Source organism: Mesoplodon bidens (assembly GCF_964165515.1).
Source record: "Mesoplodon bidens genome assembly, chromosome: 16".
Taxonomy (NCBI): Eukaryota; Metazoa; Chordata; class Mammalia; order Artiodactyla; family Ziphiidae; genus Mesoplodon; species Mesoplodon bidens.
The window spans coordinates 77,274,972-77,379,641 of record NC_138173.1 but is presented as its reverse complement, the minus strand read 5'-3'; the positions used below and the strand labels follow the sequence as shown (position 1 = coordinate 77,379,641).

The window sequence follows — 104,670 nt, the reverse complement described above, 5'->3', positions numbered from 1 at the left end:
GGTAGGACGTTTTTGGAAACGTATTAAACATGTATTCTTCCAAAAGGTGACATTTAAAAAACTCTGGAGCCTGGTTTCTTTAGAATATATGACACTCAAAAGATTATGTATTTTGCTTTGATTTCAACCTCTTTTGGCATGAAAAAAATGAACTGATGAGTGAGGACGGGGACAAATAATTTATCCACAATCTTAGTAAACGTGAAAATGCGATTTGCACATCAGTAATAATAGCGAGTGTGAAAAGTTTTTTTAGAGTTTGAAAAAGATAACCTATGCTATGGAATAGACATTATATGAAAAAAATTTAGGCCGTGTACTGTGATTGATCACGCACAGGCCTCTCCCCTTTAATGGGAAGAGAATATTCCCAAGAATTAGCCAAATTCTCCACAAAAGTATCGGTTGGACACCTACGTGGGAAAAATTACAATGTAACTAAAAGCCAGTCAGTACACAGACATATAAGTGAGTGTGGAGTGCTCAACACACTGCTTCCCAAACTCAGCGATGAACATGGATGCTAACAAGTCCATCTGCGGGGGTGTGGCTTCTTCTAGCCCCACCCCACCCCACCACCCACACAGGCGTTTGTTGATCCCCGAGCTTTGCACAACACCCTCAGGTGGTGATGGTCATCTAGCCATCCTGAGGTTCATTCAAGATTTCCCCTGCACACTGTTCGATTAAAGTTCGTTTATTGATTTGGGGTGATGTGAGTATAAAATGTTCCTGTATAAATACTGCTAGAAGGAAAACTGAGTGATACACATGTTCTATGAAGTTCAGGTGTTAAACCCCAAGTTGTCCAATGGCAGAAATGTTACCTCGGAGGAGATCTCTGGGCTGTGCCTGTAGTAGGTTCAGCTGTGGGCGAGGCACTGTCTAGGGGTCGGAAGAGCATCCAAACACGTGCACACATGAGATAAAGTCAATAGTTTTCACTTGGCAGAAATCACAGGAAAGTGTCGTAGCATGATGCCAGATCACTTATGAGGAAAGCAATCATCAGTGTCAACTTGTGCTACTCGTTATTGAGAGTAGGGGTCCCCAAGCCCCAGGCCGCGGACTGGTAGCGGGCCAGCGAGTGATGCTTCATCTGCCGCTCCCCATAGCTCGCATTACCTGCTGAACCATCCTTCCCCCTCCATCCCCGCATCCGTGGAAAAACTGTCTTCCACAGAACTGGCCCCTGGTGCCAAAAAGTTGGGGACCGCTGATTTAGAGGGTGAACCACAAAACTGAATGACTAAAATCATGACAGGTGGGATAAGTGTGATGGTTTTGAATGAGGGGCTGTGTGTTCACGAGTACTGTTCACAGCGCTACTGCATCCAGTGCACAGGAGGACTGCACTGCCACCCCTTGTGGTCAGGGGGACCATGTGACCAGTGCTGGCCAGTGGGGTAGGAGAGGAAGTGGCACGTGGCCCCTTCACACCAGAGCGTTTAGCTGCCAGTATAAGACCTCCCCAAGTTCTCAGTCCTTAAGCCAGGAGGACCAGCGATATTCCAGATAATGGTAACTTCATCAGCCTGGATCCTGAAGTGAAGGTGGCAGAGTGGAGCCTCAGCCAGCCCCTGACATGCAACACGAGTGAGGGTAAGCTTTCGGAAAGGCAAGACGAAGCAACCCAAGTATCCACCCACAGATGAAAGCATAAACAACATTGGGTATATACATACAATGGAATATTGGGCAGCCTTCAAAAAGAATGAAATCCTGATGTGTGATACAGCCTGGATGAAGTTGAAAGTTACTACGCTATGTGAAATAAGCTGGACACAAGAGGACGAACATGGCATGATTCCACTTATATGCGGTCCCTAGAGTAGTTATTCATAGAACAGTGGTAACCAGAGCTCCAAGGAAGGCACCACCTCTGGCTGACCAGGGGCAGCCCAAGGGCCTCGGGAGCAGGAGAGTCACCCAGGCTTGCCCCCCGGGAGGGTTCCTGGAAGATCTGAGCTGGAGGTCACCACAGGGGGCTAGAGAGGAGCCCGAGGGGTGAGGACCAGTGGGCACGGCTGGGGCAGGGGCGGCCACATGCAGCCTGCCCACGCCTGCAGGTGAGGCACAGGCAGGCATGCTGCCCGCCCCTGGGCACAGAGAGACCCAGGCCTGGACAGCCTCACACCTCCTTCCCACAGCGAGGAGCTGGCCCACACCTGGGTTTCGTGGCCTGGCAGCCGTGCTGCCTGCAGTGACTGGACCCCACGGAGAAGAGGCTCCGGGCTGCACTCCCGGCCACAAGCCACAGCTAGCTCGGCACGTTTCCCAGCAGGACTTCATGGACGGTGTCCTGGCGTTTCGTGAGCAGGGACGGGACGAAGGCAGCTGGCCTGACACGCCTTGGGGGGGGGAGGGGCCCAGGCCGGAACTCACTACTCTGTCAGGCCAGGCCTCTCCAGCGGCCACACAGCATAGCCAGTGTGGGGTACGCAGACAGGGACAAGGACACAGGGACAAGGACACAGGCGGCCAAAGGTCGGCCCAGGGTCCAGGAAGCCTTGGTGAGCAGGTGTGAGCGTGGGCCTGGGGGTGGGAGTGAGCACAGAGCCACGGGAGCCAACGCTGGCCCCCCAGCCCCCGTGCCTGCGCAGGTGTCTCGAGGTGCCCTCATGGTCCGTGCCGGAGGTGGCTGGGTGGCCCTGGATGAGTATCTGGTCGAGAATGACCCGGAAAGAGGTGAGGCCTGGGGAAGGGGAAAGACTAAGTCCTCAGGGCCGGGACTGGGGACAGAGGAGGACAGGCCTTGGGTCCTGACCCTGGGGGGCAAGGGGCACCTGCTCCACCCCATCCATCTGGGATCTCTAGGCAGCAAAGGGGAGGACCAGCCAGAAGATCCATGTGTGGTTCCTGTCCTGGGCCGTGGCCCCAGCCTGCCAGTCTCTGGGCCTTCTTCCTCAGCTCCTCCAGGAGTCCCAGGCCCCGGAAGGTGGGCGCTGGGACTGGCGTCTGAGAAGGGGCCCAGGTCCTCCTGGTGGACAGAACACGTGCTCCGATCCCAGGTGGAGGTGCTGAACCCATGGGGCAAGGCCTGCTGGGGACAGAGACCCCATCTCTTCCACGGTCAAGGCAGGGAAGCCACTCGGTCATGGAGGCAGCCTCTGAGGACAGCCTGGCCCGGCAGCCCCAGGACCGAGCGAGCACCAGCGCAAGCAGCCGGCCCCAAGGCAGTGAGCAAGGCCTGGACGACGAAGGACATTGCACAAGAGGAGCACCTGGGTCGACGTCAACGCCTGCACCAGCGGCCCCATGGGCCCCCTCGGGCAATAAAGTCACCGTTTGTAAAGCGAAACTGCTCGCGCGTCTGGCGGGGCCGCATTTACCTTGCAAACTCCGTTCAAAGGCCGTCAGGGCGGCCCGGGACGCACCCTGCTCCCTGCCGCCGCCCGCGTTCCTTCGCGGTGACTCTGGGGGAGCTGACGAAAGGGGCTGGGTGGGAGCGAGAGGGCCCTGCTCCTCGGCAGCCGCCCTCCTCCCCGCCTAGGGGTGTTCACAGACCGTGGCGGCCGAGGGGCGCGCGCGGGGGCGTCGACCCAGCCCCGCGTGGGCTTCTCGGTCCCGCGCCCCTCCCGGCTTCAGGGCGCCCGCACCCGTCGGAAGCACAGCAGCGAACGGAGGGACTGCGTACGGAGTGCTGCGCGCACCGTGAGGGCAGGTGGGACAGCCAGGCCGGCCCGGGCCGGGCGGCCGCCGGGCGAAGCCGAGACACCTACGGGGGCTCTCGGCCCGGGGCCCGCAGAGGCTGGGGCGGGGGCACGAGGCGCCCGGAGGTGGCCCCGGGTTCTGGGCCCCGTTCAGGGCAAGCGGAGCGCTGAGGCCCGGTTCCCTCCCAAGTAGCCCTGGTGCGGGGAGTCCTGGCAGTCGCCCCCGAGCCTGGTTCCCGGCACGGGCGGGGGAGACGTGGCAGGGGTCTCGCCTGCCCAGTGGTTTCCGGGCGGGACTGGTGCGCGCCTGGGTGGGGCCGTGCAGGTCCGATTCCTTCCTGCCCCGCCCCTGCCTTGCAGCTGGAGCCGATCCGATCCGAGCGCCCAGGGCGCGAGGCAATTAGGCTGACAAATTGAGAGGGTGGGACAGCTCCTGGCCCGTTGCTGGGGTGAGGGAGGCCAGCGCTTACCGATGGAGGGAGCTACCTGCCGTCGGGGGTGGATGGGCACCAGGGACCCCTGCGTGGGGCCATCTCGAGACCCTTGGGAGGTAGAGGCGGGAGGGGCCCTGCCATGGGCTCCAGCCTCCGTGACTGTGCTCTCCCTTACCCGCCTATCATGCCAAGCTTCTGTAGGGCCATTGATCTCTGCGGTCTGCACCCAGTGCAGGTGGGCGGGATCTTTCTGACACTGCTCAAAGTGGGCCAAAGGCCAAGGTCACTGCCTCCGTGTGTGAGCCTGAGGCAGCCTGGCCATCCGGTTCTGTTCTGATTTGGCTCAGATGGGCAGCCAGAGAGGCCCCTCCGCAGCCCCCTCCCAGCCTGGCTATGCGGGCGGCCCTTCCGGGTACTGCTGGGTGACGCCCCCTCCCAGGGATGTGGGCCCACCCTCCTCAGGAATTGCCCTCCCACCTCTTGTCCCCTTGGGCCACCTGAAGTGGGGCTGCTCCCAGGAAGCCACAGGAGGGACCTCCTCTCAGAGTCCCTTTCCAGTGCTGGGAAATCCGTTCGGCCCCTCCCCCCAGCCACGAGGCCACCCTCTCCTCTGGCCACACGCCACTGCCACTTCTGCTGGTAGCCGCCTCTCTGGGACACCTGTCTTTTGGCTTCTGTGCAATTGGGCTCTTCTGTGTCTCCCACCCTTGAAACTGCTTTGTCTCCCAATCCCCAGGCCCTGGATACCCCTCACATGCCCTGGTCTGTCTCTCCCGAGCTCCAGACCCCTCTGTCCAGCTGCTTCCCCAAGGTCCCCACTTCAGACTCAAGGCACCCACTCCCAGGCCCCTCTTCATGTCCTGCCTGGTCAGGGACCAGGGAGGCTCGTACCAGGCCCAAGGTCGCTGCTGACCAAACGGGCCATGGCCCAGCCACGGTTACCCAGCTGCGTCGGGCAGACCCGCAGGCACAGGGCCTCTCCCAGCCCCTCACGCCCTCCCCCCACAATGGCACTCAGGGCCCCAGCACCCTCCCTCCCACGAATCCCTTCTGTGCAGGAAACTTGAGCCTCCTGCTCAGGAGTTTGTCCTGCTCCTCTGGTTTTCCTTGCTGGGCTCCCCTGCCGGCACAGCACAGCCTGCAGGTCCCCCCCCCCCCGCCCCCGCCACACACACTGGCTGCTCCTGACCCCGTGGCCCAGAAAGCCCTCCCGCCTTTGCTGGGTAGCGAAGTGCCTTTTTTCTTTCCCACCCTGGTCCCCTGCCAGACTTCAGGTGATCGGCTCACTGCTCCAGCCAGCCCGGTGGCCCTGTTACCTGAGGCTTCCTCTGGCTCACAAACCCTCTGAAGGCCGTCATGGAACGAGGCACACCATACAAAGGAAGCAGGCTGGTCACTGGGCAGGTGGGCAGCACAGCACGCGTCCAGGTCAGCTCGCAGAAGCAGAGTCGGACACGGTTTCAGGGAGTGGCCTCGGGAAGGCTCCTGGGGAAGGAGGGGAGGAAGCAGATGGCAGGGAGCCACGCTGGCTGGTGGTGAGTCTCGGCCACCCCTAGAAGGAGGTCAGGGCAGCCTTGCGTCCACCACGGTCACACCGAGCCCTGGAGCCCCGCTCAGGCATCCAGCTGGTCACTCGAACAAAGCCTTTTGTGTTCTTTCCCAAGGCCTGGATCTTAACAACGCTCCTCTCTCCCCACCCCATGTCCTCTTCCCATCTTCTCAAAGGCCTGATGACGTGCTCTGCGCGCCCACACTGCATGGCCTGCTCGCTTCGGGAAAGCTGAACAAGTGCCGTGCTTCCTGGAACCTGGCGGGGGGCGGGGGTGGGTGAGCGCCAAGCCACCACCTCCACGTCTGCCCGGGCCTGGCACACACTCCGAGACTCAGCAGCAGACCAGCTGCAGGCGCCACCGGGGCTCTGGGCCCAGCATCCGGGCAGGGAAAGGGGGCAACAGGATTTTGCCCAGGGGTCTCAGCAGGCACAAAGGAGCACCTCTTGGGCCCAGCTACGGGGAGAGAGGGGCCGTGGAGGGACTTAGGGTTCAGGCTCTGCAGAGCGGGTGACGGGGAGCTGCTCACAGCCAGCACCTCTGGGGGCACCATGGAACTTGAGGCTTCTTGCGAGACCGCTGGGCATAGGTGTCCAGGAGGCAGCTGGACACGTGGTTCCGCGACCCCAGGACAGGCTGGGCTCCAGCTGCGGTCAGGGGAGCTCTCCGGCTGAACGGGGAAATGTCACCAGGGAGGAGGGTCCCCCATGCCCCGTGACCCAGAGGTTGGGAGGTCAAATCGGAAATGCGTTTGTGGGGTTTGGCAGTTGGGGTCCGAGGTTACCTCAGCAAGAGCTGCGGAGCGGAGGCGAGGGCGCGTGGGGCTGAGCCTTCTCCCGAGGCCCCGTGTGAAGCTTTGGGGAGCTGCGGGAGGCGAGGACAGGTGTGGACCAGGACCGGGGACTGCAGGTGTGGTTCTGTGGAACCAGGATGTGGACTGGCTCCTGGGGCCGGGAGGGAACAATTACCGCAGCCCGGGAGGCTTCAAACAACAGAACCTTATTCTTCCACAGTTGAGGGGCCAGAATCTGGAATCAGTGCTTCTGGCGTTTGGTGGCAATGCTGGGCTTTGGGGCCTGAAGCTGCATGCCTCCAGTCTGCTTCTGTTGGCTGGGCGTCGTCCCCCTGTCTGTCTTCCTGTGAGGACACAGTCGTGTTGGAATAAGGGCCTCTCTACACCAGTATGACCTCACCTTAGCCTTAACTTAATTACATCTGCAAAGACCCTATTTCCAGAGGCCATGGCCCAGAGGACACGGGGCCAGGGTGGGCAGAGGGGGACACAGCCGGGCTGAGGTGGGAGACTTGGGACAGAGGGCAGGGATCTGGCTGAAGCCCGGTGGGGAGCAGGAGGCCAGGGCGGCAGTGGGTTACGGTGGGGGAGGATTTGGAGGGGTCACTGGGGAGGGGGAGGGAGAAGAACACGAATACATGGAGACGCCCAGGCGCGGGTATTGAGGCCAAGGGTGGGTGGAGGCTGAGCCCCTGCACCAGGACCCTGGGGGGAGGGGGACGAGGGTGTGGGGTTGAGATAGAGGCCAGAGGATGGTCTATAGGAGAAAACAGAGCCCGCACCCCCCATGGCTACCGTGGGGTCCCTGTGCTCACATGGTCCCCTCCTGGGAGCCTCAGGGCAAGGGGAGGGACCGAAGCTGGATGTGACACCCCTCCCCCAGGAGGGCCGGCCACACTGGAGGTGGGTCCAGGTTGCGGGGTTGACCTCCTGACCGTGTCTGCCCTCCCACCCAGCTGGGCTGTCTCGGGCCCCTCACAGAGCCTTTCCATCCCCACAGGGAGCAGACAGTGGACCCTGGCTGAGCAAGTCCTGCGCGATGAACAGCCACGCCTCTCCTCTCAACCTCCTGGTCACCAATGGTGCTGAGACCGTGAAGGCCGTGCTGGGTGCCGGCACCCCGTCCGGGCCCCAGGCCAAGGCAGCCACATCCCCCCAGGCCAGGAGCATCGCCAGGGTGTATGTGGAGGCCTCGGGCCAGGCCCAGCGTCTCTACGCTGTCATGAAGCAGGGTCTCCTGCCCTTCGGGCTCGGGCTGGCTCTGCTGGAGGCCCAGGCGGCCACCGGGGGCCGCATGGACCCCGGGCAGGGCCAGCTGCTCCTCGTGTCTGAGGCCCTGCAGCAGGGCCTGGTAGGCCTGGAGCGGAAGGAGAAGCCACTGGCCGCTGAGCGCGCGGTCACTGGGTACCCTGACCCTCTGGGGGTGGGAAGCTGGCCCTCTTCCAGGCCATAGGGAAGGAGGCTGTGGACAGGGCACTGGGGTGGAGCTGGCTGGAGGCCCACTGGGCCACGGGGGGCCTGGTGGACACCATCCAGGGCGTGCGCGTGGCCCCTGAGCTGGCCTGCCAGCAAAGCCTCCTGGACCAGGAGACGTGGTGTGGGCTGGTGGAGCTTGGGCCCAGCTCAAGTGCCCCAGGCTTCCTGGACCCCGACACGCTGGAGCAGCTGCCGTACCGGGAGCTGCTAGGCAGGTGTGTGCGGGCCCCCAGCACGGGGCTGGGCCTGCTGCCCGTCAAGATCACTTTCCGTTCGCTGAGTGGGGCACTGAGCTTGGCCGAGCTGCTGGAAGTAGGGGTCCTGGACGGGGAGACGGTCCAGGCCTGCGGGAGGGCAGGCTGGCGGTGCTGGATGTGGGTGCACGCCCCACGGTGCAGCGCCACCTGCAGGGCACCGGCGGTGTGGCATGGGTCGTCCTGCTGCCTGCAGGGCACAAGAAAAGTTTCTTCCAGGCCGTGGCCGAGCGCCTGCTCCCCATGGGCGCCACGCTTCCGGTCCTGGAGGCTCAGGACGCTACCTGCATGCTGGTGGACCCAGCCACCGGCCGGCAGCTGTGGGTGGATGAGGCGGTCAGGGCAGGCGTGTTTGGACCAGAGCTCCACAGGCAGCTCCTGGCAGCAGAGCAGGTGGTGACGGGGTATCACGACCCCTTCAGTGGCACCCGAATCCCCCTGTTCCAGGCCATGAAGAGGGAGCTGGTGGACAGGGCTCCGGCGCTGAGGCTCCTGGTTGCCCAGCTGGCCACAGGCAGGCTAGTGTGTCCTGCCCGCAGGCTCTGGCTGCCCTTGGAGGCCACCCTGCACTTCGGCTGCCTGGACAAAGAGACTCAGCAGCATCTCTCGCAGGCGGCTGGCTTCTCGGACCCCAGCATGCAGGAGAGCCTCAGCTGTGGGCAGCTGCTGGCCCACTGTGTCACCGACCCAGAGACGGGGCTGGCCTTCCTGCCCATCTCAGTGGGGAGCCCTGGAGAGGAGCCACAGGGGCCCCCGTTCACTGAGCACAGCACCCGGCAGGCCTTGAGAGCTGCCGTGGCCACCGTCTCAATGGGCAAGTTCCAGGGCCGCCCCGTGTCGCTCTGGGAGCTGCTGTTCTCCGAGGCAGTCCCCGTGGAGCAGAGGGTGACGGTGACCCAGCAGCACAAGGACGGGGCCCTCTTCGTGGAGGAGCTGGCGGCTGCGCTGGGGGCCACCCACGAGCACGCTGCAGCCACTGCCAGGACCACCTTTGCTGGGTGAGGATCCCCGTGACTCCAGGAGAGCTTCTGAGAGCGGAGGTCATCAACCAGGGCGTGTACGAGCAGCGGGAACGAGGCTGGACCGTGGCCCAGGACGTGGGCAGCCTGGCCTCAGTGCAGAGGTACTTGCGAGGCACCGGCTGCATCACCGGCTTGCTGCTGCCCGGCTCCCAGGAGCCCCTCAGCATCCAGGAGGCTTGTAGGAAGGGGCTTCTCAGGCCCGGCACAGCCCTCACCCTCCTGGAGGCGCGAGCAGCCACTGGCTTCATCATCGAAGGAAAACAAGGGGTATTCGGTGGAGCAGGCGCTGAGGGCTGGCGTCACTGGGCCCGATGTGCTCGCGAGGCTGCTGTCGGCTGAGCGCGCCGTCACCGGCTACACCGACCCCTACACCGGGGAGCAGATCTCCCTCTTCCAGGCCATGAAGAAGGACCTCATCGTCCGGGAGCACGGCATCCGCCTGCTGGAGGCCCAGATCGCCACGGGCGTCGTCGTCGACCCCGTGCACAGCCGCCGCCTGCCCGTGGACGTGGCCTACCGGCGCGGCTACTTCGACGAGGGGATGAACCGCGTCCTGGAGGACCCCAGCGACGACACCAAGGGCTTCTTCGACCGCAACACACATGAGAACTTCACCTACGTGCAGCTGCTCCAGAGGGCTACTCCTGACCCAGAAACAGGCCTCTTGTTTCTTCTCTGTCTGGAAAGTGAGTGGGTATTCTTTCTAATTGGTTGTTTATTTCAACCCTGAAAAATATATGACAATATTTTTAAACATTTTTTAGCATGCCAGTATCTGTGTGCAATGTGTTCAGCTTACGTGTACAGCGACATTCTACTCTCTTCCATCCTTTTTTGCTTATGGCTCCTCATTGCATTAAAGGAAAGGCATTGTCCTTCATGATTTTTTTCTCTTCACCCTTGGTGTTATCAGTTGTGAATTTTCAATTGAAATTTCACAAGTGGCCGTTTCTGATAGACTCTGATGCATTTAGAGTGAAGGACTTTCCTTTGTTTCCTTGGCCTATCACACTGAAGTGTATGCATCAATTTGTTATATTCTCATTTTAATTAAATCCGTTCCTTTCAGTTATCGATTTTTCTCCTGTTTGTTGAGTAAACTATTTCCCATCAATTTCTCGCTGTAGTAAGTGCCTTTTGGGTCTCAATTTGGGGTCGACCTGCCATTATTTTCCATCCTATGGCTGTGCTTTGAGGGGGCAGAGGCTGATTCTGTCCCCTGGTGCAGCTCTGCCAGTCGGTATGACCCCCTTGGTTTGCGTCACCAGCTTTGTTCTGGAGGTATGGCCTTTACAACATACAAAGAATTGTTAGTATGTCAACAAAGCTTTTTTCTTTGATTTCAGTTTTTTGAAGGTTCATCCACAGAACTCTTTATCCTTATTGTAGATATGAGGTTAATCACAGGAGGTAAGCATTGACAACCTAGGGTGGCATACAGTCATATCCAGAATGGTCTCTGCTTACACTGCATTTCAGGTGTCAGACTCTCGGCTGAGCCTGGAACTTCAGACACTCATTGCACAGTGTCTGGTTGGGGCAGGTGACAGAGGCCAAGTCTTGCTCGTCCCTCCTTTGCGACACAGAGCGTTCTGAGCCGTGTGAGTGATGGTTTCACAGGATCGCCTGAGGGGGTGGAGTGGGGAGTGCGGGGGCTAGGCTGGTCCACCAGGATGACGGTAGTGGAGTTATGTCTATACAGAAGGTTGGGAGGAAGAGAGGTGTGCAGGGGACTCTGAGAGGCCAACAGGCTGAAGGCCTTCGAACCCGGGGGGAGGAGCAGGAGGTCGGGATTATGGTTTACGTCTGGAGAAGGCACACACGTGTCCACTACTTTTCTCTCCAGAAAGACATAGTGAAGGGAGGGTGAGGACTCAGCAGGTGTGAGCGGGAGACTATTGAAAGGTAGTGGGGGTTTGGGATAAAGGGGGTTTTAGACAAGAATTCTAAAGCACATCCCCTGTTGACATGGCTGGAGAGTGTGGGGGGCCTCTGGGGTCAGGGCTCCCTTCTGATGGCTCCACTGTTCCAGAAAAGTCGTCAGCAGAAAGCGGAGAGAAGGCCATCCCGGAATGTGGGAAGTGGGTGTGCGGACATGAAAGGGAAACACCGAGTTGCAGGCCAGTGGGAGGTCTGTGGTCACTAATTAAAGTCCACCTGCTTGCGTATTTTTGTCTCCTTCGGGGACCCTCCCACGTGTTCCTTAGGGGAGGGGGGACGTGCCGGGAGAGCTGGCCTCCCCGACGCGCATTCCTGGCCTTCCCCCAGACCCTCGCGGTGATCCCGGGGCTGAGCGGGCTGCGCCCGGCCCGCTCCACGCTGGGTTCACCCCAAGGCGGGCGCCCGGGGACTGGGCCGGGTTTCAGGATGTCTCTGGCAGGAGTGTGGTGGGGAACCGGTGCAGGAAGTACCAGCGGCTCCCAGAGCTGGGCAGGGCCGGTGGGCGCAGGCCTCCGCGCGCCCGGGGAGGCCCCGACGGACCCGGCTCCGGGCAGCCACGGAAACCCCTGCGCCCGGGCCGCTCGCCTCAAGCTGGTGCCGGGGCAGCCGAAAGCAGCGAGTCCCGGGAGGAGCCTGTTTGGGACCAGACAGCTCCACCGGGAGGAGGCCTCGGCAGGGGCGGGGCCTCGGGGCGGGGCTCTAGACGGGGAGGGCGGGGCCTCTGACGGGGCGGGGCCCGCGAGGCGGGGCCCTCGTGGATGTGGGCGGGGATCGTGGGCGGGGATCGTGGGCGGGGCCTCGAGCGGGGTGGGGCTCCACGCGGTGGGCCCCTGGGCGGGGGACAGGTGGCGTCTCCGCCGGCGCCGCAAGGGCTCTGCCTTGTACGGGGAATCTCCGCTCGGGCTCCGGCCAGGGGAGGCGGCTCCGGCGGGGCAGGCGGGCTCCACCCCCGGGCCGGTGGCGCGCCCGTGCCTCCCAGTTCCCGGAGCCCGAGTAGGGACTCGAGGTGGTGGCGGCGGCGGCTCCGCTCCCAGCTGGGCGTCTGGGCGCGGGGCCAGGACGGGAGGGGAGCGGCGGCGGCGCTGGGCGGCGGATAGCGCGGAGGGCGGCGGCCTGGACCCGCCGAGCCATGGCGGCCCCGGAGCCGGTGCCGAGGCGGGGCCGGGAGCGGGAGCGGGAGGACGAAAGTGAGGACGAGAGCGACATCCTGGAAGAGAGCCCGTGCGGCCGCTGGCAGAAGCGGCGGGAGCAGGTGGGCACGGTGGGGAGGGGCGGGTCGCCGCCCACCTCCCGCGGAGGGGCCCTTGAGACCACGCGGGGCCGTGCGGATTCTCGGGGAGCCAGAAGGCCCGAAACCTCTCCGAAGCGTCGCGCAGGCGGCCCCCTTCTTGACGGGCCCTTGCACTCCTTTAGCCTGGCGCCCACGCCCTGGTGAGGAACCCCCGATTCCCTAAGTCTCCTCCCGAGACCACCTCCCCATGCCTCTGGGACCAGCTGTTAGTCCTCTGGGGACCAGCCTCAAAAACACCCGGAAATGCCCCAGGTCCCCTCAGCCCAGCCCCAGGATACCAAGGCTCCGCTCCTGGGTGCCCAGCTTCCCCCCAGAGCAGGCCAGCGCCTGCCTCACATGCTCGGGCTGCTGGAAGGGAGGTGAGCGGAGACCTAGCCCGCACCCTTTTCCTCCCCCACGCACCAGCTCACTCGTGCCCCCCCCTCCGCCCACCAGGTGAACCAGGGGAACATGCCCGGCGTCCAGAGCACCTTCCTGGCCATGGACACGGAGGAGGGGGTGGAGGTGGTGTGGAACGAGCTGCACTTCGCTGACAGGAAGGCTTTTTCGGCCCACGAGGTAAGGCCCGCTGCCCACCCCCGCCCGCCCCCCCCCCCTCAGCCTGGTGACCGCCTCCCCTTCCCAGGAGAAGATCCAGATCATATTTGAGCAGCTGGTGCTGGTGGACCACCCCAACATTGTCAAGCTGCACAAGTACTGGCTGGACGCCTCGGAGGCCCGAGCACGGGTGAGCCCTGGGCACACCACGGGCAGGGGGGCACCAGTGGGTGGGGCAGCTGTGGGCACCCACCGTTGGTGGAGCCCGTGAGCCTGCCGCTTCGCAGGTCATCTTCATCACAGAGTACGTGTCATCGGGCAGCCTCAAGCAGTTCCTCAAAAAGACCAAGAAGAACCACAAGGCCATGAACGCCAGGGTACAGGGAGTGGGCTGGGTCAGCGTCGGGGACAGGGTGGGGTCGGGGGTGCGCTGGGGACAGAGATGGTGAGGGGGCGCTGGGCGGCCCTGGGCACAGGAGCGGGGTTGGGCCGGGGCACCTCAGGCCCAGCTGCCTTTCCTGCGCTCATCCCACGGAGTCCGTCCGCCGCCAGGCCTGGAAGCGCTGGTGCACGCAGATCCTGTCCGCGCTCAGGTGAGGGCCTGGGCTTGCCCGAGCACCGGCCCTTGGCGCCCCCGCCTCCCTGGCACCCCTGACCCAGCTGCCCCTGCTCTCCCCTCCTCCCCAGCTTTCTGCACGCCTGCAGCCCCCCCATCATCCACGGGAACCTGACCAGCGACACCATCTTCATACAGCACAACGGCCTCATCAAGATCGGCTCTGGTGCTGGCGGAGAGGGGCTGGGCGGGGGCGGGGGCGGGGCGGGGGGACCTGTCTGGAATGGGGGCGGACGATGCCCAATGCCCCATCACGTTGACACCTGCTCTTTCTCCCCGCGGTGGCCGGCTCAGTGTGGCACCGGATCTTCTCCAATGGTGCGTGGGGACCCTGGGGGGACGGAGCGTGGGAGAGAGGTCTCGTCTGCTCATCCCGCGCTCTCTCCATAGCGCTCCCAGACGATCTGCGAAGCCCCATCCGTGTTGAGCGGGAGGAACCTCGGAACCTGCACTTCTTCCCGCCAGAGTATGGAGGTGAGTCTGGGAGGCCCCCCCTCCCCTCCCGGCATCCGCCTTACCTGCCCTGACCTGCTCTCCCCTTTCAGAAGTTGCCGACGGCACTGCGGTGGACATCTTCTCTTTTGGGATGTGTGCGCTGGAGGTACGACGCCCGTGGTCGCGGGCCCCTCCCAGCTAACGCCCCCGACCCACCTGTGCTCTCCCTTCCGCATGCCGGACCTTGCCCTGCCCCCCAGATGGCTGTGCTGGAGATCCAGGCCAACGGGGACACCCGGGTCACAGAGGAGGCCATCGCTCGCGCCAGGCATTCTCTGAGTGACCCCAACATGCGGGTAAGCAGCCGGCCCTGCCCCTACCGGCTGGCCCTCAGTTTTCCAAGGAGGGCCGCTGCGGTGCTTTGGGCAGGCCTGGAGGTGCAGCAGGTCAGGGCCAGGCCCGCTGCGCAAGCCTCCACCCCCCCACCCCCGCAAGGGGGGCCTTACTGGGCGTGCATGTTGAGTTGCGTTGCAGACATGAAGGTTCTGAGGGCACGTTCTAAGCACAGAGAGACTGGAGAGATACTTCCCGGGTGGGCACAATTTTTGTGCCCGTTTTATAGACAAAGAAACAGGTTCAGAGAGGCTTTAGAGTGAGTGGTGGAGCCGGTGTTTGCATCCAGGTCTGCCTGATTCCACATCCCCGCCTGTAAGCCTCCAGGAGACCAGTTAGAAAGGACGTGGTCCTAGCCTGTGTTGGGGGCAAGGTGGGGGGGGGAGCCGGCAAAGCGCACGCGGACGGACAGAAGCTGCAGCCACAGCCTCTCTGGCCAGAGTCTGGCGACTGTCTGGCTCCACCGCATGACCTCTGGGGATGGGGGAGGGAAGTGACGGGGCCTGGACAGGACTGACGAGGAGGTGGAGCCAGGATGGACCGAGAGGCAGTGGAGGGCATGGATGTGGGGCAGGGCAGGGACACTTCAAGGTCATCTCCGGAATCGGGCCTGACCTGAGGCAAGCAGAAGAGGGGCGGGCTGTAGGTAGGCGGGCTCAGGCTAGGCTGCACTGACCTCGAGGGCCTGCGCTGATCTTTCAGCTCTGCCCAGCCCCAGGGCTGCGAGGCGGGGGCCGGTGTCCTCCCCGCAGTGCAGCTTCACCTGTGAACTGGGGACGACAGTGCCAACCCGCCACGATGTTTGTGAGGGGTGCTGGAAGTAGAGCACGGGCAGTGCTGGGCCCGGGGGCAGACTCGACTGTCCTGTTTGAAGAATCAGGTCCTGGCTTGGCTGCTAACGGGATGCCTCTACTCTGTGCACGTTGCTCCACGAAGGCTCCCACGGGGTTGGACCCTGCAGGGGCCCCTTCTTCTCACACAGTGGGGCCGGAGTGGAGGGGCTCCACCGACTGCAGCCCCCTCTCCATACCCCAGGAGTTCATCCTCTCCTGCCTGGCCCGGGACCCCGCCCGCCGGCCCTCCGCGCACAGCCTCCTCTTCCACCGTGTGCTGTTTGAGGTGCACTCGCTGAAGCTCCTGGCCGCTCACTGCTTCATCCAGCACCAGTGTGAGGGGCAGGAGAGCCCGGGGGTGGTCCAGGGCCTGGGGTCGGGATGCAGAAGGAGGCCCCGCAGGACCTCGTGCTTCAGGGCCCACTGCCCTGTGTGCTCCCACGGCCCGCAGACCTCATGCCTGAGAACGTGGTGGAGGAAAAGACCAAGGCAACGGACCCGCACACGGTCCTGGCAGAGATCCCCCGGCCGTCCCGGCCCCCGTTGCAGTGGCGGTGAGCGGCCTGCAGCCCAGAGGCCTCCCCTCTCCCCCCGGCCACGCCCCCCCACCCCGCGGCAGGACTGCCACCCTCATGTTCTCCTCACACCCATACTAGGTACTCAGAGGTCTCCTGCTTGGAGCTTGACAAGTTCCTGGAGGATGTCAGGTGAGGGCTGGAGTGAGGCTGGGGAGTGGGCAACTGTCAGGCCTGAGCCCTCAGCTGCCACCACCCCGCACTGTGTCCCTAGAAATGGGATCTACCCACTGATGAACTTCGCTGCTGCTCGGCCCCTGGGGCTGCCCCGTGTGCTGGCCCCACCCCCCGAGGAAGCCCCAAAGGCCAAGACCCCGACGCCAGAACCCTTTGACTCAGAGACCAGAAAGGTAAGACTCCAGCCTCCACAGGCCTGCCCACTGCCCAGACGGGTGCCCTTATCAGGGGTTTCAAGTCCCCCAGCCCGGCTCTCCTCCAGGCTGCCAGGAGAGACCAGGTTCTGGCTGACCCCTTTGTGGGGCTTGGGGGACAGTCGTACAAGCGGGGATACCCCCTTTCCCAGAGGCTCCACAGGGGAAGACCCCTGCAGGCCCCTCTCCCATACACGCTGCCTCTCGGATCCCACCGCCTTGGCTTGCTGATTCGCTGACATCTGTGACCTGGTGTTTCTGCCAAGGCCCCCAGGCCCTGTGTTTCTCCCGTCCCCTCCTCCTGCTAGGCTCCCCCCTGGCCAGGGGCCTCCCCGGCCACCCTTTCCCTTTTCTTGTCCACACCCACTGGGCTCCAGAGCCTCTGGTTTTGGCCTTGGGTGTGTCTCCATGGTTACCTCCCTGACCTGGGCCCCCTGTTCCCCACTTGGATGCTGCACCAGCCCCCAGCCTGGCCGCCTTCCCCGGCTTCCCAGCCAGAATTCATGTTCTAATAGCCACAGCTGGGGGCCCTCAGGGCACACCCCCCCCCCACCCGCCCGGCACTCTGAGGCCTGGTTTTGCTGGCATCCTGTGCTCCTGCCGTCATGTCCCTGCGCACCTCGCCCCTCCCCACCCCCTTCCCACAGCTCTCTCTTTGTTCAGCTGTTCTCTTCACCTGTGAAAACTCCTGTTCATCCTTCGGTACCCAGCTTCAATATCTTCTCTGGAAGTTTCCCTCAACTCGCCAGGCTCCTAGCAGCGAGATGTGCTTCCTAGGCTCCCCTTGGAGACCTTCCTCATTTCCCGCCTTTACGACCCCTTTGTGTCTGGGCCCCTTTGACACAGCATCTGCTCTTGCTGCCCAGTTGCTGAGTTCCAGCCTTCGTGGGTGACCTTGGCCTCCCCCTTCCCCCAGGTGATCCAGATGCAGTGTAACCTGGAGAGAAGCGAGGACCAGGCGCGCTGGCATGTGAGGGGGGCCCCGCCCACAGAGGCGCGGGGGCGCGGGAGGGGCGGGGCCGACTCCCGAGCCCACCTCGCCCTCCCGCCTCCCCAGCTCACTCTGCTCCTCGTGCTGGAGGACAGGCTGCACCGGCAGCTCACCTACGACCTGCTCCCAAGTAGGCCGCCGGGCGGGACCCCGGGCGGGGCGGGGGGGCGGGGGGCAGGCACGGCGGGCGGTGCTGTGGCCTCACGCCCGGTCCTCACGCCCCTGCCGCAGCTGACAGTGCCCAGGACCTGGCCGCCGAGCTGGTGCACTATGGCTTCGTCCACGAGGTGAGGTGCGCAGCCGGGTACGGCCAGCCTGGGAGGGCCGCAGGGTGGGCCACGTCCCACCATCCCCCGTGCCTCCCCCCTGCCCTGCAGGACGATCGGCCGAAGCTGGCTGCCTTCCTGGACAGCACCTTCCTCAAGTACCGTGGAGCTCAGCTGTGACCTTGATCCCGCCTCAGCGCTCCCGCTCCCCAGCCCCCCCGGAACCAGACCTGGTGGCTCCCGTGGGGAAGCTCGGCATTGGCCCCGGCGTCTGGGTGGGGGACCAGGGGCCCCCCCGCCTGTGTGCCTGCTAGTGAGGATCCTCCCCCTCCCACAGCTCCCAGCAACCCTGCGGCAGGGCTGAGGGTGGTGGGGTCAGGCCCATCAGGGGTGAGGGAGCCAGGGCTGGGGCTGGGGGGGCTGGTTAGGCCCCGCATGTCCTTAGGATCAGGATCCCCCCATCGGCCAGCTTCCACAACTCAGCATCCCTCCCATGCCCTCCATTTCCACCCCCGACGCAGTCTGGTCATGAGGGGCTGCCCTGCAGGGAAACGCGGCAGTGCTGGGGGGCTGAGGGGCGGGGGTTGGCCCTGGACAGATGTGTGCCCAGGGGAGCGCTCCATTCCAATTTGCTACCGCAGAGCCACACGAGGAACCGGAATCGCTGCCTTAAACCCTTGGTAAACCACCTGCAGGTGTCAGGCGTGGTGCTGGGCTGGGCAGGGCCACGGCCCTGCAGCTCCATGTGGCTCTCGCACCCTGCCCCCCGGCCAGTGCAGACCCTCCAAAGGGCTATTTTCTGTCCTTGTTCCCTGGCCTCGAGTGGTCACTGTCAGGCACCCTCCCTGCTCCTCCCAAGCTCACCACCCCTCCTGCTACGTCTGTTACCTCCTCCTGTGGCAGCTGCCTTCCTGGGTCCTAAGGCTACCAGCCCCGGCTCCCTGTCTCCCCCACCCCTACCCCCCATAACCCTAGCCTCCATTCACTTGGACCACCTCCCTTCATTTTCAGATGTAGTTGATCACTCTTAAAGATTTTAAACTGCATGTATAAATTTAGCACATTCAGTTTCTAAGCTTTTCAGATGTCAAACAAGAAAAGCTCACCACCGTGTTAGTTCTCTGTTGCTGCTGTCAGGGTTTACCACAAACTCAGTGACTTACACCAGCACACTTAGATAGTTCTGTAGCTCAGAAGTCTGGCACAGATCCCGCCAGACTAAAATCAAAGTGTTAAGAAGACTGCGTGTCTTTCTGGAGGTTCTAGGGCAGAACCCATTTCCTGCTCCTTCAGGTTGCTGGCCTGCAGGTGCCAGGCACGGCGCTGGGCACAGGGCAGGGATTCATTTCCTCGCAGTGATGGGGCCGAGATCCCCACTTCCTTGCCTGCTGTAAACTGAAGGCCACTCTGAGCTTCTAGAGGCAGCCACCTCCATTGGCTCACGGCCCTGTCCTCTGTCTTCAAAGTCGGAAACATCGGGTGGAGTCTGTCTCACGAAACTGTGTGTCTGGTTTTCTGCAGCCAGGAAAGCTTCGTGTGGCTAGGCTGGGTCCACCCGGATAATCCAGGATGATCTCCCCATCTCAAGGTCCTTAATCACATGTGCAAAGTACCTTTCACCAAGTAAAGTAATATTAACAGGTTCTGGGGGTTGGGACACGGACATCTTTGCAAGGGGCAGGGGGCGGGTGTCATTATCCCACCTACCACATCACTCTAGCCAAAACCCTAAACCAAAACACCTTACCAAGATGTATCAAATGAAACACATGCACCAATACGGTGAATCTCAAGTTATCTTAAACATTCCAATATGCTTTACAAAATTATTCAAGTTCTCACACCTTTCAATTTAAAATTACAATCTAAAATAACTTACACATCTAGTTGGAAACGCTGATGCTGTCTGATTCTGCGTCATCTTAAACAGTTTGAGTGTCCAATGCGTAACAGATTGTACCAGTGATTAAACTGAACTCAGAAGGATCAATACTATCATTGCTTCGTTTAATGCCTATGTTGAGGTTTTCATTTTAACTTTTATCTTTTCAAAGTTATATACACATTATTTTAAAAGTGGAATTTTCTTAGGCCAATAATAAATAAATAATAAATACTGTCTCTAACCCTGACCCTTTCCAAATTCAACTCTCTTAGCTGTTTCTTCAGGCATTTAAAATGCATGTTTCACAAAATCGCACACATGCTTTTACTGGTTTTTTTTACTGTTTTTTTACATCACGTGTCACCTGCTGGTGTCCTCTGGGGGGAAGGGGATCACTGGCCTCAGTCCCCTGACCCAGCGTCATCCCAGTGTGATGGGCAGTATTACCGCTTCATTCCCACAGGTCTCAGCAGAGAACAAGGTGTCCTAGGATTATATTTGCTTTCTTGCACAACTTTTTGTTTCCCCTGGAGTTAATCATTGCCTTTTTGGGGGGCTTAGTTTTCTACACGTCTCATGAATTCCTCCCTAGATTCTCCCGCAGAAGTGTGAACCTACTCTCAGTCTTGAGGTTTGTTGCATAGCTGGCTGCTGTGTCATCTTTTCCTGGAGCCCCCAGCCTGGCCACTCTCTGCCCCAGGCTACTTGTTCTTGGGTTCGTGACCCAGCTGTCAGCATGGGCTACGCCTTCAGCAGCACCTCCCTCCTCTTGTCTCTGGAACCCATGCTTGCTTCTTCCTCCATTCACCCTCTGTTTGAGGAGGAACATCCTGAGCGAGGCTGCCTGGAGAGTCACAGAGTCGCTCCTGTTTGCCCTCACCACTCTCACATCTGCTTGTTCGTGCAACTAGGGACAGTGTTGGGCTGGTGGAAGATTACTTCTTGCCAGGACTTTGAGGGCATCCTGTCACTTTCTTCCAGTCCCAAGAACTCCCATGCCTTTCTGAGTTCTGACCCTTTGTGATTTCTTCTCTCTGTCTCTCTGGATCTTCTCTTTACCCAAGTGCTTTGGAAATTCTCAACGATGTGTCCTGATTCAGACCTTCTCTTTCTTTTATTTTGTTATTATTTTTAATTAAGGTATAGTTGATTTACAATGTGTTAATTACTGCTGTACAGCAATTTCCATTACGGCTTATCATAGTATATTGAATATAGTTCTCTGTGCTATACAATAGGACCTTGTTGTTTTGTTTTTTAAATATTTATTCATTTATTTATTTGGTTGCACCAGGTGTTAGCTGCAGTTCGAGGGCTCCTTACTTGTGGCATGCGAACTCTTAGTTGCAGCATGCATGCGGGCTCTAGCTCCCTGACCAGGGATCGAACCCGGGCCCCCTGCATTGGGAGCACAGAGCCTTACCCACCGTACCACCAGGGAAGTCCCTGGACCTTGTTGTTTATGACCTCTTTCATCTATTGTCCAGAGATCCCAACCCTTCAGTTCTAGGAAGTTTTCTTTGCTTTTCTGGTGATTTCTCCCCTCTCCTTTTCTGGAATGCTTACTTAGATGTTGGACTTATTTTCTGACAGGTGCAATATGTGCTGGTTAAGGGCATAGGCTCTGGAGCCATTCTGCTGCTTCCTGCTGTGTGACAGTGGTCTGTGACTCCACTTTCTCACCAGTAAAGATGGGGATAATAATGGTCCACACGTCATGGGGTGGTTGTGAGATCGCACAGGTTAACTGTGAAAAGTACGAGAACAGGGCCCAGCACACAAGCACTCTGAATGCAGCGATGCCAGATTTTCACAGGGGAAGCTGCCACCAGGGGGTGGTGCTTTTGCCCCCCACAGTGGTGGTGGAAAGTCCCAGCCCGTCCACCCCCTCTGTTATGGAGGCCTCTAAGGCGCCCGGCCAGCTCTAGCACTGGGGAGCGCTGACAAGTGTGACAATGACTCCATTGTGTGCTTTCTAGCTATATGGTTTCGTTGTTGTCATACATTCTGGAAAATTACAGCTTTATCTTTCAACCTTTCTGTTTAACTGTTCGTTTTCCTCTCATGCTTTTCATTTATAAGTGCTCTTTCTCGTTTGCTGAATGTTCTTTCTTTATAGCCTCTTGTTCATGTTTTCGGATGCAACAGCCTCTCTAATATCTCTGAGGATACGGTTTTAGCTTTCCTTTTTTCCTCCTTCTGCTCGCTTTATTGGCTGTGTTCCTTCTGAGTCCCTTTTCCTTTTGCTGTTTTGTTTTTTTCCTCTCCCTCAGCTGTCTGGTGATCCTGGGTTGCCCAGCTGCATTTAATCTTAGTGGCTGGGGCTTATTGCCTGGTGAGCTTTGAGCTCAAGGATCGAGCCAGGCCATCCTCCTGACCACCTCCCAACTGCCAGGCTTTTCTTCTGTGTTGGGAGCAACTGCAGAGATGAGCTCTTCTCTCTGAGGACTGTGGGGGCCACATGCTTGGGGCCGGACTCAGAGCCGGGGGTGGGGGTGGCAGAAAGGCGGGAATCTCACGTATTCCCCCACTTTCAGAACAGGACCCTGCCCCCGACGGACAACCCAACCGAGAGCGCCTCTGCTGGAGCTCACCTCCCAGCCACTGCCGGTAGGGGCTGAGCCCTGGAGTCTCTTCCTTTTCACAGTTGCACTTGGCATGACCGATCTCCTGGACCCCGACCTCCAAGAAAGCAGCTGCCGCTGTCCACCTTTCTTCAGCTCCACAACATTCCACCCTTTTGTCTTCATGGGTTGCTTCCTTTATAAAATCCTTTTCCTATCATTTTAGAGGGAAGGGAGATGAGGCAAATATTGTTGGGTTTAACCAGGGGTGTCTGTATTTCATGTCAAACTCTCCCAGGATGGAGAAGAGAACTGCCTAGTTGGGGAAGACACCTTGCTGCCTCAGGCAGGCTGAAGTTGCTAAGCTGACAACCTCAGGACCTGAGCCTCACTGAGTGAGGGTCTTGGGACTGGGTGGGCATGCAGCAAACGTCCAGGGCAGTTCAACACCAGGGATGGACACCTGGAGCCTTTAAAAAACAGTTCAGAACGAAGAGGACTCGGAATGCATACCCTTCCCACGGGATTGGTTCAGAAGCCTGTCTCTTGGGTTGCAGTTCTACCGACTGTATGTCAGTGGCTCTACGACGCCATCAGTGCAAAAGATGCACTGTTTTATGGATCAGTAGGAAAGAGACAATGCGGCCATTAGGTGAAAGCACACCATGCATTGGTAGGCGCATTCAGAGACGTTATGATGCAAAGAGCATCTCGAAATCTGAGTCCGAGATAAAGCGATTCTTTGTCACTGCTTTCAACCGCAGCCCTGGAGAGGATCGGGCCGCCTGTGAGCTGCCTCGGGTTTCTGCCTGCTTTGCAGGCAGAAAACCGAGCAGAGGCCGGAGGGCGGCACGGGACGAAGCGAGGAGTGGACTGGGACGCACTGAGGCCGGCGGAGGGCGGGGCTGGCGGCGAGCGGAGGCCGGGCGGCAGCGCGCGCGCCCCCGACACGCCCCGGCCCCGCCCCTTCTGCCCGCCCCTCCCGGAGCGTTAACTGTTTCTCCCCTCACCGGAAGCGCGCTCCTTTTTCCTTCCACGTCGCTGGGGGAAAGGCCCTTAATCGCGAGAGTTCCGTCCTCTTGAGAGTTTCTCCGCCGGCACCCAGATCGCGCGAGACCGCGGAAGGAGCCGAAGTGTGCGGCGCGCGCGCGGCGGCCGCGACGGGCGCAAGATGGCGACGGCGACCATAGCTCTAGTAAGTGAGCACCCCGTGACCGCGGGCCGCCGCTCAGATGGCGGGAGCGGGTTGTCGGCCCGGCCAGGGCGCCGAGGGTTCCCCGGGGATGTGGCGATTGCTCCGGGGCCCCCCGCGAGCTCCCGCGTCCTTTGGTCGCGCGAGGCGGGGGCGGGGCGGGCGCGAGGCGGGGGCCGGCCTGAGGCCGCAGCTTCCGGCCCGCAGATTGCAGCTTCCGGCGGCCGGCGCGGGAGGGCCTGGCCCGGTGGGGACCCGGGGCGCAGCTGGGGGCCGTGCCGCGCGCCGAGCCGGGTCCCTTCGCGGTGAGGCCGGTCGGGCCCCGGCGGCGGTCGTCCCCTTCTGTCGACGGGGTGCGCCTGTGTCCCCGACTTGAAGGCGGGGCTCCTGGGAACCGTGGCGTTTCTCCTCCCGCTAGTGTGAAAGGGGCCGCTGGGCGTGCGGGGGGCCTGTAGGAAGCGATCGGGCCTGGTGAGGAGGGAGGCCTTGGCTTCTTGCGTACACAGCTGTGAATTTGCTCTCCGCTGATGCTCACGGGGAAGAGGTTTCCAGCCAACAGGGACTCCGTCCTGCTATCCCCACTCAGGAAGGGGAGACGTGGTCTCGCATTGCCTGTTTCCTGAGCGATCACATTGTCCCAAGCGCTGTGCGAGGACTTGGGGGAACAGTGGGGAACCAGAGGCAGTCTTGCCCTTTTCCGGGGTCTGGTGGGCACTGGAGACCAGTTCCCACCCAGGGTGCGTGAAGTGCTAGGGGGGTGCGGGCACCTAGAGGAAGGAACCCCTCCCGCCCTGCTTAGTGCTCGCGTCCGTCCGCCACATGGAGCAGTTAGCATAGATGGACAACCCCTCCTCACACAGCACTTCCGTGGTGAAGTCTCCCTTCACTCTTCTTCCTCCCAGGCTTGTGCGACTGACCCCTCTGGGACCCTTCACACGGTGCATCCCTTTCTTTACCTGCCACTCTCCCCCGACCTGTACTCAGACTGATGTGGTGAGGTCTGTCTAAGAAGGCAGCTTTTGCAGGTAGATGGAGGCTGGACTGATCGGGGAGATGTCTGAGGGTCAGGGGGTGTACTTAGACTGCCTTGGCCATGCTCTCAGCTGGGGGCTGATGCCCAGAGAGGGGGCCGAACCTGTCGCACTGGGGAAGAAACTGACCCCCAGTGAGAGAGAGCCCGCAGGCTATGAGGGGGGCCCAGTGTGTGACTGTCAGGCCTAGCTAACTTCACTGTCCTCTTGCTGCCATGTCCCGCTTCCTGTTGAAGCCACGAGAGCAACTACCTTTGTGAGAGGAACGTTAGAGAGAAAAGAGGTGAAGGTGGCGGCTTGGAGGCCAGTGAGAGTCATGTCCCCAAGCGTCCACAGATCTGCGTCAACACCATGCCTCAGCCTTGCTCAGGGGGCCTCGGCTCTGCTGTGGCACAGGGCCAGGCACAGGTGGTGTCATAGTAGAGGTGGATGGGGGCACTGAGTCTAAACCCTGTAAGCTGGGGTTTTCAATAAGGGTCTTCACTGACCCTCTGACTCCTTTCAAGAGGTTAATACATGTGTGTTAGTAGGTGTATGTAAACTGTAAAGGCCCAGGCTTACCTCATCAGCTTGTGGGAGTGAAGTCCAGCTTGTGGTCCAACACATTCCTCTTCCTACCTTTTGAATGGATAGGTTTCTAGAAGGGTTACCTGTTTCCCTGCAGTCCTTTTGGGGCATATTGAGAGCTTGCTCTCTGTCTTCTGGTCCATGCATGCTGAGCAGTGCTGGTTTGCTGTCCTAAGCTGTGGCTTCAGCTCTTGTGGGAGGTGGAGTGGAATGGCACAGTGATCTCGTGGGGAAGGACCCAGGAAGATACAGAAGTGCCTCTTCTGACTTGGGTGTGCCTTCCACCTCGTGGCTGCAGAAACGGGCCATAGCCCCTTCCTCTGACACTTGGGCTCACTCCCACTGGGGACCATCATCCTTGGGTTCCATCTGGCAGGGGCACTGGGACCCTCTCCCCTCCCCAGGGGCACAGTTGCTTTTTTCCTCTTCCTGTGGGTCCCAGCCTGCATGTCAGTTCACAGAGGCCTGCCCTGGGTGCTGTGGCCCAGCGTGCCTCATAGGCCGCTCTTCCCCCGCTGTGCTTGGTGTTCTTCTTAGCACTTGTTAACTACAGAAATAATCTCACATCGGTGCTGGTTGGCATGTCTCTTGTCTTGTTTTGCTGCATCTGCAGTGCCCTGCACAGAGCCTGGCCATGCAGTGGACAGCATGGCACCGTGTCAAGGGGACTGAACGGAAGGAAGGCAGTGTCCTGCAGTGGCCCTGCTGTGGTGACTTGACTCTGGATGTTGTAATAATACTAATAATCATTGAAACCTATGGATTGCTTGCCATGTGCAGAAGGATTGCCTTAAGTACTTTATATGGAGCCACTCACTGAATCTTCCTGCCAGCCCCAGGAGACAGGCCTGAAGAGCCTGAAGCCTGGAGATGTTAAGTAATTACATAACTTTTCTTTTCTTCTAGTGGAAATAATCCTTTTGCCCTGGGCTGTTGATCATTGACAGTGCTGGGGTTTGGGGCCCAGAATCATGGGGCAGCACTGCACCCCACCCCACCATACACACACACCTGCCAGAGGGGGATTTGCACCCCTCAAGGCACTGCTGCCTGGTGGGGGGCGGGGTGGGGGGCTTTGTGACCGCAGGGCATGCTGCATTCATTGCCAGAGGATTACAGCACAGGGCTAGCTGTAATGATAAATGACAGTTTCCTTTAAGCTCTCTTAGCATGTGCTTAGAACAGAACCCTAGGCTCAGTGGGACTGGAAACTGTTTCTGCCATGAATGGGGTAGGATGTCCTTCCTAGAGTTCCTGGTGAACTGAATTTTCCTGGGAAGTCTCTTCTGAGCTGTGTTCTGATCTCAGCACTGTCCTGGATCCTTTGTTGGCTATTACAGTACTTTGGGGGAGTGGTTTATAAGTGTGCCCTCAAGTTGACTCTGTTCACAGGGGTCTAAGGGTTGGATTGTATCCCCAGACCTGAAGTGATCTCTTGCTGTGGGTCTTAAGAGGCAGCCTCTGCTGTGGGTGTGTTCTGGGGGCTGCCAGGGAACTTGGGGCAAAGCCAGACTCTAACCCTGTCCCCAGATGCCATGTACCCACTGGGTGGGACTTGTGTCAGCAGGTGCCCCCTTTCCTTTGTCTCTCTCTGGGGCACAGTTTCTACGCAGCAGTGGTGCCGAGTTCAGAGGGGTTCCAGGGAGGCAGCCCGGCTGGCTCGGCCCCAGCTTCTGTGCCCACTGGCCACGTCTCTCCTTTGAGGCTGGAACTCCTGAGACATGCTCGGGCCAGGTCGGCCCAGCCTTTGGCTGTGTTTGTGCACGGACCCTTGAGGGTGGGCATGGCTGTCGCCTGTGTTCAAGATACATACCTGTGGGTCTCATCCTTGATCTGGGAGCGGGTTCCTGCTGTGTGGCATCTGAGAAGGTGGGGAAGTCTCAGGACCCTTCCACGAAGACCCTCACCCCTGTGACGTTGCCCACCTTCTGCCCTTGGCGTGCCACCCTTCTAAGCCTGGCCGGGAGCTTCTCCTTCCATTGGGCTGGCTCTGCATGGCAGTGCTTCTCGGCCCCTCTAGGCGTGGCCAAGCTCTCATCTGCCCTGAGTTAGACAGCCCTGGACAGTTTGCTGGGGGAGGGAGGCTTACCCATGCAGACCCCCTGCCCGGCCCTGCTACTCAGAGGGCAGCCCTCCTCAGAGCTGTCTTCAGGAGGGGCCTGGGACCTGCCCCAGGGGCTTGGCCAGAGACTGTTGAAGGCATTGGGGCTGATGCTGAGCTGGGGGCTGGCCCCGGCACGTGTACAGGGTGCTAAAGAGGTGCCTCTGTCTGCCTCAGGAGGGAAACGGCCATCTGTGCTCCTTGTCATCTTGTCCTGCCCGGCCTGGCCCAGCCTGCCAGTAGGAAAGGAAGTGATCTTTAGGACCTCAGCTGTGTGGCCAGAGGGCAGCTCTCGACCCACTCCTGCCTTTTGTTGGCCTGGGGCAGGAGCACAGCTCCGCTCTCTACCGTGTCTCTTTCCGGGGACTCGTTGCCAGCTCGGGGCTGCCCCAGATTCTGTTCTGGTTTCTGCCAGGCCAGCCCCTTGTGCTGGGCTCTGGGCAGCTGCAGGTGTGCTGGGGGAGTGGGCAGGTGAGGTGCAGTGAGGCAGTGTCAGGAGTGGTCAGGGGCCATGTCACAGCCGGCTCCTTCCTGGGCCCGTGCGGAGCTCAGCTCTTAACCAGGAAAGACGAGAGAGGGCCTGGGTGGCTGGGTCTTGTGAATGTCCGTCATATCGTCTCCTTCCTGCCTGCAGCAGGTCAATGGCCAGCAAGGAGGGGGGTCCGAGCCATCGGCGGTGGCGGCGGCGGCGGCGGCGGCGGCGGCAGTGGTGGCAGCGGGAGACAAATGGAAACCTTCACAGGTACTGACCTTAAGCATCCTCGCCCTCAGGCCCGCCTGCCCGCCCGCCCGCCTGCCCGCCTGCCTGCCCGCCTGCCTTCGCGTCCCTGGGCCCAGAGAGACCTGGCAGGGGGTGGGGCGGGAGGAGCCCGAGGGACTCTTCCCTGCCTTCTGGGCAGAGATGCCTGTCCTGCCCTCTCGCCACCCAGCCTCCAGCCTGGCTGTAGCCTCCTCCTCCCTGCCTCTACTTGGCGTCCTCCTGCTTCTGTGGTGGGCTGAAGCCTCATGTGTCTTCAGAAACCAGGCAGATGGTGGCTGTGGTCAGGTGGGGTGTGAACCTCAGCCGGTGGGAGCCCTTCACCGTCGGTGTCGTACAGAAGGGCAAACGTGTTGTTCCAGAACGTGCAGGGTATTGTTAAGAGCCAGAGATACAGAGTTTCACTTCAGATCTCTGATTTAAGTAAAACGTGAAAGCAGAACCATGTGTAATTCAAAGTACAAGTCTGGGAGTCTCGGGGCAGGGCTTCAGGGTAGGCGTGGGAGATCTTGGCCAGTTCTGGTCGCTGAGCGGGAGTGGGAGTGTGGGAGGGGGAGTGGGGTAAGAAGGTTCTTCACGCTTCTGCACGGCAGCGCCTGCGTCCAGAGGGTTCGGGGGCTGTTCGGCTGGGCCCTCAGCACGCTCGGGGGAGGGCCATGGCACGCAGCCTGGACCCTAGGAAGTTATGGGGGCTGAAGCTGGTGGGCCCCTCTAGCCATCCCTCCCCGACCCTGGCTGGCTGTCTAGCCAGCCATTGGTTGGTAGAAGGGCTTTTTGTTTATCAAGACAAAGAGGAGATTGAAAAGTTTCTAAGGGGCTGAAAGGGGGTAGCGTTGGTTACCATGGTGACAGCCTGCTCTGGAGTCATAGCCCCAGGCTCTCTGGCCTCTCTCCCACTAAGGAGAACTGGGCTTGGAGCCAGCGGGAAGGACAGCCTCGCAGGGGCCAGACTGGGTCGCCAAGGGAGGGGCTTCCAGGGCTTCCTGCCCTTTGACCCCGTGCTGGAAACCCCACACTCCAGCTAGTCAGGATGGTGGTTCTTGGGGTTTGGGTCATCCAGCCCCTTCCTGCCCCCTTTGTACCTCTGTCCTTGCTCGTCACTCCTGTGCTGGCGACCTGCCTCTCTTCTCTGCTGTCCCTCCCGAGGCTTCATGCTGGGGGCTGCAGAATACCCCCTCTGGAGCGCTTGCTGGCCACCCAGCAACTGGTGGATAGGCAGGTGTGTTCTAACTCCCAACACACATGCTCTTCTGGGTCTGGTGGCCCTGCTTCTCTTCCAGCTTACACAACTGTTTTCTTCCCCCTGCAAACAGCTTAGAAATGAGTTTTGATAGAGGGCATGTAAACAATCCTAGTAGCATCCGCTGTGGTCTGCAGCAGGCTGGGACACCGCCACCGCCACCAAAGCGTCTCCTCATCCCTGTGCTCGCCTAGGGTGCTGGTGGGTGTCCACTTCTGTCCCCCTGTGGCTGGCCTGCTTCTGGCTTCTCTTGCCAGGGTGCTATGCACAGCCCAGGGAGGAGTTTGCTGGAGGTGGGTCGGAGCCCTCCTCGGGGCTGTGGTGGCCTGGGAGAACAACTCGGGGCTCTCCGGGCGGTGAGCACAGTGTGCAGGGATGGGTTACCGCCTGGAGCTGTGCTGGGAGGGAGCCCTTGCCCATACTTGCTCTTTGAGTGGCCCCTGGATCTCGTCCCGAGCAGGGAAGCCGAGTCTGTGGCCGTGGCTTTGGCCGTGAGAAAGTGTGGGTGCCAGGCAGTCCGGGAGTGAGGAGTCCCAGGACCTCCAGAGAGCCCTGGCCCCCTCCCCTTGTCTTAGAGGACAGCTGAGGCCGGCTCTCTTGTGCAGCATGGGACGGGGGTTCTGGGGTCAGGCTTGCCATGAGGGCCCGGGCCCCTCTTACTACGTGCTACCTGTCTTGGTGACTCCTGCAAGCCTGGGTCCTGCAGCTGCTCTGGGTTGGCCAAGGGCCCCCAGGGTGTCTGTCTGCCTCGGTGTGTGTCCTCCCGGTGGGTCCTGGAGGAGACCGGCCTGGGACAGGCATAGGGATGTCAGGTGGGCAGACCCACGTCCAGGCCAGGCGGGAGACAGTCTGTGTGAGGACCTGTCTGCGCCTGGGAGCGGGCTGAGCTGCAGGCCACGTGCGGTGGTCGGGGCAGAAGGTGGGGTGGGCTCCTGGGGCCGTGTGCGGGAGGTCTTGAACGTGTTCTTAATGACTTCCCTGCTCCCCATCACCAGGGGACGGACTCCATCAAGATGGAGAACGGGCAGAGCACAGCCGCGAAGCTGGGACTGCCTCCCCTGACGCCTGAGCAGCAGGAGGCCCTGCAGAAGGTGAGAGTGTGGGTCCTGCCTGGGGCCCTGCGGCAGGGGGAAGCCTCCCCGCAGGCCGGGCCCGCAGCGCCCCTCACCGCCCCCTCTCGCAGGCCAAGAAGTACGCCATGGAACAGAGCATCAAGAGCGTGCTGGTGAAGCAGACCATCGCGCACCAGCAGCAGCAGCTCACCAACCTGCAGGTGAGGGCCGCCCGCCCCCGCCGCCGCCCGGCCTTCTCCCCGCCCCCACCGCCGCCTCCGCCTTCTCTTCCTCCTCTCGTGCCTGCGGCTGTCCCCGCACCGTGTCGTGCTGCTCGGTTTCTCAAGGACTCCTTGGGACGCCCGGGTTCCTCCCTGAGGCACGAGGGGCCCAGCCTGACCCACCTGTTGAGAGCCCACGGGCCCCCCCAGCCCTCCTCTGTGCCCCGCCGCCCTGCCCGAAGCGGCTCCTCTTCTTGGACTTCAGATGGTGGCCCTGAGCCCGTGTGCCCCCAGGCGGCGTGGCTGGGTTGCAGCCCCTAGGAATGTTCCTCCCCACCCCCGTGGCCTCGGATAAGAGCAGTCGGGGCCCCCCTGCAGGGAGTTCAGTCCTCGGCTTGGGGCCCAGGACTGAGAGGACAGGCTGGGGACGCCTCCACGGGGCCCTGCTCTAGGCCTGTGGCCAAAGGCTGCCTGGGCTCTGGGGAAGAGGACAGGGTGAGGCTGACAGGTGCCTGGGCCTCGAGCCCCCCTCCCCCCGCCCCCTGCCCCCCTCCCCCTCAGATGTTCACGCTGCCAGGAGATGCCCCTGGCTCTTCACTGTGCTCCATCTGGTCCTCCCCTCCCCCCTCCCCCTTCCTCCTCCTCCTCCCCCTCCTCCTTCTCCTCCTTCTCCTCCTCCCCCCTTCCTTCTGCCCTGCCAGCCAGGCTGCGGGGCGGGGCACCTGGGGCTCTGAGGCCCCCCTGGGCAGGTGCCGGCGGCCGGCCACTTGGCCGGCAGTGTGGGCAGGCAGGCGGGCCTCCTGGCAGGGCGGGGCCTCCGGGCCTTGCGGCTGTCTGCGTGAGGGGTGACGAGAGCGAGGTGTGACGAGCGCGGAGACTGCTCGGCTCCAACAGACTGAACTCTGTCTTTACTGTCTTTCAGATGGCAGCAGTGACAATGGGCTTTGGAGATCCTCTCTCACCTTTGCAATCGGTCAATAGACATGCTCACTTCTTCCGGGGCTCATGTCCTTAGTCAGGGCTAGAGGGGGGCAGTGCGGCCCGCGTGCTGGGGACCTTGCTCCCCGTAGCCGGCCCTGCCCGCCAGCTCGGGACGAGCGCAACAGAGCGCCAGGCGTGGCGGGGCCGGTGATGTGGGGGGCACCCACCCTGGGACCGCCCCTGGGGAGGCCTACATCTGCTCTGAGGGCCCGCCTTAAAACTAACCGGCCAGGTAACTGCGGAGGGCAGCCGGCCAGGAGGGTAGCTGCCCGCGCCAGGCCCGCCTGCACCCATGCCGCCTGCACGCACGGGGTGCACCGCCGGGCCTCCAGCTCCGCCGGTCTCCAGGCTGCTCGGGCTCCTGGCTTGGGGTCAGGCCCCCGAGGAGAGAAGGGTCTTAACTCATGGCCCCATCAAACCCCGGAGGGAGGACGGATGGATGGGGTGGGGGGCTGGGGGGACCCAAGCAAATGAGAGAGGGAAGGACAAGGACTGGGCCTCGGGCCTGGCTGTCAGCAAGGGGCAGAGGCCACGCGGCCAGGGAACAGGCAGAGGCTGTGGTCAGAGGGGCCAAGGAATAGGCAGAGGTGGTGGCCGCGGCCCTGGCTGCCGTCAGCAGGAGTCTGGGAAGGAGAAGCCCCTCCATCCCCCAGAGGCAGGCTGAGGAGGAGGCCAGGCCCTCTGGGGAGTCTGAGGGGGAAACGTGGCCTTCTCTGGGGGTCATCCCTGGGCGTGCCGCTCTCGCAGGGGAGACGCAGTCCTGACCTCGAGGACCGGACAGTCCCTGTGTCCTCTCTAGGAAGCGTCTGTCTGTGGGGACAGGTCAGGGGGAGAGGGCTTTTGGCACACCTGCTGTTGGGGAGCCCACACTGAAGAGGAGACGTGCTCCTATCTTGGAGAACTTTGACCTGAGGGGCAGCTGGTTTCATGTCTGGGGCGCCTGGTGCGAGAGGGGACATAATTCTACCTTTGGGGGGCGGTCCTTGGTCTCAGCAGGGAGCCTGAGGCCTGTTTGTTGAGAGCATAGTTTGAGGAGGGGAGTCCTATTTGGGGGGCGGAATTCTAGTCTGGGGGAGATGTGGACCTTATTTGTAGGCCCCTTTCTGAGGGACCGGGGGCCCGGCCTGTTCTAGGCCCGTTGATGTATCTCAAAGAAGCTGGCCTCTGGTCATGGGGAATCTCGTGAGGGTGTGGGGCTCCCCTGTTGAGGGGCTGGAGCCAGGGCCCCGTCTCCTTTGCCTGCCCTGGGCCTGTGGTCTCCTCCCTCGGCCCAGCTCCTCCCAGTGGCCCACGGCGTGTGGCTCTAGGACCCTCCCTTGCAGGCATGTCACACGTGAGGTGGCAGGGTGGGGACTGTCTCCTTGAGGGAATGGGGAGGCCCCTCGGCACAACTGCCAGGCTCGCCCCAGCGTGGAGGCGGGGTGTCGGCCCGAGCAGAGCCCAGGGGCTTCTCCTCTTGGCGGCTCTGCCACCTCTTGCTGTTCCCGGGGAGTAGCAGCCCTTTTTTGTGAGGGTTCAGGCCCTGGGGCCCTGTGCGAGCGGCTGCTGTTCGTCTTCTCTCCCGGGAGCCCCTGTCTGGGCTCCTCCCCTCCTCCCCGGGGTCTCTTCTGGGCGGTGGCTGCCCTGTCTTCTGTCCCCTCTCTCGCCTCCACACCAGTGGGTCCCTGCAGCCTGGCGGCTCCCCCTTCCCTCTCTGTCGGAGTGCACGGCCAGGACCCTGGGAGGACCTCTCAGCCCACCTGGGTGCCCGGCCCCAGACTGCAGGGCTTGCGGCCCTGCCTTGTGACCACCTGTCAGCTTCGCTGTCAGTCTGCCCGGGACCTGGGTGGGCCGGGGTGCGTCCGTTTCCTGCCTCCAGGCCTGCCTTTCCTTCCTGGGGGTGGGGTCCTGCCGACCCCCACCACCCTGACTGCAGGGGCTGAGCCTGCACCACGCTGCCGTGTGGGGAGCCCTCCCCACACGGAGCCGGGTGGGTGGGCCAGGAGGGGAATGGGCTGCCCAGCCTCCCACCACCCCCTCACAAGCCAGTGGCTCTCTCTCCCCTTGTGTCCTGCTCCAGATGGCAGCTCAGCGACAGCGGGCACTGGCCATCATGTGCCGGGTCTACGTGGGCTCCATCTACTACGAGCTGGGGGAGGATACCATTCGCCAGGCCTTTGCCCCCTTTGGACCCATCAAGAGCATTGACATGTCCTGGGACTCCGTCACCATGAAGCACAAGGTGAGGTTCCGTCTGCCCTGCCTCGCCCCACCCCCGGGCTCTCCAGGCCTAACGGCGTGTTCCTGCGTCCAGGGCTTTGCGTTTGTGGAGTACGAGGTCCCAGAGGCCGCCCAGCTGGCCTTGGAGCAGATGAACTCCGTGATGCTGGGAGGCAGGAACATCAAGGTGAGGCTGGGGGTGGACCTTGGGGTCAGCGTGCGGCACGGGTGTGCTCTGTGTTCAGTCCCCCTGAGATGCAGAGCAGCCCCTCCAGGAGCCTGCAGTGACCCGGCCTAGGCTGACTGGGCACTCTTCATCCCTGCCTCTCCCCCAGGTGGGCAGACCCAGCAACATAGGGCAGGCCCAGCCCATCATAGACCAGCTGGCCGAGGAGGCGCGAGCCTTCAACCGCATCTACGTGGCTTCTGTGCACCAGGACCTCTCGGACGACGACATCAAGAGTGTGTTTGAGGCCTTTGGCAAGATCAAGTCGTGCACGCTGGCTCGGGACCCCACGACCGGGAAGCACAAGGGCTATGGCTTCATTGGTGAGCTTGGGGCGGCGGGGTGGCGGTGAAGCCCACCCGACGCCGAGGCTGGCCCTCACTGCCGCTCCTGCTCTGCAGAATATGAGAAGGCGCAGTCGTCCCAGGATGCCGTGTCTTCCATGAACCTTTTTGACCTGGGTGGCCAGTACTTGCGGGTGGGCAAGGCTGTCACACCCCCTATGCCCCTGCTTACACCTGCCACACCTGGAGGCCTCCCGCCTGCTGCTGCTGTGGCCGCAGCTGCAGCCACAGCCAAGATTACGGCTCAGGTAAGGGCTGGTGGAATTGTGTGGGTTTGGTGGTGGGCACCAGGCCCCCCTGATCCTGTGCGGACTGGCTCTTTGGTCTTGAGTGGAGGCAGCCAGACCGGGGACTAAGCACAGTGGCCTTGGTTGCAGGAAGCAGTGGCTGGAGCAGCGGTACTGGGTACTCTAGCCACACCTGGACTGGTGTCCCCTGCCCTGACTCTGGCCCAGCCCCTGGGGGCTCTACCCCAGGCTGTCATGGCTGCCCAGGCCCCGGGAGTTATCACAGGTGAGCCTGGGTGGGTCGAGGCTTCCCTCCTTCCCCTGCCCCCTCCTCTGGGCTTGATGCCTTCAGCTGCCCTTAATGAGCTTCCTTAGTCCCCTGTGCCCCGGGCAGTTCAGCCGTGCTCCGCGGTGCTGTGCTCCTTGCTGGGAATGGTGGGGGTGGGGGGAGTGACCGCTGGACCTGGTGGCTTTGCTGCAGGTGTGACCCCGGCCCGGCCCCCCATTCCGGTCCCCATCCCCTCTGTGGGAGTGGTGAACCCCATCCTGGCCAGCCCCCCGACACTCGGCCTCCTGGAGCCCAAGAAAGAGAAGGAGGAGGAGGAGCTGTTTCCTGAGTCAGAGAGGCCGGAGATGCTGAGCGAGCAGGAGCACATGAGCATCTCTGGCAGCAGCGCCCGCCACATGGTGATGCAGAAGCTCCTCCGCAAGCAGGAGGTGGGCAGCCGGGACCGGCGGGGCGGGGCGGGGTGGAGTGGTCCAGCCACAGCCGCAGCTCTCAGCTGTCCCCCCCCACAGTCCACAGTGATGGTTCTACGCAACATGGTGGACCCCAAGGACATCGATGACGACCTGGAGGGGGAGGTGACCGAGGAGTGTGGCAAGTTCGGTGCCGTCAACCGTGTCATCATCTACCAGGAGAAGCAGGGCGAGGAGGAGGATGCAGAGATCATTGTCAAGATTTTTGTGGAGTTTTCCGTAGCCTCTGAGACTCACAAGGCCATCCAGGCCCTCAACGGGCGCTGGTTTGCTGGCCGCAAGGTGGTGGCTGAAGTGTACGACCAGGAGCGTTTTGATAACAGTGACCTCTCCGCGTGACCTTAGACCCATTCCCTGGACTTGCACTTTCTCCTCGTTTCCTCCGGGTTTTATAGAGAGATTCGGTGGTATCTTGGGCCCAGCCGCCCAGCCTGTGGATAAAGGTGCAGACGCTGCTGGCCCTGAACGTTCCTGTCTGACCGTGGTCTTGTGCTTATTGGGTCCCGTTGGGGCGCGGGCGCGGGCGCGGCTCAGGGCAAGCACCCGGGCCGTGCGGAGGCACTGGGCCTTGGCGGCCGGGACCCGAGTCCCGGGAGGAGGGCATTCGCCGGGGTCAGCAGGGGCTGCTTGGTTACTTGGTGCCCGCATGGGGCCGCGGAGGAACGTGGGGGTGGCTTTCCTGCTCTGTGGGGCTCCACTGTCACCTGCGCAGGCAGTACTGCGAGAAGGCTGGCCCAGAGCCCCTGAAGTCCCGGGACACGTTTAGTCAGGCGAATGAGCGCCGCCTTGGCCCGGCGCCCTACCCTCCGGGAGCCCACGTCCCTGTGAGAGGGGCGGCGGGCAGGATTGTGGGGTCTTGAGGCCAAGCCCGGGGAGGGGGCCCAGCGGGCGGGAGGGGCGGCAGGAAGCCTCGGTGCCGGCAATGGTTGGGGCGCTGGCATGCGGGAGCTCAGGCTGTGGACGGACTTCAGCTCCCACCATGCCTTGCGCCAGGGGGAGGGAACCGAGCTTCCCGACAGACCGTTCGCGGTGCCGCTACGGGTCTTCGGACGCGCCGGCGCCGCGAGGCCTTGTGGGGGTTGCAGTTCGGGGCGACGAGGGGCGGCGAGGGCGGGCCTCGGCTTCCCGGCGGGCTGCGCGGCTGCCGGCGGTTGTCGGCGGGGCAGTCCGGCGGGTAGTGGCTGCGGTTCCGGCTGCGGCACAACGGCGGGCGAGCGGACGGGCCGGGTCAAGTGGGCCGGGCGGGATGCGGGGCCGCCGCCGCCTCCTGAGAGTCTGAGCGTCGGCTGGGCCGCGCCCCCCGCCCAGGCCGCCGTGGTCCGAGCGTTCCGAGCGCGGGCCGGGCCCAGCGCCGCCGCCGCCGCCGCCGCCGCCGCCGCCGCCGCCCCGGGCCGCCCCCGGCTCCTCCCCCGCCCGGGCCGGCCCGGCGCTCATGCGGGCCGAGCCCCGCCCCCCGCCCGCCGCCTGAGCCCGCGCCCGCCCGCACCATGCTCAAGTGCATCCCGCTGTGGCGCTGCAACCGGCACGTGGAGTCGGTGGACAAGCGGCACTGCTCGCTACAGGCCGTGCCCGAGGAGATCTACCGTTACAGCCGCAGCCTGGAGGAGCTGCTCCTCGACGCCAACCAGCTGCGTGAGCTGCCCAAGGTGAGTGGCCGCTGGACCTGCCGCCGGCCCAGCCCTCGCACCGGGTCGGCGGGGTCGGCTTGGCTGCGACAGTCCGCTCCTCTGAGCCCTCAGCAGGCACTGGCCCGGGCGGGACGCCGCAGTCTCCAGTCGGCCCTGATGGTTCTTACTGGCCAGAGCCCCACCCCGGCCAGCCCCACCCTCCTCACCCACCGCCGGCGCTGGCACCAGGTGGCAGCGGTCATCGGGTGCCTGCCTGGGGGCGGGGATGGTCACAGCCTAGAGGAGGAGCTGCAGATTGAAAGCCGTGGGGGAAGGTGGATGGGGTTGGAGTGCATGGGGTGGAAGGTGAACCGGGCGTGACTGACGGATAGGAACTTGCTGGACTGCTCTGGAGGTGGGGAGGCTAAGCTTCTGTGCGGACTGCTCTTCTCTTCCTCCTGGGTGCTGGGGTGGGGTCGGGGGCAGCCGGCTTAAGGTGCTTGTCCTTGGCAGGTCTGTAGTTCGTCTACTTCCCACTGCCTTGCTCTTTCTGGACAACTTATTTTCCTCCTCTTAAGGCCACTTGGGAGAGGAGGTTAAAGGAAGCAGGCCACAAACGGATTTCCTTTTTGGAGACGGGGTGCAAAGTGGCCTAATGCTTGGGGGCTGCGTGCCACAAAGGGTGTGGCTCCATTCTGGGCTTGGACCAGGGCTCCTCACGGTCATCTCCAGGTCCCACCACACGTTGCCTGCAGCCCCTATCTGTGGCCTTCTCCTGTTTTCTTTATACTTTTTTTTGGTAGTTGCCAAATTCTTGTCATGGGCTCAGGCTGGGGTGGCTGCTGGGGTGCAGTAGCAGAAACCACCACAGGCCTTGGAGGGCCCACTTGCTGGGTGGATGGAAGAGGTGATTCAGGGGGTGGGTGGAGCCTTGAGGGAACACAGAGAGCAGGGAACAGGGACTCATCAGGTCAGAAAAAATAAGTGATTTTCCAGCTAAGTCTTGAACGTGTAAGGTAAGTCACGTGGCAGCGTTGTACGGGGCGGTGGGGGGGGGGATGACTCTGAGGTGACAAGTCAGAAGTGCGGGAAGATGCGTGTGTATCTGTTTTTGCCTTCTTGCCTTTCTCACTGCAGACTAGGGTGATGGGACAGGCCCTGGGGTTCCTGTGTGGCCTGGAGCAGGGAGGGGCTTCGGCTGCAGGGCCCATCACCCCTGACCCTACCCCCTGCCCACAGCCCTTCTTTCGGCTGCTGAACCTGCGCAAGCTGGGCCTGAGTGACAACGAGATCCAGCGGTTGCCCCCTGAGGTGGCCAACTTCATGCAGCTGGTGGAGCTGGACGTGTCTCGGAATGGTGTGGAGCCTGGGGCGGGTCCGGGGTGGAATCTGAGGGTGGCAGGAAGGGCTCTGAGCTCTTGGAGGCTGGGGGCATGTCTCCGTGGTGACCCCTGTCTCCTCACAGACATCCCTGAGATCCCCGAGAGCATCAAGTTCTGCAAAGCCCTGGAGATCGCAGACTTCAGTGGGAACCCTTTGTCCAGGTGGGTGGTGGCCGTGGCAGGGGTGGTACTGGGGCTTGGGAGGTCCTTCGGCCTCTGCCTGGGCATCTGAGGACCCCTTGCTCCACTTAGGCTCCCCGAAGGTTTCACACAGCTGCGCAGCCTGGCTCATCTGGCCCTGAATGATGTGTCCTTGCAGGCGCTGCCTGGGGACGTGGGCAAGTGAGTGCATTCTTGGGGGGTGGGGGGGCTCAGTAGAGCCCTGTTCCTGCACCTCTCCCCACCTTTCTGCCTTTCTCACGCCCTGCCCTGATCTTTTTCAGTCTCGCCAACCTGGTGACCTTGGAGCTCCGGGAGAATCTGCTCAAGTCCTTGCCTGCGTGAGTGGGCTTGGCCCTGCCAGCGGCCGGCCTAGGCCTCTCGGCCCCAAGGACCACGGGCCGTGTGCCCACGACAGAACTTGCTCTGTTTCCTCTGCAGGTCCTTGTCTTTCCTGGTCAAGCTGGAACAGCTGGATCTGGGAGGCAACGATCTGGAAGTGCTGGTGTGGAGAGGGCGGGGCTGTCATGGGTGGGGTGGGGCCGGGCAGGGTAAGTGAGCCTTGGCCGTCACTCTGTCCCTGTCTCTTCTTGCAGCCCGACACCCTGGGGGCCCTGCCCAACCTGCGTGAGCTGTGGCTGGACCGGAACCAGCTGTCGGCCCTGCCCCCGGTGAGTGAGGGTGTGGCTGCCCCCGCTTCACGCTTGTCCGTCCCCTGACTCTCTGCACCTCTCTCCAGGAACTCGGGAACCTGCGGCGCCTGGTGTGCCTGGATGTGTCAGAGAACCGGCTGGAGGAACTGCCTGCGGAACTCGGGGGGCTGGTGCTGCTCACCGACCTGCTGCTCTCCCAGAACTTGCTGCAGCGGCTTCCCGACGGCATTGGTTAGTGCTGGGAGGGGTGTGGCTGGTGGTGAAACCAGGTCTAGAGAGGGGTCCTGGGGCAAGGACCCTGATTTTGCTGCGTCTTGGGACACAGCCCTGAGGAGGGGGAGACTGGCCTGAGGCCAGAGTGGGATGGCTGGTGCTGCTCCCGAGGAGCCGGGGCAGTTTGTGGTGGTGAGTGGGGATGGTGAGCTCGTGAGGGCACGATGGCAGGTCGGGGGCAGCTGGTGCGTGGGAGCTGGTGGGCGTGGTCAGGTTGGCAGCAGGATGGCAAGGGTGGGGGGGTGAGTTCTAAGTGTCCTCGAGGCGCAGGAGGCAGGGTGAGGGGCGGGCTGTTTCAGTCGCGTGGGTGACTGGGCTCCCTGCCTCGCTGAGCCCTGTCACCACGTCTTCCTAACGCCAGGTCAGCTGAAGCAGCTGTCCATCTTGAAGGTAGACCAGAATCGCCTCTGCGAGGTGACGGAGGCCATCGGGGACTGTGACAACTTGTCAGAGCTGATCCTCACGGAGAACCTGCTGACGGTGGGGCCCGGTCCCGCTGGTGGCTGGTTTCAGAGTTAGCATGGGATGCAGAAGCGGGGGACGTCTGGAGGCGTGTGGAGTGGCGGGAGACCAGCGGCTGGAGGGGTCGGGGCCCTGGAGCAGGGGCAGAGACCGCCCTCCGAGAGCGCTCATCTCCCGGGGGCTTCTGCTGATCTCTGATCCTCCCTCCTCCCGGCCAGGCCCTGCCCCGCTCCTTGGGGAAGCTGAGCAAGCTGACGAACCTCAACGTGGACCGGAACCGCCTGGAGGCACTGCCATCTGAGATTGGGGGCTGCATGGCACTCAGCGTCCTCTCTTTGAGGGACAACCGCCTGGCTGTCCTGCCACCGGAGCTCGCCCACACGGCCGAGCTGCATGTGCTGGATGTGGCCGGGAACCGGTGAGTAGCCCTCATGCCCGCCTGGCCTGGTTTCCACTGAGCTGACCATGCCCACTGTGCCCCCCCACCTCCCCCACCCTGAGCTAACCGTGCCCCCGGCCCCCAGTCTGCAGAGTCTGCCGTTCGCACTCACGCACCTCAACCTGAAGGCCCTGTGGCTGGCAGAGAACCAGGCTCAGCCCATGCTTCGGTTCCAGACTGAGGACGACGCCCAGACCGGCGAGAAGGTGCTCACCTGCTACCTGCTGCCCCAGCAGCCCCCTCCCAGCCTCGGTAGGTTGCTGGGGGGCAGGACGGGGCGTGGCCTCGGGCGGGGAGGGGCTTCCCCTTGATGCGCGCTTCCACAGAGGACCCGGGGCCGCGGAGCAGCCCTTCCGAGAGCTGGGGTGACGCCCCGCTCGGCCGCGTCAGCGTCATCCAGTTCCTGGAGGCCCCCGCGGGTGATGAGGACGCAGAGGAGGAAGCCGCTGCCGAGAAACGGGTATGGGGGGGGTGGGGTCCCCGGGGGGCTCCCTCCTCCCCACCCCCGCCTGACCCCGGCCCCGCCCCGCCCCTCACCCCTGTGCCCACTGCAGGGCCTTCAGCGTCGGGCTACGCCTCACCCCAGCGAGCTCAAGGTGATGAAGAGGGGTGTGGAGCGTCGAAGCGAAGCCGCCTCCTGCAGGCCCGACTCTGCACAGCACTCACCCTCACCCCCGCCCTCGGAGGAGGTGCCTGGGGGGATCCGCGGGGCGCGGGAGGGATGCCCACCTTACAGGCTCTCCTGCTCGGGAGCCCCAGGCTGGGTGCAGGGTTCCGGGGCCCTGTGTGGGCATGGGGAACCGGCCAGGAGAGGTGCCAGGTTGCAGTGGGTGGGGGCTCAGGGCCAAGCGCCCACACACTCCCGCAGAGCAGGCCGCCTCCACCGAGGGCTGCTGGGCAGACACGGGGGTCGTGTGGTGTGGACGTGCGGGCAGCTACAAGAGAGGAGCCAGAAGCAGCTGGGTCCTTGGCAGAGGAGACTGAGTAGTGGGCCCATTCCCTGTGGCGTTTTTCTTGGGCGCCCACGTGGTCTGGTTTTGTGAAGGGGGCTGGGGCCAGAACCAGGCCTAACTCTACTCACTCAGGAGCTTTGGCAGCAGGGCTAGGGAAAGCTTTAGGGCTCCTGGGGTACAGCAGGGTATCTGGTGCCTGGGGGACACGGGGCAGGGCCTGGGTCTGTGACACAGAGCCTTCCACCTGGGAAGCTGCCACAGCTTATCTGCAGAGGCGTGCTCACTTTGGGGTGCTTGTCCTTCCCCGTGCTGGTGTCATCTTGGGTACTTGAAAGACCTTTGAGGGTCCGCCACACAGAGCAGTGGCTTTGCGTGCCCATAGCTGTTTGGTGGAGTGTGGCTTCCCTGGGGGTGGGACAGTGGGCACCCCAGAGGGTTGAGCACAGATTCCACTCGCTGCAGGGAAGGGCCAGCTGGGAGGGGGGAGCCCACGAGGTGCTGTGGTCAGGCAGCAGGGAGCCCCGGGGTGGGTGGCCTGCAATGTGGGGTCCCCCGATAGGTGGCCTGACCCGCCACCTGACCCCGCCGCAGGAGAAGAGGCTGAGCACCGAGTCTGGCCTGAGTGCGGACTCGCACCCGTCTGCCGGCACAGCCTCCCAGGGTGAGCCTGCAGGCCCGCTGGCCGGGGTGGAGGAGCCGAGCCAGCAGGAATCCACGCCAACCTCTCAGGAGGAGGTCACGGAGGAGATCTACGAGGAGGTGAGACTGGCCTTGGAGACTCCCCCCCGCCGCACCCCCCGCCCCTCCTCCTTCCCGAGCAGGTTGCTCTCAGGACCAGTCAAGGTGCAGGTGGGCCCCGCCGATGTGCTCTTTCCTGTGTGGAGCCCAGCAGGAGCCATGCTGCCCCAGGCAGGGGCGAGGGCCTGGGGATGAGGGCCGCCACCCCATGGCCAGGTTTGGCGTGGGCCCTGCTCTCCCACATCAGGCACCGCCTTACATCCCCCTTTTGGGTTGTTCCCAGACCCCCCAGGGACCTTTATCGCGGCCCTGATGGGAACCCCAGCATCAGGCTGCTGAGAGCACAGTGCACGGCGTGGGCAGAGCCTCCTGGCCCCCCGATCCCCGTCCTTCTCTGATCCGAGCAGCGGGGAGCCTCTCAGAGCCTCTGTCGGCTGCCACCTTCCCTGGGCCCCTGAGTGGGGGTGGGCCAGACCGACGTCCTGTCGCTCGGCCTCTCGCAGCCCACGGTGCGCTTCGCGGAGGACACGCTGCTCCTGCCCAGGGAGGATGGCGAGAGCGAGGAGGGGCAGCTGGAGGCCCCCTGGCCCGTGCCGGGTGAGAGGCAGCGGCTCATCCGCAAGGACACGCCCCACTACAAGAAGCACTTCAAGATCTCCAAGCTGCCCCAGCCCGAGGCCGTGGTGGCCCTGCTGCAGGGGACACAGCCAGATAGTGAGGGCCCAGTAGGGTCTGGGGGCTGGCACAACGGCCCCCACGTGCCCTGGGCTCCTCGAGCCGAGGAGGAGGAGGAGGAGGAAGAGGAAGACGAGGAGGAGGAGGAAGCAGCGGCAGGAGCCGAGGAGGCGGGCGAGAAGGAGGAGAGCGAGGGGGCTGCGGCCTGTGCACCCTCTGTCAAGGTGGGTGTGACCCCACGCGCCAGCCCAGGCCAGGCCGGCCAGGCCCCTCGGCGCGCGCTGGCGGGATCTCAGGTGACACTCGAGGCCCGTGTCCTGAAACCAGCTGCTGAGGGCGGTGCCTGTCCCCACCTGCCCGCCCTCCTCCCCAGGCTGGCTGCTGGCTCCACCCAGAGCTCCCTGCTGGCCTCGCAGCCCCATCCCAGGGCTCTGGCGGCCACTCTTTCTCTGCCCGGGCTCCTCTGCCTTCCCTGGCTCTCCTGAGGGCTGGCCTTCAGGCCAGCCGTGGGGCCCTCACCCGCCTCCTTGCCCTGGTCCTCAGGTGGCTCTCACGGGGCCCCTGGCGTCCGGTCTCCTCCGAGGGCTGCCCCGCTGCCATAGCGCCCCTGTGTCTGCGTCGTCAGTGATTCTTCCCTGAGCACGGCGGCATGATGCCGTGACAGCTGAGAGGGCCTTGGACAGTCAAAACCGGGACAGCCAGGCCTAGGCTCAGCCTGTGGTGGGGCCCCCCTGTGACCCCATTTGGCAGGTTGGCAGAAGCAGCCAGGCCTCCAGGCTGGAGGGGACCCCGCGCCTGGGGGCAGCGCCAGGCACAGGCACAGGCAGCAAGGGCCCGGCACTCAGGCTGTGGGAGCTTGGTGTGGTCTTTTCTCTCTTTCCTGCTCGAGGTGGGGCCGGGCAAGGCGGTGGCGGGGCTGGGCGTGGCTGACCTGCATGCCCTTGCTGGTCCTGTCCTGACAGGGGGTGTCGTTTGACCAGGCCAATAACCTGCTGATAGAGCCCGCTCGCATTGAGGAGGAAGAGGTCTGTACTCGCTTGCCGCTCTGTGCTCTGTACCCCAGGCTGCCGCCGGCCTCGCTGCCCGGGCTGCGGGCTCTGCGTCTCCATCCCCCGCTCCTGCGCAGGCCGCCTCCTGCCACCTCAGAGCCGGGGCCTGGGGCGCCTGACGGCCCTCTGGCACAGATGGGTGGGGACAGGGCGCTGGCCTCCAGGTGAGGGTGGCCAATCTCGGGGGGGTGCTGGGCGTCCCCCACCGCCCTGCCTGCGGCACGCCAGCCCGGGCACTGTAGGGCAGCCTCGTCACCCTCAGGCGAGGGCTCTCTCCAGGTTGTACTCCCTCAACCCTGGCATTACCCGCCCTGTCCAGCTCCTCTGTGGCCCGAGCCAGCCCTGGGAGAGGTGGTCAGTGGCCAGGGGGGCCTGGGCCCTCCCCGCCTCCCGCTGAGTCCACCAGCAGCCCTGCTCCCTCGGCCGTCCTTGGACACCGTATGTCTGTTCTGCTTCCAGCTGACGCTCACCATCGTGCGGCAGACTGGGGGCCTGGGCATCAGCATCGCGGGCGGCAAGGGCTCCACCCCCTACAAGGGCGACGACGAGGTGAGGAGCCGCTGCTGCCCCGCCCACTCCGTCCTGCTTGCGCTGCTTGGTGGCCCTGAGGACCCTGGGGTCCCCGTCCCCCAGAGAATGAACGAGACCTGGAGGTCGGGGCTGCCCCGCCTGCCCGCAGTCTTCTTCAGCCTCTCCTTCCTTCGCTAGTTGCCGCTGTGCTAGGCACGCGGTCAAAATTCTCTGGAAGCTTTTGACTAGCACCTTCTCGCTCTCTTGACACCTGGGACCTTGCGACGGCCCGTGCCCAGCCCCTCTGACCACCCCAGGCCCACTTCTGCTTTTCCCGCACCCTTGGGCGTCTCTGCAGCCCCGACTTGGGGGCCTCTGTGCCTCGCAAAGCTGCCAAGGGCCCCTCCCCCAGAAGGGCAGGGTGGAGGCCCCTCCGTGGCCTCTGCCTACGCTCTCGGGCTTAGTTCCTATCTATCCTCCAGGGCATATTCATCTCCCGGGTGTCTGAGGAGGGTCCTGCAGCTCAGGCTGGGGTCCGAGTAGGCGACAAACTTCTCGAGGTGAGTCGGCAGCCCCCGGCCCCTGTCTGAGTGAAGTACTGGGCCCTCGGGGCCTCACATCCTGGCTGTCGGGTGCTCGGCTGCCTTCCCTGCAGCCAGCTCTTCTCCTGAGAGCCCCAAGCACAGGACCCCTGGTGAGGCGTGCAGCTCATAAGCCAGAGCTTCAGGGGGCCCAGATGCCAGCCCCTGAGGCAGAGACCCCCGTCTGGGCGGCAGGCCTGGTGGGATGGGGCTCTGGCTGTGCCAGGAGCAGAGATCTCAAGGAGGAATCCGCTCCTGAGGGCTGGTCTAGGAGGGGCTCAGACTTCTAACACGTTTGGGTGGCGGGTTGTTCCTGCCCTGGAGCCCCTGCCTGTGCACCTGGCCACCCAGCCCTGGCAGGTGAGCTCATCATGGGAGGCCACGTGCCGGTGTTCACAGCTGTCACGATAGGGCAGGGTCTGAGGGCAGTGTGCCCGGCCCACGGGGCAGGGGCGCCAGTGGACAGAAGGCTGCAGGGCCAGGCGGGGCTGGTCCTACACCCGAATTCTATGGAGGAACTGCTGTACCCCGATGGCTGGGAGAGCCTGAGTCAGGGGCAGGGTGGAGGCAAGGGGCCAGAAGCCCAGAAACCATGGGTATGTTTGGCTGTGGGATTGCTCAGATGAGAACGTGGCAGGGGTTTCCAGATCTGGGAACCCAGGTGTGGACCAGCAGGAGGGGCCTCCACCTGCTCTTCTCGGCCTGCTGGCGTCCTGGCCCTGGGCTTGCACAGGCGGTGGGCACGTAGATAGCCAGTGCCCATGAGCAGGGGCAGTGACGGCCCACCACTTTTCCCTGTGGCATGTCCCCTGCTCTGCCTGCCCACCTGTAGAGGGGCCTGCCCTGACGAGCGCTGTGGCCTGCAGGTGAACGGCGTGGCCTTGCAGGACGCCGAGCACCAGCAGGCCGTGGAGGCACTGCGTGGGGCGGGCACCACCGTGCACATGCGGCTGTGGCGGGAGCGTATGGTGGAGCCCGAGAACGCGGTCACCGTCACGCCTCTGCGGCCCGAGGACGACTACAGCCCCCGGGAGCGGTGGGGAGGCGGCCTGCGCCTGCCCCTGCTCCAGCCCGAGCCCCCCGGGCCCCTCCGCCAGCGCCACGTGGCCTGCCTTGTGCGCAGCGAGAAGGGGTTGGGCTTCAGCATCGCTGGGGGGAAAGGCTCCACACCCTACCGGGCTGGAGACCCGGTGAGGCGGGTGGGCAGGGCCAGGGAGGGGTGCTGGGGGGCGGGGCGGGGCCAGGCCAGCCTGCAGTACAGAGCTCCCCTTCCCTCTCCCCTGCAGGGTATCTTCATCTCCCGCATTGCTGAGGGGGGTGCCGCCCACCGGGCGGGCACCCTGCAGGTCGGCGATCGCGTCCTCTCCGTGAGTGGGGGCAGTGGGGCTCCCCCAGTACCCAGCCACCTCACTCGCCCCATGGGGCCCCCTGACTGGCCCCACTCTTGCAGATCAACGGGGTGGACATGACGGAGGCCAGGCACGACCACGCCGTCTCCCTGCTGACCGCTGCCTCTCCCACCATCGCCCTGCTGCTGGAACGGGAGGCCGGGGGGCCACTTGCCCCCGCTCCCCCGCCACACTCCCCCCCACCCCCTGCTGCTACCACCACCACCATGGCCACCGCCACCCCTGGGGAGCCCGGGCCGCTAAGGCTGGCCCCCAGTCTGCTGGCTGCTGCCCTGGAGGGGCCGTACCCAGTGGAGGTGAGACCCCAGTCCCCACCCTTAACCACTACCCGGCCCCCTCCTGCATGTCCACACGGCTTTAGGGATGGGGTGTTAGCCGCATCGGTGGGAAAGCAAGTACTTAACGCCCTCTGCGGCTCCAGGTCACCAGGGCGTCGTTCAGTGGCGGGTCTCCTCCTCCTGTGGTCTCTTGTGCACTGCAAAATGGCCTCCCTGCAGTGGAGCGCCCTGATCCCACACACTCTCTGGGCTTGGAAAGTGCCCCTTTGGTACTTTGCCAGGCCTGTTCCAGCCACCTCTTTCACCCCTCCATGTCCCCAGGAGATCTGTCTGCCGAGAGCTGGGGGCCCCTTGGGGCTCAGCATTGTCGGGGGCTCCGACCACTCCAGCCACCCATTTGGCGTCCAGGAGCCCGGCGTGTTCATCTCTAAGGTAGGGCGGACCCTGCAGGCATCTTTGTGCACAGAGGGCCCAGCCCAAGCACAGGGCGGCCAGAGCCCCAGCCTACTGCGCACCACCCTCCCCCAACAGGTGCTCCCCCGGGGCCTGGCTGCACGCAGTGGCCTGCGGGTTGGGGACCGCATCCTGGGAGTGAATGGGCAGGATGTGCGGGACGCCACCCACCAGGAAGCGGTCAGCGCCCTGCTCCGGCCCTGCCTGGAGCTGGTCCTGCTCGTGCGGAGGGACCCGCCGCCCCCAGGCATGCGGGAGCTCTGTATCCAGAAGGCCCCTGGAGAGAAGCTGGGCATCAGCATCCGTGGGGGCACCAAGGGCCACGCAGGGAACCCCTGTGACCCCACGGACGAGGGCATCTTCATCTCCAAGGTGAGCGCCCCGCCTCGTCGGCCCCGCTCCACTGCATTCCTCGGGGCAGAAGGGGGCTCAGGCGTGGGCTGGTCCTGAGCTCTGGGGCCGGGTCTCCCCACAGGTGAGCCCCACAGGAGCGGCCGGGCGAGATGGTCGCCTGCGGGTGGGGCTGCGGCTGCTGGAGGTGAACCAGCAGAGCTTGCTGGGCTTGACGCACGGCGAAGCCGTGCAGCTGCTACGCAGCGTGGGCGACACCCTGACTGTGCTTGTCTGTGACGGCTTCGACACCAGCGCCCCCGAGGTCAGTGCCCCCGCCCGGCCGGTGCTCTGCCACGGGGACTGGGTCCTTCCCTGGAGGGGTCCCGGTGACCTGCCCCTGTGCGGGCCGGGACAGCTGACCGTTTCCGCCTCCAAGCCTGGGAAGCGCTCGGCCGTCGTGATTCAGCCCCGGGGGTGAGCAGGGCGGTGCTGGGCCCTGGTCTTGGCCACCGCTCATGGCCTGTGGAGGCTCTGGCCCGGGTTGGACGAAGCATGTGCATAGACGGCCTGGTCGTGTCTTGAAAGAAAAGGCTGAGTCACCTGTTTCCAGGTGAGCAGTACCTGTACCGTGTGGCCGCTGGGCCAGGGCAGGATGGCACAGAGCCGGGCACACGGCCTCCCTGCAGACTCGCACAGGACCCCACCCTGCTGGCCCAGGGCGCCGTCCTGCTCTTCCTGGCAGCGCCTCAGCAGGGAGCTCGGCGCCCAGGATGCCCCCATCCCAGGTGGGCCTGTGGCGGAACCCAGCTGTCCTCCCTCTTAGCTCCCTGGAGAGTGTCTGGGCTCTGGAGGCCTGGTGCCTGGCCCGGTCTGTGTCCTGGACAGGCCTGGCTTCCGAGCCTCAGCGTCCCCTCTGCTCGGAGGGTCCCGCTGTCCTGGTCTTTTCCGTTTTGTTTTCTCCATGGCTGTCCCCGGGCCCCCGGCATAAACTGATGCCCGCCCGGGCCTCTGAAGGCTCGTCACCTGCAGTGGCTGCTAGCTCCACCCTGAGGGTGCCCTTGCTGGCACGACCTCTGGGATGGGGCGGTCACCTTGGTTTGGCCTGCAGTGGATCCTTGGGATGGTGACTTACTGCCCCACTTGCCCTGCGCTGCCCGGGAGGGATCACCCTCGTCCTGCGTGTTGTCTCCTGAGCGGGGAAGGGTTCTGCATTGGTGTTCTTTGCTCCAGGGCTGGAGGCTGGGCTGGAGGCCCCACTCCCTGGGTTCTGGGGCCACCCTCTGCTGGCTTCCATGCCCACATCTGTGTGTAGTCACTGGAACCCTGTCGTTTCTGGGGAGCAGTCTCTCTCAGGTTTCCAGAGAAGGCTTTGCCTTCCATTTACTTAATTAAAATGTGTATTTAAGTGTTTTAGTCCATACATTTACTTATTTTAAAGCTTTTTGTACAAAGAGGGAGAATAAATACAGCTTTATGGTAAAGGGTAGGGGCTGGTGTGTTCCAGACTTTACAGGGGGCCCTCACTGTGTTCTGCCGGTGGTTCTTTGACTTCCTGCGTCTGGCCTTCTCTCCATTGTTGCTGTATCTGTGCTGTGTTACCAGCCAGAGCGCTCAGGAGCCCATCTTTATGCTTTGGGGGGAGTTTCTGCAGGAAAGAGTCCTGGAAGAGTGGGTGCTGGGCCAGAGGCCACAGGCTTGCCCGGTCTCCCGCCCCCTCCCAGCCTCAGGCAGCACCGGCTTCTGTTTCCGTGGGATCGGGCATGCAGTGCCATCTAGTTTCCTCCTCCTTTTCCTTTTGGGAGTTTGTCTTTAGTCACTAATTCACGTAACTTGTGTAACTTGCAGTTGCTCCTTTTTGTTGTAAGTTTCAGTCTTTTATTACATAGGGCATGAGTGGTTTTGTCTTTTGCTGTTTAGGAACAGCCTCTCTGGGGTTACAGAAATGGAGACTTCTATGAATTAAGTCTTCTAAACTTCTTTATGATCTCTGGGTTTGGTTTTTGCTTAGGAAAATCTTCTCTGTTGCAAGATTGTCAAAGCACTTTTTTAGAAAACATACAGCTCTGTAATCCACCTGGAATTGCTTTTCAAGCAAATGGATCTTTTGTCCCAATGGTATGCACTAAAACGTCTGTCATTCTCCCACTGATTTGGGGAAATCTGACTTCCTTGTGGGTCAGATCCACATTCCTGTGGCCCAGGATGTGGCCCTGGGGAGCCGGACGCGCTCTTGGGCCAATGCTGCTGTCCTCAGTATAGCCACTTTAGACTGTATTTCAAGACCTAACCAGTGAAGTCACCCACTTTTTTTCTTCTTTTGAAAAGTTTAGTCTATTTTCATGTGTTTCCTAAATGGACCTGCTAAGTTCCCTAACAAAAGTTGGTTGGGACTCAGGGATTAGCTTTGATCTCTGACTGTAAGTTTTCCCCAGGCACATTCATAGGTTGCTCTTGTTTCCTTATTAATGCCCATCGGTGACTTTCTTTCATCCCCTAGCGGAAGCCCTGCCTGCGGCCCGATTGGTGGCTGCGGGTCCCCTTTTCCTGGGAGGTCAGGCTCCTCCATCCCCCCGGGACCCAGTGGTGGCGGTGGCCAGTGGCCTTCCCTTGTGCCGACTTCCAGGCTGTAGTTTATATAGCTTTTTTTTTTTTTTAATTTGGAGGGCTGTTTCCATTTATAACCTGTGAGAATTATTTTCTGAAGTGGGTGTTGAGTTTTCTGAAGTCCCTTCATTGATGGTTTTTACAGCCCTGTGCCAAGTGGGGTTGAAGCTCAGCACACAGGTTCCCTCTGGCTGGCTTGGTGCTTGAAAGGAAAAGGGGTAACACCATTTGTCCCCCCACCCCCATTTCTCTTAACCTCGGCCCACCTGGCTCATCTGCATTGACCCATTTGACCTGTATAGGAATCAGAGTTTGCAGCCGTTTCCCCGAACTTTGATTGGATCCTACAAACCCGCCTTTGTGTCAGCCCGCACCCTGTCCCTCCTCCCCGGCGCTCTGCACGGTGGTGGGGCGGACTGTCATTAGTACCCGCCTGTCTTGCTCTTGGGCCGCAGCCCCTCGGGGCTCCTGTACAGTCGGACAGCCCTGGTGGCCGGTCTTCGGCTGCAGGGCCTCAGGGGCCGCTGTGCACTTTCCAAGAAGCCTCCTCACTGTAGTTCTCAGCATGTTGGTGCAAGGTTGGGAATATTCTCTCTCCTCCGCCTCTCCTCTTCTGTGTTTCTATCACTTTTTTTTTTTTTGCGGTACGCGGTTTCTCTCACTGCCACGGCCTCTCCCGCTGCGGAGCACAGGCTCCAGATGCGCAGGCCCAGCGGCCACGGCCCACGGGCCCAGCCGCTCTGCAGCATGTGGGATCCTCCCGGACCGGGGCATGAACCTGTGTCCCCTGCATCGGCAGGTGGACTCTCAACCACTGCGCCACCAGGGAAGCCCTCTGTCACCTTTTTGATCTGATTTCTGTTGCCTCTTCCTTCTCATCATACTCACCAAAGTCTTGTGTATTTGAATGGACTTTTCAAATAACCAGCTTTAGGATTTTGATCAAGACTGCCTTTCTTTTTCAGTATTTCCTTGATAACTGCTCTAAAGAAGAATGCTTCAGTTATTCCTTCTACATCTGTTGCTTTTAGTTATTCTACTGACCTTTCTGTAAGGAAGAAATTTTCTTTATCAGCTATTTTTTTAATCCTAAAATAAGACTTTATACACAAGAGGTGTGATAAATACTTTGATTCTTTCATTTGTTGATTTTTTAAGTAACAAGCTGGTGCCTTGGAAACCCCCAGAGATGGCTACAGAGGTGTTTTTCTGTCTTTGTTTTTAGGGTCTGTATATTCTTGGTGTGCCGTCCTTGTTGGGCAGTGTGGCTCCCGTGTCCTTTGAGTGTGACACCCGTCGCTCGTGAGCGTCCTGCTCTCTGGTGACCAGATGTCCACGTAGTTCCTGCCCCAGCCCTGGGTGTGGGGTTCAGAGCTGTCACTGGCCGGGTGCTTGTGGCTCTGAGCTGTGGTCGCTCCAGGGCCTCTGCAGCACATGAATCCTGGGAAGTGGATATTTTTGGAAGGAGAAAAATCATGAATTTGTACTGTTACTTTCAATTCATATTTAAGGTTACAGGGTTTTGGCTTTTTTGATTTTATATGTGTATTTCTTTTTTTTTTTTTTTTTTTTTTTTTTTTTTTTTTTTGCGGTAGGCGGGCCTCTCACTGTTGTGGCCTCTCCCCTTGCAGAGCACAGGCTCCGGATGCGCAGGCTCAGCAGCCATGGCTCACGGGCCTAGCCGCTCTGCGGCATGTGGGATCTTCCCAGACCGGGGCACGAACCCGTGTCCCCTGCATCGGCAGGCGGACTCTCAACCACTGCGCCACCAGGGAAGCCCTATATGTGTATTTCTTTTTCTCATCTTAAAAACTGTTTCAGTAAATTAAGTAACATTACCATAATTATAATTTCAAAAAGCCATATCAATATTATTACTAATAATGAAAGCATTAATAGCATCTTTTTTTTAAATTTATTTGGCTACACCGGGTCTTAGTTGCAGCATGTGGGATCTTCGTTGTGGAACGCAGGCTCTTAGTTGCAGCATGTGGGATGTGGTTCCCTGACCAGGGATGGAACCTGGGCCCCCTGCATTAGGAGCATGGAGTCCCAACCACTGCGCCACCAGGGAAGCCCCAGTCACTTTCTTATTATAAGTCTTACGTGGCCCCAAAGCCAGAACTACGGACACGCACCTTGAGGAGTCAGTCCCGTCTCCACCCCACAGGCCATCATCTGCCTTAGTGTTGCTTTCTCCTGCCATTATTTCTTTCTGAAAGATATAAGCAAGTATATAAAATAATTTTAAAGTTGGAGGAAAGGGGCTTCCCTGGTGGCTCAGTGGTTGAGAGTCTGCCTGCCGATGCAGGGGACACGGGTTCGTGCCCCGGTCCGGGAGGATCCCACATGCCCCGGAGCGGCTGGGCCCATGAGCCATGGCCACTGGGCCTGCGCGTCCGGAGCCTGCGCTCTGCAGCGGGAGAGGCCACAACAGTGGGAGGCCCGCGTACCGCAAAAAAAAAAAAAAAAAAGTTGGAGGAAAGCGTCAAGAACACTCACTCATAGCCCCCATGTGCGTCCCACCAGCGGTCTTGGGGCTACGCCAAGGCCACGGTCCGGGGCATGCGGGTGTCTGGTTGCCACGCCTGCTCAGGTCTCCCTGACTCTGGCCTTGAACTCTGGCCTTGAGCACAGGCCGTCATCACTGTGTGGAACATCCCTCGCTGTGGGTCTGTCCAGTGTTTCCTTAGGACGGGCTTCAGTGGATGCCCTTTTGGCAGGGTTGACACAGAGGTGACACTGTCTTCAAGGGCCTCCCACCAGGACGCATGGATGGTGGTGTCCCGTCAGGGACCCTGTCCACGGGGGCGTCTGCGGGCTGCTCCACAAAGTGACGCTTTTCCCTTGAAATTAACAAGTGCTTCGTGGGGAGCTGCTGTGAGACCGTGTAACTATCCTGCTCTCCGTCGGGCTCCCCCGGGCAGCAGCCCCGCTGCCGTCCACGCCTCAGTCCCCGCTGTTCCTTCCACATGTATTGGGCGGCTTCCTGCCCTGAGGAGGAGTTTTCCCTTCTTCCTTAGCGTAGACGTGCCAGTTTCCATTTTATTTCACAGGTGACAGTTTGTCACTACTGCTGTTGATTTTGGTGCTCAAGCCATCCCAGACTTGGCTGATGAGAGGGGCTCCTGGCTGGCCCTGGCCCTGCCCTGTTAGCGTGACCCCCCTTGGCTGATGAGAGGGGCTCCTGGCTGGCCCTGCCCTGTCAGCATGACCCCCCTCCCTTTGAGCCGCTCACTTTCTGGCACAAGATGTCTGGGGTCATTGCATACTTTCCCACCCAGGAGCACTGGTTCCTTTAGTGGAAAGTGATACTTAGAAGCCAAAACCTGGGCCCTGGGCGTCCTCACGGCTGTCGGGGTGCCGTGGTCTCAGGACCTCTCAGTGGCTGGAATCACACCTGTGAACGTAGGCGCGTGTGCCTCCGCGAGTCTCTGTACTTCTGGAAGGGCGTGTGGTCGCATCATGCCTTGACCCCTCATTCCAGTCAGCACCACGGGCCAGCTCTTCCGTATTCAAGACTCCTCTGATGTGAGAACCAGTGTTGTCCCCCTCGCCACTTGGACCTCCGCCTCAGGCCCGCTCTGTGCCGTCAGGCACGTTGCTGCATCACCCCCACCCCCGCCACCTTGTTGTCAGTTCTTTGCTCCCCGGGGTGACTGTTAGGTGGCCACAGCCTTCTCTGCCCCATGGCCCAGCGTCACTGCCTGGGAATCCTGCCCTGCATCAGAACATCCTCTGGTGCACGCAGTGTACAGACGTGACCTGTGGGTGCCCCGAGTCACAGAAAGGATGATGGCATGGTGTCCTGAGTGGGCGGCGGCGCTGCTCACACAGTCCGCCCCCAGAGGCCACCTCAGGTTTGTGTGGTCACTCAGCCCGCCCCTCCCGCAGGTGTCCCCAGGCATCATCGCCAACCCCTTTGCAGCGGGCATTGGCCGCCGGAACAGCCTGGAAAGCATCTCCTCCATCGACCGGGAGCTGAGCCCCGAGGGCCCCGGCAAGGTCAGAACCGCCGGCAGCCAGCAGCCCCAGGGCTCGGGAGCCTAAGGCCGTCAGTCCTGACCACTGTCTCTGCTCACAGGAGAAGGAGCTGCCTGGACAGACCCCACAGTGGGGGCCGGAGGCCGTGGTGAGTGTCCGGGTTGTCCCTGCCCTGCACGGTGGGCTTCTCCTCACACAGGCCCATGGCTCCGAGCTCTGGCTGCCCACCCCGCCCCCCTCACAGCTGCCCGCCCCACACTCGGCGGCAGGCACAGCCCCTGGTAGCCCTGTGTCCATCTGCTCCCCAGGGTCAGAGCCTGGAGAGCCTGACGCTGGACTGCCGTGCCCTGGCCGCCACACCCAGTGCCGGCAGCGTGCAGAGGGTCAGTCCCTGGTTGTCACACCCCAGTCCTGGCCTCTGTCTGCTTACTTGTCCGTCAGTCCTGCCCCTGTCTTAACCTCCTTCCCTCCGCCTGAGACCCTTGCAGGGCAGGGCTGTCAGGCGGCTGCCCCCAGGGGAAGGGCTGAGGCCTGCGGAGGGCCCTCACGTGGCACAGGGGCTGGAGGAGGGGACTGGCCAGGGCGCCCTCCCAGCCTGGCACGTGTCTCGTCCTCCTGAATCCGTGAACCAAGCCGTGAAGCAGATGCTTCTGATGCTTCTGGCCCCTCCTTAGAGCCCAGGACGTGAGGTGCGGCGCGGCAGGGCCAGCTTCTGAGAAGGCCCTTGGCCTCCGCCCCAACCCTTCTCTTGCCCTCAGACTCACCAGGCAGGCTGGGCAGAGGGGCTGTGTGGGCCCAGAGGGCTTGGGCCAGGGCCAGAGGCAGGGGCAGCTTGAGGCCACCGGAGTGGTCAGGGTGGGATCGGGCACCAGCCACGGTGGGGAGAACAGGCTGGAGCAGCTGCGGGAGCCCCAGAGGCCATGGTTGGCGAGGCGGCCCAGCACTCCCAGCTGGGGGAGGGGACGCTGGACGGCAGGCATGTGGTTCTCATTCCTCTCCCCAAAGCTAGAAATAACCCCTCCCCGAGGGTGTGCCCCACCAGCTGCTGCTGGGAGACCCCACAGGACTGACCGTGAGTGGTTGGGAGGAGGGTCCAGGAGTTGCAGTGGGGAGGCTGCGCTGGGTGAGAGGCCGAGTGGGGCCTGGGGGCTGAGGGAGCCTGCTCAGGGCCTTTGTGAAGACCCTCCCTCCCTTGGCCACAAACAGGCAAGAGCAGGAAGTCCCCAGGATGGGTGGGAGCCCAGTGTCCTCTGACCAAAAGGGGCACAGCTACAGGGTGGCTGGCAGGAGTCGGGGCCTCCCTGGCTTATGGATCTCTGAGGCTCATGGGGAGGGTGGGTGGCCCCGCTGTGGGGAAAGCCCGCCTGTCTCGGGATGTTCCCTGGGCTGGTCAGGTCAGGGAGCTGAGGACCAGCCTCTGCGACCAAAGCAAGCACCCCACCCCCCAGGTCCTCCTTTGTGGGGCCCCAGCCCTGCCCAGCCCTCATCCCACCCACCACTCGGCTCTTCCAGGTGCCGTCTGGGGCAAGCGGCGGGAAGATGACTGAGGCCCCCCGTTCCCCTGGCCACCAGCAGGTGAGTGCACACGGGGGTGGGGGGGTGGCAGACTCCAGAGGGGTGCTGCCTGCAGAGCCCCCTCCTCTGGGAAGGCGGTTGCCAGGGGGTAGCGCCTCCCCCCAGCTGCCCTCCGTCACTCTTGAGGACACAACCTGTGGGCCCCTTCCTGGCAGAGCTGGGTGGCATGGGGCTGGGGAGCTCCTGTGGCTTCCCTGGGCAGATGGGCTGTGGGTGGTCAGGGCGGCCTCACCCCCATCCGTCCTCCCGTCTGGGAGCCCCTGGGGGCCAGCTTGGCCCTGCCCCCACCCCCACCTGCTTGCAGAGGCTCCCCGGTTCTGCTGCATGGGGAGGGCCGGTCCGTGGGCACCCCCCTCTCGCCTGGGGGCAGGGTAGGGGTGGGCACTGGAAGTGCCAGCTTGGAGCCCAGCTCCCAGCCTCCGCCCCTTTCCGACACAGCAGATGGGTGAGTGTTGGCCTCACACCCTGGACACCCACCCAGCCACCCACCTTGGCTCCATCTCTCTTTTTTCCCCGTCCCCCCCGCCATCCTCACATCCCTTCCCCTGAACCGATTCCTCCTTCTGGCCCCTGCACCTGCCCTTTGCAGACAAAGCCTGGGGTGATCCAGCCAGTGGCTCAGGCCTGGCCAAGGGGCTCCCCGGCCCTCAGGGGCAGAGGTGATCCCCAATCCGTGAGTGCCCTGACCCGTGGGGGCGGGGGGGCGGGCGGGAGGGGAGGCAGTCAGCAAGCACAGCTGGTGGTGGGAGGGGTGGTGGCTGCGGCCAGGACAGCTGTCACCACGCAGCTCACTGTGCCCCGTCCGCCAGCCCCCCTCCCCGCCCTCCCCTGACGAGCTGCCCGCCAACGTGAAGCAGGCGTATAGGACCTTCGCTGCTGTGCCCGGCCTGCACCCGCCCCTGGAGGCCCCTGCCCAGGTAGGTGGTGGGCGGCCCACCGGTCCCCTGCTGCGTGTTCCTGCCGGGGTGCGAGACCCGAGGGACCGGCTCTCAGGGCGTGCACTCCCCAGCCCCCCACGCCTGGGCCCACGGCCTCTCCGGAGCAGCTGTCCTTCCGCGAGCGGCAGAAGTACTTCGAGCTGGAGGTGCGGGTGCCCCAGACCGGGGGCCCCCCTAAGCGCGTGTCGCTGGTGGGTGCCGACGACCTGCGGAAGATGCAGGAGGAGGAAGGTAAGCAGCCGACTGGGTTGGGGGGGGTCGGGGAGGGGAGCACGGGCTCGTGGCCTGACCCGCCCCGCCCCGCCCCGCCCCTCCCCTCCCCCAGCCCGAAAGCTGCAACAGAAGAGGACGCAGATGCTGCACGAGGCGGCGGGGGACGCGGCGGACGCGGGGCGCCCGGAAGGCGAGGCCCCGGAGGACGAGGAGCCCGAGGAGGAGCCGCCCTGGGCCGGCCGGGGCCCCGCCGCAGGGTGAGAGGGGGGAGGGGCCGCCCCCCAGCGTCTCCCCTCCCCACTCTCCGCCCGCGCGGCGCCCCTCCACCCGGCTCTCCTGTCGCCCGGCCCAGGCTTGGCCCCGCGTCTCCCCCGCCGCAGGGAGGCGGCGCTCCGGTGCGGACGGCCAAGGCCGAGCGGCGCCACCAGGAGCGGCTGCGCGTGCAGAGCCCGGAGCTGCCTGCGCCTGAGCGGACCCTGTCCCCGGCGGAGCGCCGCGCCCTGGAGGCCGAGAAGCGCGCACTGTGGAGGGCGGCCAGGTGAGGCCCCGCCCCGCGCGCTGCTCCCGCCCCTTTCCTCCCCCGCCCTCCGACCCTGCCCAGCCCGCCCTCCGCTCCCCTGCCCGCAGGATGAAGTCTCTGGAACAGGACGCCCTCCGCGCACAGATGGTCCTCAGCAAGTCTCAGGAGGGCCGAAGCAAGCGGGGGCCTCTGGAGCGCCTGGCCGAGGCCCCCTCGCCCGCGCCCACCCCGTCACCCACCCCCTTGGAAGGTCTGTGCGTCGTGGGGAGGCGGGGGGCTCAGCCTGCGGCGCGGACCTCTCCCGACGTCCACTTCTTGTCCCTCCAGACCTCGGCCTCCAGACCGGCACCTCCCCGGGACGCTTGGTGAGGAACCAACGACTGTCACCCTTCCCTGCACTCCTCCCCTGGTGGGGGGCAGGGATCCAGACTCCCCCAGCCCTCTTTCTTCTTACGCTCTTTACGTCTCTCCTCACGCTGTCCTTTCAAGGCCTTGTCTGGGAGGAAGTTTGACTACAGGGTGTTCGCAGCCCTCCCCTCTTCCAGACCTGTCTATGACATGCAGGTACCGGGCCCTCCTGGCCCTTCTGCAAGACAGCCCGACCAGCTCCTGCCACCTTTCTGCTGTGCCTGTCACCCAGCCCTGTCCCCTCCTCTGGTACCCTCCCTGTCTCTCTGTGGCCAGTCCTGTCCACCCACCTCCCATCCTCCAGCCAGGGCTCAGCAAGGACCCACCCAGGCTCAGGTGGGTGGTTTCAGGCAGGTCTGGGGCAGAGCCCTGAGCAGCCCTTCTCCCCATCACAGTCCCCAGATTTTGCTGAGGAGCTGAGGTCCTTGGAACCATCTCCGAGCCCTGGTGAGTTGGCAGGCGCGGCCCCGGGTGCTCCCAGGGTGCCTGGGGCCCATCAGCTCACTCCCTGCCCCCGTCGGCCAGGTCTGCCAGAGGAGGATGGAGAGGTGGCCATGGTGCTTCTGGGCAGGCCTTCTCCAGGCGCCGTGGGCCCCGAGGAGGTGGCCCTGTGCAGCAGCCGCCGTGCCGTGCGGCCGGGGCGGCGGGGCCTGGGCCCGGTGCCCTCCTAGAGGGTCAGGGTACCTCCCCCGACTTGGAGTGGGGGCCCTGCCAGCTCCAACACCACCCTTGCCTCGAGTCTTTTAACCCGGCCATTAGCATTTTAAAGAGGTCCCCTCAGGAGTTCTGGCCGCTAACTGACCCCTCCCCAGCCGGGACCTCCTGGCGAGACTGTAACTAGTGATGTTTGTACAACCAAAGACTCTATTTTGTGGTTTAAGGAGAATAAAATTGACTACGTTTTACCTCTAGTCTGTGTGTCTGTCCACCCGCCGGCATACCAACGCCCACCCCTTCTGCTCCTCCAAATCGGGGGCCGGTGCGGGGACCACGAACTCCCACGTCGCCCCGACTGTGCACTGCTCCACAGCGGGAGGAACTGAATGGGCCCACCTACTCCGCCCCCAGGGGCCCGCCGGCCGGGGTCCCCCAGCTGGGGCTCCCGGCCGGCCCCCTCCCCTGCACGGCGCACGCCCAGAGAGCCCTGATGCGGACGTGCACGTTCGCGGACCCAGCACCCTGGGGCGCAGCGGCCACCGAGCCTTGGTGACGAAGAAGAGGTGGAAGTGCCCCAGGCGCGCCTCCCGGCACTGGCTGGGGCTGGACTCGGGCCCATCGCTCTGCCGCAGCAGCGACAGGTACCTCTCCCGCTCCAGCAGCCCGCGGCCCAGCAGCTCCTGCGCCAGGCCCGGCTGCACCGCCTCCAGCTGCCGCTGCGCCGCCGGGAGCAGGTCCACTTCACGCAGGTCGGACACCCGCGGCTTCCCGAACCTGCGGGGAGGGCGGGGGGCGGGGGGCGGGGAGGCCCGGGGCCTCCCGCCTTCCGCCAGCCTCACCCGAGGGCCCCCAGCAGCGCCAGCCTGATCCTCTCCGGCCTCAGGTGGTCTGGGTTCACGGCGTCCACATAGTTGGTGTCCTGGTAGCGCTGGAAGGTGGCCGCCTGGCCCAAAGGGTCGATGACAAGAGGCCACCTGGGGGTGGCCGCCAGGTCACCGCCGTCCACCCGAAGCCTCGGCTCATCCTTCGCCCCTCGCCGGCCGGCACCAATGACCTGCCGTCAGCGCGAATGCGATCACCCACGTCCTTCAACAGCACGTCGTGGAGCTCGGTGACATGACACTTCAGCCCGGGCGCCTCCTCCTCCCCTATGGGGATGTAAGTGGGGGGCCAACCGGCGGGCTCGGCGCCCGATCCCCTTCCCCGGCCCCTCTGGCCCCCAGCCCGAGCCCCGCCCACCCTCCTGGGCCCGCCCCCCGCTCTCCAGCCTGGCCAGGGCCAGCGTCTCCTCCGCCTTTTGGGCCTCCTACCGGAGCCTGTCCACTTGGGCCTCCGCGTCCTTGACGGCCTGGAGGAGGGGCCCTACGCTCTGCTCAGGGCAAGGCCGGACCCCCACCCCTGCCTGCCGGGCGCAGCCGGGACCCCTAAGGAAGGGGCTGGGAGGGGGGCCGACCCGCCCCCGCCACGCGGCTGCTGGAAGGTGACACCCCGGGTTTGGGAGTCCAGGCCGAGGGGGAGTAGCCAACCTGCCGAGTGAGCTCAGCCATGCCCGCGCCGCTCCGTTAACCCTTGTTGTGCTCGTCGGTCCTCGGGTTGAGCTCGAGGTAGGCCTGCTGCCGGTTGGGGGCGGGGCCGGCTGAAGCCCTCCGGACCAGGTTGGGGGACCAGGTTGGGGGCTCGCAGGGCGCCTCTCAGCACCCAGCTCTCCTTCCTCCCACCGGCTCCTTCCGGGGGGCTGGCTGCACACCTGTTGGTGACACTTGCTGCTCCTTGGGCAGCTGTTGCACTTTGAGGTTCATGCTGGGGTGGGGGGAGGCGGGTCAGAGGAGCTCCTGGCCGCCTCCCCCCACCCCCACCCGCCTCTTCAGCACCACTTGGCCTCCGCCTCCCTGTGCTGCTTGGTTTCCTGGCCCCGGCGCTGCCGCTGGACCTCCATGTTCTGGAGCATGGCATCTGTGAGGCTCAGGTCCCAGGACTGCAGCATGCTGACCACCGTGTCCAGCGAGGCCACCTAGCAACAGAGGACAGTGGTCAAAAGCTCAGGGTGTGTTCTGTGTTCTGCCTGACCTGGGGAGGAGATGCTGTTACACTCCCACTTCAGAAAAAGGAACACCGACTCACAGAAATGTGGCCCTCACAGCTGGCCAGGGATGAGCCCCGAAGCGTTGACCATCATGCCTCCGCGCCCCCCAAAGCCAAGCCCCCGAGGTCCTTGCAGTCCCCCTGCCAAGACCACACAGGCCTCCACCTTCCTCTCCTGCCCTCCTCCCTCCACACCCCTGCCGCCGGCCCCCCGGGCTCCCTGCTTGTGTCCACTGCATGCAGGCCCCTGGCTGCAGTTCCCTGCCTTCGCAGTCTCCCTACAGGCCTCAATCTGCAGGACACAGCCCTTGGGGCCACACATCCCAAATCTCACCACTCCTGTTCCTCTGAAGTACCCCCCCGCCACCCCCCCAACCCAGAGTGATAAAGGGCCACAGAAAGCAGGGTTCTCAGAAGGGAGGGATAGGGTTCTCCAATATTTTATTTCTTGACTCAGGAGGTTAATCCAGGAGTATTTCCTTTATCATTTAATCAAGCCACAACTTTGATTTGTACAATGTTCAGTAGGTGGTTTGTATTTTAGAAAGGAAAGTTCAAAGATGTGTAAAATTAAGGATGAGAGAGGAATGGATGGATGGAGCAGATAAATGAATGGAAGAGTGAACATAGGAATGGGTCCATGAATTATTAGGAATGGGTCCATGAATTATTAACTTAAGGAACTGTGAATACCTACTTAAAAGAATAACAGCTACCACTTATTGAGCAGTGTGTGCCAGGAATTGTGCTAAAGAATTCCATTCATTGTCTCATTCTTCTTCCAAATATAGGAACTGTTATTAGCCCCATTTATGAATATATGGAAGCTGATATTCAAATAAGTTTAAAAACTTGCCAAAGTTAGTTTGAAAGTAGAAGAAATGGAAAACTAAATGAGTGAACAGATAAAATAATAATGTAATGGGTGATTTTATGAATGAGTTAATGAATGGACAAATAATGAGTAGATGAATAAGTTAATGAATTAAATGATAAAAGAATGAAGGATTCTTGGATTAATTGAATGAATGGATGAAATATGAATTGATACATGAAAAATTATTAGATGAAGGGATTTAATGGATGAATAACTTAGATAAGAAGACGGTTGGTTGAGCAAATGGATAGATGAATTGATGGGTGAGTTCAATCATTCAACACAACTTTTGAGTGCCTTTCATGTGACAACCAAAATGTATGACATTGGAGAATACAACTGTGGAGTGAACTAACATAGTCCCTGCTTTCTCGAAATTTTCTCTCAAGTAAACAGCATGAATGTGTGTATGAATGCACGGATGAAGAGATGTGTGAATTAACAGTAGTTAAATAAATGAATACATGAGGATGACTTAAGATGGTAGTAAGGCTAAAGTGGATACAGTAATGAGGGGATAGACTGGCAGGTTTATCAATAAATGATTCATAAGTTAATGAGAAAATGTGTGAATTGATGAAACAGTAAGTCAAGTACTGGGAAAAAAGATGGTATTCAATGGATAAACTTATGAAAACAATGATAGATGGGTAGATGAACGATAAAGGGACGATGGATGGAGGGACAGATAATGATTGATAGTTATTTAATTCTTCTACATCGTTACTGATTTTTCTGTCTACTTGTTTCACCAACTATTGAGATAGGGATGTTGAAATCTGCTACTATAATTGTGGAGTTAGTTCTCCTTGTAGTTCTGTAAGTTTTTGCTTCATGTATTTGGAAGCTCTGTTAGTAGCTGCAAAAACATTTAGGATTCTTACGTCCTCTTGATGAAATGATCCCATTGTCCTTATGAAATGATTCTTTTATTCTCAGTAATATTCTTCGTTCTGAAGTCTACTTTTTCAGATGTTAATATAGTCATTTCAGCTTCCTTATATTTAGTGTTATACTGGCATATTTGTTCTATCCTTTTAATTTTCACCTATCTGAATCTATTTTATTTTATTTTATATTTTTTTACTTTTTGGCCACACTGCACGGCATGTGGGATCTTAGTTCTCCGACCAGGGATCGAACCCATGCCCCCTGCAGTGGAAGTGCGGAGTCTTAACCGCTGGACCGCCAGGGAATTCCCATATTTTAAGTTTGTTTCTTATAGGCAGAATATAGTTGGATTTTTTAAAAATTTATCTTTATTTCTTTTGGCTGCGTCGGGTCTTAGTTGCAGCATGCAGGATCTTTCATTGAGGCATGTGGGATCTTTCTCGTTGTGGTGCGTGGGCTCTTTGCTGCAGCACTCGGGCTTCCCTCTAGTTGTGGCCTGCAGGTTTTCTCTCTGGTTGTGGCACGCAGGCTCCAAGGTGCATGGGCTCTGTAGTTTGCGGCACTGCGGGCTCTCTTGTTGAGGCGCGCGGGCCTAGTAGCCCTGCTGCCTGTGGGATCTCAGTTCCCCAACCAGGGATGGAACCTGCGTCCCCTGCATTGGAAGGTGGATTCTTTACCACTGGACCACCGAGGAAGTCCCTATAGTTGGATTTTTTAAATCTGAATGACAATCTCTGCCTTTTAATTGGGGTGTTTAGACCATCTGCATTTAATGAGATTATTGATATAGTTGAGTTAAAAATTACCCTTTGCTATTGTTTTCTACTGGTTCCATCTGTTCTTTTTTTTTTTTTTTAATATTTATTTATTTATTTATGTGGCGGTGCTGGGTCTTAGTTGCAGCATGTGGGATCTTCGTTGCCACGTCCGGGATCTCTGTTGTGGCATGCAGGATCTTTAGTTGTAGCATGCAGGATCTTTAGTTGTGGCATGTGGGATCTTTTAGCTGTGGCATGCAGGATCTAGTTCCCTGACCACAGATCAAACTGGGTCCCCCTGCACTGGGAGCGTGGAATCTTAACCACTGGACCACCAGGGAAGTCCCTGTTCTTTATTTTCCTTTTCTTCTTTTTTTGCCTCCTTTCTGATTGCATATTTTTTAGAATTCCATTGTATCTCCTTTATTACCTTATTAACTATAACTGTTGATATTTAGTGCTTACTTTAGGGTTTACAGTATATATACACCTATAACTTATTACAATCTACTTTCAGATGATATTGTACCACTTCACATATAGTATAAGAACCTTCCACGGTGTATTTCCATTTCCCCCTGCCAACCTTTATAATATTTTTGTCACACATTTGAGCCAAACAACTATAATTTGTGCAGTTTTCAGTATGTGTATCTACATGTGTTATAAAATCCCATGACATATTGCCATTATTTTTGTTTCTTCAATTACCTTTTCAATAAATTTAAGTAATAAGGCCGTATCTCATATTTACCTAGGTAGTTACCCTTTCTAATGTTCCTCACGTCTTTGAGTGGATCCATATTCACATCTGGCATCCCTTTCCTTCTATTGGTAGGGCTTCCATTAACATTTCTTATAGTGTGAGTCTGCTGGTGATTGATTCAGCTTTTGTATGTCTGGAAAGGTATGTCTTTATTTTGCCTTCAGTTATGACAGATACATGCACTGGGTATAGAACTCAAGGTTGACAAGATTTCTTTCCCCCTTCAGTACCATTAAAGATGCTCTCCACTGTCTCCTCACTTGCATTGTTTCCAACAGGAAATCTGCCATAATCCTTATCTTTGTTCTTCTGTCTGTAACATGTCTTTTTTCCCTCTGGCTGCTCTTAAGATTTTCTCTTTATCACTGACTTTGAGAAATTTTATCAAATTGTGCTTTAGCCTGATTTTTCTTCCTGCTTCTTGTTGAAATTTGGTGTTTGTTGAGATTTTGGGAATGTGGTTTATACTTTTCATCAAATTTGGAAACCTTAAGGTTATTATTTCTACAAATATGTATTTTTTTCTGTTTCCTTTTTTAAAAAAATAAATAAATTTATTTATTTATTTATTTTCAGCTGCATTGGGTCTTCATTGCGGTGCACGGGCTTCTCATTGCGGTGACTTCTCTTGCTGCGGAGCACAGGCTCTAGGCGCACAGGCTTCAGTAGTTGTGGTGCACAGGCTTGGTTGTTCCACGGCATGTGGGATCTTCCCGGACCAGAGCTCAAACCCATGTCCCCTGCATTGGCAGGCAGGTTCTTAACCACATCACCACCAGGGAAGTCCGTCCTTTCTTTCTTCTCTCCTTTGGAGACTCCAATTACATATATATGAGGCCTCCTGAAATTGTCCCACGGTTCGTTGATCCTCTTTTCGTTTGGAGGAATTCCTTTTTCTCTGTGTGGTTTTATTTGGAGTAGTTTCTATTGTTAAGCCTTCAAATTCACTAATCTTTACCTCTGTTCTGTCTAATCTGACATTAATCCCATCCATAGTTTTTTGTTTGTTTTTCATCTCAGACACTGTCATTTTTACCTCTAGAATTTAATTTTTTTATACCTTCCATGTCTCTATTCAATTTTTCAAGCATCTGGAATACAGTTAAAATAGCTGTTTAAATGTCTTTTATGCTAATTCTAATATCCACATCAGTTCTGGGTTTGTCTTGATTAGTTGAGTTTCTCATTATGGTCATATTTGTATGCATCTTTGTATGTCTGGTAATATTTAATTGGATGCCAGACAATATACATTTTGCCTTGTTAGGAGCTGTATATTTTGTATCTCTATATGTATTCTTGAATTTTGTTTTGGGATACAGTTAAATTACTTGGAAAGTTTTATCCTTTGGGTCTTGCTTTAAGGTTGGTGAGGCTGTACCAGAGCGGCATTTACTCTAGGACGAATTATTCCTCTGAGGCAAGATCCTTCTATGTGCCACATGGATTGTGAGGTTTCCTGCTTGGGCTGGTGGGAAAAGGCTAGGCACTGCTTCCTTCCCTCCTAACAGATGACCCTGTCCCCAACCTTGAGACATTCCATCACACACATGAGCCATTGAGTACTCAGCTGAATCCCCAAAGGGGTCCCTACACACCTCTGGAATGCTCTTTATCTTTTTTAAAATTTTTATTGGAGTATAGTTGATTTACAATGTTGTGTTAGTTTCAGGTGTACAGCAAAGTACATCAGTTATACATATACATATAACCACTCTTCTCTAGATTCTTCTTCCATATAGTCCATTACAGAGTATTGAGTAGAGTTCCCTGTGCTATGTGGTAGGTCCTTATTAGTTATCTATTTTATATATAGTAGTGTGTATATGTCCATCCCAATCTCCCACTTTATCCCTCCCCCCATTTCCCCGCTGGTAACCATAAGTTTGCTGTATACATCTGTGACTCTATTTGTTTTGTAAATAAGTTCATTTGTACTATTTTTTTAGATTCCACATAAAAGCAATATCATTTGTCTTTCTCTGTCTGACTTACTTCACTCAGTGTGACAATCTCTAGGTCCATCCATATTGATGCAAATGGCATTATTTCTGAAACGCTGTTTCCCTTTGCAGCTCTCTTCTCTCTGGCACTTGCAGTCTGACTGCCTTGGAATCCCTGGACTCTGAACCCTGTCTCCTTAACTCAGGAAATTGACCAGGCTCTGCCTGGATTCCCCCTTCCTGCACCACAGCCTGGAAGTGCTCTCAAGGTGGTTAGCTGGGCTCACGTAGTTTATTTCCAGCCTCTTGGGGATCACTGATTATTCCCTGATGCCCAGTGTCTTGAAAACCATTGTTTCATGTATTCTCTCTGGGTTTCGTTGTCGTATTTCAGGTGGAAGGAAAAATCAGGTTGCATTTATTCCATCCTAGAAGCAGAAATCTCTGTTCATTTTTTTTCAACCTTCTTTCTGTGTTTCGTTTTAGATAATTTCTATTTCTATATCTTCTATTTAACTAATTTTTCTTTCAATGTCTAATCAGCCATTAATCACATCCAGTGTGTTTTTCACCTCCAGCATTGCAGTTTTCAGAAGTTTAGGAGTATGTACATAAAAATAGAGACAGGTGGATGTAGAGGTGTGCTGTGTGAGATACAGCTGTAAGTTTTAATGCCCTTGTCCACTTATTCTGTGATCTGTGTCACTTCTGAGTCAGTTTTGATTGATTTTGCTCTTCACTATGGGTTGTATTTTCCTGTTTCCTTGCTTGACTGGTAATTTTATTAAACTTTTATTTGCAAACAATTACAGATTTACAGGAATTTGCATGTACCCTTAACAAGTTTTCCCCAATGATGGCATCTTATACAACTATAGTGCAATATACAAAACAGGATATGGGGCTTCCCTGGTGGCGCAGTGGTTGAGAGTCCGCCTGCCGATGCAGGGGACACGGGTTCGTGCCCCTATCCCGGAAGATCCCACATGCCGCGGAGCGGCTGGGCCCGCGAGCCATGGCCGCGGAGCCTGTGTGTCCGGAGCCTGTGCTCCGCAACGGGAGAGGCCACAGCAGTGAGAGGCCCGCGTACAGCAAAAAAAAAAAAAAAAAAAAAAAAAACAAAAAAACAGGATATGGACATAGTACAATCCACAGACCCCACTTACCTTGTTTCAACAATTTTACATGTATCCCTTTGTACGTCTACAGTTACATGCAGTTTTATCATACGTGTAGATTTGTGTACCCGCCACCACAGTCAAGATGCAACCTGTCCCATCACCACAACGCTCCTCTGTGTCACCACTTCTAGTCACATCACCTCTCTCCCCTTTCCTTCCCTGCCCCTATTCCCACCCCGCAAAGCACTGATCTGGCCTCCGTCTCCATAATTTCGTCATTTTGAAAATGTTATGTGAATGGAATCAGACAGTATGTAACCCTGTGAGATGCGCTCTTTTTTCACTTGGCAAAAGGCCCTTGAGATCCATCCAGGTGTTGCTGTACCACTAGTTCCTTCTCACAGCTAAGGAGTGTTCTGAGGTGTGGACTGGCCTGAGCTGGCTTAACCTTTCACCTACTGAAGAACATCCAGGTTGCTTCCAGTTTGGGGCTGTTACAAGTAAAGCTGCCGTGAACATGCACGGGCACACTTTTATGTGGACACAGTCCTCATTTTACTGGGATAGAATGCCCAGCAGTGTGTGCTGAGTCCCATGGGAAATGTACGTTCTGCCTCTTCAGACACAGCCCCACTGTGTTCCAGGGCAGCTGCACCCCTTTCCGTTCCCATGAGCGCTGGGTGAGAACTGGCTTCTTTGCCCCCTGTGCCATCCTCACTGGTTTCCATTTCAGCGTTTCTACCAGGTGCGATGGTTGAACAGCTCGTGTTCATTGGCGTCATTATATCCTCTTCCGTGAAATTTCTCTCCGTGCCCTTTGCTCACTTTATAACTGGATCGTATCACTTACCATTGAGTTTTGAGTTGTTTGTATATTATAAATATGGGTCCTCTGTCAGATATGTGGTCTGCAAGGATTTTCTCCCTCTCTGTGGCTTGTCTTTTCATCCTGTTAACAGGGGCTTCAGCAGAGCAAAAGTTTTACATTTTTAGGAAGTTCAATTTGTTGGGGTTTTTTTTTTCTTTTATCGATTGATTGTGCTTTTGTCTAAGAACCCTTTACCAAGCCATAGGTCCCAAGGATTTTCTCCTGTGTTCTTCTAAAGGTTTTAGTTTACATTTTGCATTTAAATCCTAATCCATTTTGAGTTCATTTTGTATAGGGTGTGAGGTTTAGGTGAAGGTTCATTCCTTCGCCTGTGGACGTCCAATTGCTCCAGCACCAGACTGTCCCTCCTGCAGCCAGTGGCCTCCCGCCCCCCCCCCCACCACCACCAGTGTGCTGCCCGTCTCAGTGCCCCCTGCCCCCCCCCCCCTCAGGCACCAGCGGGCTGGACATCCTCCTCAGCACCCCTCAAAGGCCGCCTGCATGCTTCTCCAGCCTTCATGCCCTGTGCCCACCGCCCGGGCCTGCCCCAACACGACCCGCGGAGAGGTGGGCCTCCCTGTGCCCCCTCCTCGCTCCAGCCCCTCTGAGGCCATGGCCAGGCCCTTTGGTCCTCCTAGCCTCACATTTTGCTCCTTTGAGGAGGAAGCAGGAGGAGTTTGAAGCCAAAGGCTCTGCTGGCCTTTTAAAGCTTGCCCTGTTGCTTATTAAAGAGGAGAAGCCAAGAAGAGCAGAGGGGATGCCTTCCAGGACAAGGGGGAGCCTGGAGCAGCACCCTGAGGAGGCAGCTGGGGGTGAAGGCGGCGCCCAGGACACGGGGTCCCAAGGTGGCAAAGGCCCTGGCACCCCCGGGTGGAAGCAGGGGCTCAGCAGCAGACCCGGGCCAGTCCCACATTTTCCAGCCAACACCTCCGCTCTCCAGGCTGGGGTGGAAGGACACGCGGCCGAGACGGGCGAGGGCCCGAGACTCCAGTCAGACTCATTTGAAGAAACTAAGGCCGTGGCATTAGGTGATCCGGCTTCACGGCTGCTCCCACAGGCCCTGGGTCAGCCTCATCTGACCTGGCCTCCTGGGCCGGGGAGAAGTCCAAGCGCCCGTGTCCCCAGCCTGGCCCAGGGCCTGTGAAAAGTCCCCTTGACATCGTTCCCGGGCGCCACGGAGGAGCTGCCAGGCTGAGCTGCCTTGGGCAGGGTCATGGCTCCGAGCCCCAGGGCTCAGTTTTCTCAGAGACGTGGAAATTCTGAGTGAGGGGCCAGGTGGGCGGTCCTAGTGCTGCCCTCAATGCCCCAGAGCTCCCACGCTGGCTCCCGAGGATCCAGTCTGTTTCTCCACCTCCCACGGTAACACTGCTTCCAAGGTGGGCTGAGGGTCCAGGGCCGTGAGTAGAACCCCGGCCACAGGACGCCCCCAGACACCGGGAGCTGTGGTCTTGATCGCGTGTGCCCGGTAAGGCTCATAGCGAGGACTTCGGGAGGGGAAGGGCCTGCAAAGGCCTTGCAGGTGGTTCTGGGTCCTGGAAGGTTCGGGACCAGCCGGGGCGGGGTCCCCAGGCTCCTGACAGCTTTGGGGGTGGGGGAGCAGGCGCCCCGGGGGCTTCTGCCCACGCCCGCGCACCTGCTCGGGGGTGCGTCCGTCGTCCGCATACACCCGGGGGTCGGCTCCGAGCTTCAGAAGCACCTCCACGGCTTCAGGTGGCCCCCGAAGGCCGGTCGGTACAGCGGCGTCCGGCCGAAGGCGCCCTGCTGGATGCGCTCACTGAGCACGGCCCGCCCGCCGCCGCTGTACTCGAAGTCCACCAGGGCCAGGCGCCGCTGCAGCCGGCGCGCCGCCCGCGCCGCGTCGCAGCTCACGACCTCGCGGTTCAGCAGCGCGTCCACCTGCGCCGGGCGGCGGTCAGCGGCGCCGCGAGCTCAGGGCCCGCCGACCCGCCGCCCACCTCCCGCAGGACCGCCTGGATCTCGCCCAGGTTCCCGTCGAAGGCCGCCTCCAGCAGGCGCGCCCCGCGCTGCCGCTCCTCCTGCCGCCGCTGCTTCTTCCCACTGCCGCCGGGCCGCCTCCTGCTCCCGCCGCATCAGGGCCACGAAGGCCTGCGGGCGGCCCAGTGCGGCCACCGCCCCAGCCCTGGGTCCGGGTCCCGGAGCCCTGCAGTTCGCGCCCCCGAGCCCTCCTTCCCCGCCCCCAGCCCTGCGTCCCCCCGCCCTAACCCTGCGTCCCCGCCCCCAGCCCTGCGTCACCGCCCCCAAACCTGCAGTTCCCGCCCCCGAGCCCTGCAGTTTCCGCCCCCGGGCCCTCCTTCCCCGCCCTCAGCCCTGCGTCCCCCCGCCCTAACCCTGCGTCCCCGCCCCCAGCCCTGCGTCCCCCCGCCCTAACCCTGCGTCCCCGCCCCCAGCCCTGCGTCCCCGCCCCCAGCCCTGCAGTCAGGCCTCCACTCCGACGCCCACCCCCGTAGACCTTACCTGCCTCGGGAGCTTCTCCATCAGCTCCAGGTAGTCCTGGTGGTCCTGCTCATGGCGGGCCTGCTCCTTTCTCGCCAGGAGCTTCCGGAAGGCTCACCGGATGGTGGTGGCTGCTTGGTCCTCCGAGGTTGGCCCTGCTAGTGGGGAGAGGGCTTATGGATCACAATGCTCCCTTCCACGCTGCGGTCCACGCGGCTGCAGGACAACACCAGGTGTGCCCGAGCTCCAGGTTAACAAGGCGAGCGGAGCAGGCGCACTCCCTCCTGACCTGACGAAAGGATCAAAAATGTTCTAAAATCCACAAACACGACCAAACCAGAGTAATCCACCGGCAGAGAGCAAGTGAGGAGGTACAAGGAGTGGCAGCCGAGAGCGGAGAGAGGAGCCGGGTCTCGGCACAAAGTCTCCTGCCCTTCCCCACCCCAGATACAGCTGGGACCCTGCGAATACCTTCTGAGCCCCCAGCCTGGGAAGATGGTCTGGAGATGGTGGGAAACCCGAGGAAGTCTGAGAAGAAAGGCTTCTGGCAGAGAAGCCCCTTGTGGATCCCCACAAGACCCCTTCCCTCTGAAAGCCAGAAGGACCTCTTCCGAATTCAGGCACCCGCATCCATAGGTGGGGCTGACTGGGCTGAAGTGGGGGTGTCTCAACCCACAAGCCCACTGGAACTCAGAATAGGGAGCACAAGGCCACTGAGAGCTGTGGTCCGCTGGCGGCACACTCTGCCTTGCCACAGCAGCGCCCTTGGCTACAGGGAGGGTCCGAACGCCTGCCCTAGGAGAGACGTCCACACCCACCTGCCACTCTCTGCCCATGTGATGAGGCGACCAGTTAGCCTCTCTGGGCCTCAGTGTCCCTTTCTCTAAAATGGGGTGATGGTAGCTACACCCCACAGGGCTTTCCAACAGTCCAATAATAGAACACTGTGAGTCCTGAAAGAACTGCTCAACCTATGTTTCCGTAATTGAGACTCCAAGCAGAGGAGAGCCAGACCCAGGGGCCATGCTCACCGTGAAAGAACTGGCAGGTGAGAAGGTGCGGACATGCCATAGGGAAGGGATGACACGGCTTTCAGAAGACGCTGGAAGAAAACAAGCAGAAAAGCCAGCTCTCCAAAAGCACCGCAAGCTAGGGAGGAACTTAATAAAAACAGAAATTCAATAAAACAAGGGATCAAAGACAAGATGGGAAAAACAGAAGGAGGAGGTAAAAGAGTCATCACAGAAAAGAAGGCAAATGGAAAACAATACTCAGTTCTGCAGACCAACAACTAAAGCAGGACCAGATGAAAATAGAGCCGATGTGGTGCAGAGTGGAGCTCAGGGCAGGAGGGTCATGGTGAATGCTAGCAAGGAGATGGAAACCAGAAGGAGGAGACACAGATGATGACAATAAAACGTGAAAATAATTAGTGTCTCTAGAATGTGGAGACTAGTGATGGGGAAAGTATTTAGAGATAAAATACAAAAAAAATTTTCCTGAAATGAATCTTAAGACAAAAGGGACAAAGAATATACCAGGAAACAAAACAACTGGCAGGTTGTTTTTAAGGTTGCTTACTCTTAAAAAAAAAAAATGTTATTGGGATTTCCCTGGTGGTCCAGTGGTTAAGACTCCGTGCTCCCAATGCAGGGGGCCTGGGTTCGATCCCTGGTCAGGGAACTAGATCCGGCATGCCACAACTAAGAACCCGCTTGCCACAACTAAAAAAGATCCCACATGCAGAAACGAAGATCTCACATGCAGCAATGAAGATTCCGCGTGCTGCAGCTAAGACCCGGCACAGCCAAATAAATAAATAAATACTATATATATATATATATATATATATATATATATATATATATAAAGTTACTTGAGGACCCAAGCAGAAAAGAAATCAAACTACGCTCTCCTAGGACTTTTTTAAAAAATAAATTTATTTATTTATTTATTGGCTGTGTGGGGTCTTCGTTGCTGCGCGCGGGCTTTCTCTAGTTGTGGCGAGCAGGGGCTACTCTTCGTTGTGGCACGTGGGCTTCTCATTGTGGTGACTTCTCTTATTGTGGAGCACGGGCTATAGGCATGCGGGCTTCAGTAGTTGTGGCGCGCAGGCTCAGTAGTTGTGGCTCACGGGCTCTAGAGCGCAGGCTCAGTAGTTGTGGCGCACAGGCTTAGTTGCTCCGTGGCATGTGGGATCTTCCTGGACCAGGGCTGGAACCTGTGTCCCCTGCATTGGCAGGTGGAGTCTTAACAGCTGCACCACCAGGGAAGTCCCTCTCCTAGGACTTTTTATAGCAGCATCAAATGTAGAAGTCAATGAATCAGTGTTCACAGAATTCCAAAGGGAAAAGAGTAGCTCCAGAAGCTCCTGCACGTGGTTCTGCTTCTGCCATGTCAATGAAGGAGGTTAGGACCAGGCTTCCCAATGACAGCAATAGAAAAGAGGACAGAATGAATATGCTGTAAAACATGTCTGAAGGAGGTGAGCTCAGGGCAGGAGAGCGCAGGAGTGGCCCCAGACCAGTAGACAGGCTTCCCCTGGCAGCAGCCACCAGCACCAGAAGCACAGCACCAGGGGGAGGGCAGGGGCACAATGTGAGCAGGGCTTCTCAGCAACAAGGGGACAAAATCTGTATTCCAGAGCACTGGGTAAGGGCTTAGGGTTGCCAGGTTTAGCTAATAAAAATACAGAACATAGGGGCTTCCCTGGTGGCGCAGTGCTTAAGAATCCGCCTGCCAATGCAAGGGACATGGGTTCAAGTCCTGGTCTGGGAAGATCCCACATGCCGCGGAGCAATTAAGCCCATGTGCCACAACTACTGAGCCCGTGTGCCTAAAGCCTGTGGTCCACAACAAGAGAAGCCACCGCAATGAGAAGCCTGCGCACTGCAACGAAGAGTAGCCCCCGTTCGCCTCAACTAGAGAAAGCCGGTACACAGCAACGAAGACCCAATGCAACGAAAAATAAAAAATAATTAAAAAAAAACAGAACATAATCCTGAGGGCATACAGTAAGAAAGGATTTATTGTTTATCTGAAATTCAAATTTAAATGAGTGTCCTGTATTTTATCTGGCAATTCTATTGAGTAAGAATCCTGAAGAACTCCATCCTCTGGGAAATAAAGCAACCCACGTGGGAACGGAATCCTCAGCTTCAAATCACTCAACCCCGACTAGATTAAGGTCATCTGAGTTGCCTCTAGCCTTGGTGCCTGCCAGAAACTAAATAAGTCTCCTCTGGAGGAAGATGTCATTGTCCAGGACTTTAGCACACCTCCAACATTTTTAATAGGCAATGTACAGCAACCAAAAAATATCAGGCTAATGAGGAACCAAGATATGAGTGAAAAACAAGAAAAATGATAACAATAGAAACAGACCCAGATGCAGCCAATAATGGAGTTCTTGGACATAGACTTTAAAATAATTATGAGTGATATATTCAAGGAATTAAAAGACAAGACTGAAAAGTTTGGGCAGAGATCTGGAAACAATAATAAAGAACCAAATGGAAATTCTAGAATGTAAAAATACAAAACATAAATTGAGAGCTCAATGGCTAAGTTTAACAGCATAATAGACATAGCTGGAAATAGAATTGGTAACCTGGAATACAGTACAAATGAAAATATCCAGATTAAAGAAAGAGAGACAAAAGGAAAGGTCTGATGCTGATGTCATGGGAGTTGCAGGCATGAGGGAAAGAGAGGATGGTAGCAACGTTCAAGGAGAATTTTTCAAAACAAACAAGAGATCAAGTCAGAGCTTTGATACACATGAAGAATCCCAAGCAGGATGAGTACAAAAACAAGCAAGCACACACAAACACCAGAGCACACCATAGTATAATTGCCAAAACCTAATGAAATGAGAACAATCTTCTTTACCCCTTCAAAGGGGTAAAAAAAAACAGTTTTTAATGCAAAATAAACACACCTTTGGACAAACAAAACTTTAGGAGGATTCAGTAGCAGCAGACCAACAATGACGAGAAAGACAAAAGAGAAAGAAAAAAGGCAGAAGAGACAAAGCCAAATGGGACATGGAGGTGCAGGTAGGGAGGGTGCATTGGAAAGAATACACATAAGAGTTGTGCAAGGGCTTCCCTGGTGGTGCAGTGGTTGAGAGTCCGCCTGCCGATGCAGGGGACACGGGTTCACGCCCTGGTCCGGGAAGATCCCACATGATGCGGAGCGGCTAGGCCCATGAGCCATGGCCACTGAGCCTGCACATCTGGAGCCTGTGCTCCGCAACGGGAGAGGCCACAACAGTGAGAGGCCCGCGTACCGCAAAAAAAAAAAAACAAAAAAGAGCTGTGCAAAACAGTAGCACCAACATCACAGATATATGAGAGCTAAAACACACACAAAATAATAGCATATGTATTGGAAGAGGGTAAGTGTAGTTAAAAGGGCTAAGATTCTTGCATTGTCAGAAAAGTAGGGTGTTATAGTAGACTTGAGAATTCGAAGATATGTTGTAAACTCTAGGGTAACTACTAAAGATTAGTAAGAGAACATTGTGGCAGACACACACTAAGATGATACCCTGTGGCTTATGCCCTGTGTGAGCCCTCTCCTTGAGTGTGGGTAGAATCTGTGAAGTAGCTTTAATCAGGCAAAGGTGATAGGCGGTCACTCCCATGGTTACGTTACATTCTGGAAGATTCCATCTTAGCAGACTGACTCTCCTGCTGGCCTTAAAGAAGCAAATGGCTGTGTTGAGGGCTGGCTGCAGAGGGGCCATGTTATGGGGAGCTGTGGGCGGCCTCCAGGCCTGGAGAGCACCTCCAGCCAATGGCCAGAGAGAAGCCAGGACTCAGTCCTCCAAGGAGACGGATACTGCCAACAACCCAAATGAACTTGGAGGTGGAGTCTTCCCCACTCAAGCCTCCAGTGAGACCACAGACCCAGCTGACACCTCAACTGCAGCCTGTGAGGTCCTGAGGGGCACCAGGTGGGTCACCCTTAGATGCCCGACCCACGGAAACAGTGAGATAGTAAATATGTGTTGTTTTAAGGTGCTAAGTTTGTGGTAATTTGTTATGCAGCACAGAAAATACAAATTTATACCTAACTGCTAAGAGTAGAAAAAACTGGAATAATAAAACATTTTAACAGATTAAAAGAAGGCCAAGAAGGATAGTAAAAAGGGACACCAAGTAAATTGAAAATTTTGAAGTAAACACTAAGATGAGATTTAAACACACGTATGTGATTGATTACATTACATGTATTGGGTTGGCCAAAAAGTTTTTTCCAGTTCAATATCTGCAAAGCAATCAATGTGCTACACCACATTAACAAATTGAAGAATAAAGATCATATGCTCATCTCGATAATGCAGAAAAAGCTTTTGACAAAATTCAACATACATTTATGACAAAAACTCTCCACAAAGTGGGTATAGAGGGAAGAAACCTTGACATAATAAAGGCCATATATGATAAGCCCACATCATACTCAACGGTGAAAAATTGAAAGTGTTTCCTCTAAGATCAGGATCAAGACAAGGATGCCCACTCTCACCACTTCTATTCAACATAGTTTTGGAAGTCCTAGCCACAGTAATCAGATAAGAAAAAGAAATAAAAGGAATCTAAATTGGAAAGGAAGAACTGTCACTATTTGCAGATGACATGGTAATGTATGACTCTAGGATAGAAAATCCTAAAGATGCCACCAGAAAACTACTAGAGCTCATCATTGAATTTGGTAAAGTTACAGGATATGAAATCAATATACAGAAATCCATTGCATTTCTATACACTAACAATGAACTACTGGAAAAAGAAATTAAGGAAACAATCCCATTTACCATCACATCAAAAATAATAAAATACCTAGGAATAAACCTACTATGGAATTAAAAGAACTGTACTAGGAAAACTATAAGACACTGATAAAAAAAATTGAAGATGCCACAAACAGATGGAAAGATGTACTGTGTTCCTGAATTGGAAGAACTGATATTCTTAAAATGACCATACTACCCAAAGCAATCTGTAGATTCAATGTAATGCCTATCAAAATACCATGGACATTTTTCACCAAACTAGAACAAATAATTTTAAAATTTGTGTGGAAACACAAAAGACCCCAAATAGCCAAAGCAATCTTGAGAAAGAAGAAAAAAATTGGAGGAATCACACTCCCTGACTTCAGACTATACTACAAAGCTACAGTAATCAAAACAGTATGGTACTGACACAAAAACAGAAGTGGAGATCAATGGAACAAGATAGAAAGCCCAGAAATAAACCCATGCACCTGCAGTTAATTAATCTATGACAAAGGAGGCAAGAATATACAATGGAGACAAGACAGTTTCTTTAATAAGTGGTGTGGGAAAACTGGACAGCTACATGTAAAACAATGAAATTAGAACATTCTCTAACACCATCTACAAAAATAAACTCAAATGGATTAAAGACCTAAAAGTAAGACCAGATACCATAAAACTCCTAGAGGAAAACATAAGGAGAACACTCTTTGACATAAATCACAGCAATATCTTTTTTGAATCTGTCTCCTAAAGCAAAGGAAATAAAAGCAAAAATAAATAAATGGGACCTAATTAGACTTAGAAGCTTTTGCACAGCAAAGGAAATCATCAACAAAACGAAAAGACAGCTTACAGAATGGGAGAAAGTATTTGCTAATGATATGACCAATAAGGGGTTAATATCCAAAATATAATAAACAGGTCATACAACATCATAAAAAATTTTTTAAATGGTCAGAGAACCCGAATAGACATTTTTCCAAAGAAGATACACAAATAGCCAAGAGGCACATGAAAAGATGCACAACACTGTTAATCATCTGAGAAATGCAAATTAAAACCACAATGAGATATCACCTCACACCTGTCAGAATGGCTATCATCAAAAAGACCACAAATAACAAATGTTGGTGAGCATGTGGAGAAAAGGGAACCCTGGTCCACTGTTAGTGGGAATGTAAGTTGGTGCAGCCACTGTGGAAAACATTATGGCAGTTTCTCAAATAACTAAAAACAGACCTACCACATGACCCAGCAATTTCACTCCTGGGTATATATCTGAAAAAAATGAAAACACTAATTGGAAAAGATACATGCACCCCAATCTTCAGAGCAGCATTATTTACGATTGCCAAGATATGGAAACAACCTAAGTGTCTATCAACAGATGAATGGATAAAGAAGATGTTCATCTATATATATAAAACAATGGAACAATACTTAGCCATTAAAAAAGAATGAAAGTTCATCATTTACCACAACAAGGTTGGACATGTCCAGTATTATGCTTAGTGAAATAAATCAGACAGAGAAAGACAAATGCTCTATGTTATCACTCATATTCAGGATCAAAAAAAATAAAACAAAGAAATGAATACAGCAAAACAGAAACAGATGAACAGATATAGAGAACTAGCAGTTACCAGTGGGGAGAGGGAAGGGGGAGGAACAAGATAGGAGTAGGGAATTAAGAGGTACAGACTACTGTGTATAAAATAAATAAGCTACAGGGCTTCCCTGATGGCGCAGTGGTTGTGAGCCCGCCTGCCGATGCAGCGGACACAGGTTTGTGCCCCGGCCCCGGAGGATCCCACATGCCGCGGAGCGCCTGGGCCCGTGAGCCATGGCCACTGGGCCTGCGCGTCGGGAGCCTGTGCTCTGCAACGGGAGAGGCCACAGCAGTGAGAGGCCCACGTACCGAAAAATAAATAAATAAATAAATAAATAAAAAATAAATAAATAAGCTACAAGGCTATATTGTACAACACAGGGAATACGGTCAATATTTTATTACTATAAACGTTTTATGGGACTTCCCTGGTGGTGCAGAGGTTAAGAATCCGCCTGCCAATGCAGGGCACACGGGTTCCAGCCCTGGTCCAGGAAGATCCCACATGCCGTGGACCAACTAAGCCCGTGCGCCACAACTACTGAGCCTGCGCTCTAGAGCCCGCAAGGCACAACTACTGAGCCCATGTGCCACAACTACTGAACCTGCTCGCCTAGAGCCCGTGCTCCGCAACAAGAGAAGCCACCGCAGTGAGAAGCCTGCACAACACAACGAAGAGTAGCTCCCACTCGCCGCAACTAAAGAAAGTCCGTGCGAAGCAACGAAGAGCCAACACAGTCAAAAATAAAAATAATTAATTAAAATAAATAAATAAATAAATAAAAATAAATGTTTTATAATCTATAAAAATTGTGAATCACTGTTATACACTTGAAACTAATATAAATATTGTAAATCAACTATACCTCAATTAATTTTGTAATTAATTTTTTAAATTTAAAAATAAATAAAATAAAAATTCAAAACTATGTACCTCCTACAAATGTTAGTTATTTATTTATTGCCATGCCCCACGGCATGTGGGATCTCAGTTCCCTGACCAGGGATCAAACCCACGCCCCCAGCAGTGGAAGTGGGGAGTCTTAACCACTGGACCACCAGGGAAGTCCCCCTCCTTGCAAATTTTAAAATTGACATCTGGGCTTCCCTGGTGGCGCAGTGGTTGAGAGTCCGCCTGCCGATGCAGGGGACACGGGTTCGTGCCCCGGTCTGGGAGGATCCCACATGCCGCGGAGCGGCTGGGCCCGTGAGCCATGGCTGTTGAGCCTGCGCGTCCGGAGCCTGTGCTCCGCAACGGGAGAGGCCACAACAGTGAGAGGCCCGCATACCTCAAAAAATAAATAAATAAAAAATAAAAAAAATTGACATCTAAGATTTTTCATAATAAGTTTAAATAGTTGCAAAAGATCAAATTTGTGGTATATGATAAAAATTTAAAATAAAACTCTTAGTCAATGGATTACATATACCATAACCATTTCATACCCCCATCACCCTTTTTAAAATATACACAAGCAACTTCTTATAATTAGAAATAGCACCTAGTGACTTTCTCCTTGAAATTTTATATCTATCCCACTTTCTTCAAAGATTTATATCCTAATATATTTCATGCCTTTTACTGATAATCCTGTAATATTTCCTATAATATATAGTCATAATAAATTCTTTTGCAATTCAGTTTTAAAGTTTTCCCTGTAAGTACAAGGCTCTACATCAAAAAATATATATATCCTGTATTGAGTTGTCATTACTGTTAGTGTAGCACACAATTGTTCAAAATGACTAGTATGTTACAAAATCTGGCTGTGTAATCACTGCACATAAGGAATGAAAGCTGTGTAGGAAAGGCACACTGTAGTGGGACGGGTGGGATTTGTATCCGACGCACCTAGCAGCCTGGACGCCCCCTCGCTCCTGCCTGCGCCCCGCTGCGCCCCCTTCCTGCTCCCTGACTCCCCGCTTGGCGCGGACACCTGTCAATCACGCTCGGACTGCTGAGCCCACGTGGCTCCGGACAGCTCCCGTGGCCGTGAGGTCCACTTGCCCTCCGGCTCTGCGCGACCCCACCTCTGCGCTCTGCCCCTGCGCCCACCGCCCCTTCACCGTCAGGCACCTGCCCTCCTGGACCGTGCCCGGACGGCTCAGGAGAGGTCAGGCCCCCGGCGACGCCTCCTCTCTGCCCGCTCGGAGGTCAGAACAGCAGGGTGAAGTCCCAGCAGCCCGGGCCGCGCTGAGCTAACCGCCCTTCGGAGCACGTTCCCGGCCCCCACGGGCTCCCCGACAAGCTTCTGGATTCTGATCTCGCCGACAGCTTCTCCTTCTTCCCGTGGTCAAGGAGACGGCTGTTGCTGAAAGGGTCCCTGTGCCTCCGTGTCCCCTTCTTGGTTTTTTTAGACTTCCAACAGCTGTTCAGCCAACTCTCATATTAAAATCCGTCTTTTAAATTTCATTAGTCTCTTGTTTTCCTGACTGCACTCTGACAAGTACCAGAAGGTGCCAGGAGACAGACCCTAAGAGGTACTCGCATGCCATCTACTCAGTCCTGTGTTTGTCCTTGGCCCGGCCCCGAGCGCCCTACCACTGGGAAATGAGGTGCCCGGAATCCAGGCGAGAAGCAGTAGGTGTCACAGCAAACCAAATTCGCAGCTGCATCCCTCCGGGAGGGAGCCCACAACCCACCCTGGTGTGAACAGATCTGCCTCCCAGCCTCCCGAAGGGTCCTGTCCACTTACTAGAGTGACCATGCCCTGGAGGAAGGGCAAGAGCCGGACTTCTCAGGGACTAACCTCTGGTTCTGAATCAGTTTCGGGGGCCCCAAAACACCACTGTGGTCCACTAGTCAAAGTGGGGACTCATCATGCACAGGAGAAAATGGAATTTGCCTCCAAGTTCACATTCTATTGGTCCTGGTAGTTCTGCAGATGCACCCTATGGTTGTTTCCCCAGTTCCTAAATGTGTAAGTAAAAGATATATTGTCAGATGCCCTCTGGAGAGGCCCACGTAACAAGACCGAAAGCCAGCAAGAAACTGAGTCCCTCATCCAAGGTCCCCAAGGGAGCGAACCCTTCCCCAGTCGAGCCCCGAGGTGACACCACAGCCCCAGCCAACGCCTGGTAGCAGCCTGTGAGACACTGAACAGAGGGCCCCACTGAGCTGTGCCTGGATTCCTGACCCACAGAGACCACGCGGTAACACAACAGCCACTAATCTGTGATCTGTGAAGCAGCGCTAGGTAACTGACACTGGTGCTCCCCCAGCCGAAGGACTTGCCAGGAGCCAGCAGGCAGAGCGGAAGCGGCTTCTCTCGCTGTTACGTCTAATGACCCACCGAAGGTATTTTTGTTTCCTCTCTCCATGACTCTGAGGTCTGCTGGTTGAGAAGTCTTAGTTCCCAGGATAGGAACACTTCCACCAGGTGACATGAGGATGGTTTGAATTGAACACTGAGACCTCTGCCTGACTACTAAGTTAGCGGACAAAGAAGGGAGTCACTGCACTGACTGGGGTAATAGATTATGACTACACAGGAAGGTCAGTTCACTGACCCTCACGCGAGTAAGGAGGACTGTCTGGAACCCAAGGTATTCCCTGGGGAGCCTGTTACTCACACATCTGATAGGGGACGTCAATGCAAAACTAAAGCAACTGAAAACAAACAACAAACAAATAAGCACCGATGACGATCCAAGTCCTTCAGGTAAAGAACCCAGACCAGCAGGTGTCCTCGCTGAGGGCAAAGGGCAAAGGGCACACGGAATGGGCAGTGGAGAGAGGGAGCCCATGGTCAGTTACGGAGATGAGAACAGCAGTGGCTGTGTCTGTTTCTTCCTTGTTTGTTCCATGTATTTGTATATATTGACTACTTTCCTTTCCCACTCTGTTTTATGTCAGGTTTGTTGGTGTTGGTAAGCTTTACGATTTTGTATTTAAGTTTCAGGAAATCCAGGTTCCAGGTGAGACGTGAATGAATTAAAGGCGCAATTAATATCACCCAGGGATGTAGAGGCCCCCGGGACATTGTTTTCACTTTTCGGAAAGACAGTGAGACCATCTTCATCCACACCCAGGACAGTTGCACCCTGTCAGGCAGAAGCACACGCTGCCGTGTGGAAGCTCACACGCGTGGGAAGGGCGTGTGTGGAGGTCACAGCCCAGGGCCGAAAGTGTCGGTCAGCACGCCTTCCCTCTCAGCATCAAGCCCACCCTTCCGTGGCCCACTTTGTGCTGCTGGGGCCGCAGCAAACCATGCAGCTCCTGTGCCAGCAGGGGGCACGAGAGGGGACCTGCAGGCAGGAGGCAGCAGAAGGCGCCGCTCTCCTGTGTCCTTGACGCTCTCGTGCTGCCCTGGCAGTGGCCACACTCGCCAGCACTAGCTGCTGGTTCCGCACCAGAAAACGTCTCCTGTCCCTTTGCCAGAGGAGAGCGGTCTTTCTGAGCCACGAGGACCTCGCCTGAAGTCCCTAGGTCCCCCTTTGCTGCACCCAGGCCAGCAGCCAGAGTCAGGGGTCACAGCAGATGGAGCGGGGAACTGCAGGTCAGCTCCAGGAAGAGGCGGACCACTTCCAAACAACGTTTGTTTCTTTGTTCTTACAGGAAATGGCTAATGTTAGCCTTGAAGGCTCCACCTGACTAGAACCCCTGGGAAGGTTCAGAGGGCACCCCTTCATCAAAACAATGAGAAAACACACCCGTGAGCTCAGTGGCGGCTCTCCTCTGGAGGCTGGCCTGGTACTGGGGAGGCCAGATTCACTGCCCTAACATCAATGCGGTGACGGGATTCCAGAACAGAAGACGCTAAGCAGCAGCACTTAACTCTCGGAGGTAAGATGGTATCGCGATAGGCAGCAGGCAGGGTGGCGGTCAGGAGGCCTTGACCCGGGGCGACACGCAGGGCAGTCTACGGGATATTGCTCAGTTTGTGTAGTCAGAGAAACACCAGGCTCTGCCAACCAGAAATCTGACATCAGCCACTAGTGTCTAGTTCCCAGACATAAGCCAAGGTCAAAGATTCACAGCTCCTAGACTGAAAAAGATGCCAGATGCCCTTGGAGAAGAGCCGTGCGATGCCTCTACAAGCGCTCTCCCAACGATGACTACTCTCCCAAGCCTTCCCTGGAGGGGTCAGTGGCCTCTGCCAGCGTTCACTGTGCACTGGGAGATTGGGATTGGCATATATACACTATTGATACTATGTATAAAATAGATAACCAATGGGGCTTCCCTGGTGGCGCAGTGGTTGAGAGTCCGCCTGCCGATGCAGGGGACACGGGTTCGTGCCCCGGTCCGGGAAGATACCACATGCCGCGGAGCGGCTGGGCCCGTGAGCCATGGCCGCTGGGCCTGCGCGTCCAGAGCCTGTGCTCCACAACGGGAGAGGCCGCAACAGTGAGAGGCCCGTGTACCGCAAAAAAAAAAAAAAAAAAGATAACTAATGAAAACCTGCTGTATGGCACAGAGAACTCTACTCAATGCTCTGTGGTGACCTAAATGGGAAGGAAAGCCAAAAAAGAGGGGATATATATATTCGTACAGCCGATTCGCTTTGTTGTACAGTAGAAACTAACACAACGTTGTAAAGCAACTACACTCCAATAAAAATTTTTTTTAAAGTCCATTAAAAGTATTAAAGAACAAATAAAAATAGTAAGGAATTCCTGGGACAACATCTAGGATAAGGCAGAACCCAAAGAGATAAGTCCAACATTCAAAGTTGTTTAATCCTAAGGGCATTTGCCAAATATCAAGCAAAAGCTATAAATCCCCCCCCAAAAAAAAAAAAAGAAAAAGAAACAATTGATAAGCGGGACTTCATTAAAATTGAAAATTTCGGGACTTCCCTGGTGGAGTAGTGGTTAAGAATCCACCTGCCAATGCAGGGGACATGGGTTCAAGCCCTGGTCCGGGAAGATCCCACATGCCGCAGAACAACTAAGCCCGTGTGCCACAATTACTGAGCCTGTGTTCTAGAGCCCGCGAGCCACAACTACTGAGCCCGGGTGCCTAGAGTCCATGCTCCACAACAAGAGAAGCCATCACAATGAGCAGCCTGCGCACTGCAGTGAAGAGAGTAGCCCCTGCCTGCTGCAACTAGAGAAAGCTCGCATGCAGCAGTGAAGACCCAATGCAGCCATAAATAAATAAATAGATAAAATAAAACGGGCCATTGCAGCCATAAATGAATGAACGAATGAATGAATGAATAAATAAATAAAATGGGCCAATGCAGCCATAAATAAATAAATAAATAAATAAATAAATAAATAAATACATTTATCAAAATAAAATAGGCCAAACACCTGAACAGACACCTCACCAGAGAACATATACCGATGGCACATACGCATATGAAAGCTGCTCCATATCATCTGTCATCAGGGAACTGCAAAGTAAAACAACAGCGAGATACCACTCCACACCTATTCCAGACACTTAGGACGCCAGACGCAGGTGAGGGTGTGGAGCAGCAGGAACTCACATCCGTTGCTGGTGGGAAGGCAGGACGGAGCAGCCACTGTGGAAGACAGGCAGTTTCTCATAAAACGGAATATACTCCAATGATTCGGCAGTTGTGCTCCTTGGTATTTACCGAAAGGAGCTGAAATTTTATGTTCACATTAAATCCTGTCCACAGATGTTTCCAGCAGCTTTATCCACAGTTGCCAAAACTTGGAGGCAGCCAAGATGTCCTTCAGTAGGTGAACAGAGAAATAAACTGTGGTCCATCCAGACAATGGAATGTTATTTAGCACTAAAAAGAAATGAGCTATCAAGACACAAAAAGACATGGAGGAACCTTAAATGCAGATTACTAAGTGAAAGAAGCCAATTTGAGAAGGCTATAATACTGTATGATTCCGACTATTTCACATTCTGGAAAAGGCAAAACTATGGAGACAATAAAAAGATTGGTGGTTGTGAGGGATTGAAGGGGGTGGGAGGAATAGACAGAACACGGGGGAATTTTAGGGCAGTGAAAATACTCTGTATGATACCACAGTGATGGATACATGTCATTATACCTTTGTCCAAATCCATAAAATGTACGACACTGAGAACCCTAATGTAAACTATGGACTTCAGGTGATTACGGTGTGTCTGTGTAGGCTCACCACTTGTCACCAGTGTCCCACTCTGGTGAGGGATGTTGATAATGGGGGAGGCTATGCGTGTGTGGGGACTGGGCATCTATGGGAAAGCTCTGTGCCTTCCCCTCAATTTTGCTCTAAAAAAATAAAGCCTAAATTTAAAAAAAGAACAACAACAAAAAAGATTTGAGGAAAACAGGTGTGGTGGGGCCCATTGCATCTCCATTAAACTCACCTGTCTGGCCTGTGCAAGAAACAAATAACCGTGGAAGATGGTGGATGACAGGAAACTTACACAGGCAGCAGAAGCAATCAGGGCTGCCAGGCTGGAAGTGGCGTCTCCACTGCAGCAGATCCACACAGCCTCTGGCACTGTGGCTTGTAACGGCTGACTGGCCATGGCTTTCCCCTCCTGTCCGTCCTGCAGAGCGTCCACACAGCAGGCCTTCCCTGGCCTGTCTCGGGACCATGGTTACTCTCTGGCTTCCTGTCACAATATAGCTCATAGGGACGGCGGTGGGCCCCCCACAGCCCCCAACGACGTCCTTGTCCTGTTCCCGGGAGTCGGTGAACACACTGTGTTACACGGCAAAAGGCAATCAAGATCGGAGATGGAACTAAGGTAGCCAGTCAGCTGACCTTAAGATAGGGAACCCCCCCGGGATTATCTGAGTAGGTGCAACATGATCACAAGGGGCCTTACAAGTGGAAGAGGGGGACGGGGGACAAGCAGAGGGAGCTGTGACTTTGGAAGAAGGTTGCTGACTTTGAAGGTGGAGAAGAAGCCACCAGCCAAGGAATGTGGGTGCCTCTAGGAGCTTGAAGAGGACACAGACACAGACGGTCCTCCAGAGCCTGCAGGAAGCATGGCCGGCTGGCCCAGACCTGGATTTTAGCCCACTGAAGCCCCTGTCAGACTTCTGACCCACAGACCTGCAAGATAATAAATTTGTGCTGTTATAAGACACTAAATGTGCGTTAATTGTTCTTCTAGCACCTACAGGGAACTAATACAGGAACCTGGGTCATCCTGACAGTTCACTGATCCAGGAAGTTCCAGAGGCTAGGAGATAAAACCACGCTAATGAAGTTTTTAGGGTTCATAGATCTGGGACATGCCAGGGCACCTTAAAGGAAAAAATAAATTGCTACGCCTTGAGCCTCCTTCCGTCAAGAAAGAGGCCCAGCACTTGGCAGCCCTCTCAAGACTCTGGAGCAGCAAGTGCCGTATTCGAGAATAGCACCCCACCCACGTCCTGGGAGACCCAGAAGGCTAATTAACGGTCAAGCCCAGAGGTCATGGCAGAGGCGTGCGCTGCCAGGCTGCCGGGCCAAGTGGCCAGCAGGTCTGATGAGCTGAAGGTATCTGTGGGGAGAAGGATGCTGTGTGGCACCTCCAGCCAACCCGGTGGGAGGGCCGCGGCACAGATTTCAGGCTCCAGAGCAAGGCTGTGCCTTCCCTGCTAGAACACAGTTCTGGGTCTGGAGAACAGCTCCCGGGATGCTGTTGGCCCCAGTGGAGCCTGGAAGTCCAACTGGGGCACCGGAGGACAAGCAGCTTGAATTCCCCACCCTGAGCCGGGGTCCTCGCTCCATGGACTTGAGGCATTGGGCACACACAGAGCGATCCTTTACGACAGAAAAGACACATCCAGCGGGAGGAAGACGTCCACACCCCTCTCTCTGCTGAGGGCTGGTGCCACTTCCCAGGACCCCAGCCCACGCCAATGGCATTCCTGGGGGAGGTGGTGGATGAGGGACTCGGGCTTGATTCACAAAGCTCAGTCCACACGGTGGCACCACTCAAACTGACCACGTCACAGCTCCTCTCTCGGGAGGTCCCAAAGGACTGCGGAGGAGGGAAATCTCCCAGGGTACCTGATTCTCAACTTCCCGTGGATGGGAAGAAGAGTGGCGTGCGGTGCGCAGGGCAACGGTGAAGGGCTTGGCTGGTTCATTGGGAGCCTGAAATGAACAAGTCTGGAACAACAGTGACACGCAGGCCCAGGGAAAGGCACGCAGATGGACCAGCAGGGGGCCAGGTTTGAGAGCACCAGGCATGCGGGGCTGGCTCTGCGTCTCACGTTGATGCCCCCAGAGAGAGTCCACTGCAGAGGAGGCATCAGACACCCAGGTAGACATCACAACTGTCCTGTGGACATTGGCCAGCCTTTCTCCTCGGCCACCCAGTGCTTAGGCAAAGGCCCGTGAACAGAGTGGCCATGGTGGCAGGGATGCTAGTGACACGTGGGCCCAACAGCACAAGGCCCTCTAATCAAGACTGATCTAGACCAGATACCGACCTACCAAATAACCTTCTTTATATCAACTCATACACTCTGGCTGACAATTTGGACAGATCATCAGGGACGTGGGTGGCGATGGGAGGCTGGGGAAGATGCTCTCTGGATGGACTTCTTGGAACAGACCCAGAGCGGGAAAGCAGCTTCTCCACATGACACTGGCCTGCTGAAGACTTGGAACCCCTACCTTGTAAGGCTGGGTTCTGTTCTAGAAAATTCAGTGGGAGCCCAATTCCCACTACGGAAAGCAAAATGGGGGAGGGGGGCAGACATCCGTCCCTCCTTTGCCTGACAACGGGAGCATGACCTAAGGGCAGACTGGACTTCTCACCAGGCGCCTGGGTCTTGAGAAAGAGACACCAGGACATGGACAATTAGAGACAATCCTCAGCGGAGCTGCAAAGTCGAGAGCACAGCAGCGGCCGCAGCCTCTGGACATCCTAACGGGATGTTTCCTGGGGCCTGACCTGCCCACGTCCTCCACTTCCTCTCATTTCTGCCTCTTGCCGAGCCCAAATCTGCTACTACTGGACGTCCTTCCGATACATACGTTGGGCATGTATAACTTCTATAAAATTGTCAGTCAGGACGCTGCAAACCTCCTGTGGTCCGGCTCTGTCCTCAGGACAAGGTCAGGCTCCTTACCCTGGCCCTTGGGGGGGGCGGGGTCGGAGGTACAAAGGTGACCGGTGGTGCTGGGAGTTTATCTGCGGGTAAGGCCAGCACCACCCGGCGAAGGATCACACTTGCACGCGAGACCGGTTGCTGGTGGCCACCAGACCGAGCAGAATGGAGGGGCCGGTTCGGAGCCGGGGGTGAGCGGCCAGCAAGGCGGGAGGCAGTGAAGGAAGCCGGAGCACGGAGAGCGTCCTTGGGCGGGGGGGGGGGGGCCTGGGCACAGGCTCAGCAGGGAGCCTTCGAGGGAGACCAGACACGCGAGAGGAAGGCCGTGACGGGCGTGCGCTCTGGATGCGCTGTGGAGCTTGAGGACACCCAGGGGAGGGCTGGGAGGCGCCTGAATGTGGGTCTGGGCCGCAGGAGGCAAGACTTGGGTGAAGATTTTTGGGTAAAGATTCGGCTCTGGAGGCCGCTGCCGAGAGGCCACAGCGGAGGCTGCACGCTGAGAAGACAGGGCCTGGGACGGAGGGTGCCTACCGCCGTCCCCGGGTTGCCCACGCCCCGAGGTAGGCTCCCGCCTCGGCATGCGGGGCGGACCGGGCCATCACCTGGAGCTGGAGGCATCGGGGAGGGGGGCTCCGCACACGCGGCACGGGCGCCCCCTCCCGCCGGCCGGCCGCAGAGCGCAGCCGGGGCCCGCGGGCTCTCACCTGTCAGGGCCTCGGGGCGCTCCGGGGTGCGGGCCCCGTCGCCGGCTGGCTCCTCTCTCCTGGCTTCCCGGGGGCAGGGGGGCGGTCAGCGCGGCGGAGGTGCGCACGTGTACGGGCCACCTGAAGAGGGGTCGCGTCCCGGCTGTGCAGGAGCGGCCGCCCGCAGCCGCGTCGCGAAGCCACCACGACGGGGCCACGGCCTCCGCAGCAAACACGGCCTCCGCGGGCGCGCCGCAGGGGGCGCCCGCGAGCGCCCGCGGGCAGGGCCGCCCCGCACCTGGGGCCCGAAGCCCAGGCTCTCGAGCCCAGGTGTGGAGAGGCCTCCGGTGGGCGGACTCTCTGCCCGCCCTACCCCACCCTTGACACTGCCCCCCCGCCCCCCCCGTGCCACTCCCTTGCGGGGCGCCCACCCTGCTCCCCGTCAGCGCTGGCTGTCGACCTCCCCGCCAAGCCTCTGGGGAAAGGGCTGAGCGGGAGGGGGTGCAGCAGGCAGGCCTGGGCCAGGCAAACCAGTCGAGCCAGTGTGACAGAGCCGGCTGGGATGGGGCCCTGGGCGCGGGTGTGAGTCAGCGGCCCGGGCTGGGGAAATGCTGGGGAGTCGGTCCCAAGCCTCCCTCCCACCAGCACTCGGGCTGGCCCTGCACCTCCTCCCCCAGTTGCATCCCCAGGGCTCCAAAGGCTGGCCAGGTGGGGTCTCCTTGGGCCCCTGCGGACTGAGCAGCCGGACCCCCCAACCAGGGAGTCCCCAAGAGCCCTGCCCCACCTCAGGGCAGGCCGGCTCTTCCTACCACCCCATCTCAGCCCACAAAATGCCACCTGGGCCTTTCAAGGTCCAGTCTCTTCCACCAGCCCCCGGCGCAGCCTGGCCCCCAGCAGGAGTCCACCACCACCACGAGGGAACGAGTGGGTCCATCAACTCCACAGAATGCCCCAGACAAGCTTGGGCGCCGCAGGCTCCTCCGAGCACGCTGGCTGGGGGCTGAGGTGCTGAGCGCGGGCTGAGCTAGGGGCTCCTGTGGTAGTTCGGTTAGGATTGTCTGTGGCTGGTGAGCGTCTTGTCTGGATGGCTGGTGAGTCTGGGGAGGCGGCTCCTAGCCCTGTGGGCTGCAGTTGGAGTTTCCTGCGACCGGGGGTGGACAGGGTGGGACAGGGGTGCTGGGGCACTGGTGCCCGCCCAGGGCAAGACCAGACTCGTCGCCGTCTGGCTGCCGGGAGTCACCTCCTCAAGTTTCTCTCAGTCTCCCTCCCAGTCTGGCCAAAGAGGCCTGTGCCCATGCAGTCCTGCGCCGTGCCAGCCCGTCAGTCAGCCTTCACGCCGGGTGAGCCACCACGCTTCCAAGTCCCTATAAACTCTCTGGCGTGGCCCAGCCTGCCTGCAGAGTGGGGCTGTGAGGCCCACAGCCAGAGCCCAGGCCAGAGCCTCGGCGCTGTGGGCACCAGCCAAGGGGAAGGGCAGACCCGAGGGGCTGCAGGAGCAGAGGGCCCACCGTCGTGGCCTCCCAGGGACGCCCCCGGAGCCCGCCTGATCGCGGCCGGCCAGCCGATGAGCCTGGGCCCCCGGGGAGCAGACACCTGGTAACACAGGCGCCAGATCAGGGCCATGTCTGGCAGACGAAGTCGAGCTCGCAAACACCGGGCCAGGAGGACGGGCAGGGCACAGAAGACCACGGGCCAGCAGGGCCCTGAGGCCAAGCCGCCGCCCCCTGCCCCAATGGGCCCTCGGGATGAGGCAGGGGTGGCCCCTGCGGGGCACGTGACCGGCAGCAAGCTGGCTCCCCAGGGACACCCCAGAGTGGCCAGACCAGACCGGCCACAGGTAGCCAAGAGGCCGGAGAAGGCCACCGCTCTGGGGTCCGAGCTGGTGCCGGTCCCCGCTGCAGATGTGGAAGGCCGCGGGGCGGGCGGCCTCACGCCGGGCTGGGGCCCCGAGCCGCTGAGGCTCCGCGAGGTCCAGCAGTGCCTGGCCCAGGAGCAGCTGCTGCTGGAGGACCAGCGGTGGCGGGTCCAGCTGCAGATGCAGCTGTGGCAGGAGGAGCAGCTGTGGCTGCAGCAGCTCCGAGAGGAGCAGGCCTGGGTGCAAGTGGAGGGGCTGGAGCTGGCCATGGCCTTGGAGCAACTGCGGTGCAAGGGCCTTGAGGCGCTTCGGACCCAGGACCCGGTAAGGCCTGGAGGGGGTGTGGAGGTGCGGGAGGCTCCGGACAAGCCCCGGGGGCGTGGTGACCCTGCGAGCCACCTACAGGTCCTGCAGGGCTCCAGGAGGCCGGAGCCCGGCGGATGTGCGCCGCGGCACACCTGTGGGCCCGCTTTCACGTCTGCACAGTGAGGCTGGTGGCCACCACACAGGGCACGGCAAAGACCACTGCACAGGAAGCCCTCTCGGGCTGGCCCAATGCTTGACAGGGAGAGGGAGCCCAAGGAGGGAGCTTGTTTAGGGAAACTGAGGCAGAGGTGTCTCTGCAGAGAACCCAGGCATCCTGGCCAGGTGGGCCGGGGCGGGAGCTGCCCAGCACAGTGCTCGGAATGTGTGGGGTGAGGGCTGGGTCCAGGGCCCAGGTGGACAGTCAGCAGGTAGCAGAACTGAGGTCCTTCATCCCTCCTCCCTCCCCGACACAGTTTCCTGGCCCACCGGCCCGGCCTCCTGTCTACTGCAGAGCCTGTTCCTAGGGCTTGAGATGGTGGAAGCCACACGCGGCGCCTGAACCTGTCATCCTCATTCCTGGACAGCTGCCTCCTCAGATGCGGCTGGGGCTGTTTTGGGGAGCTAGGGGCTAACCTGGCTTGGCGGGAAGAGCAGTCACCACCCTCCCTCCGGATCTTGGGATCTGGGAGGCCTCTGGGGTCCAGGCCCACTCCAAGCAGAGGGGCTGCAGCAGAGCAACAGGGTGTGGGGCTCTCTTAGCAAGCACAGACCCCAGTACAGGCCTGGGCGCTGGGAGGACCCGGAGCCGCAGCCTGGAAGGTGCTGGCAGGTTAGCAAAGAACTCAGATGAGTGTCATGACGGAGAAGAAATGGGACTCAGAGAAGAAGAGTAACAATGGGTAGGGGTGGACGTGGGAGAAGATGCCCTTCCTGGCCCATAGCAGGACCAGGAGGCCAAGGACAAGCTGTCACCTTTCAGCCTGGAAGTGGCTAAAGAGAGGATGGCTTGAGGGAGCGGCAGCAGACAAGAAAAAGCACAGGATAGCCTAGGCGGAGCAGAGGGTCAGAGTGGACCACATGCTTAGTCTGAGAATCCCCAACATGGACTCAAGCCCTGCCCTGTTTCAGAACCTATATTCAGTCCACATGGGCCTGCTTCTCATCTCCATGTGTCCTAAAGCCACGTTCCTCTGAACACTGTCCCCGGGACTCCAACCCCAGTCCCAGCCCCAGGGGTACAAGACTCAGGGTCAGGGTCTGGAATGGACATCTGAGCTCTGAATTCTCAGTCCACCACACTCAAGCCTGACTCAGAGATCCCCTGAAGGCCATTCTCAGAGAGAAAGGTCTTCCCGGAAGGACTGCCCCTGGGTGGCTGCATAGCACGTGTCACAAGTCAGAGTTTGAGCAGGGTTGGAGGTCAGAGGGCTCACACTCACCCGCAGCGGCTCTTGGGGTGGCTCTGTGCAAGGACGTCTGCCACTTCCCTGACGCAGCTTTGGGTCCCCCCTTCTTACTGCTCATTCTCCTGGGGGTGAGTAGGAAAGGTCAGGGAGGGTGTGGTCAGAGTGGCAACAGCAGTAGGGGCAGCACCACACACCGGCTTGGACCCGTGTGGACGGACAGCAGGTGCCAAACTGGGGAACACAGGATCACCCCGACAGCACAGCTTCCTGCCAGCTTCCTGGCCCACCCGCCTGCCCCTGGTTCTTGGGTTGTGTGTGCCCAGCAGCCTGAGTGGGAATGCTTGGCAAGAACATCTGGCCACAGCTTGTCCCCCTTGCCCTCATTCCCCTGGCCCCTCCACCCTGGCTCACCCATCCTCACCCCAGGGTCGATGTCGGGTACCCATCTCCCTGCTCCAAACCACTGGGCTGCCAGCTGGACCAGCTTCATCCTAAACACAAGCCTGAGCCAACCCTGCCTTGCTGAAGCCTCCATGCCCCCACTGTCCCCAGCACCGCCACCAGACACTGACAAACACCCCCCCCCCCGCCCACACCGGGCATGCCCAACCCTCTCTCGTCTTGGCCTCAGCAGGTGGTGTTGTCAGGGCCTGGAAGCAACACCCCTCTCCCTAGTCCACTCAGCTGACCCCAAAATTCATTTCCTCAGGAGGCCAGCCCCAGGCGGTGGGTTCTGAGTAGGGATCTGAAATGTTTGCAGGGGACGCTGGGGGCACCGAGGCACCTAGGGGCAGCTGAGGGCTTCCATGTGTGTCTGTGCACGTGTGTGCACACATGCACACGGAATGAGCGTGTAGGGCTCGGAGTGCTTGCAGGGTCCCATGTCCGTGTGGGGGTCAGTAATGCAGGGTCCCCGGTTCGCGAGGGACTCTCGGTGCTCATGTAGTGTCCTGTATGTTGCAGGGTTCTGTGGGGGTCAGTGCATGAGGGACCCCCCGTGCACGCAGAGCGTCCTGTATGTGTGTAAACTGGCAAGTGCCCGAGTATGGCAGGCGCAGGACTTGGTGTGCTTGTAGGGTCCTGTATGGATGCAGGGTTCTATGTGCACGGGGGGTCCTATGTATGTGGGCGCTCAGTGTGCGTGTGGCATCCCTTGTGTGTGCAGGTCACTGTGTGCCTGGAGAGTCCCCTGTCCACAGGTGTGTGCAGAGGACCCCGTGCAGTCAGGGTCTGTTACGCGTGAGCCTGCCAGTGGGGTCCAATTATGTGGAGGGGCTCGGTGCCGGGATCGGTCTGGGAGGGGACTGGTGATGTCCACACGCGTGGGAATGAAGGTCCCTTGGGTGCAGTGCTTTTCCTATACGTGTGTGTCGGGGATCTGCGGTCAGGGTCCCTGTGTGCCCGGGGGGGTCCCAGGTACTTATGGGCATCCGAGTATGGGGGCGTCTCTGTGCGGGCGTCGGGGTGGGGGACGTCCGGGTGTGGTGCGGGGCTCCTGTGCTCACAGGTCCCCAGGCCCTGCCCTGCCCGGGGCTCGGCGCCGCCCCCACCGTCTCACCTGCTTCACCTGGCTTCCTCAGCCAGTAGGCGAGGCCAGAAGCGCCGCCCCCCGCGTGGGGCTGGCCCGTTTCCTAGCGACTGAGCCGGAACTTCGAGTCACCCTGACTTCCGGGGCGAGGGTTCAGGGGTCAGGCTCAGGGACCTAAGGCTTCGGCGAACAGATGGGCGCCTGGGGGCGCGGGGCCCTGGAAGTCGGGGCCTTAGCGGTCTCCGGGGGTAGCGGGCCGGGTTCCCGGGTTGCGCCGCCGGGGGACACGGCCGGGCCCGTGGCGCGGGCGGGGGTCCGGGGGAGCCGGGGCGCGGGTGGGTGTCCCGGGGGCGGCGGCGGGCGGGCGGCCGGCGGAGGAATGCGGGCGCGCCGCGGGTGGGGCCGCTCCGCCCCCAGGTGCTGCCCGGGCAGGCAGGCGGCAGGGACGGCGGGCGGGGCGGGGGCGGGAGCGTGAATCAGGCCGCGCGGCGGGCGGGCCGCGGCAGGGAGTGGCTGCCGGACCGACCGGACCGCGAGGCCGCTGGGCGGCGGTCGGATCCTGCTGCCCTTGTCCCGAGACCCCGCGCACCTGGCCAGGTAGGGCCCTCTCCCCGGGCTTCAGCCGGGCGGGGCGCGCGGGAGGGGGAGGCCGCGGCCGGGCCGGCGGGGTGGGGCGGGGTCGGCACCACCGGCGCCCCCCACCGCGCGGCCTCACCTGGGCGGCCCGCCGGCCGGCACCTGGGCTGGGTCCTCGCAACCCAGGGCGGGGCGGTGGGAGCGCAGGCGCGGCCGCGTGCACGGGGGTCGGGCGGGTCTGCCCGAGCTGGGGGCGAGGGGGCGCCGCGGCCGCGTGTGCCGGTCTTGACGCGGGCGCCCTCGCTCGACGCCGGCCGAGGAGGAGCCGAGCGGGAAGAGGCGCCGGGCCCGGGTCGAGCCAGGCTGGCCCGACTTGCTCCCGCCCTCGCGGCCTAGCTGGAGTCCGGAGAGGGTGCCGGGCCTGGCCTGGACCCTTCCCTGGGGCGCCCCTTCTAGGCCGTCATGGCCTGTGGGTGGCCCGAGTGACCAGGGCTCGGTCTAGTTCCCTCCGTAGGTTCAGGGAGAGCAGAAGGCCCCGATTCCCTGGCGCCCAAGTCCCTGGACTTGGGTGGGTGGATGGGACACCCGGCCCCGTCAACCTAACTCCCTGGGGTTTAGTAACCCCATTTGGCCCTGCAGTGTGCACCGGAAAACTGCAGTTCACCCACTTCCAGACCATGAGCCTCCCCTGCCGGGATCTCACCCCCATCCTCCTCCCCTCAGCCTAATGCCTCTGTCTGCCTGGCGCAGGGTCTGTCTACCTTGTGCGCTCGCCCCAGATCCTTCCCTCCGGATAAACCCCCAGGCCTGCCCTGTGGGAAAGACTTCCGGTGGAGGCCCCTGGTAAGGGAGCCCACTAGAGCCCTGAGGGCCATGCCTGGAGGCTTTGTCGCTGTGTCAGAGGTCAGCTGCCAAAGAGCGGGATTCCTTCTGAGTCATCGGCCTGGGTGGGATAAGAGCCCCTCCCTCCCTTAGGGCAGGCATTTGGTAGGCCTATGTGAGGGGAGGCGCCTTCTCCACAGCTGGCTGGGAGTGGCCACTGCCCGGTCCACAGTTCAGGGGTGTGCAGACCCATGAAAGGAAACAGGCAAAGGAATAAGGGTTTCGGGATCGTGGGTAGAGCTGTGTGGGCCAGGGCAGGGCCACCTGGCGGGCTCACTGTCTACGGGTGCCCCTTCCTGACCAGTCCTGTCGGATGAGAAGGTTCCTTGCCCACCTGGGATCCCCTGTCCCCCCACTGCATGCAGCCTGGACCTTTCGTGTTGATTCCCTTCCCCAGTGACATAGGAGGGGATGACCTCACTTCTAGCAGGTCTCCCCGGCTTGGGAAGCAGCACTCTCAAAGGCTGTCAGCGGGATAGCGCCCCCCACCCCAGTCACATACAGTTCGAGGTCACACACACACCCTGCTGCCAGATACGGGGGTCCCCCGCAGTGTGAGGGGGGTGTGGGAGGAATTGGGAGATTGGGATTGACACATATACACTACTGATGCTACGTATAAAATAGACGACTGATGGGAACGTATCTATAGCACAGGGGGCTCTACCTAACACACTTAGTGTCCTGAGTGGAGGGGATATATGTGTACGTGTGGCTGATTCATTTTGCTGTGCAGTAGAAGCTAACACAATACAGTAAAGCAACTATAGTCCAATAAAAATTAAATTAAAAAAAAGATACAGTGTGACCCCCCTCCCCCCACCCCGAAACAGGTACAGGGTGAAAACCTAGTACAAACAGGCCCACACTCATACCCGCGTGTGCACAGCCTCAGTCTGGTCCTGGTACTATGAGGCCGTATGTAACCAGATACAGTCAGGGGACGGCGCCCCCTCTAAGGCACGGCAGAGCAGCTTTTCCTCAGACAATCAGACCAAGTAGCATCTCCGCCAGGTGTGACTGAGTGACACACGGGTATGCCCCATCCCCACCTCCATGTCACCTTCAGTAGCCTGTCACCTCCCAGGGAAGGTAGGCAGGAGAGGTTCCCCAGGTCATCCTGACCCCCCAACTTTCTCAGGCAGCAGTCTCCAGCGGGCCATGGACCCCATCCAGTCAGCATCGTCCAGCTGCACCTGCAGGGGGTGGGGGGGGCGGGGGGCACTCTGGGTTGTCTGGCAGAACCGCCTCCCCAGCCAGGACCGATGTTCAGGAAGCCACAGGCTAGGCAGGATTGGCTTCCAGCGGACCCTCCTTCCAGGCTAGGGGGCTGAGCATCCAGGTAGTTCAGGGAACCCCAGGGAGATGGGCCCTGGGAGCCAAATAAAGACCCCCACCTGGCCTTCCAGGACCAATGACTGCTTTTACCCAGGCCAGGCCCGCGTGCGGGCCCTTTGGAAGCTGGTGGGCTGGAGTGGAGCCAGTGGGGCATGGCTGATGTTGTGAAGTTGGGGTGAGCGGTGAAGGTGGAGAGGTACCTTTGGAGCCCAGGACAAGCCCAGTGGCTGCCGCAAAGGGCTCTGACTTCCTCCGGAGTGCGGCAGGGGGCCAGGCAGTGACCAGAAGCTTGGAAAGGCTGCCGCTGCCACACAGGGCCGGGCTTGGCAGGGACAGGCCTCCAAGCTCCTGCCAGGATTACAGGCCTCTGGGAGGGCTGGTGCCTGGGGTGTGGCCCAGGGAGGTGTCTGAGATGGGATGGTGGACAGGGGTCTGGGTTCGGCGGGCTGAGAGGTCAGCGAGTGGATTGTGGGGCTCAGGGTGTGTGACCCTGTAGGGCAGGTGCAGGAGTGGCCAGGGTCTGTGGATGGGGCTTAGCGCTGCGTCCCGGGACAAGCTCTGTGTCCTGGGCCAGGTGTGCCATGAGGTCAACCCTGACAGCTGCATTAAAAAAAAAAATGTTTTAATACAATTTTTAAAGGTTATACTCCATTTACAGTTACTGCAAACTATTGGCTCTATTCCCCCTGTTGTACAAGGCATCCTTGGGCCCATCTTACACCCAATACTTTGTACCTCCTCCTCCCCCATATCTGAGTCTCCCTCTTTATTATATTCACTAGTTTGTTGTATTTCTTTTAGGTTCTACGTACAAATGATATCACACAGTATTTGTTTTTCTCTGACATTTCACTTAGCATAATGCCCTTCAAGTTCATCCACGTTGCTGCAAATGACAAAATTTCCTTCTTCTTTATGGCTGAGACAGGTGCATTTTACAGTGGAGGTAACAGGCCAGAGAGGCCCAGGGAGCAGCCCAGGTTCCCCTGGCACTGGGGGCAAAGACACCCAGGCAGCGGCCCAGCTCGTCCAGCACGCACAGTGCCAGGGGCCACGCAAATGCATTCATATCATAAAATCAGAAGAAAAAAGTAAATATAACAGTAAAGCCTGGATTATATTTTCTTTATTCCAACTATCATAAAATATCATTAATGTTTCTTTTTTTTAATGGAGGGAGGGGTCCACAGAGGCCATAAGGTAACCTGAGTGGGGTTTGTGTGGAGCCAGAGCCCCTGGCGGGAAGCTGGGGCACCAGGTGCTCCCTGGCTCCTGGTGAAAGCAGGGGCCTGGCCAGTATGGCCAGAGCGACGAGAGACGGCTGCGATGCCTGTGTCGGGGCGTTCTGATATTCCCCCAGCTAGGGGGCATGCTGGGTTCTGGGGGTGCCCTGGGAGACCTCCAGGCACAGGCTGAACTCCACAGCCTACGCAAGGTCACTGACAGCCCCTTCCATGATGCGTGTCCACATGTGTGTGTGGGGACACCCAGAGCCCCTGCCCCTGTAACGCGTCTCCCTGCCCTTCCCCCAGGTCCCTGGCCCCAACATGGCCCGTCGCTCCCAGAGCTCCTCGCAGGGGGATAACCCACTGGCACCCGGGTACCTGCCACCCCACTACAAAGAATATTACCGCCTGGCAGTGGATGCACTGGCTGAGGGTGGGCCAGAGGCCTATAGCCGCTTCCTAGCGTCCGAGGGAGCACCTGCCTTCCTGTGCCCTGAGGAGCTGGAGCACGTGAGCCGCCACCTGCGGGACCCGCAGCATGTTGCCCTCGAGCCCCCCGAAGGCAGCCCTCCCAACGTGGACTTCGATGGCTCCTCGGGCACCTACTGGCCTGTGAACTCAGACCAGGCAGTGCCTGAACTCGACCTGGGCTGGCCCCTGACCTTCGGCTTCCAGGGCACTGAGGTTACCACACTGGTGCAGCCACCACCACCTGACAGCCCCTGCATCAAGGATGAGGCTCGAAGGATGATCCGCTCTGCCCAGCAGGTGTGTTGTCACAGGCTCAGCAGGCAGTGGGGAAGGGCAGCCTGAGCTGGACCTTGAAGCATGAGTAGGAGTGTGAGGGTGAAGGAGAAGTATCAGCGTGCCCAGCTTAGGGGGCAAGGGTGGGGCCAGGGCTGGCTGGCCAGGCCTCTCCAGGCTTCAAGCTGTAATGAGGGCTCCCTGGCAGACTTTTTCCCGGGTCATCAGGGGTTTGGTTATTGCAAGCTGCAGACTGCACAGGTTTGCTTGCCCACGGTCACGGCCAGTGCCCAGAAACTCAGGGGCTCTGGGATGGTTGGGGTCCCTCCTTGCCTGGCTTTACTGTTCAGAGAATTCTCTCTAGTTCTGCCCTTGACCTAGCTGACAGCTTCTTACCCCTGTGCCCTCAGCACCCCAAACAGTTGGCAAGTAGCAAAGGGAGCCTGTTAAACCATGGACCTTAAGGCAGCAGGTTCAGACACTAAAGACCCCTGCCTCTGCCCTCTGCCCCCCGCCCCCCCGTGGCAACCCTCTCCCAGGGTCAGCAATGGAGCCTGGGGCTCAGCCCTGATACCTGCCCTGGGGTCCTTGGAGCTCAGCCGTCTGTAAGGCAGGGGGGTTTTGGGGGCCTCATCTGCCTTGCCCCCTGCGCCATCAGGGCTCTCTGCCCTGGGCTGAACAGCCGCCCCTAGCTAATAGGCTGCAGGCCCTGTGCCTGCCGCAGGCTCCGTCATGGGCCACCTAGCAGTCCAGCAGCCCCATATCCCCTCTGACAGCCCCCTTCCTTCTGACCCCCATTCCACGACAGGGCCCCACTCTCCCCTGGGATGGGCTAGTAGCCGTTGTTGGCATCCAGAGACAACCGCCTCTGATTCGACCCCCCGCAGGTGGTGGCCGTGGTGATGGACACGTTCACCGACGTGGACCTTCTCAGTGAGGTGCTGGAGGCCGCTGCGCGCCGCATCCCCGTCTACATCCTCCTAGATGAGGCGAACGCACAGCACTTCCTGGACACGGCCGACAAGTGCCACGTCAACCTGCACCACGTGGACGTGAGTGGCCGGGGGCTGGGGAGGGGTGGCCGGGGGGTGGGGTGGGGAGGGCCAAGGTCCCTCTCCAGAGACATAACGCCTCTCCCGCCGCAGTTCCTCCGCGTGCGCACGGTGGCGGGCCCCACCTACTACTGCCGTACTGGGAAGTCCTTCAAGGGCCACGTGAAGGAGAAGTTCCTCCTAGTGGATTGCGCCGTGGTGATGAGTGGGAGCTACAGGTGCGCGCAGCCCCGTTGCCCCCCCAGCCCCAGCCCCAGCCCCTCCCCATTAAAGGGCCTCCCCTCCAGAAGCCCTCCTCCTGGAGCCGCTGACACAGCTCCACCCCGTCCTGCCCCTGCCTGGCCGGGGTCATTACTCGGCCCCACCCCTTCCCTCTAACCCCGGCCCCTCCCTTTCCCCTGACTGGCCTTGCCCCCTCCCTCTGACGGGCCCCACCCTGCTCCCAGCTTTATGTGGTCCTTTGAGAAGATCCACCGGAGTCTGGCCCACGTGTTCCAGGGCGAGCTGGTCTCCAGCTTCGACGAGGAATTCCGCATCCTCTTCGCACAGTCCGAGCCGCTGGTTCCCGCCGCCGGGGCGCTGGCCCGCATGGACGCCTACGCCCTGTCTCCATACGCGGGGGCTGGGCCCCTCATGGGTGGCCTGGTGACCGGGGCGTTGTCCCCTTTCTCCTTACCCAAACGAGCCCACCTCCTGTTCCCACCGCCTCGGGAAGAAGGCCTGGGCTTCCCCTCATTCGTCGACCCTGACCGCCACTTCCTGTCGCCCTTCCGCCGAGAGGAGTCACCGCGGATGCCGGGGGGCGCCCGGGAGCCACACGCGGGGCTGTGGCCACTGTCGCGGCATCTGGACGCCGAGGCCGGACCAGGCGGGGAGCTCTTGGGCCCGCGGGGCTTATTTCAGGCGCGGCACCAAGAGATGGACGCCTTCAAAAGGCACAGCTACGCGGCCGCCGACGGCACGGGAGCCGTGGAGAATTTCGCCGCCGCGCGACAGGTGTCGCGGCAGACATTCCTCGGCCACGGTGATGACGTCCGCTTCCAGACCAGCCACTTCCACCGCGACCAGCTCTACCAGCAGCACTACCAGTGGGATCCACAGCTTGCAGCAGCGCGCCCACAGGGCCTGTGCGAGAAGCTGCGCACTGGCCACCCTGGCTTCGCGGACCATGACGACTTTGCGCTGGGCGCCGGGCAACGCTTTCTGGAGCTTGGCCCGGACGGACACCAGCGGCTGGACTACGTGCCATCCAGTGCCTCACGGGAGGTGCGCTATGGCTCTGACCCTGCCTTCGGGCCCGGGCGCCGCGGTCTGGAACCGGCCGGGGCCCCGTGCCCCAACCTGGGCCAGCGCTTCCCTTGCCAAGCGGTGACGAGGCTAGGCCCAGAGACTGTGCCCAAGCCAGAGCCAGAGCGCAGAGGCCGGCCCGAGGGGCGGGCGGGACTGCGGCACTGGCGCCTCGCCTCCTACCTGAGCAGCTGTCACGGTGAGGACGCTGGCGACGAGGGCCTGCCCGCACCCATGGAGTCCGAGGCCTATGAAGACGACGTGTTGGTTTCTGGGGACCGGGTGGCCGCCGGGGACCTGCCGACCTCGAGCTTCCGAGCGCCCACGTCCTTCCCGGGCTCCGGCAGCGGTGGTGGCGACGGCTCCGAGCCCGAGGGCCTGGAGGCAGGCCTGGCCAAGCAGGACTCGTTCCGCTTGCGCGTGAACCCGCTGGTCCAGCGCAGCTCGCGGCTGCGTTCCTCGCTCATCTTCAGCGCGTCACAGGCGGAGGGCACGGGCGGAGCTGCCGCGGCCACCATGGAGCAGGTGGTGAGCGAGATGCCGGCGTCCGGTGGCAAGGCCGTGCGCTCTGCTGTCTCCACCAAGGTGGCCGAGCTCCTGGAGAAATACAAGGGCCCGACGCGGCACGCCGGCGGCCTGGGGGCAGCGGTCACGGTCGCCAGCCACAGCAAGACTATCCTGTCCCAGGCGTGGCGGGAGGAGGTGTCGGCACCTGGGGGCGGTGGGAGCGAGCACCGCAGCCTCGAAAGCTGCCTGCTAGACCTGCGCGACTCCTTCACGCAGCAGCTGCACCAGGAGGCTGAGCAGCAGCCGGGAGCCGCCGCTCTCACCGCCACGCAGCTGCTGGACACACTGGGCGGGAGCAGCAGTGGCGCTGACCGGCTGCCCTCCTGCTTCCTCTCCACCCAGGGCCGCTCCACCTCCCCGCAAGGGCGGGACAGCCCCCCCGCAGAGGGGCCCGGGGCGCACCAGCCGCCCCACTCTGAGCCAAAAGGGGGCCCCACGTCAACTTACCCCGAGCGGAAGGGAAGTCCCACTGCAGGGTTTCCCAGCCACGGAGACAGGCCCACCACGGGATTTACCGAGCAGAAGGGGAGTCCTGCTTCCGCCTGCCCTGAGCGCAGGGGGAGCCCGGTGCCCCCGGTGCCCCCTGTGCCGGAGCACAGGGGCAGCCTCCCCCTCCCCTTCTCCGGGGAGTCTCCAAAGACCGGGCCCACAGAGGAGGCGCCTGGTGGCCCCATGGAGATCCTACGCAAGGGCTCTGCGCGGCTGCGGCAGCTGCTGAGCCCCAAAGGTGAGCGGCGCGCGGAGGATGAGGGCAGCGTCCCGGTGCCACAGGAGAATGGGCAACCTGAGAGCCCCCGGCGGCCGTCGCCAGGCCGGGCTGACAGCACCGAGGCTGTCACAGGAGATGAGCGGGGCCCGCGGGCGCGCGTGGTCTCGGCCACGGCCAATGCCTTGTACAGCAGCAACCTGCGGGATGACACGAAAGCCATCCTGGGGCAGATCAGCGCCCACGGCCAGAAGCACCGCGGAGTCCCCGCGCCGACCCCGACCCAGAGCAGCCCTGAGCTGGGCCACCCTCCAGCTGCCGGCGGCCAGGCCCCTGACATGTCCGACAAGGACAAATGTTCTGCCATCTTCCTCTCAGACAGCCTGGGGACCCAGGGCCGGCTGAACCGCACGCTGCCAGCCAGCGCAGAGGAGCGCGACCGCCTGCTGCGCCGCATGGAGAGCATGCGCAAAGAGAAGCGCGTCTACAGCCGCTTCGAGGTCTTCTGCAAAAAGGAGGAGCCCGGGGGCCCGGGGGCCGGGGAGGGCCCGGCAGAGGACACCAGGGACAGCAAGGTGGGCAAGTTCATGCCCAAGCTCCTGGGTACGTTCAAAAGCAAGAAGTGAGTCTCCTGGCCCACCAGCCCAGGTCGGGGCTCCAGCATCACGGTCCGGCAGAGCCCCTGGTCCTCATCCAAAGCCTTCGGAACCTGGCTGAGCGCAGCCAGAGCTTGGCTCCACTTGAGGCTCACCTGGTGGTCCTCCCTGCCTCTTGCCCCTTGGCCTCTCCTCCCTAGGGGCTCCAGCCCCTAGCTGCCCCTGGCCCTACTCCCCCAGTTCCCGCTCTTCTCACACCTCAGTCTCTGGACCCTCAGTGCCACCCGACCTTCTTCTGCGTCTGACTCCACCATTTCTTTGGGCTTCAGGTCCCCTTTGGATTGCCTCAGGGACCCATCTCTCTGTGCCTCAGTCCCCCATCTTTCAGGGGGCCCGCCTCTGTGCCTCAGTCCCCCATTCTCTGGGGTCCTTGTGTCTCAGGGTGTCTGTGTCTCAGGGGTCTCCTCTGCTCATGGCCTTCTGGCTGTGCTGTGGCCTCTCCTCTGCCTGGCAGCCCCATCCTCTCTCAAGGCCTCCCACCTTCTCAGGACCTGTCCTCCCCATCTAGGTCGCCGGGTTCACTTCCTGCCCTGCCCCTTTCCACCCTCCCGGCACCTCTCCTGGTGGCCCATCCCTTCAGCGTGGGGAGGTGGCCCCCGAGGGGCTGCCCTGTTGAGGACTGTGGGTGCTCCTCCCGCGGGGTGCCAGCGAGGAGTGAGGGCGCCAGGCTTTGTGGCACAGTAGTCAGGTGGGTGCTACCCTCACAAAGGTCCCTGGCAGACGTGTGTTCACAGGTGCCATCGACAGCCACGCCGGAGAAAGGGGCTGGATGCGGAGCTCTTGTTCTGTGAGGGCAGAGGACGAGGTGCAGTGGCACCTGAGCCCCAGCCCACTGCTCTGAGGGGTCTCCATGCCCCGTGAGGTGGGAGTGGTCCTTGCCCTGCAGGTGCCCAGCAGACCCCAGCTCCACCCTGTTCTGCATTCTTTCCACCTTTGTCACCAACCCCCCAAAAATCTGTCCAAGGCTCCCCACTTAGCTTTTTTTTTTTGCGGTACGTGGGCCTCTCACCATTGTGGCCTCTCCCGTCGCGGAGCACAGGCTCCGGACGCGCAGGCTCAGCGGCCATGGCTCAGCGGCCATGGCTCACGGGCCCAGCCGCTCCGCGGCATGTGGGATCTTCCCGGACCGGGGCACGAACCCGTGTCCCCTGCATCGGCAGGCGGACTCTCAACCACTGCGCCACCAGGGAAGCCCCCCACTTAGCTTTCTTGTATCTTTTTTTTACCTCCGGACAGTAGATCTGGAATGACACATTTGGGCACCAAATGCTTAGAAAGCCCCCCACAGTAGGTGCTAGTACTGTTAAGTTAGTGTTTGTGCTATTTCTTTTTAAGTAGGCTTTTCTTCTTTTTCTAAGTATAAGGAACCCCACTTGCTCTGGCTGAGAAAGGATTTAAGGAACAAGACTGCTGAGTCAGGCAGCAGTTGTGACTGAGCAGCTGGAGAAGGGAGGGGGGTGGGGTAGGGGGACTCCTGCCCCCCGGCGGCTCGCAGTCTGTTTGCAAAGCCACCACCCAGGTCGGGGTAACAGCAAAGACTGTGGTTCGAATGGAAAAGGTCACTGGGGAGCCAGACAAGCTGGAGCATTTCTGGGTCTTGACGTGCTTGTTGACGAGTTTGGTTTTACCTGGCCTGGTGCACAGCTGTTCTTAGCAGACCTGGCCGGGCCTAACGCTGAGGGAGGCGCCGGCAGGAAATGGAGGTTCTGCCCAGGGAGAGGCCAGAGGCCCTCAGAGCCTGCCATCTGCATCCTGCACATCGTGCTCAATAAGACATCTCCTCAAATGTGATTCTGCACATTTTGGTGTTAATAAAACAATGCACAAAATATTCCAGCATGTTCCCAAATATGTGTGTGTGTGTGTGTATAATTATATGTTGTATATTGCGACCTTTAGCCTTATGACCTTCTCAGATTCCCTCTGGACACCACCACCCATCCCTGTTGAGTGTACTAAAGACCCCTCCCCCTCTACGCTGCCATACCTCTACCCGCATCTTCTAACCAACACGGACCCCTTCCACCTCTCAGCCCCTTCCTGTGCAGGCCTCACTTCACTGCCACACTTAGCTGCCTACTGCCCATCCTCGCCACTGCCTGGCCCTTTGTGTAGGCACAGCCCCTGGTTGCCTAGCCCAGCAGACACTTCCCAGCCTTGTCTCGAAGCGCCCATCGACCTGGGGCTTCCCCTGGCCTGGGTGCCAAGCAGCCACTTGCCCAGTTGTTTGGGCCTCCCTGGCCCTCCAGTCCCAGCAACACTGCCTCTGCACTTAGGGCTGGACTTCTTGGGCCCCCTGCCCCTTTCTGGGCAGTGGCATTCATCCTACAGTCTCATTTGTCCCCCTTGTTTATCACTTGGGGCTATGCCTCAGGCTCTAGAAATGCAAACAACTGCCCCTTGGGCAGTCCCCATCTTGTGAATAGCTCACCTCCAATCCAGAACTGTGGTGGTCCCATCCTTGGCCTTTCCCCAAGCCCTGTTCTCTCTTCCTCTGAGTCTCTCTTGGAGCTGCCAGGTCTGGGTCCACTCTCTGCCCAGCTCTCCTTGCCCAAGTCTCGCCCTTCCCCCGCAGCAGCCCATGTCTTTTACAGTAGGGCAGAGCTTCCTGCTCACGGCATCACCGCACAGGCCGAACGCCTTAGGCTGTGAACTCCTCCTGCCAGGCATCCGGGAAGTGGCCTCCCTGTGTCCTGACCGCTGCCCAGGGTCAGATGCGGTGTGAGGCATGCATGGGACCAGGAGACACCTCAGCGCCGCTGGGCCTCTCCCACCTCCTTGGCCGGCACACCCCCGGCCTGGGCTCACACCAGGCCCTTTGCCCGGTGGTGATCAGAGGAGGGGGCCCTGAGCCCCACAAGACATTTCCAGCTGTTCTCCCCCTCCCCCAACCAAGGCCTGGAGACAGACTGGGTGCCCGTCACTGTGCTGGTGGGGCATGGGCTGGGGGGACTGACAATGACTACGGTCAGGGGCGCCGCCCCATCTTGTCCCTTTTCCTGCTCTGGCTCAAGGCCACAAGTGTCACATGGTAGATTGAACCCAGGCAACAGATGCACTACACAAGACCCTCTCCTGCCAGGACCACCCTGGG

General features: G+C 59.2%; 6 protein-coding genes across 20 annotated transcripts; 5 read left to right on the top strand and 1 right to left on the bottom strand.

Moving 5' to 3' along the window:
• Positions 1-3,568: 3,568 nt before the first annotated feature.
• On the top strand, positions 3,569-10,244 carry EPPK1 (epiplakin 1). The gene is given in 7 exon segments (XM_081258502.1): positions 3,569-3,664; positions 5,355-5,515; positions 7,431-7,845; positions 7,848-8,243; positions 8,246-9,157; positions 9,160-9,433; positions 9,435-10,244. Coding segments are annotated over 6 exon segments (2,547 nt in total). The 5' UTR covers positions 3,569-3,664; positions 5,355-5,443; the 3' UTR covers positions 9,913-10,244.
• A 1,702-nt stretch (positions 10,245-11,946) lies between these two features.
• On the top strand, positions 11,947-19,548 carry NRBP2 (nuclear receptor binding protein 2). 7 transcript variants are annotated; one of them, XM_081258853.1, is made up of 18 exons: positions 11,947-12,375; positions 12,850-12,972; positions 13,040-13,141; positions 13,239-13,328; positions 13,489-13,544; positions 13,639-13,733; positions 13,862-13,885; positions 13,958-14,041; positions 14,113-14,168; positions 14,263-14,358; positions 15,431-15,563; positions 15,680-15,782; positions 15,885-15,935; positions 16,018-16,153; positions 17,091-17,144; positions 17,232-17,295; positions 17,397-17,457; positions 17,543-19,548. In XM_081258853.1, exons 1-18 carry the CDS (start codon positions 12,253-12,255, stop codon positions 17,793-17,795), a joined length of 1,704 nt encoding a protein of 567 aa, XP_081114979.1. In that variant the 5' UTR covers positions 11,947-12,252; the 3' UTR covers positions 17,796-19,548. The 7 variants fall into 7 exon arrangements, with proteins under 7 accessions (XP_081114979.1, XP_081114981.1, XP_081114980.1 ...); XM_081258854.1 differs by having other exon boundaries at positions 11,948-12,375; positions 13,504-13,544; XM_081258858.1 differs by having other exon boundaries at positions 11,949-12,375; positions 13,504-13,544; positions 17,397-17,452; positions 17,543-17,722.
• A 3,373-nt stretch (positions 19,549-22,921) lies between these two features.
• PUF60 (poly(U) binding splicing factor 60) lies at positions 22,922-35,243 on the top strand. Of its 6 annotated transcripts, none has more exons than XM_081258861.1 (12): positions 22,922-23,075; positions 27,409-27,513; positions 29,764-29,859; positions 29,952-30,041; positions 30,964-31,014; positions 33,082-33,243; positions 33,316-33,408; positions 33,557-33,770; positions 33,849-34,039; positions 34,169-34,304; positions 34,500-34,735; positions 34,817-35,243. In XM_081258861.1, exons 1-12 carry the CDS (start codon positions 23,052-23,054, stop codon positions 35,114-35,116), a joined length of 1,698 nt encoding a protein of 565 aa, XP_081114987.1. In that variant the 5' UTR covers positions 22,922-23,051; the 3' UTR covers positions 35,117-35,243. The 6 variants fall into 6 exon arrangements, with proteins under 6 accessions (XP_081114987.1, XP_081114986.1, XP_081114990.1 ...); XM_081258860.1 differs by having other exon boundaries at positions 27,406-27,513; XM_081258864.1 differs by lacking the exon at positions 27,409-27,513 and having other exon boundaries at positions 22,923-23,075.
• Positions 35,244-36,164: 921 nt separating this feature from the next.
• On the top strand, positions 36,165-57,878 carry SCRIB (scribble planar cell polarity protein). 3 transcript variants are annotated; one of them, XM_081258604.1, is made up of 38 exons: positions 36,165-36,423; positions 37,624-37,741; positions 37,850-37,928; positions 38,019-38,108; positions 38,210-38,266; positions 38,367-38,430; positions 38,522-38,596; positions 38,665-38,809; positions 39,213-39,331; positions 39,532-39,731; positions 39,838-40,004; positions 40,079-40,212; positions 40,307-40,441; positions 41,297-41,464; positions 41,947-42,342; positions 43,081-43,143; positions 43,627-43,716; positions 44,160-44,237; positions 45,125-45,448; positions 45,545-45,625; positions 45,709-45,963; positions 46,267-46,377; positions 46,477-46,770; positions 46,874-47,053; positions 53,230-53,340; positions 53,420-53,467; positions 53,628-53,702; positions 54,832-54,894; positions 55,484-55,567; positions 55,704-55,811; positions 55,904-56,063; positions 56,158-56,302; positions 56,398-56,583; positions 56,673-56,815; positions 56,893-56,930; positions 57,055-57,129; positions 57,369-57,420; positions 57,499-57,878. In XM_081258604.1, the coding sequence occupies exons 1-38, from the start codon at positions 36,265-36,267 to the stop codon at positions 57,642-57,644; spliced, it is 5,016 nt and encodes a 1,671-aa protein (XP_081114730.1). In that variant the 5' UTR covers positions 36,165-36,264; the 3' UTR covers positions 57,645-57,878. The 3 variants fall into 3 exon arrangements, with proteins under 3 accessions (XP_081114730.1, XP_081114731.1, XP_081114729.1); XM_081258605.1 differs by lacking the exons at positions 55,484-55,567; positions 57,055-57,129; XM_081258603.1 differs by lacking the exons at positions 53,628-53,702; positions 55,484-55,567; positions 57,055-57,129 and having other exon boundaries at positions 57,369-57,878.
• A 3-nt stretch (positions 57,879-57,881) lies between these two features.
• IQANK1 (IQ motif and ankyrin repeat containing 1) lies at positions 57,882-74,140 on the bottom strand (the record flags this gene model as incomplete). The annotated part of the gene is given in 15 exon segments (XM_081258433.1): positions 57,882-58,404; positions 58,470-58,604; positions 58,685-58,778; positions 58,870-58,936; positions 58,940-59,054; positions 59,349-59,390; positions 59,392-59,430; positions 59,502-59,641; positions 68,570-68,646; positions 68,649-68,832; positions 68,892-68,982; positions 68,984-69,042; positions 69,412-69,504; positions 69,508-69,545; positions 74,050-74,140. Coding segments are annotated over 15 exon segments (1,788 nt in total).
• Positions 74,141-93,015: 18,875 nt separating this feature from the next.
• Positions 93,016-103,425, top strand: FAM83H (family with sequence similarity 83 member H). Of its 2 annotated transcripts, XM_081258606.1 has the most exons (5): positions 93,016-93,139; positions 96,871-97,332; positions 98,196-98,360; positions 98,454-98,578; positions 98,807-103,425. In XM_081258606.1, the coding sequence occupies exons 2-5, from the start codon at positions 96,886-96,888 to the stop codon at positions 101,544-101,546; spliced, it is 3,477 nt and encodes a 1,158-aa protein (XP_081114732.1). In that variant the 5' UTR covers positions 93,016-93,139; positions 96,871-96,885; the 3' UTR covers positions 101,547-103,425. The 2 variants fall into 2 exon arrangements, with proteins under 2 accessions (XP_081114732.1, XP_081114733.1); XM_081258607.1 differs by lacking the exons at positions 93,016-93,139; positions 96,871-97,332 and having other exon boundaries at positions 98,202-98,360; positions 98,429-98,578.
• Positions 103,426-104,670: the final 1,245 nt, after the last annotated feature.

Coding starts and splice junctions, on each gene's coding strand:
- NRBP2 (XM_081258853.1), top strand. CDS start 12,253: ATGGCGGCCCCGGAGCCGGTGCCGAGGCGGGGCCGGGAGCGGGAGCGG. Junction 13,886..13,957: donor GCACCGGATCTTCTCCAATG/GTGCGTGGGGAC, acceptor CTCTCTCCATAG/CGCTCCCAGACGATCTGCGA. Junction 15,783..15,884: donor CGGCCCCCGTTGCAGTGGCG/GTGAGCGGCCTG, acceptor CACCCATACTAG/GTACTCAGAGGTCTCCTGCT.
- PUF60 (XM_081258860.1), top strand. CDS start 23,052: ATGGCGACGGCGACCATAGCTCTA. Junction 29,860..29,951: donor AGCAGGAGGCCCTGCAGAAG/GTGAGAGTGTGG, acceptor CCCCTCTCGCAG/GCCAAGAAGTACGCCATGGA. Junction 30,042..30,963: donor AGCAGCTCACCAACCTGCAG/GTGAGGGCCGCC, acceptor ACTGTCTTTCAG/ATGGCAGCAGTGACAATGGG.
- SCRIB (XM_081258604.1), top strand. CDS start 36,265: ATGCTCAAGTGCATCCCGCTGTGGCGCTGCAACCGGCACGTGGAGTCG. Junction 38,810..39,212: donor GCGGCTTCCCGACGGCATTG/GTTAGTGCTGGG, acceptor TCCTAACGCCAG/GTCAGCTGAAGCAGCTGTCC. Junction 56,816..56,892: donor GTCACCCACCCCCTTGGAAG/GTCTGTGCGTCG, acceptor TTGTCCCTCCAG/ACCTCGGCCTCCAGACCGGC.
- FAM83H (XM_081258606.1), top strand. CDS start 96,886: ATGGCCCGTCGCTCCCAGAGCTCCTCGCAGGGGGATAACCCACTGGCA. Junction 97,333..98,195: donor TGATCCGCTCTGCCCAGCAG/GTGTGTTGTCAC, acceptor GACCCCCCGCAG/GTGGTGGCCGTGGTGATGGA. Junction 98,579..98,806: donor GTGATGAGTGGGAGCTACAG/GTGCGCGCAGCC, acceptor CCCTGCTCCCAG/CTTTATGTGGTCCTTTGAGA.